The sequence below is a fragment of the Vombatus ursinus genome, unplaced genomic scaffold (assembly GCF_900497805.2).
Source record: "Vombatus ursinus unplaced genomic scaffold, bare-nosed wombat genome assembly UNPS02014779.1, whole genome shotgun sequence".
Lineage (NCBI taxonomy): Eukaryota > Metazoa > Chordata > Mammalia > Diprotodontia > Vombatidae > Vombatus > Vombatus ursinus.
In genome coordinates, this window is record NW_020954557.1 from 19,747,745 (window position 1) to 19,891,923 (window position 144,179).

Here is a 144,179-nt window from a genome sequence, read left to right on the forward strand (position 1 = left end):
GGAAGAGGTAGTTCTGAGGTTTGCAGGCTCAATTAGATGGCTCTGACAATGCTTAGGGGAGACTAGTTGCAAGCGATTTCAGAGTTCTGAGAGCACCCACCTACAGAGGTCCTAGTGGTTCAAGAGAAGATTGACCAGAAGGGGTAAACTTTGGGGATATGATAGAAGAAAGAGAGTCATTTTGTTAAATAGGATATAGCAACTCTTAAAGCTTCTTTGTCTCATGACCTCTTGATCATGCTTCTGTCACTTTCTTCTCACTTTGGCATTTTATATCCGTATCAGATAACAACTACTGAGGTCCTTCTAACTTCTCTAGGTCTGTTCACAGTTGGATTTATGTGTATCCTTCCTTGCTTTTACACCTATTGATATCCTATTTTTACCAGCCACAACTTGCCTGACAAATGGATTTGCCCAACTTTAATCTAAGCTTATCTGAAAGAGAAATCTTGTTATAGATGATTGTCTTTGTGATTAATGTATTGTACTACACACATTAGTTATAGACTTCTGAAGGATTTTGAATGAAGACAATAACTTTAAAAAGATGAAATTAAGAAAACAATATAGCAATTCCTTTTCAAAAGCCCCTTTCAGCTATGAAGTTTGTACTGTACCTCACAGTCATTTTTTAAAAAGCTTTTACATCTCATCCTACTAATTAGTTGAAATTAGAGACATGCTCTTTAGTCATATTATTAAGCTGTAATTGAACCAAGGAGGTAACTGTGGGTAACTGTAAAGTCATTATCAATTCATAGCATTTATATGAAAAGACCTGGAGTCTTTTATTGAGCAGATTTGGTTCAGCAGGGGTTGCACTTGTATGATGATTTAATAAGCCTGGCATTATCAGAAAATATGATAGACACAGCTGCTGAAGACAAATAAAGTGGGAAGTAATGACAAATTATACTTAGTATGCCAGAAAAGGGGGGGAAAGGGGGACAAATTATTAGATAGCTTTCCAGGGGTTCCATATAAAAATCCAACTGAGTTCTAGATAGAGAATCACAAACTTCTACCCAAAGAGTCTTTTAAACTCAGTGATAACTATCGTTATCATCGCAATATCAGTGAAAATCTTTTCATTCCACGGTTTTGTTTTGATTTATTTTTCAAAAGAAGAAACTTGACCTTCACATCTGCACAATCATCAAAAAATGTATGCTGCCTTTCATGCTTGGAGTAGAGGATGAATTTGGAGGTAGGAACAGATCGGACAAAACTTCCCAATCCCTCAAGCACTTTGTAGGATGAATCGCAAATCTGTTTCTTTGACAAACATTAATCCACCAAATATAGGGTAAAAATATTAAGTCATTGCTCTATGGTCTCTGAGGTAATATAAAAAGAAAATAAAACTACTCTGAAATGGGTTACAAGTTTTTACAAGGTAAGCAATGTGAGAAAAATCATCTCTATCAGAAGAAAGCGCAGAGAGTTACAAACCTGAATTATCTCATAACATATGAAAAAACATAGACTTCCTTTCTACATTTAACAATCTTGTCTCATATTTGTTAAAAATCTTTAATTTCCATGTCCACATCCCTCATTTTCATCTCTACATGTTTATTTACTGTACTCACTTCCATTACCAATTCCAGGAAGAAAAAAAAGACTCATCTAATTAACTAGTTAGTGGGTTATTCCAAGTATACAATTCAATTCATCCATATTAATTATCTGTCCTAATTTAATTTTTATATCCAAATTCTAACGTCCAATATCCTAGTTAATCTTTCTAATTTCATGTTATTTATAGTTATGAGATATATATTAATCAAATCATTCACAAAATTATTTCATCCAAATCATTGATAAGAATGTCAAACAGGACAGAGTCAACAACAGAAACCTATAGGACTCCATTAGAGACTTCCATCCAGGTTGACATTATATGTATACATACACACACACACACACACACACATACATATATATATATTATATCACACATACACACACATACATATATATATATGTGATGAATAACACTATTCTCTAGTTCTCTCTATAAATATGCATTGAATCTTCAGCTGCATTGATAGTGACTTTGGAACCAACTATCACGGTCTTCTATTTCATCCTAATCTTTTCAGTTAAAAGCACAGTCCTGGACACTTAATAAATGTACAATTATTCATCTTGATTCAACAACAAGTCAAATATAACTTTAGAATATGTATTCCTCTTCTTCAGTTGTTGGTCACTCTGTCACAGTACTTTAGCTTAAAAAATACCTCTCTGCCAAATTAGGTGGTTTCAGCTTTGAAGAAGACTGTATCTGGTCATTCAATAACCTGTAAACTCTGGAGGACATCAAAAAAGAAAATAAAATCTATATGTACATATATGTAAATATTATATATATGTATACATACATAATCTCTGTTTTTCTCTATTCACACGTAGATGTATACATATACAGGAGGGAGACAGAAACAGAGATAGAAGAAGAAACAGAGAGGTGTGTATGTTCTTTAGACAGTTTCTGCTTCAGCAGGTACTGAATGGGATTCTGTGTTTCCTTCAAAATCTGACATTTTGATTCATGATAAGGAGTCAGATCTATGATACAAAACTTAAATGAGCAATATAATGGTTAGAGTAGGGAAAATCATTGTGAAGTGGGTTCATGGAGTAACTGAAACCTTGCTGAACTGCACCCATACCCCTCAAAATAAGTTAGAGGATGATTGGGTAGAAGAGAAACAGAGAAGCAGGGATTTGAAACATGAGATGACATGAATGTGAAACAAAGGTCATAAACTCTCATTGCTAAGCACCTCTTTTAAGTTTATTAGAGTTTCAAGTTCATTTGCTTGGGTATAATGCTAAGCTGTCAGGGATAAGACAGAAATTGTAAGTAATTTAATCTTACTAATCAAAATATTAGGGGAATTTGGGGGACTTTCCATGGTGGGTTGAAAATGACAGTGGGCTTAAGGGGATAAAAAATATATTTATACTTTTTATGACCTTTTTGTGTACAAGTCCAACATGGCAATGGCCCAACCAACTAAAACAACTGCAGCATTTTGACTGAGGCAGTGTAACCAAAGGTCCATAATACACTTTCTCTTTCTTCAGGGATATTGGATAGAAGATCCTTCTGAAAGAACATTGAACATAGATTTTAGAAACTGCTGCAAATAAGCTATAAGACTTTAGGTATCACTTTTCCCTCTCCAGACCGTAGTATGAGTGGATTGGACTAGATTATTGTCATAATCCTTTCCATATTAAATATCATGTTATTCTGTTAGATTTATTTTATAAGCCTATTCCATATACTTGGATTATATCTTCTTTTTACCTCCTAATATTTTTTTTTATTTTTAAAAAATGGGGATAGAAATGGGGGAGGGGGAAAGTAGGCAGGGTATAATAATTTGCAGATAGAGCACTGGAGTCTGGAAGACCTGAGTTCAAATCCAGCCTCAGACACGTACCGGCTGCATGACCCTGGGAAAGTTACTCAACTTATGTTTGCCTCACTTTCTTCGTCTGTTAAATGGGGATTATAACAGCACCTACCTCCCGTGGTTGTTGTGACGATCAAATGAGATATGTGTAAAGCACTTAGCACAGTGCTAGCACATATTAATCATTATATAAGTGTTAGATATTACTATTACTTAAGTGCCCTAGTCTTGTACCATTCTTAAATCAGTGAGATTTTTGCTCTCATTTACTTAAAGAAAGGTTACTTACCAATAGGTACATGGCAACATTCTTTAGAGAAATAATTATAGCACACATGTGTATAGCATTTTAAGGCTTTCATTGGGTTTTCCTCTCTGAAACCAAAAGTAGTAGGTAGCACAATTAAATTGAAATCCAAGACTTCTAATATTTCTCTGATTTTTAGCAGTCATGTTGTTTTTAAAGGTATCTTGAAAATATTACTTTGTGTGTTATGTGTGTGTTTTTGATAGAATGACAAAAGAGAACACTTTTCACATAAAGTCAGAACTAAATAGTTGGAAAAACATCAGTTGCTCATAGGTAGGCTGAGCTAATATACTAAAAATGACAGTTCTACCTAAATTAATTTACTTATTCAGTGCCATACCAATCAAACTACCAAAAATTATTTTATAGAGCTAGAAAAAACAATAACAAAATTCATCTGGAAGAACAAAAAGTCCAGAATGTCAAGGTCAAGGGAACCAATGAAAAGAAATACAAGGGAAGGTAGCCTAGCTGTACCAGATCTTAAATTGTATTATAAAGCATCAATCATCAAAACTACTTGGTACTGGCTAAGAAATAGAGTGATGGATCAATGGAATATGTTAGGTATACAAGACACAACAGGCACAACAGTCAATGACTATGCTAATCTATTATTTGATAAATCCAAAGATTCCAGCTTCTGGGATAAGGAATCACTATTTAGCAAAAACTTCTGCAAAAACTGGAAAAATATATGGCAGAAAGTGGGCACAAACCAACATCTTAGACCCTGTATACCAAGATAAAGTCAAAATAGATACATGATTTAGATATAAAGACTGATACTAAAAGCAAACTAGAAGAACAAGGAATAGTTTACCTTTCAGATCTATGGAGAAGGGAATAATTTATGACCAGACAAGAAATAGAGAAAATTTATGAAATGCAAATATATCATTTTGATCACATTAAATTGAAAAGTTTTTGCACAAATAAAGCCAATGCATCCAAGATTAGGAGGGAAGCAGAACACTGGGAAACAATTTTTACAAGCAGTGTCTCTGATAAAGGCTTCATTGCTAAAATATATAGAGAACTGGGTAAAATTTATAAGAATACAAGCCATTCCCCAATTGAGAAATGATCAAATGATATGAACAGGCAGTTTTCAGAGAAAGAGACTAAAGCTGTCTATAGTCACATGACAAAATGTTCTAAATCACTATTGATTAGAGAAATGCAAATCAAAACAACTCTGAGGTACCATATCCCACTTATCAGATTGACTAACATGACAAAACAGGACAATGATAAATGTTGCAGAAGATGTGGGAAAATTGGAACACTAATGCATTGTTGGTGGAGTTGTAAACTGATCCAACAATTTTGGAGAGCAATTTGGAACTATGCCCAAAGGGCTATAAAATTGTGTATACCTAGCAATAACACTACTAGGTCTGTATCCCAGAGAGAGCATAAATCTGGGGAAAGGACCCAAATGCACAAAAATATTTATAGCAGCTCTTTCTGTGGTGGCAAAGAATTGAAAATTGAGGGGATGCCTATCAATTGGGGAATGGCTAAACATGTTGTGGTATATGAATGTAATGGGATACTATTGTGCTATAAGAAATGATGAGCAGGCAGACTCCAAAAGAACGTGGAAAGACTTACATGTACTGATTTAGAGTGAAATGACCAGAAACAGGACAACAACGTACAGTGACAGCCCCATTGTGGGATGACTAACTTAGACTTGGTTCTTCACAGCAATGCAAGAATCTAAGACAACTCCAAAAGATTCACAATGGAAATTGCTAAATACACCCAGAGAAAGAACTATGGAGGCTGAATGAAGATGGAAGCATACTAATTGTTCTCCTTTTCCTTTGTTGTTTTGTTTTATTGCTTCATTCTCCTGGTTCCTCCCATTAGTTCTAATTTTTCTTAACATCATGACTAATGGGAAAATATGCTTAATATGAATGTATAAGTAAAGCCTATATCAGATTGTATGCCATCTTGGGGGGTGAGGGGGCAAAGAAGTGGGGTGTGGAGAAAATTTACAACTCAAAATCTTATGAAAGTGAATGTTGAAAACAAAAATTAATTATCAAAAAAAGAATGACAAAAGAGATATGATTTGCAAAGACATTAAAAGATGTTGCTTAAATTTAAAATTCTCTTTCCTTTAAGATTTCAACTTAGGAGATTTAGTAGAAAAAAAATCAGCAGCTCCAGTTGGTCCTTTAGGTCTCCATTGGGGATTATAGGCATTGTGAGGGTGCTGACAGCTGGGTGGCCCTCACCCAGGAGGAGGAGAAGGACAGAAAGACCATAGAAACAAGGCCTTCAGGTGAGGTGACAGCAAAAATTGGACAAAAGAAGTAGCTCCTGATTAGTTCTTCCATTCATTCCCTTTCTCTTTTTCAGCTCCAAATATTTAACTCTTTTTCTTCTTAAAGAGGTTCAATTCTAGCCTAAAACAAATACAGTACTAGCTGGATAACCCTAGGCAAGTCATTTAACATCTCTTAGCCTTAGTTTCTTTATCTATAAAATAGAATAATAGCAATTGTTTCATGGGATTGTTGTAAGATATAAAAGATATATATATATATATATATAAAAGTATATATATATATATAAAGTATAAAAATGTGTTTTGCACGAATTAAAGCACTCTAAAAATGTCAGTTATTATTTTAATACTTCTTTAGTTGTTGTTGTTGTTGTTATTTGTCCTTCATTCTTGAGGAGAGCCACCACATAGGAAGATGACTTGCAAGTGAATTGGATTTAAGTGAGGGAGGGCTGTGCAAAGTCACCAGTCTCACTCTCCCCAGAGCCATTTGTGTCCAGTGGCAAGACAGAGATCAGGATGACTGGAGATGGCTTTGGATTCAGTGGGAGACCTTGACTTTTTTAAGCTTCTTTAGGTAGGCCCTGGATGACAACAAGTTGCTATTTTCAAGAAAAAAAAAAGAAAACACAGTATAAAAGTTGTAAAAAATAAATCGTACCAGGAAACTACTTTTTTCTTCTAGATGTGGGAGGGAAATATTGAAGGGAGAGACACATGATAAATAGAACATTATTTCTTTTTGTTTTGTGAAAGAATAATAATAATAAATATGCTGACTTTCCTTACTCTTTAGCCAAATTCCATCTACCCAATCCTCTTAATTTGCATGGGGAATAGTTTGTTGATCCAATAGAATAAATAAGTATGGTCCATATTTAAGTAATTAAATTATTTCAAAAAATTCAATTAAGTTACTCAATTTAAAAATTAATTAAATTAAATTATTTCTTATAATGATGACAAAATAACCCCAATTTGGAAGTGAAAAACAAAGGGAAAGGTTTCATTGTATTTTTCTTTTTGTACTCAGACTTAATGGAAAAATTATAATATTTCTATTTGTCAAATAGGAATAATAATTAAATTTACAGGGAGGCTTTGCCTCCCCTGTAAGATCCTTATATGAATCTGCATATGAACATGCGAAGTGCTTTAAATTCTTAGGAATAACAACATTTATTCACATTTAAATAATAATTGAAGATTTACCATTTCCTCACAGCAATAGTGTGAAAAGTGTGGCTTCTGTGAAGTAAATAAAAAATAATTATTATAAGCCACAAAGTGCAAAGAAGAATCTGTGATTGAGAGAGATTAATAACTTTCTCATATTCAAACAACTAGTAAGTATCAGAACCAGGACTTGAATTCCGATCTCCTGACTCAATTTCTGGTTTTCTTTCCTCTCCCCATGCCAAAGTCACTCTTGAAATTTTATTCATTCAAAGTAGTCATTAGTAATCACTAATCTTTCTATTGTTGTTAAGTTGTTTTAGTTGTGTCCAACTCTGTGTGACCCCATTTGGGGTTTTTTTGGCTAAGATGCTGGAGTAGTTTGACATTTCCTTTTCCAGCTCATTTTACAGATGAGGAAACTGACGCAAACAGGGATAAGTCATTTGCCCAGGGTCACACAGCTAGTACAGTCTGAGATCAAATTTGAATTCAGGTCCTCCTGTCTCCAGGGTTGGTACTCTATCCAGTCCATCACCTATCTTTAATTAAGGTAGCTTTTCTCCTTAAAATAATTATGGCCATAATTAATATAATATTAATTAACATAATATGCCCATAACTACAGTGTTCTGTATTAGGAAGGATTTTTAAAACTCTAGTAGGTTTAGACATTTCAGATTTAGCAAAACTTTTTGCTTCTCCATGGTACCCAAAAAACTCTCAAAGAAAGACTTTATTATCTATACCTCTTCATGCCCAATCCCATCCAGTATTCACCAATCCCCATTCCCCAAATCTCCAAATGATATCAAAGAAGCTATGGTGAAAGTTTGAAAAAACAGAAATCATTGTATTAAGAAAATAGCATTGGACTTGGATTCAGAGCCCAGGGTTCAAATTACTAATCTGTCATACCACTGGTTCTAAATTTACTCATCAGGAAAATCAGTGGATTGGATTTGGTGATTGTTGAAGTCCCTTCCATTTTTACCAATTTATGAGTCTGTGTTGGAGAGGAAAAATAATGCTCACCTCTTTCTTCTAGTTTTTATCTCCATCCACTTAGATAGCATAATACATACCAGTTAGGTAACAAGGAATTTGGTTGCCAACTTGTTGATGCTCTTTTATATACAATCTTCTCAACTTCTGGACGCCCTGATTACTCTGATTATACCTAGGCACCCCAGCAAATACAATTAGACATGTTTTACAATAACTCTCATATATGGCAAGACTTCAAAATATCACTGGCTTTTGTTTTAAATAATGAAAAATTAAACTTTTCTGTGAGTTTCACTTCAAATCATCAGATTAGTTGTATAAACTCCCAGTAACCAGCAAAATAATCTTCTAAGCACATAGCCAAATGGCTCAATTTTCCCCAGTTCTTTCATTATTTAAGGGGAGAAGGGAAAAATAAGTAATACGTGAAGAACATATGCATCACTGCAGTCCTTAAAATTTAGTACTTCCTTGTCTCACCTCTACTCAGTGTTTCCAAAGATGAAGGATTCACAAAGGAAAACATCTGGCAGAGCATAAACCCATTCTCTGTCAAGATCCTCTTTCTGTGATCTGGAAAAAGTACAGAACAAGTAAAGAAAGAGAACATAATGACAGATTTCATTTTGTCACTAAAGATTCTTTGAAGTTACTCATTAATCTTTTAGACATTTCTGGCATATTAATGTCCAGCTCTAGAATACTAATATCATTCCTAACTATGAATGAGGGGAATTGCTGGCTTTTAAAGTCCTCTCTGTAACTCAGCACTGTGATAACTCTTCTTATTTGAGTCATATGTGAAAAACAGGCAACCCACAGAACTGTTTAACTGGCTGTTTTTCTGGGTTTTACTATCCCTGTGGCCTGTCAGGTGCTTTGTTTTATTCTACAGGAATTTTTTCCAGAGAAGGGTCCAAGCAAGATAGGAACCTGAGAAGGGTTTTGGGCCCAGATGATCAACATGATTTTTCATAAGGAAGGTCAAATGAGTTTGAACATATGAACAAAATCCCACAACAGTGAATGGCATTTACAGAGAAGGGTTCTGTATAAAGTAATTATTTCCATGGCCCTGTGTTATGCATAATCCTATATAACAATTCTTTCTCTAGTCTTCAACCACAGTTACTGAAAAAAGTGCCTTCATGTTCTTTGTGTGGTAGTTAAGGAAGAGGAAAGAAGTTAACCAAACACTGAACAAAGCTCTTTTTAGCTCCCTTGTTTATCAAATAAAAATTACTTTTCAATTCCCAATAACCAGCTATATCTTAAACATCTTAACCAAAAACAAAGAATCAAACAATCAGAATAATCATCCCAAAGTACCCATCAAGGGAAAAATACACATAAGATTCTAAATAGAGGAAGTAGGGTCTGCTGTGGGTTGCCTCCATCTTTCTCAACCACATCGAAGCATTTGTTTTCAATTGATTCAATTCTCCAAAGGAAGGTTAATGTTAGTTGGGTTTCATCTTTAGATCATTTATACTGGGAATGTGGATTATAGACGTGTGCAATCAGAGGCCATAGAGGAGCGGGTTTGAATCTTGCCTTTGACATTTGCTAACTATGTGACCCTAGGTGCTCAGTCAACCAACAGGTATTTCTCATGATGTGATGGGCAGTGTGCTACGGCTTAGGGTTACAAAGACAAAAATAAACAGTCCCTACCCTCAAGGAATTCACATTCTCATGGGGCAAACAACACACACACATTTAAGTATGTGCATAATATATACAAAATTATTTCAAGATAATTTTGGAAGGCAGAACACTAACAACATGCTGAGAAAGGAAGAGATTTGAAGGAGACCAGGGATTCTAAGAGGTAAGGGTGAGGAAGCAGTGAATTCTGAGAGTGGGGAATAGCCAGTGCAAAGGCAGGGAGATGGCATATGGAGTACTGTGTATGCATATGGAAGAACAAGTAAGTTGGTGGATCACAGTGTGATTTAACCTCCCTGAGCCTCAGTTTCCTCATCTAAAAAATAAGGATACTATATCATACCCACGTCAAAAGGGTTATTGTGAGGATCAAGTACATATGAATTTTTTTCAAAATTAGAGCGCCTTAGCATTTTAGTTACTATCATTAACCAAACAATTTTGAGGTCCCAAGGAGTTAGCTGTAATGGGCTTTTACTGGTACGCAAAGCTAATCCTAATCATCTCCAGGATGCTAAACATTTCAGAACATCAGAAATGTTTTTTTTTTCCATTTTGTAATAGACCTTACATAATTCTCTCTGGAAAATTTAAACTATGTAATTAATGCTCATCAAGTATTCCTTCTGAGCTCATCATAATTTCCTGGAAAAAAATTAATACAGATCCTATGTAAGGAGATCTGTTGCAATGTGAACAATACCCTTTATAGAGTGTGATGATAACCAGGAGAATATTATTTTATCTTCACTGTTTAAAAGTTAAAGAGGAGGTGAATTTATATTCTATGTGTGAAACAATAATTTTGGCTAATAATTCTTAGTCACTAGGGAAAAATACAAACAAACATGAGGTGTGAACAGGAACACATCTTACCGCCATATTATCTGATTAAGTCAGTCATTGGATAGGCATTTTCTAGAAAATTCAGGGAATGAAAGGAATGACACTAACATAAATAATAGTTCCTGCACAAAACAGAAGAACCTATAATATGCTTCAGTACAAGTATATCTCTAAATATTGGGGTACATTTCCTAGGCACTCCAGAAGGATATGCTAATGGCTTTTTCATGAAAATGGAGTCAAGCATACCGTCGTACAATGAGTAATAAGTGTCTATTCTTCACAAAACACTGTGCTAGGTGGGATTAACAAGATGAAATCTACGTGATCTGTCCTCTGGGAGTTTACCAGGGGGTTAAAATACCAATACAGACAGATAAAGGCAAAATATTGATGCAAAATGAATTCAACATAATTTTAGAGGTGGAAACGAATCAAGAAAGGTATCATATAGGAAATGGCACTTGTACTGAGCCTTGAAAACTGTGGATTCCAAGAGGCAGAGGTGAGAGGGCAGAACGGTCTAGGCGTGGGGACAACTTGTGAAAAATCATGGAGGTAGGAAATGGATATACCATGCCACTAAAGCTTCTCGTTTTTAGAGAAGTCCAAGCTGTTTGCATTTATTTAAAATGTGGTACTTCAAAAATAGGGATGTTAACCATTGAGTCTTGGCCAGTCTAATTGGTTAATTTATATTCTGCCTTTCTTAGGTCCCCCTATAGTACCACTGAAGAAATATTTTTTTTTGACCCTGTATAGTGCTGCTGTGTTTTGTTAATCATTTATCATGTCTCACCCAAAAGATGCCTACATTCCTGCAGCAAGCAAAGCAATCCTACATTGAGTATATGTTGTAAATTGGTTGTCACAGTTCCCCTTTTTTTTTAATGCCTTGAAACCCTTCAACTTGTAAGGTGATATCTAAATTTAGTATTATCATAATCCGATATTTCAGAAGATGCCAGTGGCAGCAGGAAATGTTTACTTGATTGGAGCTATTGACCCATAGCTCAGCGAAAGGAATCAGATGCTAAGTGAGAGAACACCAGCCCCATTCAGTGCAAAATGTAAGATTCTTTCTAATGTTGCTGTCTAGCCCAGAAGACAACAGGTCTCACAATGAGCTACTTTGTCTTTCCATTCGTGTTAGATGGAGTGCCAATGTTCTGTGTACTACAATGTGTGTTCCTAATTAAAACAGTGTAACTTTCTCAACTGTGCTTAAAAGGACAGGGTAAGCTATCAGCCTAAAAAGCATTTCTGAACATTTGTCTTAAGTTTTCATTTCAAGCTTTTTATTTGGATTGTTCCCCCCTCCAGTTGTCATTGTTTTTGTCATGCAAACAATTTAATACACAATGTGAACACTTTCTAATGTAATTTAGTATCACCTGTACAGTTAATGTATGGCAGCCAAAATCTGACATAAGGATTATACAAATAGTTATGCAAACACTGGGACTTAGACTCAGAACTTCAGATCAAAAATCTATTAACCATGAGAAAGGGGAGCAGATGATTAGAAAATTCACAGATGTGTCTTTGTAAGGGTGAGCTCAAAAAGAAAAATTTGAGTATTATGAAATAACAGCACCAGCATGACTTCTTTACCTAAGGGTGTTTCAGTGAATTCGGTAAGTTCCCTAGTTCAGACAAATTTGGTGGAAGCCAGTATACAGGATGTTTTAGAAGAAATGTCATCATTATTTTCAAGTATATATGGAAAAGTGAAATTATACTGAGTAAATTATGTCTAAATAGTAAAATTTCTGTGCATACATAAGATTCATTTATGTGTTATTACGTACTGTTAGTAACATCTTTTGGAGACGCAAAGACCAAACAAAGCTAGAGTCCTTAAAAACGTATTATTTTCTCATAAATAGGCATAGCCAGCCACAAGAAAATTATGAACTAACAACTTGTTTTGGTTGTTGTTTCTCCTCACTTTCTGTGTCCTTTTACTATTTAAGGCCGCCCCTTCCAAACAGAATTTTGCAGAATCATTCTCTCTCTTTCCCCATCCCATCTAACCATGAATTCCAGTTAGATGTCAGATAAAAAATATGTTTAAACAAATTCACCTAAAGTATGAAGAAATGATAACCCCTTAATGTGTTCTAAAAGGAATACTTCTTACAAATTTTATATCTGAAAGGAAGGAGTGTAAAGTTAGAATTTCAACACAGATATTTTTGGGAGAAGCGTTGGGTAGTCTTCAATAACATGACTTTAACAACCAGAGAAAACATGGCATAGTTGATAGGCTATCATAACAGAAAGATTCAAATCCCACCTCAGATAATAGCAGTCACTTAGCCTATCTGCCTCAGTTTCCTCATCTGTAAAATAAGGGGATTGTATTGGATATTCTCTAACATATCCTTCAAATTCCAACTCTCTGATGCTATGATCCTTCTTCTTTGTGTAAGAATTATGATATACACATGAAGCACATGTTGTAGTAATATTAATACTCTGGGACATAAGATGACCAGGCACTTTTCAAAAGAAGGCATTCTTCCAGGCTCATAGTAGTTTGCCTTTCTTTCTTGTAGTACTCCTTACTTAAGCTTATCTTTATGAAAGAAACAAAGAGGTAAACAGAAAGAATAGTGCCACACAGAACTGTTGCTAGTTTTGTGTATGTATAATAGTAGGAATTGTGGGGAAGGGTTGAAATATGTTTACAGGGCCATACAAGTAATTCTTTTCAATGATCATTGTGAAATGTGTTTTTTCTTTTTTTTCTTTTCTTTAATATTTAATTTTTCCCAATTCTCTGTAAAATAATTTTAACATTTTTTTTTAAATTTTGAGTTCCAAATTCTCTCTCTCCCTCGTTTCTCTTCCCCTTCATTGAGAACACAAGCAATTTGATATAGGTTATTCATATGTAGTCATGCAAAACATATTTCCATCAGTCAGTTTGTGAAAGAAAACAGAAACCAAAAAAAACCCCAAGAAAAATAAAATAAAAAAGCATGCTTCGATATGAATTCAGACTCTATCAGTTCTTTCTCTGGAGATGGACAGATTTTTCATTATAAGTCCTTCAGAATTGTTTTGGATCGTTGTATTGCTGAAGATAGCTAAGTTATTCATAAGTTGATCATTGCACAATATTGCTGTTGCTGTATACAATGGTCTCCTTGTTCTGCTCATTTCATTTTGAATCAGTTCATGTAAGTTTTTTCAGGTTTTTTTTTTTCTGAGAGCATTCTGTTTGTCATTTCTTATAGTAAAATAGTATTCTATCACAATCATATACTACAACTTGTTCAGCCATCCCATAATTGATGGCCATCCCCTCAATTTCCAATTATTTGCTGCTGTGAAAAGGGCTGCTATAAATATGTGTGTACATGTAGGTCATGTTGTTTGCTTGTTTGTTTGTTTTTGTTTGTTTTTATCTCTTTAGAATACAGACCAACTAGTGGTATTGCTTGATCAAAGGGTATACATGGTTTTATAGCACTTTGGGTGTGGTTCAAAATTGCTCTCTAGAATGGTTGAATCAGAATACAACTCCACCAACAATGCATAAGTGTCTCAGTTTAACCATATCCTCCCCAACATTTGTCATTATCCTTTTCTGTCACATTAGCTAATTTGATAGATATAGGGTATCAGAGTTGTGGTAATTTGCATTTCTCTCATCAATAGTGATTTAGAGTATTTTTATGTGACTGATAGCTTTGATCACATCATCTGTTCATGTCCTTTGACAATTTATCAATTAGAGAATAGCTCTTATTTTTTTTATAAATTTGACTCATTCTCTATATAACTGAGAAATAATGCCTTTATCAGAGAAACCTGCTTTTTTCTGTCATAATTACTGTGTATTTCCCTCCATCCTGTTTTGCCCCTGATTTTCTTACTTCTTTTCTACTTTCACTCTGTCCTTTCTCAAAAGTGTTTTGCTTCTGACTCTTACCTCCTATAATCTGCCATGCCTATCAGCCCTGATCCCTCCTATCCCCTTCCACTTCTACTTTCCTCTAAGGTAAGATAGATTTCTATACCCAACTGAGTATGTATGCTATTTTCTCATTGAGCCAATTTTGATAAGAGTAAGTTTCAAGCACTGCTGCCCACCTTCCCCATATTCCCCTCCACTGTAAAAGCTCTTTTGCACTTCCTTTATGTGAGATAATTTACCCCATTCTACCTCTCCCTTTCCCTTTCTCCCAGTTCCTTTCTTTTCCTCACTCTTTAATTTTGTTTTTTTAGCTATCATCCTATCACACTCAAGTCAAACCATGTCCTTTGTCTATGTATATTTGTTCTCACTGCCCTGATAATGAGAAAGTTCTTAGGAGTTACATGTATCATGTTCAATGTATGAATGTAAACAATTTAACCTTATTGAATCCCTTATGATTTCCCTTTCCTACTTTTTTTTTTGTTTCTCTTTAATTCTTATATTTGAAAGTCAAATTTTCTATTCAGTTCTGATCTTTTCCACCAGGAAATCTTGAAGTTCTCTGTTCTGTTCAATGTCTATTTCCCTCCCTGAAAGATTATACTCAGTTTTCCTGAGTAGGTGATTTTTAGTTGTAATTCTAGCTCCTTTGTCCTCCAGAATGTCATATTTCAAGCCCTCTAATACTTTAACACAGAAGCTGCTAAATCTTGTGTGATCCTGACTGTGGTTCCACCATATTTTAATTGTTTGTTTCTGACCACTTGGAATGTTGTCTTCTTGACCTTGGAAGCTCTGGAATTTGGCTATAATATTTCTGGTAATTTTCATTTTGGGATCTCTTTTAGGAGATGATCAGGGAATTCTTTCAATTTATTTTTCCCTCTAGATCCAAGATATCAGGACAGTTTTCCTTTACAATTTCTTGAAATATGATGTCTAACCCCTTTATTATCTCTCCTCAACCTATTTTCCTGGTCTTTTGTTTTTCCAATGAGATAGTTCACGTTTTCTTTCATTTTGCCCATTGTTTTGATTTTGTTTAATTTTTCTTGATGTCTCATGAAGTATTAGCTTTTACTTGTCCAGTTCTAATTTTTAAGGAATCATTTTCTTCAGTGAACTTTTGACCTTCCCTTTCCGTTTGGCCAATTCTACTTTTTAAGGAGTTCTTTTCTTAAGTGAATTATTGTATGTCTTTCTCCATTTGGCCAATTCTGGTTTTGAAAGAATTCTCTTTAGTAGACTTTTGTGCCTCTTTTACTATTTTGTCTATTCTGGTTTTTAAGGTGTTATTTTCTTTAATATTTTTGTGCCTCCTTTACCAAGCTGTTAAGTCTTTTTTTTGTTATTTTCTTGAATTATTCTCATTTATTTTACCCATTTCCCCTCTACCTCTTTTATTTGATTTTTAAAATACTTTTTGAGTTCTTCCATTGGTTCTTTTTAAGCCTGAGGCCAATTCACTTTTTTTTTCTTTGAGGTTTTGGATATAGCAGTTTTCACTTTGCTGTCTTCTTCTGAGTTTGTGTTTTAATTTTCCCTGTCACCAGAGTAACTTTCTATTGCCAATATTTTGGTTGCTTCTGCTCATTTTTCTAGCCTTTTTAGTGACTTTTAAGTCTATTTTAAATTGGGGCTTTGCTTTCAGTATGAAGAGGGCATTATCCCCAAGCATCAGTCCTTTATTGCTGCTGCTTTCAGAGTTAGTTCTGTGGGTCTGTAGATTTTCAATTTTTCCAAATTGTTATAATCTAAGGACAAGTGTGGCCACTGTTCCCCTGGCCAATGAGTGACTACAAGCACTCTTGTTCACCCTTAAATGTGACCATGTCCCTTCTTGGCCTAGGATTGCAACCTGGATCTGCATATGGTCATTGCAACAGAGTATTACACCTAGTGCCAGCAAAGGGACCCCTGTAATCTCCTTCCAACCAATTGGCCAACTCCCTCACAGGTTGTGGGCTCCACAAGCTGTCACTATAGCCCCTGATTTAGTCGTTCCCTGTTGCTGCTTTGCTGGGGCCTGGCCTATGCTGGCACAGCCTACATTAGTGCAGCCTAAGCTGGACTGCACCTACTCTCACCCTGATGCAACAGATCCTTCCCACCCAACTTTTAAAGTTGTTTTAAGTTGGAAAGTTGTTTCACCCTATCCCTTTGTGGGTTCTACTGTTCCAGAATTCATTTTGAGGCATTATTTAAAGTTTGTAGGGGAAATTGGGAAAGTTCAGCCCAGTCCCTGCCTTTCCTCGACTACCTTTTGAAAATGTTTTTTCGGTGGAGGATCATTTCAATGTCCTAGTTTAGGCATTTATTTCAACATCAGAACTAAAACTAGGCTGGGATAATCAGTGCTTTTCCTCAGGGTAATCAATCTAGAGGCTGATGAGAGAATTTTCAGTCTTTCAGTTCCAGAAACAATAAATCATTAAGTTGGTTAGTTTCCTCCCTTACTCTCAAACACATGCATACACACCCAACAATTTGGTCTGAACTTTTGACTTCAGTTTCGGAGAGCTCCTTGGTGTGGAAACTTCCTCTACTAATGTAGAACAGCTAACTTCTGAAATTTAGATCCTTACAGAACTGTCTGGAGACAGTGTGACATAAGACAAGTTGTATATGGTCATACAGTAAATTTGTGAGAGATACAGAATTTGAACCCAGATGTTCTTAACCCCAATGACAGCTCTCTATCCACAATATCAAACTGCCTCTCTGCTCCTGGTAAGCAGGGATAATTAGTGAAAATAGGAAGCAACCAGTTGATCTGGGCTTCTTGGCCCCACTCTGGTCCAGACCCGTTCCCCACAACTTCTGTGTCCTCCTCAGGGAAACTTTATCCCAGATTATTTTTTTGCACTATTTTGACAATTAAAAAAAATACTGATGACAGTTTAGTTTGAACTTACGTGAATCTATTCTAAACAAGTGTATGTATGTGAGCTAATACAATATAAGCATTAAGTACTGTAATCAAGATCAGCATTATTTCTGTGAAATGCATATGCAAAGTAATGAGCTCATAAAATTTCCCATCCACCATCTAGAAAAGAATGGTTCTGGTTCTATATAAGCAATCTCACCCCAAACTATCTTAAAACATGATTAAAATTTCATGAAATCTCCATTAGAATGTAAGCTCCTTGAGGGTGCAGTATGTTTTGTTTGTTTATATTTCTATCTCCAGTACTTAGCTGAACACCTGGCACTTAGCACTTATAAATGTTTTATCTTTCAATTTATCTGAAAAAAAATTAATACAAGTTCTATAAGGAGGAATATGATGATAGCAAAAATGGTTTAGATATTATTACTATGGCTCTAGAAAAAAAGGTACTAATTTTTACAACTCAGAACACAAGAAACAAGTGCTATGTTGACTATTTATATACCTAATGGCTGTTTTTCCATCCCTTTTTCCCAACTCTGAAATTACAGTGACCAATGGGGTATCTAAAACCTCATCAAGTCATCCAATTTTCAGTTGTTTCCAAAGTGGGGGAACAAATATAAAAGGCAATCTAAACCTAATTGTCCAGACTTCTTTTTCGGTTATTTGTAGTGACTCGATATTAAAAAAGAAATACTAAATGGCTAAATTTACAGAACTACCAATAGTATATGTGAATTTGGTGTATTTTTCAAAGGCCATGAAAATAAGTACTTATAGATCCAGCTCTTTGTTTAAGCCTTATGCCCAAATAAATTATATTGACCTTCATTGACTCTCTTATTTAAATTAGAGCAAAAGTGTCAAACATGGGGGCTTCAGGCTGCTTGCTGAACAAGATTAAAATGTAATTGGGAAATATTTAATAAGATCAAAATAAAATGGAACTGAGATAAATTGAATATGTGACTTTCTAGGTCAAAACATAGCCTGCTGGAATTCTTAGGTACAGTCCAGTGGCCCTATTTCTATTTAAGTCTGATATCACTGGATTAGAGGTTTTCCCTATAAAAGAAAGGAGTGTAGAAAGCTAAATAAGGTCCATGAAGAAAGAGATTTGGGGGTTTTGTCTCTACATTCCCTCCCTCTCTCCACCTCCACTTAACATAGTGCCTCGCCCATAAGTTCCTGTAGTCAATGCTTCCTGAAATTCAATTGAAGCTTTGTAGGTTTTACTGTTTCTAAGTAATCCTAATTTGAGATCTAAGGGAAAAGAAATAAGTTCATAAGTACATAGATGCTAATTTAAAGAAGAAATCCTTACTCTCATCATGATTATTAATTTAAGTTGCAAGGTGGATTTGAACCAAGAACCCAATCTAGAAGACCTCAGGCTGAATAGCTCGTCAACTGGAATGCTTATGCCTTTACAATTATAGGAATTATGCAGAGTTTTAGTTGCTTCCTACCTTCATATCTGTCAGCATATGCAGTGATTTATGAGTGTGGCAACAGGCCCAAATTTTCTTTGCCTTAGTATTCAGACAATTTTCCATGTGGTATACTTTACTTCTATTCAAAACAAGTGGAGGAAATTTATCTGCCCATAAAAGAATAAATTTTAACTAAAGGTGAAAAAGCCCAAAGCGTAGATACACTTTCTTTTTGTGCTCCTCAATCCTTCATTAAGTAGCCCTAAGTATTCTGAATATTTCTTGTTTGTAGAAAGGGCATTTTTGGTCAGCCACACAATAGCAGAAGCAATTTATTTGGAATAATATTCTTATCAATCAGATAGTAATTACAAACTGCAATAGGAAAATTAAAATAAGTACCTCAGAGGCACTTGTTGTGAAGGGAATTTTCCAATAGAAATACACTGGAAAATACAATATATATTGTTTTTGTCCCTGGACCTGATTAGTTACTGAATTAATATGTCCTAATGTACATTTATACGCTTCTGCTAAACACATCTTGAACCTCTCAGAAGGAAATAAAGACTTGCTGTATTTCAGCCAATGTTGTTGAACAACATAGGGCACTAATCAACCAAGCTATCTGGGTTAATTAAGGAATGGAAATCACCTGCGTAATAGGCATCATGATCAGTGCCAGCTTTGTTGTTGTTGTTGTTTTTAAAACTCAAAATGCAAATCACCAATAAAATTCATTACTAACAACTTCGGGGCTTTATTTATATTCAAATTAGCAGAGAGAAGGTATTTATATAACATATACTCTTGGAAATCCACTTGCTTGGTCATCATTTTTTCTGCCCGATATAGGGTAAAGGCATTTAGAATCATAGAATTATAAAGTCAGAGTTGCAGGATGTTAGAGTGGTAAACGAGTCTAAGAATTCATCTACCCAACTATCTCATTTTATAGATGAGGAAACTGGAACCCAGAGCATTTGCTAAAGATAAAGGAGTTAGTGATAACCAGAATCAGAGCCTCTCCTAATCCACTCTGCTTTGTTGGGGTGGTGGGTGCAATTGGGAAGGAGGAAGGGGAAAGAAGATTTGGAAACAGAAGACCTTTCAGGGGTGTACTGGAGCCTGTTCATTGTTAGATTGTCAGTAGTAGGCATTTATACCTCAGAAATCAGCAAATGATTGTCTTGATTGATTGTTTTATTGATTGTCTAGACAAGAAAGTGATGGAGACAATGTTAATAATGCAGATCAAATTTAGAAGTGTATAGTGGGTATTTTCCCCCCAGAAAGCCAATTGTCAAGCATTTGCCACTAAGAGTACAAAGGAAACTAACTAGATGGAAATACAGTTATCAAAATACATTCTTTAAAAAGTACATGGACTCCAGGTTAAGAAAACCTGCCAGTGGTATAAGAAAAGTAACTTTAGCTTGCCATGGGCAATTTTGAATTTTGAGGATGCCATTTTATTTTTATATCAGCCAAAATTTATCAGATTGAGAAAAGTTAAAATGGTTGTCTCTCACAAAATTAAAAGAAATGTATTTGTTTAGGTTCCACAATGGTTTCTCCCACTCACAATGGTTTGAGACTGTCATGAGTGAGCAAAGCAGTAAAACAAATCCCAAATAGTATTTTCAGTTTAATTTATGACCAATACTAGGCTTCCTAGAGTTTTGTGGTTTTGAATCTTAGAAGTATTTAAAATGGGAAGAATTAGAATATTTCATTTAAGAAAATGTTAGGACAATGCAACATCCTTCAATAAATAAGACAAAAAGAAGAGAGGAAGAAAGGGAAGGACATTGTGTAACTTAGTTGTTTTTAATTGCTGTTAGACAATACTCAAAAGTAGTTGTGTGTGGAAATGTTATAAATAAAATAGTGAATGAGAAGTATATTATTCTTTCAGAAATGAGGTCAGAAAAAAATAAAATTATTACCCTTCCCCACCAAAGAAAACATTGGCTTAGCTCTGCTAGAAATTGTATTACTCCATTTTTCCACTAAGAAACTTGTAGGCCCATTAGAGACAGGAGAAGCTTAAATTACCCAAATGCACTGCTTTGTCAGCAGCAATATTATTATTACAGTAATGCTTCATTTATCTGGCATCATTGGGGAATGAGGTATTCTACGTATGGCAATTTTCCAGATAATTGAAGCTTATCATTTTAAGTATGGAAACTTTAAAAAATATTAACCCTTTTTGCTTAAATATTTTTGCTAAAATGAGTTTCAAAATCTTTGTTTTCTTTAAAATAACATCTTTTATATATTTTGAACTTTCCCTGAAAATTCCAAAAACTCTGCCACAACTATTTCTTCTCTTCATTCACATTTCCACAGCCCTAATTTAGATCCTCATCCCTTCTTATCTCCCTCAAAGCAAAGACTATTTTCATTGTTTTCCTCATATCCCCAGTTCCTAATCCAATGCCTTATATATAGTAATCAAAGGGGCAGCTAGGTGGCGCAGTGGATAGAGCACCACCCTTGAAGTCAGGAGGACCTGAGTTCAAATCTGACCTCAGACCAAATACTTGACACTTACTAGATGTGTGACCCATGTGTGAACTCATGTTCAATATTAAAATGAAATAAAATCATCTAATCCAGGGATTCTTAACCTTTTTTTTAATGTGTCATGGAACCCTTATATATATATATATGTACCAGTTTACCTCTAGTCTCTCTCTCTCTCTCTCTCTCTCTCTCTCTCTCTCTCTCTCTCTCTCTCTCTCTCACTCTCACTCTCTTTCTTTCTCCACATAGAAAGAAAGAAAGAAAGACAGAAAGAAAGAAAGGTACACAAATAGTCCCTACTCTGCAGGAGTTTACATTCTATTGGGAAAGAAATAAAAATATATAGGTACATATAAAATAGATACAGAGTAGATGGAAGAGAAACTGAAAGCTGAGGGCTAAGTAGCTGAGGCAATTAGGAAAAGCCTTATAAGGAAGGTTGTTTTGAGCTGAACTTTAAAGGAAAAACTAACATTTATTTAGCAACTAAAGTACGTCACAAATATTACCTCATTATGTCTTCCTCACAACAACCCTGAGAAGTAGGTGCTAATATTCCCATTTTGCAGATGAGGAAACTGAGACAGACAGAGGTTAAATGACTTTCCTAAGGTAACACAAGCAGCATGTATCTGAGGATGGATTTGAACTAAGGTCTTCCTGACTTCAAGTACAGGGCTTTATCACCAACTAACTCTCTCTCAGAATCCAAGGAAACCAAGAAGGTGAGATGAAGATACAGAACATAAGTCAGGAGTGTGCATGTGTATGTACATATTTATACACATGTATCATGTATGTTTGTGTAAATATACCTGTAAATAATATATACTTAGATACACCTATGGTACACTTCTCATTGTGTCTGTTTTGAGCAATGAGCTTTCCTTAATCCCTCCTATTACTGACACCTACCACCAAGAGAGAATTGAAGGGGAAAACAGATAAACAGGCCTATTATATTAGAAATCTTAGTTGACATACAATTCCTCGTCAATCAGCTATGGAATGAGGGCAGTTCAATGCCTCTCCTATGTAGCAAAGTGTATGGATTCTGTGAGAATTATTCTGTTGTTCCAAGGACCATTTTTGCTTACTTTCCAATTCTCTTGCTGTGTCCTATATGGTTTGGATTGTTGGACAGCTTACTGCTAGATAAGTAGGGCACTGGCAGTTATTATCTGTTATAATGGGAACATCTAATAGCATGTTCAAACAAAATATGAATACTTTTAGCTTCCCAGAATACTAGTAGCAAAAATTACTTTAAAAATAATATGTACAATTGAAATAAAGTCTTATCTCTTTCAAATGATGTGTTCAAAATAACTATCAAAAGGTAAATTTCAGTTGAATTTTTTATGTGAAAAGGGGACCACTATAAACACCATATCAACAAGGAGGAAAACAACATTGGATTATCACACCTTGGTACTTACTGAAACCTGGTCCTAACCAGAAATGCAAAAAGTACACAAAATGTGTCTTTCAGCACCTTCTCATTTCAGTTTTTCTACACAGATCTACCCCTCTCACTCCCCAGTCTATGGCATATAAATATCTAATTTCATATTCTTTCTTTATCTGTCTCAAAAAATAAACACTAAGGAATGTAGTACTAATAGGGATAAAGTACTGGATCAAATGAGACAATATTTATAAAAGCACTTAATACAGTGCCTGGAACATAATAGGCACTACATAAATACTTACTTCCTTTGGCCCACCTGACCACAGTAGGAGGTGGAGCAGAGTCACAAAACCTACTGCTTCTCACACAGAACAATTTACCTCTGGTCTCTATGACTATCATTGGCTTTCTCTCATGCCTGGAATACTCTACCACGTCACCTCAAACTCCTGACTTCCCTGGCTTCCTTCAAGACTTCAGAGATCAGAGTAGGATTTTATGGAAAAAATAAAAATATGTATTGTTTGACACAATATTTGGAAGTGGGTAGTATAGCTAATGTCATCTTCATTATATGGAAAAAAAATTTAGGGCGACTTGTTCATGTTCAGATTCTAGGAGAGTTTCTGCTGTACTACATGGTCTAATATTATCCATGAATAGGAATATTTGGAATTATATACATATACAAATTTGGAATTATATATATGTATACATATATATATATATATATGTATACACATATATATAAATACTTGAGGAGGTTATGTAAGTATTTAAGACCAGAATCATGTTAGTAATTTGAAATCTCAATTGTGAAACCAAAACAAAAAAACCCCAAATGCATAACAGTTATTACAACATAGGAAAATAGTGACTAGTAGGACTAGATATCTGTTTTATTTAACACTGACTTATTAGGTAAACCATATCATATGTTGTTACAGCAGCATATCTTTATCCACAAAGTAGGGCTGTTTATTACAGATGTAATTTATGAATAGTTAGGGAAAAAAAGACTTTACTAGTAAAATTTTGTGTGTGCATCAGCATACATTTGCACCCAGAGGTTAGGTGTAAAAAGCAGCAGAACTGCTTGAAGAAACACTTGGTTTTAGATGGTATGCACTTGGACTCTCCAATGGCCTATCAATGTGGTAATGGGATAGGATTTGGCATATAACAAAACACTGAACCCCAATGAACAAAGCAAGGACATTGTTAAGGACTTAAGAGGGCCAAGAAATTGCAAAGAATGATGATCAGAGATGGCTCCCAGGAAAATGACACATGTCACCAAAGAATGATATCCATCTGAGGTGAGCCAAAAGTATCTAAGCAGGGACTGGCAACAAACCTGAGTAGAGGAACCAAATCTAGATAGTATGAAGAATAGTTATGGTTATGTCTAATGATTTCATGCATATAAATATGCACATACACATATATGTAAATTATGGGGTCATGTTGTAAACTATGGGACAGAAATGAATGTTCACTGGTTCATAATTAACTGGCAACTACCTTGTTTTAGCTATCATATCGATAAGCATGATTATAGATTTTCTGGGACTACAAACTAATGGTATAATTTTGTACAATAGTCAAAGAAGATAATCAGGATTTAGATACCTACTATGTATTAAGCTCTCTGCTAACTGCTGGAGAAACAAAACCAAAAGTCAAATAATCCCTGTCCTCAAGGATCAAGAAATTCATATTCTGACTGAATATGCACATATAATGGGATATTTAAAATATATACACAAGAGATACCGGGTTATTTGGGGAGAAGGAGCAAGGCAGTAGCATCTGGGGAGATCAGAAAAGATTTTCTTCAACTGAATCTTAAAAGGAAGAAAAGAATAAAAGAAATGTAAACAGAGTTGGTGTGGGTGGGGAAAGGAGTACATTTTAGTCAAGGGTGTGCAGCCAAAGCTAAGTCATAGACTTTGGGTGAGAAAGTGTCATCCATTATGACCATGAAAAAAGTAATTTTTGTTGGCCTGTGTTTTGTGCAAAAGAGGAAAAATGTGCAGCAAGCATGGAAAGGTAGGCTAAAACAATAGTAGACTTTTTATATAAAACAGTAATTTATATTTGATTCTAGAGTTGAAAATTAGCCACTGAAATTTTAGTGAGCAGCAGAATGACATGGTGAGACCTGAACTTTAAGAAAAAGTGACTTCTCTTGCAAAGAATAATCTTCACATGGCTAGAATGTAATGGAAAAATATAAGAATGTTTTAAAATATTTTAAACTTTTTGCTACTATGTAAATGTGAAATGTTTATTATGGTTGTCATTTTCTCCTAGTACTCTAGGCAGAATTTCCTTAGATGCATAATTAAAATTTGCATATTGTTATTAAATGAACCATTTGAGGAGACTCATTTGGTTTCTTTTGAAATGAAGCTTTGTGTTAAGAAATGGTTTTCCAATTATTGGTCTCTGAGTCCAGACTTTCCCCACCCCAATCTCATCCAGGGGAAAGGACAGCCCATGCAATTGCACTGTCTCTCTACCATATGTTGCAGCATGAGTTTATAGCATTTTCATAGATAAACAAAATTGGGACTTCTCTAAATCAGAAAATCAGGGGTTTACTGTGTTCTTTGTCACAACATAGAAATTCTATGGGTTCAAAATCTCTCATGAACTTGTCAAGAATATTAGTATATTCATTGAAACCGTATTGGTTAAGCGGGCTACAAAGGGAATGGGACAAAGGAGTCCCTGAAGGCTATTTGAGTGACCTTGAATTGTTGACCTAGTACTCATTGCTAAATTAATAGGTAGAAAGAGTTGTATTGTGCAGTCAGCGCCTACTAACAATTGATGCTATTATTACCAGAATTTGTACTACAGATACAAATGAAAATAAGAAGGTAAGAAAGCATGATGAGAGATAAAAAGTATTTCTGTGGTGGTTAAAAATTACAAATCTTTATTGTAGAGAAACAATTTTGTGCAGAAGGACTGAGAGCCAGGGTGAAGATTTGAGTTGCTGGCAGAGGTGACTTTGACATAATGGTAGAATTCTTATGATCTTCTGCCCCACTTGAAGTGAATCAAGGACCTATTGCATCTGTCACTAAGTGGAAATATTGTTCACTAAAAATGGTTTTCCAATTTATTCCCTTATTGCAAGATGGAAAAATAGCAGCACGCACACATGCACAAAGCTTTCTATGGTAGTGGTTCAAGAACATTCAGTAAAAGTGAAAAATGGAATGAAATAGAGTGGAATTTGGTTTTCTATAAAACTCTTCAAGAGTTCCCATGAGCTTTACTATGAAAGTAGGTATATGCTTTTAGAATGTTTGGCTGCACTGGCAAGTGTGGAGCTGCGGTGTGCTTATAAAATGCTCTCCCATCTCCCAGTTCTTTCTTCAGCATAATGTTATAAAACTCTGAAAGCAGGAATAGCAAATATTAGAGAAAATTCAATTAGAAAAAAAAATTAAAGAAAAAATCATTTGAAAAGCAAAACAGAAGCCAATGAATTTCATGTATGTTCCAATTTATTAAATACTTAAGGCTTGTATGAGAGTTTACTTTTTTTTGTTTGATTATTCATTTGTTTTTGTTGTTGGCAATTAAATTTTAATGTTTTTATTTAAGAATACTACTGAATGACCTTTGAAAACAAAGACTTTTTTTTAAAAAAATTAAATGTATTGTTAAAAACTTGCAGTAACATGGGGCAGTAAAGAGCCTGCCTAGAAATCTAGAAGACCTAGGTGCAAACCCTACCTCTGACATGTACTGGAAGTTTAAATTTGGCCAAGTGAATGAAGTTCTCAATGCCCCAAGTAATTTTCCAGGAAGGGAAATTTTCCTGAAGCCAAGATGACAGAGTGACAAGTAAATTGCCATAATTCTCCCACATATACCTCCAAACAACCATAAAATAGCACCCCAAAACAAATCCTGGAACAACAGAACCAACAAAAAGATGGAGTGAAACAATTTTTTAGCCCAAAAAACCTGGAAGATTGGCAAGAAAGATGTGTCTCACTCAGGTAAAAGAGAAACACAGTCCAGGACAGGAAGCTCCCAGCAAGCCAGAAGGAGGCCCTACCTCAGCAAACCAGTGGGAAATTATGAACCCCAGTACAGTGGAGCAAGCAAATGCCAATACCAGGACTCCCCTCACCCTTCAGCATAGCCCAGGAAATGGGCAGACTCCAGTTCCAAGAACTGCCACCTGCTTTATAGGGTGCTTTAGTGTAGCCCTGGGCAAACAGGCAACCTTCAGCAGCCAGACCTCCACTTGCTTCAGCATAGCCCCAGTCAAATTGTAGAGCCAACCCTACAGGTGCCTAAGCAAACAGGCAGCCACCAGCACCAGTCCCTACCATGTGCTTCAGCATAGCCCCAGGCAAACAGGTAGCCTCCAGAAGCCAGACCTCCATGTGCTTCAGTGTAGCCATGGAGAAACATCCTTCCAGCCCCAGCACCCACCAGACACCAGCACTAAGACCCTGGCTCAACACCAGGTAAGCTGCCGGATGTCTGCAGCCATCAGCAGCACCAGCTACCAGCCCCTGCCTCACTGCCTCAGTAGCAGCACCAGATGTAAGAGTGTCCCGTGGTCTAAGAGCAATATCAGTGCAGGACCAGATAAATATCCAGAGCCTGCAGCCCCTGGCACAAGAAACCTGAGATAATGCCCCTTTAACTTGGAGAGTAGAGTTCACATTTAAAAGAAAGGAAAAAATCAAAAAAAAAAAAAAAAAAAGATGAGCAGCAGAAGAAGAAATCTACCCACAGAGAATTATTATGGTGACTGAGAAGGCCATGACACAGACTCAGAAGGGGACAAAAATGTCAAAACATCTATGGGGAAAACCCCAAAGAAAAATGGGAAATGGTCTCAAGTCCAGAAAGAACTCGTAGAAGAGCTCAAAAAGAAGCTTAAAAATCATATAATAGAAGTAGAAGAAAAATGGGGAGAAATTGGGAAAAGAAATGAGAGTGATATAAGAGAACTATGAAAAAACAAGATTTAAGAACTGGAAAAAAAAACACCACAACTGCTTAAAAAGTAGAATTGGCTAAATGGAAAAGGAAGTACAGAAGCTTCCCTATCTGGAAGCATATGCCCAATTCTGTCAATTTTCTTGGTGCTAGGGAATTGGGGAAAACTGCAGTTGCTTTTTGGTTCCCTGAGGCTTGTTTACTCCCCTCTATACTCGTGAATCCTCCTTCATGGAGGTTACAGGGAAAAGTTAGAACAGCTAAAAATATCTTGGCAGGCTATGGAGATTTTGTGATTGATCATTAAGGAGTTTTGAAACTCCTCCTTACAATTCTGGTCACTACTTTTTCCCACTCCCTTCCCTTGAGCCAAGAGGGTATCTGTTAACCCCTTTCATAGGAGAAGAGAGTCTCATACTTGACCCCTCACCTTTGATTTTGCCCTCCCCCACCTGGGAAAGGAAGGGTGGGGCAGCAGCTACAGTGTGGGCCCCCCTGGCAATGGCCTTAGGCCCTAGGGCAACCTTTGCCTGGAAGCATCACCCAGGTTCAGCACCTCCTGCTCAAGGTAAAGAAGCTGGCCTCTGAACTTGGGAAGCAAGCCACCCTCTACTGAAACAGGATGTGGATGGAAGGGCCAGTGACTCCAAATAAGGTCATGAAGATTCTGACATGACTGAACAATGACTAAATAACAAAAGTAACTAGAGAGCCATCCTACGTAAGGAAAAAAAAAATACTTTTAAAGAAATATTCAGTAAAATGAATCAAGACATTTAAAGTGTCTGAAAATAAATTCATGCTGCCATCTCTGTGGATCTTTCACCTCTGAAAAGGAATGGTGGGACTTGTCTTCTTTATCTTTTGAAGGGCCATACTTATTGAGTTTAATATTACTCACACAGAGCTGGTCTCTATCAATAGGATATACTTTTCTCTGAGGGCAGGGACTGTTTCACTTTTATCTTTGGACTCCTAACTTTGGACTTGTAGCACCCAGAACACAGTGTGACTCATAGTAGGCTTTTAATAAATGTTTTTTGCCCAATTTAATGCCATTGAAAAAAAAAAGAAAGAAAGAAATTATCAAGGAAAACTGCTCTGCTGTCCTAGAACCAGAGAGCAAAATTGGCATTGAAAGAATGTACTAATCACCTCAGAAAAGAGGTCCTTAAATAAAAACTCCAAGGAACATTATAGAAAATTTCAGAACTATCAGGTCAAGGAAAAAACACTGCAAGTTTCCAGCAAGAAACAATTCAAATATTGGGGAGCTACAATTAGGATTACACAGAACTTAGCAACTGCAATACTTAAAGAATCAGAGGTCATGGAACATGATATTCCCAAAGGAAAGGAGCTAGGACTGCAACCAATAATGACCCACCAGGCAAAATTAAATATAATACTTCAAGGGAAAAAAATGGTCATTCAATGAAATAGAAGGATTTCAAGCTTTCATAAGGAGAAGACCACAATAGGACATAAAATCTGAAGAGGTGCAAAAAAACCTATTACAGTGGGGGGAAAGATGGGAGAGTGAGTGATGGGCATCATTTGAATCTTACTGTCATCAGTATTAGCTCAGAGAGACAATAATATACACAACCAGTTGAATATAGAAATCTATCTTCCCTGACAGGAAAGTAGGAGGGGAGGAATTTAAGTAAAGGGAGGTGGGGGTGGTCTGACAGAAGGGAGGGCAGACAGAAGCAAAATACTACTGAGGAGGTAAAACATGAAAGGAGGGAGAGGACAAAGAAGAGGAAAAATAGGATGGAGGGAAATACACAGTTAGTAATCATAACTGTGAATGTGAATCGGTTGAACTATTCCATAAAATGGAAGTGGATAGCAGAGTAGATAAAAAATCAGAATCCTATAATATGTTGTTTACAAGAAACAGAGACACACACAGAGTAAAGGTAAGGGAATGCAGCACAATCATAAAACAAAACAAAACAAAACAAAAACAAACAAACAAACAAAAAACCACAGGGGTAGCAATCCTGATCTTAGATAAAGCAAAAGCAAAACTAGACCAAATTAAAGAAGATAAGGAAAGAAGCTACATCTTGCTAAAAGGTATCATAGACAATGAAATAACTTCAATACTAAGCAGACATGCACCAAGTGATATAGCATCCAAATTCTTAAAGGAGAAGTTAAGTGAGTTACAGGTTCACAACCAAACAACAGAGACCTTTATGAAATATAAAATAGATAATTTTGATTATATTAAATTAGAAAGCTTTTGCACAAACAAAACCAGAACAGCCAAGATTAGAAGGAAAGCGGAAAGCAGGAAATAATCTTTACAGCAAATGTCTCTGATACTCATTTCTCAAATATATAGAGAACTGAGTTAAATTTATAAGAATACAAGCCATTCCCCAATTGATAAATGGTCAAAGGATATAAATAGTAAGTTTTCAGATGAAGAAATCAAAACTGTCTATAGACATATGAAGAAGTACTCTAAATTTTTATTAGAGAAATGAAAATTAAAACAACTCTGAAACGCCAATCAGATTGGGTAATAAGACAAAAAAAGGAAATGATAAAAGTTGGAGAGGATGTGAGAAAATGAGACACTAATGTACTATTGATGGAGTTGTGAATTGATCCAAACATTCTGGAGAACAATTTGGAAATATGTCCTATGGGCAACCAAACTGAGCATATCCTTTCATCCAGCAATACCACTGCTAGGTCTATATCCTAAATAGATCATAAAAAAAGATGACCTAGGTGTGCAAAAAATACTTATAGCAGTCCTTTTTGACGTGGTAAAATATGAGAAATTGAGGGGATGCCCATCAATTGGGGCATGGCTGTACAATTTATGGTATATGAATGCAATGGAATACTATCTTGCAATAAGAAATTATGAACAGGCAGATTTCAGAAAATCCTGGGAAGACTTGTACAAACTGATGCGAAGTGAAATAAGCAGAACCAGGAAAACATTGTACACAACATCAGCAACACTGGGTGATGATCAGCAATGAATGACTTAGCTCTTCTCAGCAACACAATGATCCAAGACAAGTACAAAAGACTCACAAAGGAAAATGCTGTCCACATTCAGATAAAGAACTGATGTATTCTGAATGCAGATTGAAGCATACTTTTTTCACTTACTTTGTCATTTTTTGTGGTTTTTTACATTTAACTGAATCACAATATTCCATTTCATTAATGTATCAATGTTATTTAAGCATTTCTCTCTTAATAAAAACTTAGGTTGTTTTTTGTTGTTGTTTTTGTTATTTGTTTGTTTTGTTTTGTTGTTGTTGATGTGTAACCACAGGTAATAATACTATGAAATCTTTAAACTGAGGGTACTTTTTTGGTTGTTTTCATAACAGTTTCACAGTAAAATCTATTTCTTTTATAATTTTTACTGTGAAAGATGAAAGGACTATTATATTTGGCCTGAGGAAAAACCAGAAACTATGAGTAGAAGTCACAAAGAGTCAAATTTAGATATCATCAAGCAAGCATTTATTAATCACCTGCTATGTGCCGAACACTGTGCCAAGTGCTAAGGATAAAACAAAAACAAAAGGAAGGTCCTTACCTCAAGGAGCTTATGTTTTAGTGTGGAATACAACATTTCCATAGATACAAGAACTACATAATATACAGTATGAGAGATGTTCAAAACAGATGCAGAAGTAACTGTGAGTTCAGCAAAACCTCTTTCCTGATTCACTCATGCACTTGTGCACATGTGCTTGTTCAGCACCTCAGCACTTTGGAAATGATAACCCCTCCTCCCATCCCCCCACTGCTTCTGAATAGCCATGTATGACTTGAGCTTGAGTGCTTTCCAGATAACAAGGCAATCCCTTATGGATAATTGAGTAGGAAGAGCCTAGGTCTCAAGAGACCCTTGAAAACGGAGTGACTCTATCCCTGTCTTTCTTCTCCTTTGTCCCCTATAGAGGGAAAGGAAGGGTACAAAAGTGATCTTCTGCCTACCACCTTTAGTGGAAATGACAAATTACACAAAACATACAAATAACAAACTGGATCACGTGAACAACAAGATGAAAAGCTAAATATCGTCTCTGATCCTCATGATCTCTCCGAAATAAGACTTATGATCAAGAGGTGAATTAACTGTAACAGTCTCTATAAGCTAAGATACCAAGAATGAGGTAATGAATTAACCTAATGAATTAACATCAGAGAAAGATAAAGCATATTTCCTAAGGTGCTCATTCTGGACACCCTCCACCAACAATTTTCATTATCCCTCATTGTCAGTTGACATAGGGGCCAATGCTCTGGGACCACTCGTTAATTCCATTGCTATTGGTATAGTGTTTGCCAGCATACCCTACTACCCTTGCCTCCACCCTATCATTCTTTGGTAATAAGGAAGAAAGGGAAAAAGAAACAAGAATATGTTAAGCCCCTACTATGTGCTAGGCATTGTAATAAGTGCTTGCCACCCATTACCTCATACTTTGTACCCCCAAAAAAATAAACACAAAAAAACCAGTGTAGAGCAAGACAGAAATCTAAGAAAGCAAATGTATCCTCTGCCTGGAGTGGCAGTACCCTTTGCTGCAGTATTCAGCCTGAAAACCAAGGAACAGAGGGAAATAGGGCATGGTGCTAGTACATGTAAGGGAGGGTGAGGGGGCAGGTCAATAGGCCTGAAGGAAAAATGAATAGTATGCAGATAAGACCTGTTCTGGCTCCCTAGAAGTCACTTGAGGCAGGAACTGAAATCAATGAAAAGTGAGTTCCCTAGAATAAGAGGAGGCTGAGACAGTTTTTAGACCCAACCCTTGGAGAATCTGCCATCAAAACAGAAGGAGTCAGAAAGTGAGTGATAAGGCAATAAAAAAAAAAAAATACTGAAGTTACCAAAAATCTCAGGGGGAATAAAACTCAATTAAAAACCTTGAGTGCAAGCAATTAAACCTATGGGGAAGATATTAATAACAGAAAGGAATATGTACTCCAAGACATCTAAACTAGACCAAATATCTGAATAAATATTCCAAGACAAAGAAAAATGAATCAATGCCTGATGAGGCAAAGGAACCTGTGGAGCCCCAAGGAAGCATAAAAACATAGCAAGATATTTCCAAATGGTTCAAGTGAAGTAAGAATCATGAAAGCCGAATTTATGGCATGGATAACAGAATTATATGGCAAAATAGAAACACTTGAATATACTGTGACAAATCTCACCAAAGAAACAAAGGAGGGAATGAGTGATCAGGAATGTGAATACATAGAAATGAAGAACAATCCAGAAGAAGGGAAACAAAATGCCATATAGTTAAAAAGAAATCATAATCTCTATACAAGCAAAACCTTCAAAATGTATGTTTTAAGCACATACTCACTATAGCAAACTTATAAACCCACAAAAGCCAATTGCTAAATTTTCATTGTGATTAATGAGCTTAAAAAAAATGTGAGAAAAAAGGGAGCTGATCACTTATTAGAAACCAGATCCCCTCCCCACGCACACACACACCCTTCAAGACTAATCTAGTCTGATCACTGAATGCATAGATTTAAACCAAAGAAGTGTCTTAGTGGGAAGAGAATGGTATTGTTAGACAACTTAGAAGGGGAGGGCCTAGCATTTGAGGGCATGAGAAAAGATCTGAAGAATTTGGTATCTGAGCTAAGCCTTTAAGAAAACCAGGGCTTTCTAAAAGTATAGATCAAGAGGAAACAAATTCCAAGTATGGGGTACAGCCAATGCAAAGGCACTGAGATTGGAAATGGAATATTGTGTGTGAGGAAGAGTAGCTAGGCTTATATGGCAAGATGATAGAGTGTGACAGGGGTGTAACATATAAGAAGACTGCAAAGATGGCAAGGGGATAAATTGTGAAGAGCTTTCAATACCAGTTAAAAGAGTTTATATTTGATCTTAAAGGTAATAGGGAGCTGCTTCAGTTAATTGATTGGATTGATATGGTCAGACCTGTTTGAGAATATCATTTTTGCAGCTGTGTGGAGATCAGATCAAAGGGAAGAAAAGACTTGTGGTAGAAAGAAAATTTGTAAAAAAAAAGAAAGAAAAAGAAAGAAAGAAAGAAAGAAAGAAAGAAAGAAAGAATGAATGAAAAAAAGAAAGAAAAAAGAAAATTTGTATCTTTCTCTCTATTTTCATTGTTTTCCCCTTCCTCCTCTCCCATTCCCCATAGGTTCTTCCCTTTCTGGGACCATAGATATCACCTTCCACTCATTACTGGCCCTTCATTTGACCCTGGCACTTTGAACATTCCTCTCTAACCCCCTGCTCCCCTCCCCACCTTCATGTACCTTCCCACATTGTGAAGTAGTCTCACACACACACACACACACACACACACACACACACACACACACACACACACACACACATACAATCACCTGGGGCAGTGTTGTCAAGTTTCGTCCATAGTATCTACTGTCTACTTCTTCACTGTTACTTCTACCAGATTTCTGCCTTTACTTTTGTTTTCTTGTGTGCATCTAGAAAGTCTCTTACTTCTCTTTCTGGTGTTACTCTTTTACAGCGGCTGTCCTTGCCTGTTACATTTATTCACTCCTATATTTCTGTTGTTTGGGGTATTCAAGGAGCAAATAATGTCTTCAATTCTGATTTTTTTTCAGAAATATTTCAAACTCTTCTTTCTTATTGTATGTCCATCTTTTGTCCTATATGGTTAAGTTCAGATTTTCAGGGTAAGTCACTGTGGGCTGCATCCTGAACTCCATTGTTTTTTGCCATTATTCCATTCTTTTTTCCTTTTTCTTGTGGGTACAAAACAGTCTTGTGTTATTTGAATGTTCTTTCCTTTGTATTTGAAGGTTTTTCTTTTGATCTTTTATATAACTTGTTGTTTATTAAACTTAGCCACTATGTGTCTTGGAGTTTGTAGCCTTGGGGTTTTTCTGGAGGTAATCTGTGAATTCTTTCAATTGAAATTTCATTTTCTATGTTTAGAAATTTTGGGCAATTCTCTTCTGTTATTTCCTTCATTGTGATTTTAAGATTATTTTTGTCCTGTTGTGTTATTCTGGGAGACTTATGATCCTTAGGTTGTCTCTACAAATCCTGTTTTTGAGATTAGTATGTTTTGCTTGTGGAGTGAGCATATATTTTTTTTTAATGTTATTGCGGTTTTTTGCTTCTCTTGTTCTAGATTGTTCTTCATTTCTCTGTATTTGCAATGCCAAATTATTGTCTTGTTTGTTTCTCTGGTGAAGCTTGCCTTTGCAAATTCTAGTTTTTCTATTCTTTTCCTTATTTTTGCTGTACAGTCCTTGGATCTGCAAGTATAGACTGGCTGCCAATAGTATGGCAGGTGAGGGAGAGGTGCTAAGTAGGTTCAGGATTGGCTACCATCAGTTCATGAGTTGGTTTTGTTTTTTGTTTTTGTTTTTTTTTTTTTAATTTTAATCTTCTTTTGGATTCAGAGTTTCCTAGATCATGGGGAAACTAACATTGCTTTACCTTTGACATATAATTTCTATTTTGGAGAAGTTTGCAAGTTTGTGGAAAGCAGATATATGTCTTCCATCTTGTTGCTCATGTGACACAGAAGAAGCAACCACTTAGGATCTAAGGAAGAATTTCCTAACAATCAGAGCTATCAAAAAGTGAAACAGGTTGCCTCCTTAGTCAATTTCTTCTTTTTGGGGAGCTTCAATCAGAGGTCAGACCCTAGCACAGAGCTGAGCCCTAAGGCAATGGGAAGAAGTATTCATTCATGCCTTTATTAGTTCATTGAAAAACCATTTATTAAGTTCTAATAAGGTGAAAGGTTCTGGGATGGCAGCACATATCAATAATCATGAAATCCATTAGTATTTATTAAGTGATTATTTATTCATGAATACATCTTTTATTGATTAAATTATATATTTAATAATAAATTATTACCCTTATTAATATGCATGCATAAGTATATTTATAGAATAAATGCAGGGTAATGTGGTTGGAACAGGACGATAGAAGCTATGGGGGAATGGCAATACTATTATGCATAACATTGTGTTTGAAGTGAGTTTTGAAGGAAAGAAATGAGACTAAAAGAGGTTTAAAGAAGGCATATATTCTCAGTAAGGGTGGAGACAGCTAGTGCAAAGAAACTGAGATTGGAGAGAGTATTCTATAAGAAACAGCAAGAAGGTTATACTGAAGTCCCTGCCCTGAAGCAGTTTACAACTTAGTAGGAGAGAAAGACATCCCAATAGAATGTAAGTTTCTTGAGGAGAGGGAGTATTTCATAGTTGTCTTTTTATCCCAAATACCTAGCACAGTGCCTTGAATATACCATGTGTTTGATAAGTGCTTGTTCAATAGGAGGGAATTGACATATGAACAAATATTCAACTGGTTAAAGCCTCATTGAAAAGTTATTATCACAACTCATTTTTTCATGAAAATGATAGTACATTTTTATAAGACCAAATTATTTATTTATTTACTTTTAAAATTTGTTGAGTATTTTTCCCCAATTACATATGAAAACAATTTTTAACATTCATTTTTAAAACTGTTTTCTTCAGTGAATTTCTGTACCTCTTTTTCCATTTGGCCTAGTCTTCTTTTTAAAGTGTTATTTTCTTCAGTAGTTTTTTTGTGTTTCCTTTACCAAACTGTTGACTCATTTTTTCGTGATTTTCTTGCATCACTTTCATTTCTCTTCTCAATTTTTCCTCTATCTCTCTTTCTTGATTTTAACATTTTTTTTGAGCTTTTCCATGGCCTGAGATCAATTCATATTTTTCTTGAAGACTTTCAATGCAGGAGCTTTGACTTTCTATATTCTTCTGTGTGTGTGTTTTGATCTCCCTTGTCACCATAGTAACTTTCTATAATCAGAATATTTTTTCTATTATTTGCTTGTTTTCCCAGCCTATTTCTTGACTTTTAACTCTTTGCTAAAGTGGCTCTCTGCTTCCAGGGTGGAAGGCACACTGTTGCAAGCTTCAGGAGTTTTATGTAGCTGTTTTCAGAGATACTTCTAGGAACCAGTGAATTTTTAGTTCTTCCAAGGTGTTTTGATCTAAGGAGAGGTGTTTATTCTCTCCTAGCCTGTGCTTTGGTCTGTGAGTGACCACAAACACTTTTTCTGCCCTGGAATTGTAAGGAGGGTCCTGGATCCACTGTGGCCACAAGCTCTGGTGCAGTAGTGCTCCTCCTCACCCTGGAACTGCCACCCAAGAATGCAATTTGGATCCAAGTATGGGCAAAGCAACAGAATTCTACCTCAGTGCTAGCAAAGAGAGCCCTGTAATCTCCTTCTGACAAGTTTTTTGACCCCCTTACTATCCATGGGCTGAAAGCTCCAGAAGTAGCCACTGCCGCTGCTGATTCGGTGACTCCCAAGGCCTTCTCCTGCTTTGCTGGGGTCAGGTCTATGCAGCCTATGCTGGAATGTGCTCTTCTCTTACTCTGGTATGACAGGCTTTTCCTGCTGACCTTCTAAGTTGTCTTTGGCATCTGTGGGCTTAGAGGTCTGGAAACTGCCACTTCTGTCATTGATTCAGTCACCCTGAGGCCTGCTGCTGGTTTGCTGAGACCTAGTATGCACTAGTATGACCTACTCTTTACCGCACTCCTCTATGACCCTGGTGCAGCAGACCTTTCCTGCCAACTTTCTAAGGTATCTGTGGCTGGAAAATTGTTTCACTCCATCTTTTTGTGGGTTCTGCTGCTCTAGAATTTGTTTAGAGTCATTATTTAAAAATACTTGAAAGGTTTGGGGGAGCACTCAGGTAATCACTGCCTTTACTCTGCCATCTTGGTATTGTCTCCTTTTTAGACCAATTTAGACCTGAAATTCCTTCTCCATTAAATGAACATATATCCACTCATTCAATCAAACAATAAGCAATAAGTAGTTTGCCAAGCATTTCTAGGTGCTGGAGAATGAAAAACAAGTGGAATAAGGAAATGGAGGTTTTCAAGGCAATGCCTTAGAAGGTTACAAACATAGATTGACTGTTCTTAGGCAGCACGTTGATTAGAGGGCTGGGCCAAGAGTCATGAAGACTCATCTTCATGAATTCAAATCTGGCCTCATACACTAATTGTATGACCCTGGGCAAATCATTTAACTTTGTTTGTTTCAATTTCCTCATCTGTAAAATAACCTGGAAAAGGAAATGGCAAACCACTTCAGTATTTTTGCCAAGAAAACCCCAAAATTAGGTCACAAAGAGTTGGACATGATAGAAACAACTGAACAACAACCACAAAATCGTTAGACACTGTTCTCTATCCAAGTTCCCATTAGGATACATGTAAACAAATAGAGTAAAGGCTAATTGATGCTTATGATCTCTTTGGATATTCTGATATTTTAGCCTTCATTTCCTAACTATAGTTTATCCTTAAAAAGCCCCTAATTCAAGAATAATCATGGAAAATAGACATCTGTTATACTGACTATAGTGAAAAGTATAATAAATAAGGAAGAGTTAATATCCATTTTTCTTTCCCTGAACTCCATAGGTATTTCCAACTGTAATAGGGATAAAGAGTCACCTAAACTTTCCTACCACCATATGAAATAATAAAATAAATGATAAAAGCAATAACCACTTAATGTACAATACAACTTTCAAAGCACTTTTGCCTACATTATTTTATTTGGTCCTCTGAAGTTCCCTGGAGCTTCTTAATTTTACAGATGATTATGGAAGCTATAAAGGCTAAAGTATATGCTTACCATCATAGGACTAATAGCTGTGGTGCAGTTAAAAGTAGAACCAAGGTTTTCTGTTTTCTAGATATGAGTTAGGATAGAAAAGAGGACAGAGAGCCAATATCATAAGTAATAAGATCAGGGTTCATATTCCACCTCTGATAAAAGGCTCATGGGCATAACATTTGAAAATTCATCCCTAGAATGGCCACCAGGTGATTTTTTTTTCTTGGTGGAATGGAGGAAAAGATCTACTAAGGCATAAAAGGCTTGCCATCTTCAAGGGGCACGGAAGGCTGATGCCAATGGAATAAGAGATTATTATAGAATTGGATATACAAGTGCTACATATTATCATTTATGTGTGGGAAACTGCTCATTTGCAGATGAATCAATCTGAGAATGACCCAATAGTTTCCATCCAAGTGCATTGAACAATTGAATCTATTTAGAATCATTGAACCTTCTCATTCTTAAGCTAAACAAAGTTCAATTGTCTTTCTGTATGTTAGAATTCTGAGGATTTTCCAGAAAACCAGTCATTCTGTTTTTTAATCAGTAGCCGCTAGCATCTGCAGAGCTATCCCTCACACCAGGGAACAACAAACCCTATCTGAAATTGGGAAAATTTGGACTAGCATATATACCAAAAACCCCACCCAGAGTGAGTAGCACTATGTGTATCCTCAATTGCAGGAAGGGTGTTGGGACCCTACTCTTTTGGAAGATAGAGAGTCCCCAAGACACTGACATTATACTGTTTGAGGAAGTTTTCTGGGGAAAGGTATGGAGAAGGCTGCCTAAATTATGTGATAGCTTCCTATATTAATTATTCTAGATCATTCTTTACTTTCTTGTCCCTATGTTGCTGAAGGGCTTAGAATATTATAGTTTCCTATAAATTCAGTACCCTCTAAAATCGGGGACCTGGGGTAAATTTTAGGGCAGAATGTTCCTTCCTATTTATGCATTTACAGCATAGATATGCCTATGCCAGAAACGGTGCTTAAAACCAAAACATAATACCCATGTTGTTGTTCAGTTGTTTCAGTAATGTCTGACCCTTTATGACCTTATTTGGAATTTTCTTGGCAAATATGCTGGAGTGATTTGCTATTTCCTTCTTCAATGTATCCAATGGATCCATTTTGTCGGGTAATCAGAAATTAAGTGACTTGCCCAGGATCACACAGCTAGGAAGTGACTGAAGCTGGATTTATTCTCAGGTATTCCTGATTCCAGGCTCAGTGCTCCACCCACTAAGCCACCAGCTGCCTCATGCTCTCTAGAGATTAATAGCTATGTTCTTGCTTTGTGAATGCATTGGGCTTGTCTGTACTAAATTGTGAGATGGCCCTTCCTAGTCTCCCTGTTTGAACTGTGTTCTCCATGTTTTTGTGCCAGCCTAGTTTGAATCCTGCCTGTGACTTTTTGCCGGTCTCATTACCTAGATACCAACCCTGGTTCTCGTACTTGGTCTCCCTGTTGTCATCCTTCTCCTTTGAGTCTGGCTCAGCACTCTGATCTCTAACCATAATCTTGGATTAATTGTACCCAAAGATGTCTTTCCTCTACATTAACTGACCTTTCAGTTGTGATGACTTGCCTATATGTCACATTAACTCCTCTTCCCACTTGGATTCTTGTTTAGTCTCCACCTGTCCTTTCCTGTCCCATACCCCTGACAAGCTTTTGCTGAGATTCCTCCCGTCAAAGACTTCAAAGAGAAGTTTTCATAACTTAAATCTCTCACACATCTCTTCCAATGGGTCCAAGATTTTGACCTTTAGTTTAAGTCAAAGGTAAGGAAAAAAGACTTTTGTATAAAACTGCATTGAGCACATATTGACATTTTACTTAATCGTGTAAGGTCTATTCAACCTCTTTGTATGTGGGCTCTGTCTAGGCTCTGTTTACTGTTAGAAAATGTCTTCCTTATCTAAATATCTTTTTTCTGACCTGGGTATGTGTTCAGCACACAATAAGAATTGTAGATAAAACTATCTGCTTATTTAGTAGCTTCCAATATACTTTAATTTTTTATTGGACTCATGTTCTCACTGATGTGTCTAATACTTTCTATGATACAGATTATATCCCATGTAAGACTTCTAAGTCTGCATGATTCATGTCCCTGACCTCTCTTAAATCCTCTGTAGAGGATCTAATGAAAGTTCTGGAGGTTTTACAATGATTTTTTTTCATTATTATTTTGTTTTGTTCCTTTAACATTCACTGGGTCCCAGTGAGGCAACTGGGCTACTCAGCTGTTATCCCTTCTCTTGTTACCACTTCCATTTCCAATCCTATATTTCCAAAACATAGGCCATAATATGTGTATAAGTTAATGCCAATAATCTGCCTAATTTGCAACAAGGATTAACATCAGCAGATCATGCTTATGTTGATACTCTTCAATTTTATGTTTATTATCTCTCTTAGAGTCTCTTACACTATTTATTTAATCCTTCAGAAGACATTTAACTTGGAAAACAAAACTGTAAATAAAACAATAGATAACAGTAGATTTAAAAAAAAAGAGTTTATGTTACTTTACTTGGATAAATAGTTTCTAACAAACATGCTATGTCAGTAAAAATGGACTTTTTTTTTATCTGTGTGGACACTCCTTCTGGACAGATCATAACTCCTCTACAATTTAGTATATGGTCCTCAGGGAGCTGCTATTGTCAAACAATTTGTCACTTTGGCAGCTAACATGATAATGAATCTCTATGAACTTAGTTAGGCTGTTCCTGGCCATATACTAATAATCTCTAAGTAAGGCAGCATCTACCAGTTAAAATAAACAAACAAACAAGCAAACAAAAAAACCAGACCATAATTTTAAGAACTTCAGCAGTTACAATTTATGTATTTTTAGATGAGAATTTGCTATGACATCTATATTGATGTATATACAATTAGAAGGAACTGCATGGATGAGCAAAGATTTTAGAGTCACAGGACCTCAGTTTGAATCCTGCTTCTGACACACTACCTGTGCAACCTTGGGTAAGTCATTTAACCTCCTTAGGCCTCAGTTTCTTTATTTGAAAAAATTGCGGCTATAGGGATCACACTGGACTACACAGTGTCTGAGGTTTCTTCCAGTGTGAGAGCTATGATTCTATAACTCAATCAATCTTTATCAAAAAGAAACAAGAAATTGAGGTGCTCTCAGTTTTATTGTGAAAGATTAGATTTTGAAATTAAAATACATGGGATCTAATCATAGCTCTGCTACTTAACTAACTGTGTGATCATAAGCAAGCCCATTCACTAGCACTTATTTTTTTTTATTTTTAGACACTTAGGGTTAAGTGACTTGCCCAGGGTCACACAGTTAGGAAGTGTTAAGTGTTTGGTCTGAGGCTGGATTTGAACTGAGGTCCTCCTGACTTCAAGGCCAGTGCTCTATCCATGCACCACCTAGCTGCCCCATTAACTAGCATTTATTAAGTGCCTACTATGTGTCAGTCACTATGCTAAGCCTTGAGGTTACAAAAACAAAACAAAACAAAATAAAACAAACAAACAAACAAAAAAGATAGTCCCTTCTCCCAGTCTAATGGGAGAGACAATATGCAATGTATGAACAGAATATATACAGAGTAAATTGGAGATAACCTCAGAGGGAAGGCACTAAGATTAAGGACCACTGGAAAAGGTGTCATGTAGAAGGTGGAACTTTAGCTGACATGTGAAGAAAGCCAGGGAACCTAGAAATGCTCAAGTGTAGACTGAAGGTCTTATTGAAAAATAGAAAGAAGTATCATAGTGTACAAGGGTGAGTATAAGGTACAAGAAGCCTAGAAAGGTAAGAAGAGACCAAGTAATAGAGGGATTTAGAAAGACAGTGAAGTTGACTGAATAGGGAGATGGCATTTTCATACATGTGCTTTAAAAAGATCAATTTGGCAGCAGAGTAGAGGATGGATTATAGTGGAGAGAGACTTAAGGCAAATGATCTAACTTTGATGGACCTCAGTTTTTTCATCTGTAAAATGAGAGAATAATGGTAGAATCATAAATATAGAGATTGAAGCGACTTTGGAGACCATGAAGTCCAAATCTTTTATTTTATAGTTGAAATTCAGGCCCAGAGAGATTAAGTGACTTGCCAAAAGTCATGCAGTAAGTGGCACAGCTGGGATTCAAACCCAAGCCATTTGCTCCAAACACAATGCCAAGATGTCTTCTTCCTCTAAATCCTATGACTCTATAATGTCTAATTGACTTTATATTATTTCCCATGTTATTGATGAGAACTCTCACTTAAATTTAAAAATATTATATCCCTGATCATGTGTAATGCCCATTATAAATTTCAAATAGTTTAAATGACAAAAAATAGTCAATAATAAAAATTGAACATGACTTTTAAAAATTTGTTTTATTTTTATTTCCAGTTCCAAATTTTCTCTCTCCCTCCTTACTTTCCCCTTGAGAAAGCAAGAAATATGATACTCTTTATACATTTGAAGTCATGCAAAACATATTTCCACATTAGCCATGTTGAAAAAAAAAGTGAGAGAAAATAGGCTCCAGACAGCACTTAGAGTTCATCAATGTTCTCTCTGGGGGTGGATAGCATTTTTCATCATGAATCTTTCGGAGCTGTTGCAGATAATTGTATTGATCAGAATAGTTAAATCATTCACAGTTGATTATTGTCGTAATATTGCTGTTAATGTGCACAATATTCTCCTAATTCTACTCACTTCACTTTTTATCAGTTCATATAAGTCTTTCTAGGTTTTCCTGGAACTATCCCCCTCATCATTTCCTATAGCACAATAGTATTCCACCACAATCATATACCACAACTTCTTCAGTCATTCCCCAACTGATAGGCATCCTTTCAATATCCTATTATGCTACCACAAAAAAGACCTGTTCTAAATATTTTTGTAGATATTGATCCTTTTCTTTTTCCTTTGATCACTTTGGAATATAGACTTAGTAGTGGTAGTGCTGGGTCAAAGAATACGCAGTGTTTCATAGGCCTTTGGCCATAATTCCAAATTTGAACATGACCTTAATGAATCAATCTGTTAATACTATTTTCACACTTCTGATCTATAAACTGGAAATAACAACAAATTTTACTTTAATTTGAAATAAAAATATATTGAAGCATATATAAAGGATATTCCTAATAAGGTTCTTTCCTCCAGGTTATTTCCACTACAGTAATTATTGTAATATTTTTGCTGAGAATGCTGATGTTTTGTGCTGATAAAGTCTAAGTGAAAGCTATGCTGTGCTGAGTAATAGTGATTAAAAGAAATAAGTTCTGTAGTAATGAAAATAAGTGAAAGTTTTCCTGGGCTCCTTGGTTTTTAAAGATGAGAGGAAAGTTAGTGTGAGCTTTGGAATACAGAGCAAGTCATTTCAACTCTTGGAATTTCACTTGTCTCCTTTGTAATATGGAGAATGATGTGATTTACATGATTGTTGTGAAGGTCAAATGAGTGAAAGTACACAAAGTGCTTTGCCAACCTTAAAGCAGTATGTAAGCATTAATGACAGTTTTAAATTTCTTATTCATACGAGATACTATAGAAGAGCAATTTTTGAGAACTGGAATAGAACCTTGTAATGGAAGTTAGTGTTATCTCAATAGGAATTTATCTAGTCCTTAAAATTATTTGATTCTCTCTTTTCCAAGGTGGTTTATTTTGACATAAGTAGTTTTTGGCTCTCTTTCTTCCCACCTGATTATTGTACTTGATCCAAATATACTAGATGTCTCAAAATTTTTTTACATAGACAAGAACAAGAATAAACATTTTATCCTTAATTGAAGTTTCTTCAAGGAAAGCTTATTTGGCTCGTTCAATCCAGCCTCTAAAATATCATTTCTCAGAAAAGTGGTATTAAGTCCCTCAAGAATTTTCCCAGTCTATGACTGTCCAAAGTATGCCTTCATATTCTGCTGTGTCACTTCAGAGCCAAAATCTTCACACAGCTAAAATGATTTTCAATGGGGATGGTGTGTGTGTGTGTATGTGTGTGTGTGTGTGAGACTTAGGAAAGGATTTGGCCTTTTATATTCAGATGTTCAGATTACCAATGGAAGATGGAATGGCTAGAAAAAAATGTGACTGTAGGCTGTTGCCAAAATTTAGAAATTTGAAGTAAATGGAAAAGGTGAGGGTGAAGGTATGGAACAGAGTTCAAAACATATTTATATACAGTGAGTAGATGGAGCTATGAAAGTAAAATTAAACTCAGGTTCTGTGCCTAACTTACATGGTGGATCTAACAGGCAAGCTCTCACCAAAATAAATATCTGAATCCTACATCCAGTTTGCTCTTGGGAATTGACCTAAATCTAGAGAAAAATAAAACCTATTGTAGCCAGTAAAGACCAAATCTCATTATACCCACAAGATTATATCTAAAATAGAATACAAGTTCTAGATGTGTTTCCAAAGGTTAAATGAAGTTTAGATTTCTACAGATCATGTTCCTTTTTACAAAAATAAAAGGTTCACATCGAATACTATTCTTATTGCATTCTTCTTCTAGTACTGTATGTGTCCTAAAATGGAAAAAAATATGTTAAGAAAGATGTTACAAATTAGAAAAAAAAGAAACTTTTACAGTTTCTCTCTATTTTATGTGGCTATAGAATGAAGATTAGAGTCCATTCTCATTCAATTTGGATTAAGATAGACAGTTGCTAGGCAACACTAAAAAAAGTACAGAGATTTCAAATTGTAGTACAAAGCTATTGGCTTCGATGTTTCATGGTTTTGTCAAACTTTCTTAAGTCCTGGTATTTTCAGGAAAGGAAAAATGTCTCTCCTGCAGCCCAACAAAAATAAACCAAATGTTTGGTGAATATTAATACTAATCCCTTTCACTGGAATATTCCCAAAGCAACATGTGGTATTACTTTTTATTTCCTCTCTACATAGTACAGCCTATTAGGAGCCTTTGCTTGGTAACAACACCTTCAATCTCTAATTCAAAACTGAATGAGAAATCATCATTGGAATGATAAGATTTCTTTTTTGCCAGTAATGTTCTGCAGTTACCTTTCTCATGATTGATGATCTCTAAAACCTGATAAACTACAATCTTCATACAAATGGATACATGGATAATGAACCCCTGATTAATTTATTCCACAGTTACTTCCTGAGCATCTACTGTATGTCAACTGTTGAGTTCAGCATATTGCAAGTTACAATGACATTTACATCTTGTTAAGCAGGTTGGCTTTTTTCCATGTGAAAACCACACAAGATGACATGATAGTAGGAGTGGATTATCATAAAGATGGCATGTAAAAATTACTTCTTCTAAGACAATAAGTTATGTTCTGGGAGATGTAATAATATGACCAGGGTGGCATGGGAGATGGTCATAATATGAGTGGTTGGATTTGTACTATAATGTGAGGCAAGGTTGTGATTTTATGGCCAAATTGGTTCTAATGCCCTGAAGATAATATGTTGCTACACCAATGTTGCTTGTAGCAAGAGTATTTAATTCTTTAAATTGGACTCTTTTCAGCATGACTTCACCCTGGGAGCTGTTTGTTTGGAAGTCCCTACTGAATCTTCAAACTCTAGCTCTCAGGGTCTCTGTATATTCCAAGTCATAGTCCTTCAAAGGGGAACAGATAGCCTTAACTTTAACTTGATAGACTTAGACTCAAAACTTCTAAATCAGAACCAAAAGTAGAAATACCTGAAAGTGCTTCAGTCTAGTGCCTTATATGTTGATAAGAATGAGGAAAAACAGAAAAATGAAATGAATCCTTGTGTGACAAGAGTACCTTTTGTTCTACCACAGTTGCTTTGCTCTGAAGTAAAGGAGAAAAGAGCCGTCATTACTAATTTTGTTATGAAGCAAAAACACCACAAAATTTATCAAAGGAGAAATAATTCAGAATACGTGTTTAAATAAATTTTGTTCAACAAATTTGGTTCAAGAAGAGATCTCAGATCTTAGGACACAAATTTTGGGTAGAAACCATGGAAGGGGTGGTATCATTACTAAGTAAGTCATCTCAGGGAGAGGGAAAAGAGTGGGGCTGAACTGGGAAGATCACACTTTGGATACAGCTGAGGGAAGGGAGGGGTGGAAGTACACCAATTGATAGCTTCTAATTTTAATTAATTTTTCTTCTTAAGTGCTGTTGATGGGGTGTGGGCCCAAACTGAGACCTTTGTCCCAATTTGGGCCCCATTTGTCTATGGGCTCTAGAAAACCCTTGGATTGCCCTTAAATTCTCCCACTTGATCAAAGAGATCTCTGGCATTTCCCTGAGGCCATGATTCCTTTAATTGGCCTTTCCTTTTGGCTATACCCAATCGCCCAATTCTGTTATCTTTAACCTAGCCAGGCCTTCCATTGTCTTGTCTCCCTATGGCCCTAGGCCATTTTTCACCCTTGGTCCTGTCTAGGCTCCATTTCCCTGGAATTCTGTTACCTCCTAGACTACTTGGCCACTCCTAGATCTCTCCCAGTCTTTCTGTATATAAGGTCCATCTTGTCTCCATTAAGATGCTCAGATTTTCACAATCTAGCCAATAGTTAACAGCCACTCAGATTTCTTAAGAGTCCAGCTAATATGGTGAATCTTCAATAAACCTTGTTTTTGACTGAAAGAAGGCTTGGGTCGAATTCTTTCAGGCAGGACCTGTGTGTCATGATTTTGGGATTCCAGGACACCTAACCTCTAGACCTCATCACTGTGTTCAGTTGCTGCTGTTTCCCAAAGAAGTATGAATGCTATCTGCACACTATAAATTTCAATATTCTGGGACAAAGTGACAATAAATGAGCATTTATTATATATACTCACTACAGCCCCTGGCGTTGTGCTAGGTGTTGGGAATAACAGGACAAAAAAAAGGCCCTTGTTACCTCCCCTATTAGAATATAAGTTCCTTGAAATGTGTATACATACACATATATAGAGAATAAACACAAAATGAATACAAAGCAGTTAGTAGGACAAAGAGAGAGAGAGAGAGAGAGAGAGAGAGCTATTGGGTTAAAGATTTAAAATTGGAAGGGATCTTAAAGTCAGTCTAGTCCTGGGGTTCTTAACCCAGGGTCCAAGATTTCAGGGAGCCTGTGAATTTGCATGGGGAAAAAATAATATCTTTATTTCAATATAATTGGTTTCCTTTGTATTCTTATGTATGTTATTTTATGTTTTTTAAAATATCCTATGAAGGGATTCATAGGCTTTACCACATTGACAAAGGAGTCTATCACACACACGCTTTAAGAATCCCTGATCTAATCCAATGTTTCATTTTATCAATGTTTCATTTTACTAAAGATGAAGAAGAGAATTGCCCAAGGCCACACAGGTAATAAACATCAGAAGTGAGATCTGAATACAGAGCCTCAGACTCCAGAAAAAGTGTGTTTTCCATTGCACCATGGAAATCTAAAAACCAATTTGAATTAGAAGTTTGGTAAGTGAAGCTTATACTATTATCGCTAATGTTCAGAAGAATTTATATTGTTGTGCTATTGATGGGGTTGGGATCTGGACCCCTGAAAGGAAAAACCCTGGATTTTCCCACATGGCCAAATCTCTGGCTTTTGCCTGGGATCCCATCAACTGGCCTTTCATTGTAGCTACACCCAATCTCCAATTCTGTTACCCTTAACCTAGCCTGGCCTTCCTTTGTCTCACTTCCCTATGGCCCCCAGCCATTTCCCACCCTTAGGCTCCATTCTCCCTTGGCCACAAGGTCCCAGTCCCAGGAATTCTGTTCACCCCAGTTTATTGGCCACTCCTAGGTCCCTCCCAACAGTCTTTCTATATATACTTTGTCTCCATTAGGATGCTTAGATTCTTAAAATCTAGCCACTGCTTAGATTCTTATTATCTAGCCACTGCTCAGATTCCTTAAGAGTCTGCCCAATATGATGGATGTTCTAATAAACCTTCTCTTTGGCTGAAAGAAGGCTTGGGTCAAATTCTTCTGGGCAGGACCCACATGCTGTGATTTTGGGGTCCCAGCACTCCTAAACCCCTAAACCTCATCACTATCAGTTTATTATTATTTACAAGAACTTAAGTCACAAGGGTACATAGATCTGAGCCAGTTCATCAGAAGTAGCAGGAAAAAATTCAATGGGACAAGAATAGTTGTCCCAGAGTGTGCCAGCACACCCCTACCCCTCTATGCATGCCCATGAAAGAATAAATGAATGAAAAAATGCATTAATTAAGCATAATTAATTGTGGGTGGGTGTGGTTTATCCTTCCATCTAGAACAGGACCATGACATCAGGAAGATGATAACATGACTTGCAAATGAATTGGATTTGAGTGAGGGAGGGCTTTGCAAAGTCACCAACCTCACTTTCTCCTCTAGAGCCATCTGGGTCCAGTGGCAAGATATAGATCAGGAGAAGTGGAGATGGCCCAGGATGCAGTGGGAGACCTTGGCATTTTTAAAGCTAAGGTTTTTCCCAGTTCTCACTTTGAGTGAGGCAATGTCTTTTCAATGAATAGGCCTGTTTAAGAAGTGAATCAAGGGATGGCCTCTTTAATCCACGAAAAAAAATCAAACTAGGAGGGGAAGACCCTCAAGGTTGCTAGCCAAAAGAAGAAACAATTACTATTTATATTCACTCTGAGCCTTGAGGACCCAAAAAGTAAGCATGAAGTGGTGCTTGGGCAGGGACCTATTGTCCAATCTAAGACAGCTGGAGTGAATTGAGTTTAAGGCCTGGTCTTTAAGAAAGAAATCTAGCCAGTACACCCTAAGATAGATAACAGTGCTAATCCTGGGAGCTTGTTGTGTATACAAATACATAAGCAAAGACAGTCTCAGCCATCAAGGAAGCTAACATTCTGATGGGAAACACAACACACATCGGGAAGTCGTGATAAAAGAGGGGCATTTTGGTAAGAAATTTACACTGAGGGTGAGTGGAACATAGAATAGTAGATAATCATACCCTGTCTGTGGACTATGCCAGTTGATTTGATTATGGTTCATGATTCATAGTTCCAGAATTTGGAAAGGGGAAACTGGGGAGAAGTGGCATGAGGCTGTGGAAATTTAAGGCAGTAGGGAGTTGAGTGAAGCAAGAGCTTTCCTGAAATAGTGGTTCTGGGGGAACAGTCACAAAATCACCAATGGGAGTTGGAAGGTGGGGCTAGAGTAGAATTTTCTTCAGAGTGGTTAGGTGGTTGGTGAGTCTGGTGAGTTGTAGAAGGAGATGGCAGGAAGTAAGTGATGAGGTCTAGAGGTTTAGAGGTGCTGGGACCCCGAGACCATGACATGTGGGCCCTGCCTGAATGAATTCAACCCAAATCTTCCTTCAGTCAGGGAAAAAGTTTATTAATGATAAACCATATAGGCCAGGTGACACCGGTAAGGAAGAGCGGGCATGAGAAAGTCTCAGCATTTAAATGGGGGCCAGGGTGGATCTTATATACACTAAAGTAACTTTGGGTGACCAGAGGATGGGCTGGGAAAAGGGTCTAGGTGAGAATTCTGATTGGAAAGTCTGAGAGATTGAATACACAATTAGAATAGATAATGAAACTGAGATAAGGATGTCTGGGACGTGGAATAAGAATAGATAATGAAGGGAACTGGAAGGAAGAAGTTTAAAAGGCAAAAGGTGGGGCTAGGGTTTTCAAAGGGAGATAAAGAGAGTCCATAGGGAAAAGCCATTGAGTGGAATATAGGTAACCATTTGAGACCAGAGTGAGGTCAAGAAAAGTTAAAGGTTTTTCTGGGGCCTTTAGACAAATGGGAGCCAGGTTCTTTTTAGGGCAAGGGGCGAAAGGTCATCTGAATAAGATCAAAAGGTGGGGCTAGGGCTTTCAAAGGGAGATGAGGAGCTGGGGCCCATAGACAAATTCCCTTTGGGGCCAAATTGGTAGCCAGATTTGGTAGCCAGATTCCCTTTGGGGCAAAGGGCTCAGAATTGGCTTAGGCCCATACCCCATTATAAGTATTTAAGCCTAAAGCCAAGATCTTTAAAAAAACAAAACAACAACAACAACAACAACAACAAAAAACAACCACACATGAACCTTATTTTTCACACTTAGACACACATCTCCCAAAGTCATTTTCTCCATTGTTTCAAAAAGATATTTTTAATTTCTTTATTGATTTTTTTTCAGAAAACACAGTGAACAATACTAAGAATACATGAAATGTATAAATCTCAACATAGATGCCTTCTAGTCCCCCATGTTTCATGTATTAAAACTGACTTACCTTCTCAGCAGTCTGATGAATGTGGTCAAAGAGTGAATGCACCCAAACATCTCCAGTGCTTCAGTTAATTGGTGTGGGAGTTCATCCATGCAGATGGGGAAAGAGGGAGGGGAACCTGTGTGCTGGTGCTGATGAGTATTTGGCAGGCGACTGCCTTCCTTCTGGCTGCCTTGGCTCTTTGCTATAAGGAGGCAAGATGCCAAACCACAGCAGTACAGTTCCAACCCCATGTGGCTATCCCACACCTCTTTTTGGCCCCTCCTTCCAGTGTCTCTGATAGCCTCAGAGAGGCAAGAGGCCAGTCCCAGAAAAGATTCACCACTTGGAAAGCAGATTATCCTACCCTCCCCTTCTACTTCCACCTGGGCCCATGGCAACTAGAGTGTGCTAGGGTTTATCATAAAATATACTCTTCTGTCCCCCACTCCATTTCAGAAGTGCTTTTATTTTATTTTTCAAAATATGACAAGAAAAGAGAATAAATGAGCTTATGTCCTTTGCACAGAAGTTACCATCACTGCTGAAAAATGCTGAAGGGCTCTATGTTTTAATGAGTATATGTAGTGAAGCAAAGTGTGATTAAATAGAGATCATTTACAAGGGTTGAGTGGCAACAGGAGTTGTTGAAAATGTGTAGGAGTAGGAAAGAAGTCATTATAGTAGAAAAGATAGTGAGTGTCACTGATATAATGCTCAGATCTATCTTAAATAGCTTCTGTTCAAAAAGCAATTCTTACTCATTTTCAAGAGGAAAAAGCTTTAGGTAAATATCTTCAGAAATTTAGTTCGGATTCTGTGCTTGTTGGTTTGCATGAACTAGAAGGAACAGGAAAAGAGATTAGAAGGAAATAAAAGGATATTGAAATGTCAGTGATGGAAAAAATATGAACCAATTCCACAACTGGACTCTTTACATAATGTGGGAAAAAACAGTGAATTTGCATCTGAAAACTGACTTTCCATAAAAATACAAATATTTTCTTCTGAAAAATGCCATCACCAAAAATAACTCTTCCTACTGAAATCATATGCCTGTGGGAATTGGGTAGGCCATATCACTTCAAATTCTTCTCTCTAGGGGCTTTCAACAGAAAATGATCATATCAGCTCAAAGGAACAAATAATTCCACGGCTGATTCTATCTATCCACTCAATTGAGCCACAAGGAATCACTAGTCTCCCCTTGCTTTCATCCCCACCTTGTGGAAAACACACTAAAACAGAAAGGACTGTTTCAAAGGCAAAACCAATAAAACACATGGAATGCAAGGTCTTTACTTCAAAACACCAATGCCCAAACAAAGGAAGTCAAATCCCTTTTCATGAAAAAAGCACCTATCAATCAACCAGTAGAGAGCCAATCAGATAGCATACACTATAGCCAGGGATAAAATATAGCTATTTAGCCCACATGATTCCATGATAAAGAAGCATGCCTAAGCAAAATTTTTCCCACAACTCTTCTCAAGGGCAAGAGTTTCCTCTAGTTAGATTTATAGGGTTAGTAAACAAATAGAAATTATTTAATGACTCCATCCATGCACTATAACTTTCAGTATTAGGGCAGTGGATGCTAGAGAATAGATTTAGAGCTAGAAGAGACTTTAGGAACCAAATAGTCCAATATTTTATTTTATAGTTGAAAGGCAGAGCACATTGTGTGTGGCATCAAATGACCTGTGTTCAAATTCTCCCTTTGTTCCTTTACTGCCTCTATGATCTTGAGAATATCACTTTAAGCCCTCTGGGCTTCATTTGTAAAGTGAAAGGATTAGACTATAATGATCTCAAAGATCACTTCAAGCTCTAAATTCATGATTTAGAATGATTAAATTCTAATTTAATCATTAGATTTAATCATTAGAGAGAGGCCAGTCCAAGGCCACTGGACAGGGTCCTCCAATTAGGTTCCACATACCTTAAACCTTTTTTTTTTTGCTATCATATGAAATTAGATTTTAGATTCTAGCCTGACACTACAAGGGAGGAAGCATGGAATGCTATTGACCAAAAAAAAAAAAAAAAAGAAATTTGATTCAGGAAAATATTAATCAAATTGCAATTTTAAAAAAAGACGATGTGGAATACTTCCTTTCTCACCACATGAAATAAGCCTCCATAGCTAGTGGCAACTGGAATCAACTCTTCAGCAACACAGCTAGGTAAAAATTGAATATTTCAATCAATTTTTTGATAGAATGTAGGACCCCCCCAAGTTTCTAATAAATTCCACTGTAAAAAAAAACTAAATCCAGTGAGAACTGCCCATCTATGTAGATGCAACAGCTGTGTTGTATTCTTTTCAAGGTTTTAAAACTTCTCCCATTTGAAACATAGCATAATTTGAAACAAAAAAACAAAAACCTTGGCATAGGGGTTAGAATTACCATGAAAAGAAGCTTCTGGTCTTGGAGGCAAAAAGGAAAAATTGATAATTTCACACAGTACTAACATCTGTGCAATATCTGGAAAACAGGTGTTAGAGTTTGTACTTCTATAGATGCAGCCAATACACAAATTTGGAAAGAAAATTACACATGCGCTTTTTTTTTTCAGAATGACTAAGAAAGCTGCATTTATTTGGGAATGAATAAAGCTTCCCTTCCTCCTTAGTCTCATTCTATGATTTGCAGAATGGTTAGCTACTTGGTCAGAGCTAGTTGCTGCAAGCAAGGCACTTCTGTTGCTAACAATTTGTAAAGGACCCAAAATATGATTTGAGCAGAATCACACTGGAGATTGAATGTTTGAATTATAGTGCATCAGTTCTCACCAACACGGTCAGAGCAGATGTTGCATTTTCCTAATTGAGTAAAGAACTTTCCCTGACATGCAACAAAATTCTTTCTCAAATACAGAAGCAAATCCAATTAGTTGGTATACCCCTGCCACATGAGTTGGTGTTGAATTGTGGTCCAGCTCTTCCTACAATGAATCATCCCAATTGGGAAGCTGGTGGTTCTGGCCTTGAACCACCGGTGCCATTGTGAGCTGTGATTGCGTCCATTGCTGTTTTACATGTTTTATAGGCTAGACTTCATGACAACTTTAGACATAGCTAACTCCATAACCAAGAAGAAGCAGGTGTACATCACAGGGAACTGTAGCTTAGTCCCAGGCACTTTATTTATAAGGACATTTTTACAGTTGGTGTCATCTCTCCATCATGGGCATATTGTGGCAATTCGATCTTTTCAAAGACAGGCAAGTAATGATGTCAGGACATTTTCCCCCCTTTCTTATTATACATAGTTTATTCTTATTTAAGGCAAATTATGTTTTCCCTTATATAAAATAGCTCCATAAAGCATCCTTTATTTCAGGGTTGTTACATTCCTAGAATTATATAATTTTAAAGTAGACTGGGATTGCAATCTCTACCCAAAGCGTAAAACTCTTCTAATAAATTGAAAATCTTAAACTACTTTCCATAGATACAGTTATTGGAAGAGAATCACAAAGGTCAAAGAAAGCTTCCAAAACATCAACTTCTGAATGCTTCTGTTTTCTTATCTAATAAAATTATGTGGTTTTACAACATTGAAGGACAGGCAGATAACCCCGATTCATAAATGAGGAAAGTGATGCTTCTGTGACAGCAGGGTGTATTATGATTTACATCTTTATTTCCTCTGTAAGACCATAGATTTAGGAGTGAAAAGGCTCACAGAGGCCATCTAATCCTCATCTCACAGTTGCAAAAACTGAAGCCAAAGAAAATTAAGTAACTTGCCAATAGGTAGTAAATATAAAAGGGTGGGATTTGAACCCAGGGCCTCAGGCTGTAGATGAATCTATATCACAGGTTTCAATTTAAAAAGCACCATATTCTAAACATCTCAGTGATCAGTTGTGTGTGTGTGTGTGTGTGTGTGTGCGTGTGTGTGTAGTTTAGTTTTATTTCCTAAAGACTTTTAAACTACTAATGTAGTTTATATACTATATAGGCTCTGATGCAGACTTCCCAACTGCTACCTTCACAAATAAGTCAGGTCCCAAAAGTTTGTCTTCATATTCCCTTCATGATTCTAGGTATAACCTTGAAGGATAAGGGCAGAGGTATTCGGGGGAAATGTTTAATGATCAGCTTTGGGGGAGTTGGGGATGTACACAATACATGCTTTTAAGTTTAATCTGTATAATGAACATTTTCTCTATCATGTTCTTAGTTCCCACTGATGTAGTCACTTTGAAAAACTTATCCAAGGATATGATTTATGGCACTGATGTCCACTTTTGGTAAAAAGAGGTGAGAGGTAAGAGACCTGACCAAAACCAAGATTACTCTTTCCCCACCCCTCCTGAGGAGTTCTTTCTCAACAATGTCCTTGAAAACCACTCTCTCTCCAGTTTGGGGAATAGCCTTCTATCATAGTGCTTCTATTGAACACTAGGGACATAAAGAAATCTCAAAACCTAGTAGAACAATCTTCTTGTCTTGCTCATTTTATGTCATCAAATGGATTTCAAAGATTTTTTACAGTTAATCTAAGTCTTTTGATTAAGATATGTTATTACTTAGTAATGGCTAAAATAGGGAGGGACATCTTCAACTCCACCCTTATAATAATGATAAAAAGAATGATAAAGACAAATTTACACAAATGTTCACATGGTGGACCAAATCCAAAGTTTCAGGAACAAAACCAAAGGAGTAAATGGCATCAACAGTAGGAGCCATGATAAATTGGCTTTAAAGATGAAATACTTGTTTCCAACATTACACATCATATGGCCTGAAAGGAGTAGCACAACTTCCAAAGATATATCATCATGCTAACCAAGGAGACTTGGGTACTTGAGAATCTGGCTCAGTGCTTAAGAAGAGCATGCATGATTCTCACAAGGACCATTCTGACTAAGCACTATCCAGATTGGGTTAGCTGCTGATATATGCATCAGTGGGAGGAATGCAACTGAACGTTATAGACCTGCTGCCATATAATTCTGGGGGAAAATAAACAAAATAAAACATTCCAAAAGAATTGGTTGAAATAATTTTTTTCCTACAACTATCTAAATTGAGCCTTGATGATGACATGTGGTATGTAAATAGACAAGAAATGTATTTTTAAAATGGGCTCACTTTAGAGCTGCCAGGGTAGGTAAGTGGCACATTTGATAGCACACCTGCCCTGGAGTTAATAATACCTGAGTAAAAATCTGACCTCAGAAACCCACTAGCTGTGTGACCCTATGCAAGTCATTTAACCCTGTTTGCCTCAGTTTCCTTGTTTGTAAAATGAGCTAGAGAAGGAAACGGCAAACCATTCCAGTCTCTTTGTCAAAAAAACCTTAATTGGGGTCATGAAGAGTCAGACATGACTGAAACAACACAATAACAACAAAATAGTCCTACCAACTTGTTTGTCATAGAAATCATCAAATAGCATTACTTTTCTAAAAAGGAATTTCAAGAGTCCAATCCAATCATTTTACCAATAAGGAACCAGAACACCAAAGAGGAACATGGTTGGCCCAAAGTCATAAAGCAAGTCAGTGATAGGGCTATGACTTAAACCCTTTTCTGCCCACCAACAATCCCAATGCTCCACTCACCATACATACCACTCTGTCTCCCTGTAGTGATTTTTACTTGATTTCTTCTATTCTAATTAGAGACTTATACTGACTTCTTCCCTTCTGCCCCTTGGAAATCTTTGCTTTAAGCACAGAAAGAGCAGCACCAGAAACTGGAACACTGCCCAGTGCTGTCAATGACATGTAATTGACCATTTGACCAGTGCTCCATATACAGCTGATGATGTGACTATAAGGCCCTTAGTTTGCTTTAGGTCAAGCATTACTCTTCTGTGCACAGCTCCATAAAGATGTGGAAAAGTCTTTTCCAAGAAAAATGTGTAAAAAGAAACCCAGTAACTTGGATCAGCTGCAGCCATGAATTTTATGAATGGTTTGCTGGAAAGCACATAAAATGGTAACATCAGTCCAAATGTGAGCTCTGCATTGTTCTTATTCCAGGCCTGTGCAGATGGGTAATTCACTATGTAAGTAGCTTTCAAGGCCAACAGAACAAGCAGTCTTGTTTTCCTTGGACCAGCTCCTTCCTTATAAAAGTCCTAATCACTTATATTTCATGAAGTTTCATTCTCAGCAATGTTTAAAACTTAAAATATAAAGAGTGAGGAAATGTGAAAATAAGACACTTTGACTATTTAGATGATTGTGTAATTGGTATATATTTCCTCTCAAAATCATTGCCAGCCCCATGACCACACCTATATTTACCTTATTTACCCAGATGAGTGATATTTCAGCACTCTGTCCCTGTAAGTTTATTTCCCTAGATGTACTTTCCAGATAGTGAAATACACAGAATATGAGAAAAATGACATTTTTTAAGCCTGTAAATAAAGCACAGGAATGATGTGGCTATGCTGACCAGATGAAATTATCAAACTGAAGAACCCTTACATCAGAATGATGTCTGTAACACTAAGAGTTCCGGATGCATAAACAACTATGTAAGTTACCATTCAAATACCAAGGTCAAGTCAATCAAAATATCAGCAAACTACCAAAGGTACAAGCAGCTACCATCTATCCATTTTTAGGCAGCATTATGCTATCATTTTATATCATAGGCAACTGTGATATTCTATTCTCTGCATCGAGACATAGAACAACATCAGAGTGAGAGAGAGAGAGAGGACCCCTCATTTCATATAGGGAAGCCCCAGGTGAGAAAATTCTCTCTACCAACAAAGGTCAGCACTTTCTAGGCAACCTATAATCTTACAGAGCTATGACTTGCCCAGTATCACATAGCCAGTGTATGTCTGAGAATGGCTCTCAGTCCAGGCTTCTCTGGCTCCGTGGTCAGCTCCTATTCCGCTATGCTCTGCTGTCATTTACAGAATTATATTGATATTAAATGGACAGGCTTTTGTTCCTAGGATGAGCCTTGAGTCATTAAAAACACTGTTCTATTTCTCAAATGTAATTCCATCCTTTCTCCACATCCTATTTTGGTGCTAAGCCTTTCTCCACATCCTATTTGGTGCTAAGCCTTTTTCACTGTCCATCTATAGCCCCTATTATACATACACATATATACTCTCTATCACTGTGTGTATATGTATGTACACACACAAACATATACAGGGACGTACTTTAAACATTTTTTAACAACCAGTTCTCAAAAATACATATGGCTTGCAAGTTTAATTTGCATTATTGATATTTTTTCCATCAATATCTTAAGTTTAGGCAATCAACAAACTAAGAAATCAAACCTTGATTTGTAGTGTTTGCTGATTTCCAAGGTGTAAATAATCTCCCTGAAAATTTAATGATCAGTTCTTGTGGTTTGTTATGAACTGCCTTCAGTACTCCCCTGTATATGTGTGTGTGTGTGTGTGTGTGTGTGTGTGTGTGTCTGTTTAGGCGTCTCTCTGATTATCCAACTAGCTTCTTGTAAAGTGTCTTGAAGGAAGATATTTTTAAGAGGGAAAACTGACAAGTGTGAGGTATAGTTAAAGCTAATATTTTTTTTCCCTGATGATTCTCAACTTTTGGTGGTTTGGCTATTTTGGTGTTAAGTAAAATCAGAAAAAAAAATATATTTGGCCATCTAATTATACCCATCTACAATGTAGAGTCACCTATAATGGATTTCCTTTAAAGTGCATTTGTTTTCCATGGAGTATTACATTTAAACATAAACATGCATGTGTTATATACACACATATATACATGTGTAAATATCTTATATATACATGTATGGTCCCAGTCAATGGACTGTTGATCCAGCTGTATGTGTATCATGTTCTGGACAATAGGTGACCTTCATCTATTTTGTTATTTTTGTGTAAATAGTTAGGCTGAATTCTAAGGCCAGCTGGAGGAAATCATAAAAAAAGAGAGAAGCTTTCTTCTATTTTGACTCTATATTCAACATCTTCCAAGACCATGCCAAACATCCCTGGCAAGCATTCATTCCTTTATTATTTGTCTCACTTGACATTTATGATCAGAAGGGCTTCAAACAAAATGGATGTTCTGCAACAAATTATCAATAAAGAATTGCTCAAGAGAGTGTTGAAAATATGTCATCAACTCAATGTATGACCAGAAAAAAAAGGTAGGGCAGTAAAGTAAGAAAAATAAAGGATAGTCAATGGGCTCAGTGAAGGTCTATGGCACATAAACACATTCTCAAGTGGGCCAACCTACCCTGTGGTTGAATCATGTATAAAGCATTGGGCTCTCATCATCTCCTGGCATTCAATACATGAAATGACTAAATGTAATATGAGTTTTGTTGCATGAGAATATTTCCAGGCATGCAGGTGTCATTGTTTCTTTCTTTTTTATTTGCTTTTTAAAGGCCTGGAACATTTTCTCTTCACTTTTTTTTTTAACTTTAAGTACTGTTTTGAATATATTGGTAAAACTTTATCTTAAGTTATTTTTTTTCCTTTTTGGCCAAGTAAATATATTGCCTCATATTTTGTAATATGAAATTATGGGCAAACTTTCCTCATCTTTACAAATAATTGTAATTGATTGTAATTAAATTACTTAATTAAATTAATCAATTAAAAATTCCTGTCTTTTTACTTATCAGTGAAATGTTAATTTGAAATTAACAACTTACATGTATTATATTTCAAAAAAATGTGGTTCCTAAAGTTTAACTATTTTCATAGCACTGATGAACTGTAGTTCTTGTTTCATCAAACTTATTTATGTTGAGGTAGAAAGAATGAACTGATAAGATTAATGTAGGGTTAAATTTATATTTATATTTAATTTTTTTGTTAATTTATTTTGATTTATCAACAGTAACTTCCATATGCTTTTGAGTTTAAAATTTTTCTCCCCCTTCCTCTCCACCACCCTCCCCAAGATGGCGCACAATCTCGTATAGGCTATATATATATAGTATTAAACATATTTTTAGATTAGTGATGTTGTAAGTAAAAATTAGAACCAATAGGAGGAACCACCAGAAAGAGGAAACAAAACTCAACAGAAGAGGAAAAAAAATAGCAAATAGTATGCTTCAATCTGCATTCAAATTCCATAGTTTTTTCTTTGGATGTGGATAGCATTTTCCATCATGAGGCCTTTGGAGATATCTTAGATCCTTGTATTGCTGGGAAGGGTTAAGTTTATCAATATTGATCATCTCACAATGTGGCTGTTATTTGGTACAATGTTCTCTTGGTTCTGCTCACTTCACTCAGTATCAGATCATACAAGTCTTTCCATGTTTTTTTTTCTGAAGTCAGCCTGTTCATCATTTCTTATAGCACAATAGTATTCTATTATATTCATAATGTAGGGTTAAATTTTAAATGAGTACATAAGTAAATATTAATTCTAAATTCTAGTCAAAGGCTGATGAGTACAAGAAAGTAGAAAGAGATTAAAATTGCAATAAAAAGTTGCCCAAACATTTAAAAAAATTAGTGACAATTTTTTAGAACTCAGTTATTTGTTAAAAATCCATGTGCTTCATTAGTACCTATGCAGTGATAGAATATATTAAAGAATGCCTCAAGACTGGAGAAAATTCTCTGTCAAGAATTTATGTGAGAACATAGGCAGGAGTCATCAGAAAAAATTGACTGATGGTGATGCACACCATTGGAAGATATACTCGCATTAATGAGGTCAAAGATCTGTTGAAGAATTGAAGTGGACTAAGTAATACAAGGAACTATGGTCTTTGTCACAGTTATAGATACAGTAGTAAAGGGATGTTTGTTCTTCCTAGAAGCTTTCATGCTATTGGTGGCTTTTCTTGAACGAGGAAGACCACAGCAGCAGAATTATCTGTGGCCAGACACAATCATCATGATCTGTTACAAGGATGTTAGAAGTCAAAATGCCCCAGTTATAGATGTGATTCTGCCATTAGGCAGTTAGGTGACATTGGACATGTTACTTAATCTCCCTGAGCCTCACTTTTCATAATTATGCAATGATGATAATAATTCTTATTCAGTCTACTTTACATGGATGCTGTGAAGATCAAATGAAATAATAGATGTGAAAAAGCTTTGAAAAGATCTAAAATGATGTACAAATGACAAGGTATTAAATACTATTCTGCATTAAACATAAGGCATTATTAAATGCTTGGAAGTGTGGTTAAAACTTTTAAGTATTAGGTAAATTCAGGGATGGGAGCAAATAGGTAATTGAGGTAATAGGATGGGGTAATTAGGAAAGACACAGAGTGGGATTTGATTGGGCCTTGAAGATAGTATAGAATTTAGATTAGCACAGAAGGTGGGATGCAAAGTATTTCTATTGAAACAGAATAGGGCATCAAATCTTTTGTGAACTACAAAATTTCAGAGTCAAAAAGACCTCAAAGGCCATCTGTTTCAGCTCTTACCTGAATAAGAATTCCCTCAACAATACACAAAAGTCATAGTTATTTGACTTTCAAAGACATACAGTAAGAAGTAATCTTCTCCAGAGATTTTTGGATTACTTTAATTATTGAGAAGTTTTGTTTTTTTGTTTTCTTTTTCCTTGCATCAAGGTTAAATTGGCAACTTCTATCCCTTTTCCTAATTCTCTCTTCTGGGGCCAAGTAGCATATCTAATCTCTCTTCAATAAGATATATTTTTTTTCAGATATACATGACAACTATATGTAAGTCTTCTTCTCATTGAACCGATGACATGATCTCAAGGCCTTTTGTCATACTGTTTGCTCTCCTCAGGAAACTGTCTTACTTCTTAATACTTTCCTAAATGTGACTTCATTGCCTTTGAGAACTTGGCAATTGGTTTTAATGGCCCCCTACTTGACCCAGAAACAAAGGGCCATTCTTATGACAATGTTATACCAATGATGCTCTGTGGCTATTAAGTCATGAAAGCTATATTCTCTAAGAATTAAAGTCTCACTCTAAGGGTAAGGAAGAGACACATGGTGGCATGCAAAAGCAACAGAACTTTAACAACCAAGCATAGCAAAAAAAAAGTGACAAAGCTTGTTATCAGAGGGGCATGGAAGAACAAGAGATAATGCATGGACAGTCCACAAGCTATTTTTAGATAAAGTGGTATCTAGCCATTCCCTTTTTATCTGATACTATTGTGTGTTTTATTGGTGAAGAGAACCTTCCAGTTAAAAATTCTCTTTACCAATGAAGATTGCTGCCTATTCTGAAAGTCATAGTCTTAGAGAGTTGCCTGAGTATACTGAACAGTTAAACAAGTTGCCCTGTATCACAGAGGGAGTATATGTCAGAGGTGGGACCTGAACTCAGGTCTTTGTGATTCCAAGGCAGCTCTCTATTGCTATGTCATGCTGTCTCTCCTCCTGCACTAGGGAAGTTGAGTTTTTCAACCCAAGACCAAACTAACTGATTTCCCTGGCTTCTTCCAAGACTAAGTTCAAATTCTACTTTCTCTAAGTGGCCTTTTCTTGTCCTCACCCCTACTAGTGCTTTCCCTTTGAGCTTACTTCCCATTCTCTGTTTCTGTTTGCGATTCTGTCTCTCCTCTCTATGTATATGTGTGTGTGTCTGTATTTGCACATGGTCATTTGCATGTTATCTCTTCCATTAGAATGTGAGCTTCATGAGTGCAGGGTCATATTTTTGCCTCACTTTGAATCCTCCATACTTAGCACAGTACCTGGCATACAATAAATATTTTTAACTGATTGCCTGACTAATTAGATGAGATAGACCATGTTGGTGTGTAGTAGGTTAGGTTGTATAGTACAAGGACATTTGATGGAGGTTTTAATCAGGAAATATAGTTAAAGGAGTCATTTTGGGAGGATTAATCTGGCATAAGTGTATAAAAAGAAGTCATTAGTCAATAAACTAACAAGCATTTATTAAGCAACTGCTACATGCCAGTCACTGTTCTAGGTGCTGGAAATACAAAGTAAGAATAAAATAAAATAAAATAGCTCCTGTCCACAAGAATTCAACACTCTATTGAAAGTAAACAACATTTTCACATGAGTAAATACTATATATAATATATATATATGTATGTATGTAATATACATACATACATACATACATACATATTTTGGTAAGATACTAAGAGCTGTGTTGATTAGGAAAGACTAAAGGGATGGTACAGTTAAGTAAAGGCTGCTAGGTAGCACAGTGAATAGAGTACCTGAAATCAGGAGGACCTAAGTTCAAATCTAGCCTCAGACAAGTGGCTGTGTGAACCTGGGCAAGTCACAACTCTGTTTCTTCAGTTCATCATCTGTAAAATGAGTTGAAGAAGGAAATGGCAAACCACTCCAGTATCTTTGCATGAAAACCACAAATGGGGTCATAGAGAGTCAGACACAACTGAAATGACTGAACAACCACCACAACAGGGTTAAGTAAAGGTTTTTTGTTCTTTCCTTTATTTTTATGGTTGTTTTTAAAGGACAGTATGGCTGGGGATAGATAGCTTGAAGACTGGAAGAGAGGGATGATCCTAGGGGCAATATGCCAAAAGAAAAAGATGGATAAGATCAATCAATAAACATCTATGAAGTGCCTACTATATGCCAGTGCCTACGATATGCTGAGCAGTGGAGTGGTATCAAGCATACAAGTAGAAGGGTTGGCATCTACACAATTAGGTCTAGGGCTTAAATTAAAAGTCTGTACTAATGTTTTGGAGCCATCTACATAGAAAACATGTCGAAGTCAAAAGAATAGAGATCTCCAAAGAAGTGTCTGTAGAGGTACAAAAGCAGAGGACCAAAAGACTGAATCTTTGAAGTTATGTTAAGGAGGAGAAAAAAGAAGAGGATAAAGAGGTGAAATAATCCCCAGAGGAGAGAAACCTAGATTTTATAGAAACTAAGGAGGGAATTTTAAGGAGAAAGTGCAAAGGAAGGAGGGATTATTTTAAAGAATGAGAAATGAGGAGAAAACTATTGTATTTGATGTGAAAATACTGAAGAGTTTAGAGTAATTTGTACAGAGTTGTGTTGACAGAAGTCTCAGTTATTGCTATTATCATTAAGCATTCCCTCTAATCTCTGCACAAAAATTTCCCAGATAGTATGCAGGATTTAAATTTAAAAAATTTAAGATATGGACCTTGCCTCAAGGAAATCATATTCCATCTAAGGTGATAAGATGTACAGAAATCCATTAAATACCAATCAGTAGAAGACCATTATTATGACAGTGGTTTCTGGTAGTTCCCATAAAATTAGAAGGACTTCAGGTGCAGACCAAATAATAGACTGGGTAAGGTAGATGGACACTGAGATCCATTACAAATTCAAAATTATGTGATTCTATGATTGTTTCCTCTTACTTAACCTCCACATCATTTGCAACTTTTGCCAATTCCAACTCCACATCTCATAATCATTTCCTTTCCACTCACATGACCACCATCTTGGTAAGTCTCATATCACCTCTTGCTTGAACTATTGCAAGAACCTCCTAATGTGTGTCCTAAATCCAATTTCTCTTCTTTGAGGTCTATCTATCATATAGTCACCAAATTTACATTTCTAAAGCATTTCATTCTTTTGTCCCAGAAGCTTTGATGGTTCCCTGGTGCATTGAGAATAAAATACAGATTTCTCTAATTGGCATTTAAAGACCGTTAGAATCAGAATCCAGTCTAGCTTTCCAGACTAAGTGTATATTGGTTCCTATTATACTCTATATTCCAGCTAAACTGCCCTAATTGCTATTTCTTGTATATAACATTTCATTTTCTATATCCATGTTTTTGCCCAGGTTGGTCCCCACGCCCGGAATATTCTTTGTCCTTATCTCTACTCCTTGAAAAAGCCCTCATACACCCTGTAAGGGTCATAAACATCTCACCTTCAATGAGAGTTTTTTGTGTGTTTGTTTGCAACTGATTTCTTCATTTGTTACTCCCCAATTTACTCCCCAACTGAGACTTCTGTCAACACAACTCTGTACAAATTACTCTAAACTCTTCAGTATTTTCACATCAAATACAATAGTTTTCTCCTCGTTTCTCATTCTTTAAAATAATCCCTCCTTCCTTTGCACTTTCTCCTTAAAATTCCCTCCTTAGTTTCTATAAAATCTAGGTTTCTCTCCTCTGGGGATTATTTCACCTCTTTATCCTCTTCTTTTTTCTCCTCCTTAACATAACTTCAAAGATTCAGTCTTTTGGTCCTCTGCTTTTGTACCTCTACAGACACTTCTTTGGAGATCTCTATTCTTTTGACTTCAACATGTTTTCTATGTAGATGGCTCTCAAACATTAGTACAGACTTTTAATCTAAGCCCTTTGAATTTTTGTACAGAATTTATATTTACTTATTTGTGTACATGCTATCTCTCCACAACCAGATTAGAATGTAAATTCCTTGAAAAAAAAGATACTATTGTATTTGGGGGTTTTAATGGCTAGTGTTTAGGACAGTGCAAGTAACTGACACATAATAGCATTTAAGAAATGCTTTTTGATTAAATGAAATTTTGGACAAATGGTACTAATTTTAGCTAAAATGTGCTCTCAATGTGCATAGCAATGAAATAAACATTAATATTTGTACTTAAATAGTCAGGTAAGAGTTATGGAAAAGTAACTAGCATTACTTCTTAAATAAATTTATTTAGTTTTACATGTATTTTTGATCTGTCTCTCCCACTTCTTTGCCTATTGAACAAGAAAGAAAGAGAAACAAAACCCTCATCATAAATATGCATAGTTCAGCAAAACAAATTCCTACATTGACCAGGCTCAAAAATAATTGTTGATCTCCAATTTTCAAGCTCATCACCTCTCTGGCAGATAGGAATGCTGTGCTTCATCTTCAATCTTTAGGACTGGTATCACCTATTTTTTTAAATTTAGAACATCCTTCTCTCTGAACAAATGGATGTAAAATATCTGCATAAATTTGTTCAGGCAATGGGTGACATAATGAATAGAGTGTGGGCTTGGAGTCAGGAAGGTTTGAGTTCAAATCTAACCTCAGGTACTCATTAGCTATTTGACCTTGAACAATTCACTTAACCTTTATTTGCGGCAGTTTCCTCGTCTGTAAAATAAGGATAAAAATAGTACTACATCCCAGGGCTGTTATGAGGATAAAATAAGATATTTGGAAAGTATTTTCCAAATCTTAGAGCAATATATATATATATATATATGTGTGTGTATACCAGCTTTATTACATAAATATGCATATGTGTATGTTGGTGTATATATAAATATATACACATGTATAAACTTAGACAAACTTAGAAGACATGGTCCTAGGCATAAACACAGATATGAATGTACATATATCTTTCTCCAATGGATGCCTTTAGCTTTTTGCCATCCAATATAAATTGGACCCCAGGTGAAGGCACCCATACTTACCTATGTATATCCCCTGAAAGCTATTGTAGGTTCAAGGTATTCTGTGGATCCACAACCTATAATTTATAAGCCCCCACTTACATGTTTACTTTTACTTGTGATGTAGGGGACTTAATTTCTTCAAAGTAAAGATTTTTTAGTGAAACAGCATAATAGTAAGAAAAGATCATTTGCACCATATAACTAGGTCATACTATAACAAACGTCAATATCATCAATAGAAAGTTTAGCTATAGATAAGGCATGCAGATGAGCAAAACATTCTTGGCAAGGGCTCACATGTGCAGTGTTATACACTTAGGGGACATGTATATAAAGAACATCCATTAAGAGGGACACATTATGCCTCTGATACTGCAAAGCCACTGACGTCCTCTATTCATGCAAACGTATTGCTCCCTGTAGGCCTGTTCCTCAGTGGTCTCCCATGATGTGTTGTATCTGCTGCATGTGTCTACTGTGTTTCTGGTCTCAAGATTCATGCTAGACAGCATTCTGTTCTTTTCTCTGTACAAATTGGTTCTGCTGGGCATATGGTTGTGAAGCTTATTGCTGCTTCTAGTTTCTGCCCTTTCCTATGGCGTGACCTGTGCTCCATAAAAAGAATGGGATTAATAACCATTTTTTCCTTCTCTCTCTCTCTCTCTCTCTCTCTCTCTCTCTCTCTCTCTCTCTCTCATTTAGAGACCAGAAGCTTAAACTTCAAATCCTTCGGGGAAAAAAATCAGACAGAAGAGAAAAAAAATCCTTTAGCTGCTTTCCTCCCCATGAGTAAAGAGAATATCTGTTGGTTCCCAGAGTTTCAGGCATCAGTAGCTTTTCTCTGTGAAAGGAGAGTCTTTGTCTCTAAGGGCCAGGGTCTTTTAGAACACAAAACAGCATGTCAGATGAGTAGCATACACACAAGTATCTAACCTATCTTTGAAAAGACTGTGTCTGAACCTAAATCTGAATACTTTGTCCCTGATTTAGGGTTAGAAATCCCTTATAGATCCTAGTTAATCTCTTCCTGGTGATCTTGTCTTCAGAAACTACTATCTGGTGTGGGGCAAGATTATCCAAGGAAGTCTACATGACTCATTTATGGTGCTCAGGAATATGGTCTTCCCTCAGCTGGAGACACTTTCAGTCTCCTACACAAATTAAAGGGAAGAAAAATGTATAAAACAAAAACCCATAAGTGAAGCACTTTGACTTTTTGTTTCAAATTATTGCCTCATTTATGTTTATGTGATAGGGAATAAATCTTGTACGCTTTGAAATAGCCTGTACTCAATACCGTGCTGGGTATTCACAGGGATGCAAAGAATGCATTTTAAATAGCATTCCTGTTTAGAAGAACCCTATACATAGGAAAACATATGAGAAGGAAGAAAGAAAGAAGGAATGAATGAATGAAGGAAGGAAGGAATGAAGGAAAGAACAAAGGAAAGATTTACTAAATACCTATTACGTGTTAGGCACTGTACTAAGCACTTAACAAATATTATATCATACTCACAGAAGTCCTTGGAGGAAGGTGCTAATAATGTCCCCATACAACAGTTGAGGAAACTAAGGCAGACAGAGGTTTAGTGACTTGCTCAGGGTCACACAGCTAGTAAGTATCTGAGATCAGATTTAATTCAGGTCTTCCCAACTCCAGGACAAGTGCTCTAGTAATCTTTAGTTATGCCACGGACAATTAATTGGGAAAATTCTACATTAAATATTGAAGATAGTCAAAATAATTTGTTTTGCTCTATGCCGTTACTTTGTTTTTGGTGTTCAATTGAGGTATTATGTTTGACTTCTTTTATTTTTGAATTTATTCTAACATTCTTTTCTTTTTAAATTTTGAGTTCAAATTCTCCCCCTTCCTTCCACCCCTGCCACACCCACTGAGAAGGCAAACAATATATCAATTATACTTGTAAAATCATGTAAAACATATTTCCATATTAGCCACATCACAAAAAAAGTAAAAACAAAGAAAGAAAATTATATTTCAGTTTGTACTCAGAGTATATCAGTTTTCTTTCTGGTGGTGTACAACACTTTTTCATCATAAGTCCTTTAGAATTATCTTGGATCACTTTATCGATCAGAGTAGCCATGTGTTTCACAGGTGATCATCATTACAGTATTGCTGTTACTGTGCACAACGATCTCCTGATTCTTCTCACTTCATTTTACATCAGATCATATAGGTCTTCCCATGATTTTTTCAAACACCCCCCCCATTATTTCTTATGGCACAATAGTACTCCATCATAATCATATGCCAGAACTTGCTCAGCTATTCCCCAATTGATGAACATCCCCTCAATTTCCAATTCTTTGCCACGACAAAAAGAGCTGCTATAAATATTTTTTCACATATAGGTCTCTTTTTTTTCCTTTGATCATTTTCAGGTACAGACTTGGTACTGGTATTACTAAATCAAGTACTCTCTCTGTAGTGGAACTGTGACCCAGAACTGCTTATGGACAACAGAGTTGTGAATAAATACCAGCTACACCCAGTACCATCAAAGGTTCCCCTGTAATCTCTTTCTAACAAAATGTCTGACATCCTTACCGTCTTGAGGCAAAGAGTTCCTGAAGCTTCTACTGCAGTGGCCTCCACGGCCCACTGACTGTGTTCCTGCTGGACTCTGGGCCTTTTATCACCCCACTGCTATAGGCTTCTTCTTTGGACCTCTTAAGTTGTCTTACTGGAAAAATGTCTCCCTCCATCCTTTTGTTGGTTTTGCTACTCTAAAATTTGATTTAAGGTGTGATTTTAAAATTGTTTGGAGGGAAATGTTAAGAGTTCACCTGGGTCCTAGTCTATATTCTGCCATCTTCACCATTACTTGTTAATTTCAGTATGTTGAACTAGAGAATGAAGACAGATGGAACAATCTGGCTCCATAGTCCTCCACTTCTCTATCAAGAAAAGGGAAATCATATATTTTATCATCTGTTATCTAGAATCAAAATTTTTCATTACAGCAAATATCATATATTCAAAGTCTAATATTCTCCTTTTTAACACCTAATTGAATTCTTTCTAGATATTTAACAGTACCTACCCTTCTGCACCTTGGCCTTATAAAGTAAAAGAGCAGCATCCCTACTGTAACAGGTTATTTATGCCCAATACAAAATAAAGGGCTTGCTTGCTATTTGTTTTCCATGATAGCATTTTGTGTTTAACTGCCTGGGGCAGTGCTGACAAGGTTAGTCCTGGCTACAATTGTAAGATCATGGTCAGACAAAGGAAAACACTACCTATTGTAACTGATCATGATGCCTGCCATGAGAAATTGTTAGCATTAACCAATTTCCCCAGCAAACAACCAAGAGGGCCAAATGCTTGGCTCACCATTGCCTCAAATAAGAAAGAAAACACTCATTTCACTAAATCTTACTCTATCAGATCAAGCCTTATTCTTTTCTACTGTTTAGAGAGTATTTGCAACCTGTGGGGGATTTTCCCTAAGTATACAAATGTACTTTGTAAGTAAATGAATTCCCAGCATTCTTTGAGATATACAAATGTATATTGTTGTTGTTATTCAGTCATTTCAGTTGGGCCCAACTCTGCATGACCCCATTTGGGGTTTTCTTGGCAAAGATACTAAAGTGGTTTGCCATTTCTTTCTCCAGCTCATTTTGTAGATGAAAGTGAGACAAACGGTTAAGTGACTTGCCCAGAGTCACATAGCTAATAAGTGTCTGAGGCCAGATTTGATCTCAGCAAGATGAGTCTTCCTGACTTCAGGCCCAGCACTCTATCTACTGCACCACCCATGTGTCCCTACAAATATATGTAGCATTGTCTTTAACCAGAGCCTCAGCAGGGTAGAATATAAGTACTTTATTGAACTGTGGAGTACTAGAAAAGGAGCTTGACTAGCTCTGTGTGTAGCATGGTACCTTGCCCATAGTAGGTTCTTCATAAAGGTGTGTTGAATTGAATTAACTAAAAATCACATGAATTTGAAGTCCAATATCAGCCCTGAAATTTACTGGTGGGTATGACCTTATGTAGGTTGCTAAACTCTGAAAATCAGTTTTCTTATAAGTTAAATGAGATCAACATTTGCCTTTCTTGCTTCATAGTATTGTGGTGAAAATCCAATGTGATACAATAAAAGTGCTTTATAAAGTGTGAAAGCAGAATAATACAGGGATTGCTATTTTCTGATAGGTTCTAAATTTCTTAGGGGCAAGAACTATGTCTATTTCTGTTTAATATCAACCAAAGATTATTGGAATAATAGATAGATGGGCATAAAAATGCTGCAAAATGTTAGAAAAGCAGAAGAAAGGGTATAAATATATATATATATATAGAGAGAGAGAGTATACATATATATATACATATATACGAAACATACCCCTCATATTACTGAAAGTGAAATGGAACCAATAGACTGCTTGTTTGATCCAATGATATCCTCTTCATGTCAGGAATTCTCATTAATACGGGTTAAATCTTTAAGAAATTTATGGGAGAATAGGGCGGTCAGGTCCAGATAGGTTGTAATCTCCATTGCTAGTGGGTATATCAACATCAGTGAAATCACAGACTCTGAGAAGTAATGAAGGATCTTTCCTATCAGGCCTATCATGAATGCTTTTTACATAGCAAACTAAGAAAAGTTTGTTGAATGAATAAATGAATGAACCTGATACAGCATAATGAAAAGAGATTTATGAAAAAAAATGAAAGATATAGTAGCAACAGAAAATTTTTTACTCTTCTGCCATCCCCCCAAATGTCATTACTTGCAACCACTTTTCCAATAGTTACTATAAGCTCCTTGATGAGGACTATCTATTTTTGCCTTTGTAACGCCAGTGTCTAGCACAGTATCTATCATATAGTTGATTAATACATTCTTGTTGATTATTGCTGTTGTATTCCATTGGATAAACACTGGCACAACTATGATAATCTTTATAAACTTTGTTCACCAAAAGACTTCTTTTTATAGAGGGTACTTCTCAGTCATAGTGAAAGGTTGAAGTTGGGACATTCACAAGTTGCTGATTTGGGAAGAACATAACACAGAAGTGAAAAAGAGTCACCTTACACCCCTCCCTGTCCTTCGTTCCCCTCTGCTTACAGACACACATAGAAACTTGGAGAGGAGAAAATAGCAGTTAGAGTCTTAACAATTTTACTGAACCATAGATTTGAAACTGAAAGAAAACTTAGATATCATCTAATCCAAACCCTTCAGTTTGCAAATGGAGAAACTGAGGCCCAGAGGACTTAAGTGATTTGCCCAAGGTTACAGCAGTAATAAGCAGCAAAGTTAGGATCTGAAGTTAGGTACTCTGACCTAAGTTCCAGTTCTCTCCATCACACCTCAGTACCTCACTTTAACACAGGAAGAAAATAATATCTTTGCTCTTAAAATTATAGGTGACGCAGTTGTAGCTAATATGTCTTTGTTCAATTACTTGCTATAATTATGTGTAGTAAACAGTTCTCTATGTTTTCTTGGTTTTTGGCCTGTCTGATCTCGCTTAGAATATGGATGATCAAATTGGTTTAATTTAGTTCATGAAAAAGTTAGCAAGCTATTTTATTTTGTTAGGAGCATTAACTCCATGCTCATGCTATTTTTCTGTACCTAGAATAGCACACACACACACACACACGCACATGTGATTCTGCCTATTGCAATCCTACCCATCCCTTAAGAGCTAAGTCAAGTATTATCTTCTCAATTAAGTCTTTCCAGATTCTTCCCAGATGGAAATGATATTTCCTTCTTTCAACTTCACCCAGCAATCCGTTGTGATGGCCTGTACAATATTCTAGTTTATATTATAGGGCATATGAGCTTCTTTTTTTTCCTTTTAGAGGTACTGTGTCTTTCACCTTCATCTCCCTAACAAGTCCCAAAATAGTGCCTTAGAAAAAGACACTCAGTAAATGTTTGTAGAAATGAGGGTGTACTTCATGAATTCAGCCAAGTAATACATCTGTGCACAGGGGTCAAATTCTTCAGGGGTCCAAACTTCCTGTTACAGCAGAATCAAATTAAAATATGATTGGGAAATGTTTAATAACATATATAAAATACAACCATAGATAATGTTGATTTGTGGTTTTCTAAATCACAAGAAGTAGGAAAATAATGTGCACAATGATATGATAATGGAAATGTAAAGAATAATAATTGAAAATAAATGTGTGATTATCATGCTCGTGTTTGGCCTCCAAAGGAGAGAAATGAGAAGAAAGTTCTCTCCCTTCTTTAAGGAGGTGCGGAATTGGATGGGGAACATTGTATACATTGCTAGACTTGGTTGATGTATTGGGTAGTTTTGATGAATTTTTTTCCCTAAACATTATATTCATTTTTATAAAGGATTACTGTCATGGTTGGGCAGACTTTTAGGAAAATGAATATGATATAAAAATCACATGTGATTTCAATATTTTTTTTACCTAGTTTGGCTATAAACACTAAGAAAGTTTTTCGGGCTTCCTTCAGTTCTATAAAGTATCTCTTCTTGAGGGCAGAACACTAGAAGAAAGCTCATCTAGACAGAGCTGGTTAGGACCACAGCCTTTGTCATTATTGTTTTCTCTATTTCTCAAATAGGCTTTGGGGGGAGATCCTGAGATAGTACAGAGACACTCACAAACCCTCATAGCATAATAGTATAATAATGATACAAGGAAGAAAGACCTAAGACCAATGCACCAATGCCTCTCAGACTCTGTCATGGTCTCTCAGTTAAGCATTCCACAATTCTCACCTCCTACAATCTTCTTGTTATCAAATAATAAACCCTCTCATCCATCTGCTTGATGAAAATCATGACCATCCTTGGCTTCCATTAAACTCCCCATGCACTAGGCACTTTTCTACTATTAAAGACCCATAGATACCCCAGTAGACATGTCTGCACAATCAAGTGTGCCTCTCTTCAGTTGATTTCCCACCTTTAAGTTTGTGGTGGGAACTTGACTGTTCTCACTCTCTTCTCAAGTTTTTAATTTTCTCAATCTTCAAAAAGTTTTGATTAACTGAATCTCAGTTTCATATTTCCAACACAACCTAAAAGCAGGCACATTTGAGCTATCATCCAGTTATAAACAGCTTTTCCATAGAGCCACTTTATAACCATGACTGTTATTCATCGTTTTTGTATGATGTTTTAAAAGTCTGAGTGCATGGTGCACTAGCTTTGTATGTAGCTGGGCACTTGGAAACTCAGTGCTGCAATAGACTCCTGCAAGATCTTTTACCTTTTGAAATGACCCAGGCGTACTCCAAACAGAATCAAAAATACTGTCAACATCAACTTCATAAAACAAATGATGTATTTTTCAAAGTATGCCATGCAAGGCACTGTTTGTTATATTCCATCAAATTCCTAAGGACATTGGCAGCAAACACCCTGACAATGGCTTCCTCTCATTTCACACCCATCAGAGAATCTAAGACAGGCAGGAGGACAAAAAAGACCATTCCTGTAGTGTATGGGTGGTGATCATTGTGTCAAAAGCTATCTGAGCTCCTGAGAAGTAGTTCTCTGCTTACAAATGCATACACACACATCATTTAGCTATACTAGTTCTCTCTCACATGTATAAGTTTTAACTGCCGAATATTGGAGATGGAATGGAATTCCCACGGGCTTTAATATTAAAAGCAAAAATTAACAAACAAAGTGCTGAACAGGAGCATAATGGCCTTTAAGTTTGTAAGGCAGAAAAATCACCCCACTTGGGCACTAAACTGCTACAGAGTCCTTCTGCCTCACATGCAACCCTGGTCATACAGCTCCCCAAATTGGCAGAAATTGGGAAGAATACAATATAAGCTATAGTCCAAGCTTTTGTTTTTATACCCAATGGCCCAAAAGATACACCATGCACACCTGACAGAGTGAAATCTAAGCTAGTTATTACCCCACATTTCTAGCATACATTATTTCCAAGGAGCTTACCACATTTTGATCATGTTCATGACATCCTTGAGGTCAAGAGAAACTCCAAAGATCATCTGATCTCTCCCTGAAGTGTGACAGACTATAATTGATTCCTCAAGGTAGTCAGCAATGTTCTGTACCTCTGCAGAAACCTTCTTTTACTTTACTATCATTAATAGTAAAGTTAAATAGTTTCTAGACTATGGGAAGCCATGAGCACAAAGAATACTTATAATGGCTACATTTGACCAGAATTGTTGTGGGGATAAATGAATGAACGGATGGATAGATGGAGGAAAATGCATTTATTAAGCACTCACTATGTGCAAAGCATTATCCTAAGTGCTAGGGGTACAATAGAAAAGTGGTCCCTATTCTCAAAGGAATTTACATTCTAATAGGGGAGAGAACTCCCCTAGAAAATTTCAGGGGCAAGTCAGATGGAAAGGTCTCATAGTCCTTAGTCCTTAAGGTGCAGTAGCAAAGCAAATAACAATAATTCTTTAATTCCCTCTCATCCATAAAATCATATCATTTTGTGTTATTGAGCCATTTGACTGTGCCAAGGAGTTTGGTTGTGAGAACTTTCTATTCTGGATATTCAGTAGGTAAGGCTAAAGCACTCACAGAAGCAATTGCCGTATCTGAGAGGAGAGGGTGTATGCTTCCCAGAATGATGGTTTTAAGGGGAGTGGGAGGGAGATGCAGCCACTTCATGGATTCTTTTGCTTACCCATCAGTGACCATAGCTTAGCAATTGGTGGTGGTGGCAAGGAAGGTGAACCCCTTCTCAATAGTGATTGCTCCCCTTAGTGATAGCTGCAGGGCCCAACCTGGAACCAGGGCTGGTGGTGTGAGAGGGCACTACTGTTCCTAAAGTTCTTGGGTTCATGGTCCTGGGCTTTGTTCTTTGGAGTATGAAGGGAGGAGATGACCAAGGTGGTGGTTTGATTTTCCTGGCACATATCACATTCTATCTCTCACTCAAAATCCCCCGGGGACTTGTGGGGGGGGGAGGGGAAGGCTAGTTGCTCAAATTAAGAAGTATAAAGGAGAAGGGGACAGAATATGGACATCCCTACTTGCTGAAATGGGAAATTTGAGTTAAACAGAATCTATTCTGCCACTGAACTTCAAAGCAGGATTTCAGAATTCTAAACCCTGGCAGTACCACCCACCCTTGATGCATTCTGCATAGCAGAGGTAATAGCTGAAACGCATCTGAATATCAGAATCCCTCCCCATAACCAAATATGAATACTCCAAGTAAACAGAGCTGGTTTTCTACAAAGATTCAGAAGCTTTGCCTCCTGCTTGGATAAGGGATTTTAGTCCTTTTTGAGCCCTAAGGAAGATTCATTCATGCTTTATCTCTGAACCAAATGGTCTATTATTTCCTGTCATTTTAGGAAAGAATCAGTGATCTAGGATATTTGTCACTTTTATCTTTTAAAAATTCCTTTTATATATTATGTAGTACTAAGGAGACAAACCAATAATAACCAAAAAGAAGATTTTAATTATCTTTATAAACTGTTCTTTATTCTCCCACTGCACCCCCATGCCCTCCACTTTTGGATGATTTTCCTCCAATTTTAAATTCTTTTTTCCCCTTATTTTCATGAAGACTTAGATTTTTTTTTTTTGAATAAAGAAAGAGCCCTACAGGCTTAGGATGAGAGCATTAGAGCTTAACTAAAAAGTCTCTCCTCTCTTTAAAAAAACAAAACAAAACAGGAGATTATGATGAAAACAAGCACAACTGTTCGGTGTGTCGCTGACTTAAATAACGGATACTAAAAGAACTTGGAGGATTATCCTGGTGTAATGAAAGTTGAATCTAAGATGTGGCCTATGGACCAAAGGCATCTTGGCAAAAAGAAGGTACTAAGCCATGGTTAAAATCTAAGCTACAATTTACAAAATTGTACCTGGACAAAATCCAAGGTTTGATTCTCTTTGCTTCATAGTTCATGATGTTAGATTCATATCTAGGTTCACATAACAATTTACCATCATTATCCAAACAAGCAAGTTTGGGAGAAAAGGCTATTTAATATGATGTTCTGTCTTGATGATCAGTTTTGCTTAATTGTATTTTTCCCCTTTCTCTTTAGAAGGAAGGGTAATGAGATCAAAGGGAGAAATATCTGGAAATATCTATGAAATAAGGAATAAAAGGCACAAACAAAATTTGTTTTAATAAATTTAAAAATAAGTATCAGCAATTGATTAGCAAATATATAGATTTGTATTATCTTGATTACTCAGAGGTGATGTCATTATAAAAAGTGTAGGCCTAAGAGTCAAAAAATTTAAGTTCTCTTCCCTGATCCACCATTTACTTGTTGCTTGGCCATGGGCAGAACATTTAACGTCTCTGATCATTATCTTTTTTCATCTGCAAGATAAAAAATAATAAAGCTTGTCCTATCTTAACACCATGCTTGACACACAGTCAGCACTTAAATGCTTATTGATTGAATGACTGATCTATATCATAGGGGTGTGGTGAGGGACACATTCTATAAGCTCTATATTAAAAAAAAGTCACAGCATCAACAATCATTACATTTACTATGTCTTCTTCAATTCAAGAAGCATTTGTCAAGAGACTACCATGTGCAGAGGATACAAAAACAAAAAAAAATCTTTAATTATGTTCTACTGGAAGGAGAGTCAATCATTTTCTCTCTCTCTCTTTCTCTTTCTCTTTTCTTTCTCTCTCTCTCAATGATTTTTCCTCCCATGAAGGCTATGCTCCTGACTTTCTCCCAGCCTTTCTCTTTGCACATAACAATTTTATAAATACACAATTTACACATTGGAAGTGTAAATTCTCATTCTCCCTCTCTCTCTACTTTTTTTTCCCCTCTCTCCAGGATATACCCTTCACTCTCAGACTTTTTCTACCATGCCCCTTTATCTTCTACTCCACAACCCCACCTCATTTTCAGCTGTCTTTTATGTGTTTTCTTACTCCATTGGAGTGGAAGAACAGCTAGTTGGTACAGCAGAGAGAGCACTGGGTTTGGAATCAAGAAGACATCTTCATGAGTTCAAATCTGGCCTCAGATGCTTGCTAGCTGTGTGTCTCTGGGCAAGTCACTTAACCCTACTTGCCTCAGTAAATAAGCTGTAAAATAAGCTGGAGAAGGAAATGGTAAACCACTCCAGTATCTTTGCCAAGAAAACCCCAAGAAGGGGGTCACTAAGAGTTGGACATAACTGAAAAGACTCAACAATTAGAATATAAGCTCCTTAAGGGCAGGAACTGCCTTTCTTTCTCCTTGTATTTGTAGTTCCATCACTTAGCACAATGCCTAGTATATAGTATGCACTTAAAAATATTTGTTGATTGACTATTGGCTGTCATATTTGCTTAGCATAGAGGGGAAAAATACCTTATCATTTTGCCAGTCTGAATTATATTCTGGCAAAAAATTTATATTAATTAATTTGGCTACATCAGATATAATTTTGATCATCTATAAGCTTTCTATGTAAAGTGAATCATTTGCTATTAATTTCTCTCCTCAGAATTAAAGTTATTTTATAGTTCTTTTTTTTCTTGCAATATAACAATTATAACATTTTTAATCCATCATTTACTACCTGTGTGATCCTGGATTAGTCACTGAGCCTTACTCAATTTCAATTTAATAGTCAATAAAATAAGAAAGTTAGACTAAATTACTGCTAGGGTCCCTTCCAGCTCCAAATTTCATCCTAGTATTTTATTATTGCCAGTTACTGTGCTGGATGCCAGAGATAGAAATACAAAAACCACACTTGACCTTAAGGAATATACAATATATGTGGCATGCAATATGCACTCAGATAACTAAATACAAGATAAGTTTGAGAAAAAAAATTGACTTTTACATCATCATAGAAAGATTCATAGGGAAAATGGCACCTTATTTGAGCCTTGACGCAGGCCAAGTATTCTAAGAGTAAAGGAAAGAGAGATTACATGTCAGACTTGGGGCCCAGCCAGTGCAAATGAACGTTTGTAGATGGATGGGAAGGTCAAGGAATAGCAAGTAAGCCTGCTTAGCTAAAATGGAGAGTAAATGAAGGAGAAAATTATGAAATAAACCTGGAAAGGTAGGTTGGAGCTGGATTAAAAAGAACTGTGGGTGTCAGGGTAAGGCATTGGTATATTAGGTAATGGGAAAACACTGAGGATTATTGAACAGGGAATTGATTTCTAAGCAGGTCACACCTTTGCTTTGAGATGATTATTTTGACAGTTGTGTGAAAGATGACACCATATCATTAGGGATAGAAGTATACAAGTTTCTAAATTTGTGATATTTAGAAACAATGAACTTGGATGAAAGAATATAAGGAAATTTCAAATTAATGTTTACTCCAATTCCTATCCATATTTTCAATTTTAAAAATCAATGATTATTTACTATGTACTTAATATATCACAAACACAGTTTTGTACACTTTGAGAATTGCAAAAGACAAAATATGGTTTCCACCATCAAAGAATTTTCAATCAAACTGAGTATAAGCAACAACAAAATAAAAAATATAAATAAAGATCTTGAGTGAGGAAGACATCAAGTCTACACATACCTGGGAAGCACAGGAGAAGGCTTGAAATGAGCTAATGTACATAAAGTAAAAAGGAAAATTTAAATATTGCCAATATTTCTTAAAATTAATTTCTAAATGCTGCTATCACAGGATGATTGAATGTACCTAGAGTCAGAGAGAAGAGACAAAGAAGGACTTTTGTCACAATGAAATAGTAGTCTGGTCTCCTAAGTATTTTCCATATGCACCCTAAGGAAGATAAACAAATGTCATACCTTAAGTATGTCCCCCTGGAAATGGTTTATGTGTCTATGTCCACACTGGAGAGTTGCTTGAAGTTTGTGGGTTATAGAATATCAATAGGAAATCAGTCGATGATGATCAGAGAGCCCCAGGTTCTGCTATTACTTTTTGTTTGATAAAACTATGACAGTGTATACATGAGAGGGTTATTTGTGTAAGGCAGAAAAGTTCACATGCTAAGCTATTGCAGGAGGAGAGGGTACAAATCTTACTCCCTTCCTTCTGGCCTCCACTGTTGGAATGTGAGTATAACTAATCTTTTCCAGCTAATTCCTGTTTCTCCCACAAGTGTTACCTATTTTCTAATAGCTACTGCCAGCTCCACCCTAAAATGGGAAGTCTCTGTGAGCATACCTGGTTGAGAACAATGGGGAAAAGGACAGTATAAATGAAGCAGCCATCCTCCCTTCCCCCACCAGAGAGCAATTTGCTATTTGAAGCTGATGTGCCTAGGAGAAAAGCCAAGATTCACAAGGTTCATGCTTAATATAACCATTTTGGAAAGTTTAATTTTTTTTAAATAAAATTCTTTCTCATTTAACTCTAGATCCCATCTCAACAATTCAGAGAGAGAGTCTGTACTCTGTCCTTTTCTTTGTCACCTGGGTGAGTTTTCTTACCACTATCTCTGTCTCTTTTGTAACTCCATATTCACAAATAACAGAACACAAAAATCAGAAGCAGTCATGATTGTTCACTTTATCAAGCCAATGTTTAGAACTAATTAATCAGAAATGTAAACAAATTTCAAAGGATAAGATAAAGTTTGGATTTAATAAAAGACTTCTTGGATAAGGGCAGGGAAGCAAAAGAAAGGAGAAAAGAAATACAGGAACTTCAGTCTATTAGTTCTCCTAAAGGGAAAAAAAAATTCCACACAACTGGCCTATCCCAGATATGAAGTGAGGCTGTTCTAAATGGTTGAGAAGAAACAGAGGAAGCAGCTATAATGATTACTTATGAAACACAACCCATGCTAGGTGCATGCTGTCTCTTGGTCCTTGCTTATTTTTCTCTGAACTGCAAAAATAGTCCAATGAACCTTTTCACTCCCCCTATATCTTGGTCCATATACTACCTTACATGAGATTTCTCTTCCAGGGAAAGAGGAAAACAACAGCATTTCTTTTAGACTCAGAAAGTTCCTTCATCTCTCAAAGTCTCAGATACCCAAACACTGAGGACTTTTTTCCCCTGCCCTTAGAAAATAGGTCTCCATGCCCTGCTCTACAACTCACCCTGATTATTCTTTTTCTTCAGGGCGTGTAACCTGCAGAGAAGACACTCTCACTGGGAAAACTAAACTAATATATTGTTATCTACTTGTATTTCCAGGTTTTAAAGCACAATGCTTTGCACACATATAGCAAGTATTTAACACTTTTTCACTCATTAATTTAATATATATGCAGAAGAAATTGAGAAAAATCATTGCACATTATATAATACATATTACATAGGAGTACAGAAAAGGAATAGATGATTTTAGACTTGTAGTTTTGGAGAAGCTTTCCACCCAGCCATGTGACATCAGTGAAATGGTGTCACAGTATTTTTAATGGTATTTTTATTTTTCCCATTACATGTGAAGACAGTTTTTAACATACTTTAAAAAATGAATTTGAAATTTTCTTCCTCTCTCCCTCATATTCCCTCTCCCTAATAAAGCAAGCAATTTGACATAGGTTATATATGTGCAATCATGTAAAACATATTTCTAGATTTGTCATGATGTGAAAAAAGAAAAAAAAATCACAAAAAATAAAGTGAAAATAGTATGCATCAATTTGCATTCAAACTCTATCACTTATTTTTCTGGATATCAATAGCATTTTTCATCATGGGACTTTTGGAACTGACTTGCATCATTGTATTGTTGAGAAGAGCTAAATCATTCATAATTAATCATCATACAATGTTGCTGTTACTGTGTACAATGTTTTGGTTCTGTCACTTCACTTTGCATCAGTTGATGTAAGTCTTTCCAAATTTTTCTGAAATCCTCTTGCTCATCATTTCTTGCAGCATAATTTCCATTACATTCATATACTACAATTTATTCCGCAATTACCCAATTGATGGATATTCCCTCAATTTCTAATTTTTTGCCATCACATAAAGAGCTTATGTATATATGTATGATATACATATATATATATACACACCCATATATGTGTATATTATATATATATATATAATTATATAGAGAAGATAATTCGAAATTGCTTTTTAGAATAGTTGGATCATTTTAAAACTCCACCAACAATACATTAGTGTCTCAATTTTCCCACAATCCCTCCAACATTTATCATTTTACTTTTCTGTCATATTAGCCAATTGAATAGGTGTGTCACAATATTCTTTGAGTCTCCCTCAGCTCTAAATAGTCTTCTAAAATAAGAATTTTAAGTGAGTCAAAGACATATGAGTTGTAAGTTTTGATTTGGTTTGAATGATTAATCATACATTCTCATTTTTCATATAGTTTCTTTAATTGGAATAGCAAATTCAGGATTATAATCCAGGTCCCTAGACACCCAAAGCCAGTATGCCCACATTTTAGTATTTCCACTAATTAGCTGTTTGATCTTAGGAAAATCATTTAACCTTTCTGGGCCTTAGTTTTATTATGTGTCAAAATCAGGAGCTGGGAAAGCACTAGCAAACTATGTTTCTGCCTGATGGGAAACATGTTGGTTGGATAATGAAGCCAAGACAATTGGATGAAAAGTAAATTATTTGCAGGTTTTGTCTCTGCAGTACCATATACTTCTCTTTGGAAAGATCCGGGTGATTGATTAGACATTTCCTTTTTTTTATCTATGTGTTTGGCATCCCATAGAAACAGACAATGTCACCTCCATTTCCAGACATTATACAACATAAGCTAACATATGGTCTGATACTACTCAGAATATATCTGACTAATGTTAATACATCTTTGTAAAAAATTGCAAGTGAAAAGAGTCTCTTTGTTGGACTTTATTTTCCATTTATCATAAAACCACATATGCTTTCACTTTCTCTGAAATTTGAATAAATAATGTTTAAAGGAGAAAATATGGTAAAAAAATTAATATTTTCCATTGTCACAGTTCCAAAAACCACAGATTTTTCACACAAAAAAATTATTTATGGCAAAGTAGAGCAAAAATTTAAAAGGAATCGAAACAAATTATTTATGTGGTAGGAATTCACATATGTTGTTGGTTTTTAATTTGAATGAATGGAGAGAGAATAATCTGATTTATGAATCCAAAGAAAAAATCAATATAGTTTATGCTACCAGTAAATTTTTATGCAATACAGTGTTAATTGAATGCATTTTATGCCTGTGTATAGTCTATACCTTCCTGAGAACTAGAGAAATCAATCTTTGGAGCAAGATAGAGTCACATCAATGCACAGGATGCATGGGAGAGAGTCTTTCCTGTTTTCTACCCTCATGTTATAGTGACCAAAAATGAGATTAGTCTGACATACAGGAAACACTTCTCGGGCTAAAAATACAAAATTTTTTTATAGTTGGGAATACCAAATCAGATATAGTTTTGTGAATTTTTTTGAGGAAAACCAGATACTTCAGGGGAGATGAATGACTTTTTAAAGTAAACTATAAACTATAAAAGAATTATGTTGATTTTGGTCCCTGGGTACTTTGCCTGATTCTTTGAACTATTTCAGACTTTTATATAAATACATCATAAAATAATAGAATATCAGAATCAGGAAAGGTGATATCATTCATTTAGTCCATCTTCTTCATTTTACACATAAGAACACTGAGATCCAAGGAAGTAAAATGATTAGGTCAAGATTTATAATCAGTTCAGTGGCAGAGCAGAGCATGGAATTCTTGAACCTGGATTTCCTAACTTCAAGTGAAATGCTTTTTCTACAATAACACACAGTGTCTACAACAACACACTGCATCTAAATGTAAGTAGAATTTGTTATTAGAATATAAATCTGACATGTCACCACCATCCCCTTACCCCACTCAAAAATCATTACTCACTATTATATCTACAATAAAATATGAACTCTATATCTATATCTAGAGTAAAATATCACAGTTTAGCATTTAAAGCCCTCTACAATTTGACTTCCACCTGCCTTCTTGGTTATTTCATATTCTTCTTCTTTCACTGCCGTCTCCATTTTAGCCAACATGGCCTGCTAGCTGCTTCCCATATGCAACATCCCACCTGCTATCTTCATGCCTTTGCACATATGGTTCCCAACTATGGAAAGTAATTCTTTCTCAGTTCAGCCTTATAGAATACCTGTCTTCTATCAAAGAATAACTGAGGTGCTACCACCTGTACTAGGCCTTTCTGAAGTTTACCCAGTTGTTAGCAATCTCTCCCCCTTGAATTAACTTTGTAATGGGGAATGGTCAGTGACCCCAGTACTTACTTACCAGCTTATGCAAAGGGTCTATGATGCAATTTCTCATGTGGAAGAGGATAAGGAGCCTGTTTGAAGGAAAGCTGTAATGAAAGTGCCCTTAAAGAGATTTGAAGTACGCATAGATGTTCTGTAACCGGTTCTAGATTGTAACCTTTGAGAAGAAAAGTTTCTTTGACTTTGGCTGCATAGACAGAACTGGACAGGGAGAGGATACAAAAGGCACTGATCAACTTTGTCCTTCTTTCTCCTTGACTGGCTGTTGCTCTTCCAACCTGACTGAGATAAAAAAAGAGAGGAAAAGAAAATAAAAAGTAATCCAACAAACATTTCAGTGCCTGCTATGTACCAGCACTGTGCTAAGTTCAAGATTTACAAATAATAAAAGAAAGACAGTCCTTGCTCTCAAGGAGCTCACAGTCTAAAGTAGGAGACAACACACACAAGGAATGAGGAAAACTGAGGGTTGGGAAGGGGACACCAGGGGTACCTGGGACAGGGGCATCGTATTCCATGGAGTTGAAAAAGCAGGCAAGGCAGCAGATGTAAAGTGGAGTGAGTTGAGAGTTCAGATAGCATTCAGATGAGAGAAGAGAGACACGAGAGACAATTGTTTCAAGAGAGACAAATGTTGTAAGGGGAGAGGTCTTGGACCCTCCTCATTCAAAGCCAACATGCAGTCTGTGAAAATAAGCTTCAGTTTTCAACTCAGTGCTCATTCTTTCATTTCAGATAAGGGGATTTGAGCCTACAATCTGGAGTTTGGAAAGATCAGCACAGCCATTCACCAGAAGGTCCAGGAATAGAATCTTTGCTGGAGTTTGCATCCAGTCGGTCCATCCTTGAGGATCTGAGGAGTCTTGAAGAGCTACCTTTGGAACCCAGTTCAGCATAGCTGAAATAAGAACTCATTCAGCAGTGATCAACATTTTGAAACGAACATTTGAGCAACTGAAGTACCAATGCTAAGTAGAAAATGAATGAAGTCTAAGCCTATTTTCCATGGAGATTAAAGTAGAATAAGACAGACTATGTAGGGAAATATTTGTATCCTTGTTATCACTGTACCTTGAAGAAAATTTCATTTTGGAAAATCTGATCAATATAAATCGGTCCAATGGAACTAGAGTACTAGTTACTGGCATTTAAAAGTGAGGGGAACACATTGGAATGGGAGTTTAAATTGATGCCATTAGAAAAGAGATCCCTTAAACCCTAAGAGAGAGATGTATCCAATTTTGTTCTGGTAGAAAAAAATCAAAGTTCATTTGTTCTCTCTCTCTCTCTCTCTCTCTCTCTCTCTCTCCACAAACACACACACATACATGTACATATGTACATATATAATATATATGTATGTATGTGGGGTGTATGTATATATGTGCATATGCATATACATATATACAGTAGTATGTCTACTCATAAATAAACATGCCTGTACATACACACACTTTTACATTTTCCCTTTTTCTTTCTTTTTTCTCTCCCTCTTTCTTTGCATCTGCTCCATTTTGCATCTGTTGCTTGCCTGGTTCCAACTCAATGGAACAATATACCCCTCCTAGAATAAGTTCATTTCTAAACTCACCACTATACTGCTAAGTCAAGCCTTGATTTATACCATCTCCCTCATCCTCCTCTCTCCTTTGTTTGGAAGGCTGTAGGATAGAGTACCAAACTCTCCCCAAAGTATTCCTTTAATTGAGGACAGGAACTGAATTCTAAACACACTTCACTTTGCATCTGCTGCCTTGCCTGCTTTTTCAACTCCATGGAATACGATGCCCCTGTCCCAGGTACCCCTGGTGTCCCCTTCCCAACCCTCAGTTTTCCTCATTCCTTGTGTGTGTTGTCTCCTACTTTAGACTGTGAGCTCCTTGAGAGCAAGGACTGTCTTTCTTTTGTTATTTGTAAATCTTGAACTTAGCACAGTGCTGGTACATAGCAGGCACTGAAATGTTTGTTGGATTACTTTTTGTTTTTTCTTCCTCTCTTTCTTATCTCAGTCAGGTTGGAAGAGCAACAGCCAGTGAAGGGACCAGTCTCATTACTGATAACATGTGAGCTTGGACCTGCTCCATAGCTGACCTCATATTGTCATTCCTTCTCAGAGAGCCTACTTGCTAACAGCTTCCCCCCCCCCCCCAGCTATCTTGGTGCCAGACTGAATGAAGAACTAAGTCAGTTTTAAGCTTAGTGCAGTTCAGAACTCTTGAGTTCAAGTGATCCACCAGCCTGAGTTTCCCCTGTATCTAGGATTTATAAGCATGTAGTAGTTATGTAATTGAGTACATGTTGTAGTGCTCCTGACAAATATAAGTTCTTTGAAGGCAGAAGTTGATCCCTTTTTTTTCTCTTTGTATTAAAAGTACTTCCTGTAACACAAATCTGTGTACGTAATAGGAGCTTTAAAATCTGTCAATTAATTACTTAAACTTTGTTATAATCTATATGTTATATGGTTACATTCAGTGTTACATTTGTTGCCTTTGTACTTTTAACTAGCAACATACTAAAAAGAGGCAGGTGGTATAGAAGAAGAGAAATATTCTGAAAGACTTAGTCCCACGTATTGGAACTAATTCTTCCCAGATGAATGACTATGGCCAAATCACTTTACTTCTCCTGCTGTTGTTGTCAGTAATTTTTAGTCATATCTGACTCTTTTGGGGGGTTTTCTTGGCAAAGATACTCAAGTAGTTTGCCATTTCCTTCTCTAGCTCATTTTACAGATGAGGAGACTGAGGCAAAAAAAAAAAAGACTTGGCCAGCATCACACAGATAGTAAGTTCCTGAGGCCAGAGTCCAGCTTAGGAAGATGAGTCTTTCCATACCCAGGCCCAGCACTCTATTCACTATGCCACCTAGTTGCCTTTACTTCTCCTAATGCATAGTTTTGGGATTGCAGGTTTCTTTTTGGTTTTTTGGAGGGGGGATATTTTGTAAAAACTTAATTTTTTAAAAATATAATGCGAATTATTTTAGTTATATCATGGGGTTATTTTTAGGCTCAACTAGGTAAATATAAGTAACATCCTTATTAAAATAAAACACTATAAAAATTAAGTCCTCATTATTCTAAGGTTATTTTATCTATGCGGTAATTCCATAAGGAACCCTGACAAGAATGTTATAGGAGGGCTACAGAATATGATAAATGAATTAGAACTCATTCTAAAGCTTTGCCTGCTTGACAGAGTCCATGTAACTAACAGATCATGACCTTTGTGACCACAAACAAGTAATTCAATCTCTGTGGGGCTCCTTTCTCTAATCTGTAAAATAAGAGTATTTTGGATCAGGTAGCCCCTAAGGCTTCTTTCCAGTACTGAGTCTCTGACTCTATGATCCAAACACATCCAGATGGATGAAAATCCAAAGCCTATGGGATATGGATCACCAAACAAAGAAAGTTCATGTCAATGTCTTGGTTCTCAGAACTTAAACTTCATCAAAAGCTGCACTTCAAGACTTGACTACTCTACCAGTCACTCTGCATTGATAGGATTGATGAATGATGTCAGAATAATAGGACAGATGGGACCCCCAAAAAATCTAAATGTGGAATTTTAAGACAGTAAGTTAAAATTGTAAGGGAAAAGGAGAACATTGTATGGTTTTTAAGAAAGCTTTTTCTCTTGCCTCTTTTCAGTACTTTGCTAATTAAAAATACAAGGCAGACCCATGTTATATTAAATGTCGATCTATAGCAAATAGACTATAAGAAGGTTATTGATGTGCTGTGATATCTAACATTTTATTATATTTTATTGATTACTTGTTACTTTATATAAAACATGTATTCATAAAATCCATCCAATAATAACTAACATTTATATTGTTGTTTAGTCATTTTTCAGTTGTATCTTACTCTTCATGACCCCTTGTGGGATTTTCTTGGTAGAGATACTGGAGTGGCTTGCCATTTTTATTCCAGTTCATTTTACAGATGAGGAAACTGAGGCAAACAGGGTAAAGTGACTTGCCCAGTCATACAGCCTGTAAGTGTCTGAGGTTGATTTTGAACTCAGGACAGTCTTCCTGATTCTAGGTTCAGCATTCTCACTGCACCGCGGCAGTTAGGTGGCACAGTGGACAAAGCCTTAGAACTGGAGTCAAGAAGACCTGAATTCAAATCTGGCCTCAGGCTCTTACTAGTTGTGTGATTCTGGTCAAGTCACTTAACCCAATTTGTCTTAGTTTCCTCATCTGTAAATTTAGCTGGAAAAGGAAATGGCAAACCACTCCAGTATCACTGCCAAGAAAACCCCAAAAGTGGTCATAAAGAGTCAGACATGACTGAACAATATTTGTATAGTGTTCTACAAATTAGAAATTGCTTTTACATATTTCATTTCTCTTAATCCTTTTAAAGACCAGTGAATTAGATAAAAGAAAAAGAGAAGTGAAACTACTTGTTCAAGGGCATGCAACTAGAAAGTGGCCAAGCTGCTAAGATCCGAGATCAGGAGTGGGGAACCTACAGCCTTGGGGCCACATATGGCCCTCTAGGTCCTCAGGTATGGCCCTTTGACTGAATCCAAACTTCACAGAACAAAACCTTTTATTAAGAGTGGATCCATATCCTTTTATTAAGGGGGTTTGTTCTGTGAAGTCTGGATACTAGAGAACCTAGATGGCCACATGTGGCCTTGAGGCCACAGGTTCCCCATCCCTGCCCTAAATCATCTAAAACACAGGTGTAGATGTAGAAAGGATCAGAGAGTCCATCTACTTCAAAATGCTCGTTTTACAAGTGAAAAACAAGTAAAAAGTAAAAATGCCCAAAGAGGTTAAGTGACTTGCCCAAGGTCACATAGGATTTAATTCGTGTCCTCCCTTCCCAAATCCAGTTCTTTTTCCACTATACACATTACGTCATTGTTTCTCTATATTAATTATAAAAAGAGTATGAGTAAGTTACTATAAAACATTATATAAATGTAAGCAATTGCCAGTAGCACAAGTCTTAAACTAAATGGTCTGTATAATCAACGCATTAGGACAATGCTAGATACATAAATAGAATATTGTTGATTGAGTAATAAATATATAGAACTTTAAGAATTGCAGTGTACTTTACACAGTTAGATGCCACAGTGGATGAAGTGCCAGGCCAGAAGTCAGGAAGACCTGAGTTCAAATCTGACCTCAGACACTTATTAGCTGTGTGACTCTGGGCAAGTCACTTAATCCTGTTTGCCTCAGTTTCCTCATCCATAAAATGAGCAGGAATAAAAATGGCAAACCACTCCAGTATCTTTGTCAAGAAAACCCCAAAGGAGGTCATGAAGAGTTGGACGTGACTGAAGAAATAACTGAATAACAACTTACATGCCAACTCATTTGATCCTCACCACAACTCAGAGTTGATGTTATTATGCTTATTTTACAGATGAAGAAACTGAGACTGAGACAGATTAAGTGAATAGTTCAGGGTCATTCAGGTACTAAGTGCCTGATACAGGACTTGAACTCACCTTCCTGATTTCAAGACCAACACTTGATGCCTGATGTCACTTGGGCATCATGATGAACTGCGGTCTCTGATCTATTTTCTTCTCAAGGAATTCACTGACTTCAGCTAAGAATTGATAAAGTTTAAAGATGGTAAAGTTTAAAGATGAAACACAAAGTTTCATTTCTATCATATTAAAACTGTTAGCTAAAAAATGAAAAAATATCCAACTCATAGGTTTATCTCAACAATGCCATATAATTAATTGAACTGATTTTTGTCACTGGAACAAATTGCTCCTTATTAAATTTATCAACTGTTTTGTTAACAGGTAGGTCTAGACTACATCATCTCACTTAAGCTTAAATTTGTTCTATAAATTAAAAACTCCTAAATATGGTAAGAAATAATTTTATTATTTTTTCATGGAGAGCAATTTGAGAGTTTCCCAATACTGCATAAATTAGTGAAACTTATCAGATTGATTTATCCATTGTTCATCATCTACTTACAAATCAGAAGTTATCTGTTGTTCCAAAAAGAAAAAAAAAGCTTTGCTAGGTTCCAAAACAAATTTACCCATTCAGAAAGGAAAACGAAATGTTGCTTTTACCTTTGCAAGGCATTTTTTGATGGCAAAAAAATGATCTGTTGCTGTGAGTTGTCATTTCAGCATGTAAAATTCACAATTTGAAAGGCCAGTTTTGTTAGTTTCATAACTGAAAAATTTTCTTTAAGATATTCACATTGGATGATATAACGGATAGCTTAAGAGAGAGTGAAGAAGGAAGTGGTCACTGAAGCTTGATGGAAGTTTGGTGTACTGAAGAGAGCACTAGTCTCTGAGTCAGGAAGATGTGATCAAATCTTGCTTAAGACATATGTTAGTTGTGTGACTGTTAACAAATCACTCAATCTCAACTTCAGTTTTCCAATAGTAAAGCGGGGATAATTATAGAATCTACTTCACAGGGTTGTTGGGAGAATCAAATAATAATATATGTAAAGTACTTTGCAGACCTAGAAGTGACAAATAAATATTAGCTCTTAACATCATTTTTTGGAACAAAACTTTAGTAATTCAATTGGCTTTCTGAAATGATTTGTAAGGATCATTATTTATTTGAAAGATCCAAAATGCCCACAATAGAAAACACAAAATGGAAGAGGCAAAGGAAAAGGCTATGACTTTGAATAGTTGTATTAGAAAGAAAGAAATAGGACATTAAATTGTCATCTTTATAAAGTAGGCAATAGCATATTTATTCAATATCTTGGTGGACCAGTAAAACAGTTCAAGTAAATGCTAATAACTGGTATTTGGCTTATGCTATAATGTAGTGAAATATTCACATTTCTTAATTGCCTATTCAGATAAAGGGGCTCTATTCAAATGCATTGTAGACATTACTGGAAAATATTGTGGCAAAACAGATGTACTACAACAGCCCTGTTAATATTTTACCTATACCTGGCTCTAATGGGTGATAATGTATCCCACATGCCATATACCAAGATAAATTTATGGCATTAATAGACCTAACTGCCATAACAATAAGCTATTTCTCCAACAAGTTCTACTTTTTATAAAGGAAAAATGTTTTTATGTTGATATCAGGTTGAAAATTAAAGTACTAGATGACAATGATTGTGTTCACTGATGGAAATGCAGGTTAACAAAAAGAAATCAAATTAGTTTATCATGAAAATTTTATAAGAATAAAAAATGTAGCAGGAAAGTGATCTTGCCCAATTAGATATACATATTGAGAGATGCGTAGACACATTTGAGTAATGAATATTTCCATTTGATAAATGACTAACATTGAGTGATAGCTAGCATTTATATAGCACTTTAAGACTTGCAAAGCACTTTCTATGCATTATCTCATTCAATCCTTAGAAAGACCTTTTAAGATACTATTATTATTATCCCTATTAGTATTAGCTATTAATATCTCCTTTTACAATAAGGAAACTCAGGCTGAAGCAGAGACACATGACTAACAAGTTATCTGAGGCAAAATGTTAAATTATTAAATTCTCTGAACTCATGCACTAAAATATACAAAGATGCACACTTAGGTCATTCCCATATGACAACAGAGTTGGCTACAATAGATCAATCAATATTTTTTACAACATCGATAATTTAGCATATAACAATCTGATTTCAGCAATGAGAAAGTCAGCATAATTAGACCAACTGCCGAGTTCCATTTAATTCAATTGTGTTTACATGTACTTAAAATCTAACCAAATAAGATGAGAGTTTTATGTACTTGGGAATCCAAGCTACTTTTGAAAAAGAAAGGAGCCCCTTAAATGGTTCTGCTTCATTTTTCAATTGTTTCAGCAATGGGTCAGCAAAGCAACAAATATTTACTGTGTTTACCATATGTAAAGTATTGTGTTAAGTGCTATGGATACAAAAAAAGCAAAAACAAATAAACACAGTTCTCAAGGAGCTCACTTTTTAATAGGTGAGACAACATAAGTATAGTCTAAATAGAAGGTGATCCTGGATGTAAGGGATTTAGGGGCTACAGAAGAGTGGTGATGGTGGGACCAGACTCCTGTAGAAAGTAGGATTTGAGCTAAAGCCAGGGAAGCAAGGAGGCAGAGGTGAGAAGTGAGGGCTTGCTAAGCATGAGATATAACCAGAACAAATATGTGGAGTCTGGAGAGTGTCATGAGTGAGGAGTGGCAAGTGGTTCAGTATAGCAGGATCATAGAGTATGTTAGGGATAAAAAAACTGGAAAGGTTGTAAGGGGCCAGAAAGTGAAGGTCTGTAAATGCCCAACAGAAGATTTCTGTTTGCTCCTGAAGGTAATAAGGAACTTATAGCCATTGAGGTGTGTGGGTATTGGGGGTGGAAGGTTGACGTGGTCAGACCTTGCACACTTTGGGAAAATCACTCTAGCAGCTAAGTCACAGGGGACCAAATAGAAAGGCATTGCAATAATCCAGGCAAAAGGTGATTAGGAACAACATAAGGGTGATAGATATGTAAGCAGAAAGATGGAGATGTGTACAAGACACATGGTAGCAGTAACAATGACAAGATCTGACAATAGATCGGAAATGTTAGGTGAATGAGAGGTAAAGGATGACATCAAGGTTGTGAGCCTCAGTGAGTGGATAGCAGTTTCCTCCACAGTAGGAGGAAAATTGGCAGGTTTTTTGGGAGAGGTTAAGATGAGTTTAATATGTTGAGTTGGAGATCTCTATAGGACATTTGATTCAAGAGATCCAAAAAGCAGTGGATGATATGGGAATGGAGCATAGGAGAGAGATATAAACAAATTTCTCTTTGTGGGACTGTTGGCCAGACCTTACTAAATGTATCATTAACTTCTAAACCTTTAGAACCACTCATTTTCCCTACAATTTACATATTCAGAGTTATTCATGAGTAAACATGAGAAATAAATTTGAAAAATTATGTTAAACTATTTTTGGAGAAAAAGCAGCAGTCAGTTGGTGGTAACTTATTTCTAACTGACTTGGTTCACTTAGCATTTTCCCAGTAAAGATTAACTTATGAACAAAATGTAGTGACTGACTTTTAGTATTGTGGTTGAGGTAGTTGGTTATGGATGAACCATTGAGCATCTCAGCCCATATTACAAAATCCCAAAATGTTTCAATTTGGGGCTTGATTAAGGTTATGTAATTATGAAATTATGTGTATGAAATGATTTAAAGAATGTTCTTGGCTGCATTTTCTATTGCCTAAAATAAAATTATTTCTGTGAATTCCCAAGCTAGAAAATGCTTGAAGTTCTGCATATGCCTCAATGTAAATACAGACAAATAAGTTTTTTTTTCCAATTTAACAGAGGCAGTGACTGTTGCATAGCAAATAGAAGGCCAGACTGAAGTCAAGTCCTGCTTCTCACACATATTGGCTGAGTGATCCTGGGTAAGTTACTTAATGCTTCAGTGTCTATCTCAGTCTTTTTATAAGATGATCAGATTCCAATTAATGACCACTCTACATGGTTGAAAATGTTTTTCACACTGGGAATCCCTGACTCCTCAAGTCCAGATCAAAATTCCTTTTCAGTATTGCAAAGATCTGAAATTTCATTGGTATGGCTATTCCTTTTACCAATACAGATCACAGCTATGACATGCCTAAGTAGACAGTCTTTATTAATGCCTGTAGCAGGGGTGGTTCATGGCCTGGTAGCCAGTTCTCAGTTGATGAACTTTTCTGATATAACATAGGCTGGTCCACAGATGACAGTCATACAATCCATCTCTGGACCCATATTGAAAGATGTTATATTTTGGTACTACTTTCCATGGCTTTAATGCTTCTGGTTCTCTCTTAGAAACTTTATATTAACCTTTAGACTATGACGACGCATGAGTCCAATTTTAGTGGGATCTACCCCTTTATGGCATTAACAGTCCTGCATGCCATAACAATAAAATATTTCTCCAGTAAGTTCCACTTTTATGGGGGGAAAATTATTCCTACATTGATATCAGGTTGGGAGGTAAAGTGCTAGAGCTTAAACTGCTTTTATTCACTGAGAGAATTCTTTATATTAAGAAAAAAGTGAAACCAAATGGTTTTATTGTGAAAATTTAATGTGGTAAAGAAAAAAGTTGGTATAGCAAAAATCTATTCTCAGTATGGTACAGGTATCATATGGTATTGGACTTAACTTCTTCGGGCTTCCCTCATATTAAATCAGATTTGTATATCATAATATGTATTATGTATACATATGCTATATTTGCTATTAATTTCTTTAATATTCTTAAACAAAATTCACCCCATGAGATAGGCGTAAATATAGTCACTGCTTACAAGTTCACAGGAACATCACCATTCAGCTTCTGATGGTGTTTAGTACCATTCTCCACATTTCCTTTTGTGCTGCATTACTTAGTCCAAGAACATTTAGGGCATTCAGGGTGAAACAAATTTATGGCAGCAGAGAGACCCCTTTTATAACAAAGAAGAAGGTGAAAATACAATTTCAATCCATATATCAGAATCCTTAGTCTTATTCTGCCAACTCTCTGCTTTCCTTCTGTTCTACATACCCTTATGCTGCAGGTTTTTAATTGCACTCTGGGATGCCTTTATTCTCTAGGCTAAGTTCGAGGTTAATTAGGCAGCAGTCATTATTATAACAATAAAATCATGGAAATACTTAACTCCCTGGTCCCCCTGATCTTTTATATAAATAGGCATGGCTGTGGTGCTAGAGATTTGAAAAATCTATTTGGGGCCATATCAGTGCTTACACCAAATTTCTAAGTGCTCAAGTTAATGTGAGCGAACAATGCCCTGAATGGAGTTTTGTCTTGAGAGTTCTAGGTATAAAAAGATAGATAGATTAGATAGATAGATAGATAGATAGATAGATAGATAGATAGAGAGAGAGAGAGAGAGAGAGAGAGAGAGAGAGAGACAGAAAGACAGACACAGACAGACAGACAGATAGATAGTAGGATTGGCTTCAATATTATCTAACATAAGTGAAGAATATTTTAAAATTTTCTCAATATGTTAAACTTGGAGCGTAGGAACTCCCTCTACAGAAGTAGATCATGAACCATTTATGACAGTGGATTATTGTGCCGGTTGTGCCGTGCACTCTCCTTCTAACAGGAGCAGGCTGCCAGGGTCATACTCACCAGTCCTCGGAGCCCACCCAGATAAACATAGAGATGAGCTGATCGGGAGGTGCAAGTACTCGAACTTTATTCAGAGACCATCACAGCAACGCCAAGCAGGGAAGCAGGAGCAGGAGCAAGAGAGTGAGCTCCGATCCCTACCACCCCTTATATACCTTCCTAGCCCCTCCTCCTCAGCCCGCCCACCAGTGAATGATTGTAGGATCAGATACCGAAAGGGGATGTCTGGGGTTAGCACTGCACCAAGGGAGAGGACGTGACAAAGGAAGCTAGGCCTGGATACCGGAAGGAGACGTCTGGGGTTAGCGCTGCACCTAGGGAGAGGACTAGACAAAGGGAGCTCGTTCTCTGCCTTCCCACTCCCACGTGGCACAGCCCCCTGCCTCAGGAGCTTGAGCTCCGGTTACTTCCCCGTAACCAGTTCCTAACCCAGTTCCACAACTCCACATGGCACAGCCCCCTGCCTCGGGAGCGTAAGCTCCAGTTACTTCCTAATATCTTGTCCCTGCCCCATCTTGCCACAATCCCCACGTGGCATGTAGCCAACATCAGACAATCCCTCACAGATTATCTTAAGAGAGTTTCTTGAAGCACAACAAGGTTAGATGACTTGCCAAGAATCACACAGCTATTAAGGGGCAGAGACAAGATTTGATTTTAGATCTTTTTTAATCTAAGAAGAAACCTCTATCCATTATACTCTGATGCCTCTAAAGAGTCAAATGCATGATTTACAAAATCAAATAAAGAATGATATATTTCTGGATAAGTTTATTAATAAAGGATGATTTTATTTATTTCATTTTTCCTTTAAGATATTTTTTATTAAACTAGTTATTTAATAATCATTAACTACTCAAAGGAAAACCTTGACAGGATCAGGACTGTAGAACAGAAGATAAAAAGAATAAAATTTAAAATGAAAATGTTGGATCTATTGACCCATAAGTCATCAAAAATGAAGACAAGATACTTCTGAAAAGGTCACTTAAGTCAAAGGTAACATATAATTTCATTTACAAAATTTCAGTTCATATTTTCAAATCTGACCTATCTATTAACAAAGATACAAACTTGTGTGACCTCTGGCAAATTGCTTAGTCATTCTGTGCTTATATCTTCCTCTATGGATTGAAGGGCTTGGATTAGATGGCTCCAAATGTATCTTATAACTTTATTATCATGTAGTTCTATGAACTTTTCAAAATGACATTGGGTAAAATGCAGTGAGATACTGATTCTATACTATATCAACATTAATTCTAAGAAATATTTTATTATTAACCAAGAAGACATGAAAACTTATAAGTAGTTTTGAATATATTTTCATTATAATGGTATTGTATTGCATATATTTTCATTTCTCCTTTCTCTCTCTTTAGAAGAGGACCTGGCACAGGGTAGGCATTTAATGCCTGTTGACTTGAATATTCTTTCATACTGGTTGTCCCCTATGATTGGATTGTTGCTGTTATTCAATCATTTCTGACTTAGTGACCCTATTTGGGGTTTTCTTGGCAAGACACTGGAGTGTTTTGACATTTCCTTCTCCAGTTCATTTTACATGTGAAGAAACTGAGGCAAACAGGATTAAGTGACTTGCCCAGGGTCACACAGCTAATAAATGTCTGAGGTCTGATTTGAACTCAGGAAGGTGAGTCTTCCTGACTCCAGGCCCAGTGCTCTATCCACTGGGCCACCTAGTTGCACCCCCATGCTTGGAATGCATTCCCATATCACCTCAACCTCTTGAAATTCCTAGTTTTCTTCAAAATTCAGCTCAAACACAACTTTCTTCACTCCTTTCCTGATTTTCACAGTTTCAAGTACCCTGCCCCAACTCTAAAATTGTCTTGTATTTATTTCATATACATTCTGCATATATTTATGTACACGTAGTTTCCTGAGTTAGAATTGTCTTCCTTCATGATAGGAACTGATTGATTTTTTATTTTGTCTTTGTATCCCCAGACCTAGCTCAGTGTCTGGCATAATACATTTGCCTCCATTCATTAACAGCAGCGTATTCAAGAACTTTGAGTTACTAATAGTTCTTTAGGAGCACTGATGTACCATTCTTACCACCAGGGTGAGTACCCCAAGGATGAATGAAAGGAATAGAGAGAATGGAACAAGAATTTATTAAGCAGCTACTACATACCAAGCACTATGCTAAGGTCTCTGTAAATTATCTTATCTGATCCTGACAACAACTCTGTAAGGTAGGTATTACTATTACACCTGTTTTATAGTTAAGGAAACTGGGCAGACAGAGATTTAGGAGAGAAACATACTGCAATCTGCAGTAGATGAGTATACAAATTAATGGGTGGTCTTCTTAAGATCAGGTTGATATTCCAGTAAAGAAAATATTTAGCCTGAATGAATGGGAAGGGAGAAGTGAGACTAAAAGAGTAAGAATCATATTAGCTCTCTAATCCTAAATGATTCCCAGGTGACCATTTCTGAGAAATACTTCCAGACAATGATGAAGTAATGACACTGAAAGCTCAAGTACATTTCTGGGAAGTAATTAAAAAAAAACCGATCAACAAACACATATAGGAAATACATAGCTAGGCACTCAAGATACAAAAACAACGGTGAACAATTTCTTTCCTCAAGTAGCTTACAATCTATCTCTAGGAGACATATAAAAACATAAATATGTGTGAAATAGATATAATCAATACAAAGTAATTTGAAGAAAAAGCAGCTAGAAGAATCAGGAAAGGCTTTCTAGAAAAGGTGGTATTTAGCTGGACTTTGAAGGAAAATGAGATGTCTAGGAAGTGGAAAACTATCAATAAGAATTTTCTGAGCACTTGCTATGTACCAGGCACTGTGCTAAGCACTGAGGATACAAAAAGAGGCAAAAAATAGTCAATGCCCTCAGGGAGCTCACAATCTAATGGAGGAGACACTATGCAAACACATATGTACAAACAAGCTATATTCAGGATAAATACAAAATAGTTAACAGAAGGAAGGCACTGAAATTAAGAGAGATTAGGAAAGTCTTCCTATAGAAAGTGGAATTTGAGTTGGGACTTAAAGGAAGCCAGGAAGGTCAGTGGGCAGAAATGAAGAGGAAGAGCCTTCTAGTCATAAAGAGGGTGAGTGAATAAGCCAGAGAGAATTCCCAGAGCTGAGACATGGAACATCTTGTTCGTGGAACAGCCAGAGGATCAGTCTTACTCTATCAAAAACTATGTATTGGGGCATGAGGTATACGACTGGAAAGATGGGAAGAGGGTGGTTATGAAAGACTTTGAATATCAAAAGAGGATTTTGTATTTGATCATGGAAGTAATACAGAACCACTGGAGTTTATTGAGTAGGAGGTGACATAGTCAGGCCTGCACTTTAGGAAGATCAATCTGGTGGCTGAATAGACAATGACCTTGAGTAGGGAGAGACTTGTAGCAGGTAGACTATTGCTGTTCAGTTGTTTCAGTCATGTCTGACTTTTCATGATGCCATCTGGAGTTTTCTTAGCAAAGATACTAGCATGGTTTGCAATTTCCTTCTCCAGTTTATTTGACAGATAAGGAAACAGATAAGGCAAACAGGGTTAAGTGATTTGCTCTGGGTCACATAGCTAGTAAGTGTCTGAGTACAGATTTGAACTCAGGAAGATGTGTCTTCCACACTTCAGGCCCAGCATTCTATCCACTGCGCCACCTAGCTAATGAACTTTCTCTTGCAATAGTCCAGGTGTGATGTGATGAGACCCTGTATCAGGGTAGTGACAGTAAGTATAGAGAAGGGTATGTATTCAAGAGATAGAGCAAAGGTGAAGCGGACTAAATGCATTTGGAGATCATTCTTTGAGGAGAGCTGAAGTACCTAAAAAGACATTCAACCATAGGCATTTAATAGTGTTAAAATTGAGTTAAGAGCCATTAAATAATCTATGGAATTTCAGATTGTGGACTGCAGAACCATAGAGTAGGAAGTAAGGAGTTTTGCCATGTACTACTTTTAGGACTAGAAATATCCTAGAGAAAAGTCTACTTTCTTTTCTTAAAGAAATTAAGAGGAAGTATGGATCAATACAGAAATCATAATTATTTCTGCTTGCTTGTGCAAAGGAATTGTATTATATTTGCTATGTTATTCTATTTTATATAGATATTTTTAAAAACATATACTTTACTGAAACTCCTTATCCATTTGGAGCAGTATTAATAGGTATATTTATATAGCACTTTAATGTTTACAAAGCACTTTGCAAATATTATTTTATCTTTACAATGACCCTGGCAGGTAGGTGATATTATTACTACTATTTTACAGATAAGAAAACTGAGGAAAACAGAGGTTAAGTGACTTGCCAGAATCACACAGGTGGTAATTGTCTAAGGCTAAATTTGAATTCAGGTCTTCTTGATTCCAAGTGCAGCACTCTATCCACTGGGTCACAGAGTTGGCACTAGAATGTTAGTGTGCCATAAAAAGAGAAGCACAGTTCTTAATCACTTTTTACATAAAAAGCCTGAGTCCTCATTCTCTTTGACCTCTTTGCAGCATGTGACATTGTTAGCCAGCTAAAAACCATCTTAAATTGCTGTCCTCTCCATAAGTGTAACATCATAGTATCTTCATTGTCCTTCTACTGATCTGGCTGTACCTTTACTCTCCTTTCAACATGTCCAACTCCATAATTAGTCTTGTTTAAATAAGATAGATATCATACTCCCTTCCAAAAAAAATAACTGAACTGAAGCAAAAAGCATTGAGTTTGATTGCTAGTGTTTCTAGAAAAGTTTAGCTAATATGACACCGTTATCACAACAAGGTTGCCAAAGCAAGTTATGTGCGAGTCAAATCAGCACCACCTCCTTGCCCACCATCTCCCCTCAGATCCTAATGGAGAGAGCCCAGGACCTTAAGCCTAAGAATATTAAGACTTACAGATCTTCTTCCAGTTTGGGGCCCACAGCCATCATTAAAGGCAGAAGTTATACTGGAGAAGGGGCCTACCTGCTTTGACACTGCCAGCAACAACTGCTGACCAACTTCCACCAACAGTGAGATGAACACAAGAATCCTGGTAATAGCAGCATGCTCCAGACTACTTGTCCTACTTCCAACTCAGCCCTCATAGCCATTATCTGGGGAAGCAAATCCTATGGAGCAGAGACCAGCCATTCTTACAAACTGCCAACCAACTGTCAGGACAGTCGTGCTAGCCTAGCTGAAGCAGCGGAGAGCTCTGAGGGAGGGATGAGAGTCAGCATGTGCCAAGAAAATCCAATAACCACCAGCACTTTGACCATCATGTCCCATTAGACTGTGATAGAGATATTCCATAGTCTTTGGGGATAGCTATGCTTCCAGCTCAGTGCCTGCGGCCATCATTCCACTGTGGAGTACAAGCAACCTTTGTAGGGAAGCAGCCTAGCAACTGCTACTACATCTGCAACAGCCACATAAATTGAAGAAATAGAAAAGAAAAAAAATTGCCACCGAAGCCTGTCAAATTGTTCAACATCAAAAATGATACGAGTTTATCAGTGAAAATGACTTTCAAGAAAAAATAAAATTGCCATCTGCTTTGCTGCTATACCATAGGGACCATGGGACCTTCCCACCCTACTTGCAAGTGAATCTTGGCATATGTGTTGTCTCTTCCATTAGAATGGAAGTTCTTTGAGAACAGGGAATATCTAGCTTTTCTATTCATACCACCAGTGTTTGGCACTGTGCTTCACATATAGCACATGCTTAATAAATGTTTTATTCATTCATTTACTCATTCAAAGCAGTACAGAAACATAAAACAGTAAAATTTTATCTTAAAGCATAGAGACATCATGGTAACCAAGGGCAAAATCAGTTTACATTAAGCACATTTTATGTAGCCTGTATTTAAAAACAGTTTATGTTTCCCTGGGCAATTTCCTAGAGCTTTTTAGTAACCCTAAATTAACAGGAACAGGGAGGACTTCTGAGAAAGGAACATAAGCAGAGAGCCTAAGGAGATTCTCAGGCATGTAAGTGGCACAGTGGATAAAGTGCCTGGCCTGGAGTCAGGAAGACTCCTCTTCCTGAGTTCAAATCTGGCCTCAGACACTGACTAGCTGGGCAAGTCACTTAATCCTGTTTGCCTCAATTTCCTCATCTGTAAAATGAACTGGAAAAGGAAATGGCAAACAACTCCAGTATCTTTGCCAAGAAAACCCCAAATGGGGTCACAAAGAAACAGACACAATTGAAAAATGACTGACCAACAAGGAGGTCATTCTAATGACCTACCGTGAGGTAGTCATTATATTTTGTGGAACAAATGCCAGAAATGAAATTGTACATGATCTTGGTGGTAAGGGTAAGGGACTGGTGAGCTTATAACATCTAAATGAGAAATAGTTGCTCCTTTAGTTTGATAAATGACCCCCATCTAATTCTCCTGGCAGCTCCTAAGACAAAATGCTAAGAGGATACTTCTAAGCATTGGCCTGCAAGTTTCTACTGACATTTGATAAAGAAATGAATGCTGCCCATATGAGGGATGAAGTAGATGATTGTCACTGACCATGCAGTAAAATGAAGAAGTGTGATAATGATGCAACAAGGACCCCTCACCCTCACTTAGCCCTAAAAGACCAAGGATTCTTGGCATATCTTCTGGGTTAGTCCCTTATTTCACATGTGAACTTATAAGATGCGTTCCCAGAGGCTGACTGCTACCTCAGTTTCTGAGGCTAATCCTTTGAGCGGCTGGCTATTTCTACTACTGAAGATTGTGAGTCCTCATGAAAGATCATGAAGATGGATTTAATCAAAAAGAAAGAAAAGTTAAGTTCCTGTGACTAATGGTCGGGACAAGAAAGAGAGAGGGGAGAGGTCATAGAAGTATGTTGCATAAAACATATTTACTGGAAACAAATTCTAAAAATGAAAGAAGATATTGTAAAAATTGAAAGAAAAATTCAATTAACATACTAGGAGTGCAATTTAAAAAAAAGTAATCTATTAGGTAATTTGGTAGGAAAAACATAAAAGGAAAAACCAAATTCTCATTATCAATTAAAATTTTTTAAAAAAGAAATAAAGAAAATTATCTTAAATTATTTAGGCAAATTATATACTAATGAAATGGATAAGTATTTACCAAAATACAAAATATCTATGTTAACAGAACAAAAAGTCAAGAATTTAAATAGCACAATCTTAGAAAAAGTCATTGAACTAGCTGTGAATGAAATAGCAAAGGAAAAGCCCCCAGCCCAGAAGGAATTACAAGCAAATTCAATAAAACTTCAAAAAATAACTCTAATATTACATAAACTGTTTGTTAATATAGGAAAAGAAGGGTTCTTGAAAAATTCTTTCTATGTCAGAAATATAGTCTCATTACCTGAACTAAACAGAGTCCAAACAGAGAAAGGAAACAACAGAACAATATGCCTAATGAACACTGGTGTGAAAAGTTTAGAAAAAATATAAGTAAAAAGGTTAAAACAATATATCAAAAATATGCAATATGACCATGTTAGATTTATTCCAGGAATTCAGGGTTGGTTGAATATTAGGAAAGCTATCAACAAAATGGACCTTAATGATAACATTAATAAAAATCACATGACAATATAAATAGATTAGAGAAAAGGCTTTTGACAAAATACAACTACTATTCATGTTAAAAATAACTGAAAAACCTATGAATAAATGGACTTTTCCTTAACACAATAAGTAGAGTCTTTCTGAAATCATTATGTGTAATAGGAATAAACTAGAGTCCTTTCCAGTGAGATCAGGGGTAAAACAAGTATTTTCATCATTACAAATATTATGTTATATTCCCAGAAAGGTTGGCTCTAGCAAAAAAAAAAAAGTTGCAGTAAGGATAGTCAAAGAGGAAACAAAATTGTCACAGTTTGAAAAATGATAGAATGATTTACTTAGAGAACCCTACATAGGTAAATGAAAATTGATTGAAATAAATTAATAACCTCAGCAAAGTTGGAAGATGTAAAATAAATAGTGATAAACTAATATCACTTCTCTATATAAAAGCAAGCAGGAAGAAATAGAGAAATTTCATTTAAAATATCTAGAGGATATATAAAATAGCTACGTATCTACCTATCAGGACACACACAGAGAAACTATATGAATACAGTGACAAAACACTCTTTACAGAACTACAGATCTACATAGTTAGAGAAATATAAAAGGCTCATAGATGGTCCATGCCAATATAATAAAAACAACAATAATACCTAAATCAACTTACCTGAGTGATAAATTAAATAATCTACCAACAGATCACTCTATAAAACAAGCAAAAATAACAAACATTTTCATGGAGGAATTAAAGAAGAAGAGAGTCTAAGAGTCAAAATGATTTGGTACTGTTTAAAAAAAATGTTCAATTAGTGGAATAAATTAGCAACCCAACATCTAGAAAGAAGTGAACATTGGGGCAGCTAGGTGGCGCAGTGGATAGAGCACTGGCTCTAGAGTCAGGAGACTCTAGGCCTCAGACACCTGATACTGACTAGCTGTACAACCCTAGGCAAGTCACTTAACCCCAGTTGCCTTGCTAAAAAAAAAAAAATGAACACAATAGCATGGTGTTCAGTAAACCAAAAGATTCTAGTTACTAGAGAAAGTTTTTGTCAAAACTTCTGGGGAAACTGGAAAAGCAGTCTGGCTGAAATTAGGCTTAGACCAATACCTCACACACCAAATAGAGTTTAACAACTTAGATATAAAAGGTCATACTATAGACAAATTAGAGGATCAAGGAAGAAATCAGCTTTCAAATCTATGAATGGGGGAGAGTTCATGATGAAAAAAAGGGAAAAGACTACAGAAGACAAAATGGATGATTTAAATTACATTGAAAAAAATTAAAAGCTTCAATACAAATAAAACCAATGCAGTTAAACTTAGAAATGCAAAAGTTAGCTGGGGGGTGGGGTGGGGGAGTAGTGTCTGTAACAAGTATCTCTGATTGAGGTCTTATTTCTAACATATCAATTGAACTAGTTCAAATTTTTAAGAATGAGCAATTTCTCAAAAAATGCTCAAATGACATGAACAGGCAGTTTCCTAAGTGCAATGCCCTGTTAAGATAATTAGTTTGGTTAAGTCATATGGGTTAATATAATGACTCCTAAGGTCCACATCATTCCTTGCCCAACCTTTTCAGCTTTAGGGAACTTATACCAAAGATAATAGATTTAATCACTTTGAGTGCTCAGTTTGAACATGTCAACCATTTACTCAGATTGAACTTTCTATTCCAATTTACAATTCTGTTTATCTCTAGTTAACCCTTAAAATTCATTTGGCTGAGGCAAAATTCAGTCTATTGTAAATTTTTCAGTAGCAAAATTATAGATTATGTTATAGTGGATAGTTTTTTAGATTATATAGGATAATGCCATGTAAATGATCCTTAAGCATCATTTTTGAAGACTCTCATCAGAGAACAGTTTCTATGCAAATAAAAGAACTCAGTCATTTCACTAGCTATTGAGCATATTTAGTATCCTCATCTTGGTATTTTAAAAGGCATAATTATAAAATTTAAAGTTGACAGTCAACAACAGATTTCTCTCACTGCTACAGGTAATATCTGTTATCTCAGTAGGTGAATTTGGTTTCTCCTATTTGTTGTGTTTCCTGAATTATTTATAATTGCCCTCCTACAAACAATCCCATGTTCCATTTTGAAGTTTATAATGCATTAATATAAGCACGAAAAACTGTTTCACTGCTTCCATTTATTACCAATTCAATTGCCTTACAGGAAAAAATGAATAATTTAATGTCCAACAAATATAACAAGTGGTACAATTATCCACATTTTCATAAATACACTGGAACACTACAGGAGATCTCTACAAATGTCTCTTTCTGATTCCTACTCTTTTCTTTATAGCCCATACATTCTTATCTACAACTAAATTTTATAAATTAAGAAATCTACAGAACATAAGAATCAGAGGGATCGATCCAAGTCACAACATGATATGAATATAGTATAACAATGTATTCTAGCTATTTTTAATGTATCACTTTACTAGCTAACACAGTAAAAGCTTTTTTAAGTATTCATATTCTCTTTTGACTATTTTTGAAAATTTAAGAATCATTTAAAACCATATATATATATATATATATATATATATATATATATATATATACATCCTTATTCAAAAAATGCAAATTGACAGGAACTTCAGCAAACTTTGAAAGACAATTAGCTTTCTTTGACTATAGTTCAAAAAGACATAGTTATTATTATGACACTACATCTTTGGAAGCCTGGGAGACATATACCCATATAGGTATATAAAAGACACATAAAAGTAAGTACAAAGTAACCTCGGAAGAGAGAGCAGTAGCAACTGGAGAGACCAGGAAAGGCAGAATACGGCCCTTAAATTGAGTCTTGAATGATTCCGGAGATTCTAAGAGACAGAAGTGAAGAGGGAACATATTCCAGGTATGGATGAGATAGAATATAATTTGCAAGGAACACAAGTAGGCCAGTACAACTGGACTAGAAAATGTGTATATGTGCATATTATGAAATAGGCCTGGAAAGATAGGAAGGTGCCAGGTTATGGAGAGTTTCAAAGGCCAGAGGAGTTTATTTTTGATCCTAGAGGTAATAGTAGCCACCAAAATGAGGAGGGAGTTGGAGGGCAACATAATCAGAACTATTAAACGTAAATCACTTTGGCAGCTATTGTGATAATGAATTGAAGTAAAGAAAGAACTGAGGGAGAGAGCCCTAATAGGAAACTATTGCAAAGGTCTCAATGAAAGGTGAAAATGGGCTAAATCCAAGGTTATGCTAGTATTTTTAACAATAGAGTTCTGTGAATGCATACTCTTCAGTTCAATCTGCATTATTAGCACTTTCTTAAGTCCAGATAATCAGCAAAACAATAAATCAAGCCACACTTTGTAACATTTGCTGATATCTGAGGTATAAATACTCACATTGAAATTTTAATATTCAGACAATTAGAACTAGCTTCAGCATAACCCTAACCCCAATCAAAAAAAGAAAGGAAGGAAGGAAGGAAGAATGTCAAGAATATCGACTCCTTGAGGGCAGAGACTGTTTTTGCCTTTCTTTATATGCCAGTGCTTAGCACAGTGCCTGGCATGGAATAAATGTATACTAATTGACTGATTAGTTATGAAATGAGAATTGCTTTTCTGTCATGCTAGTAAAACTAAACTGATTTATTAGGTTTAGGATTTAGAAATAGCCTTTGGTCTACTTTTCACATTATCATTAATGCAGATATTTTTAAGATAGGAAGATTTAGACATTAAGGGAAATGGCTTTGTAAACCTAGAAAAATTCTAAAATTTCATTATATAATTAACAGTATTTTAATCAATTTAAAAATCAATAATACTATGTAACTTATTTTGAAGCTTTGCTGGAATGCAGGAAACTATCAAAATCAATAATAATAAAATAACTTTTGGCTGTAAGAAAGTATAGGAATTAAACGTTTTTTTTCCCTAAAGTAGAACAATATTTCCCTCACTGGATATTTAAATTATAGGCTACATTTTATATAAACATCATAAATCATGAGAAATTACAATCCTTCCCTTGCCCAAGACACTAATATAAATGTGTATTGAAAAGTTTAATCAGCACTATATTTAAACTTTTTCAGTCAATCACAGGACCTTTACTAAGCTCGTCATTATAAAAACATTTTATGTTTACACCAAAATGTGGTCCCTGTCTCAAATAACAAAAGATTTGCCATTAAATTTCCAGTAACTATTAGCCATGTGAAATCCCATACTTGTACATGAGAGTCAAAAGCATATTGATGTTCTAACTTTGATCTTTTCACTCAGATCCACAGTGTTACTTACCTCTCTGCCCTTAAGAAAATGGAACTATTCAAACAACAGACATTCCCTGTTCTTACGGCCAACCTGTGCAGTAAAATGTTCATGACATGAATATTTTAGGACATGTCGAGTTTTAGAGATGAAGAACGTTTGAGGTCCTTGCTTCTTCATTCCTTCACCTGCTATCTAAGAGATCATTTTCTCTGAGATATTTCAAAACAATAATGTCCTTATGTTGTTAACTTGCTGGGAGAGGAGCAAAAGTATTGGAGTTTATTGCCTTTTTCCCACTGAATACTTCCTTAGTATCAGGATGAAAGTGTTGTTGTTGTTGTTGTTGCTTTGTGACTCTTAGTTTATTTTATTTTTTAAAATTTTTGTCCAAACAGGCAATCTGAACAGATGGGATTTCAAATCCAGCTTAGTGAGAACTGTAGTTGTTTCATGCACATTTTTGTGTTCTAGAAACAAAACCCAACAGCATTAACATGGCCCTAAGTTGAAACAGTACCAGTATTGTCCTTGAGAGCTTAGTGGCACACTGTTAACTGCAGCTGGGGATTCAAGGCTTAGGGCTTTGCTGACTTTTCTTCATTTTGGAAGTTGCTAATAGGCATTTTTTTTTAGTTCCCATGTTCTCTTTTCCCTTTTATTTGCATAGAAAATAAAGATAAAAGTCTTTATTTGCTAAGAAAAAATCATTTGTCAACGATCAGGACTACATTGAAGTGAATTATATTACAATAGAATATTAATTCATTCTCAGCATTGTTCCTTTTTGGAAGGAGAAGGAAAAGGAAAAAGGTGAAAGAGGTTTTCAAATTGATGACTAAATTTGCTGGGAGCTACTTGCAAACATCCACATTGTTTTGGGCAAATAAAACATGTTGCAAAAGATGTGCAATGAAAAGATCACTCACTAGTTGTGAAATCAAAAGGCTAGTCTTTTTTCTATTGGCTATGACAAATTACTGTGTGACTCTAAGGAAGCAACTTAATCTCTTTGTTCCTTGGTTTCTTCACTTCTAAAATGGGTAGAATATGTGCACAATATAATGAAGAGTGTTGTTAGAAAGAAATTACTTTGTAAATACTAAGAAACTATGTAAATGCATTATTTTTATTTTTTTTTTGTTCCATATCTGAGATTTCAGAAGTCTGGGGGAAGTCTCAATATGAAAACTTCCTCCAGTGAAGACTGGTAACTGGTCTATAACTCATAGTCTTAGAGATCTTCCTGGGCCACTGAGTTTAATGAGTTACCCATGATCACATAGCAGTTATATGTGAGACAAAACTTGAATCCAAGTCTTTGTGACTCCAAAGCCATTCCTTTCTCCATTATTGAAAAGCTGCTTCTAAAAATGACGTTGTATAATTATCATCATTAATTAAATGCATTGCTAATGATGGAATTATCATTATTAATTATAATAACATTCTGATTTTGTCTACACTTGGGTAAATCATTATGATTAGATTTCTAAATGTCTAGTGTCAGGACCATGAAATAACTTAGAATCTCATGGGTCCTAATGTACCAAAGCACTATTTTTCATCCTTATACTGAATTTATTTATGTCTTGTTCCTAAGATATTTATGGTATTAATTAGAGATTTTAAAAATGTTCAATGATATATAGCTATGCAGCTTTAAGGGCAGTGACTTTTACAGCTCACAGGGAAATAAGAGGTCATTTAGTCTAATCCTTTTATTTTATAGATTAGGAAACTGAAATCCAGATAGAGTAAGAGACTTGCCCAGAGTTACATTACTAGTTAACAGCAGAGAACAGACCAGAATACAATTCTCCTGAGTCCTAGGCATTGGGTCATTCCTGACTTTGATTTATCAGAAAAAAAACATGCTTAAGGCTTGAGTCCTCTGGTTCAATCAGTTTGCTTTTACTAGCTTAAAAGAAAGGCAATGATCATTTCATAATTAATCAGTCAATTAGCATGCATTTATTAAAATACAGGTGGTCTATAAAGCTTGCTATTAAAGTTGTGTTAATTGTGAAAACTACAATGCATTCATTTTATGAGCAAAGAATGAAGCAGCTCAGATGTGCTCTGTATGGTCTCAGTATATTCTCAACAATGTCTTTTATTTTATCTTGTGAATAAAGACATCTTATTAAAAATCTCTCATATTTTGTGAGCTAAGAGCCTGCATTTGCCTGTCAAGATAGAAGGGAATACCTTTTAAGAAAACATAAAATACTTCAAAATGTCTGACAGTAAGCAGTTTAGATTTTTTTTAAATTTACTGAGTGCACAGGACAAGTAGACATGGATGCATTATAATAGATCACGGCTCTAGTACCTTCTCTTTTCCCCAAAATCCAACCTACTTTCACACTCTCCCATTACTCCACAAGGTGAGATCATCCTCCTACTCACTCAGCTTCACAGTTTTGGGGTCATCTTCAAATCCTCACTATCCCACATGCTACATATCCAAACAGTCACCAAAAATTGTCATTACTACCTACTTATCTCTCACATTCATTCTCTTATTTCTACTTATGTAGCTACTGTCTTAATTCATGCTTTCATCACCTCTTGCCAGGATTATTGCAAAATCCTGCCTCAAGTATCTCTCCTCTCAGATCTACGTTCCATTCAACTGTCAAAGTGATTTTCCTATAGTGCAGATCTGGTCATGTCATTTCTCCAACTCAAATTTCAATGATTGCCTCAAAACCTTTCTTGCCTATTATTTCCTATTTTCTCATCCTGTTTAAAATTTCTGTGTTTCATATTTTATAATATATATATATATTTCAGAATAGTGGTAGACACATAATTTATAAATAAATGAGGTAATGTACTCAAAAATATTTTACTAATAAGGTATGAAAAGAATTGGAAATTACTGCTTTAGAAGATTTTCTACCAATTTTGAAACATATTTCTCAGTAAACCACTGTCTTAGGGGTTTCGGTCAAAACCTTTGAGAGGGAAATGGTCCTCAGGCTATGGAACAACAACAAAATTGTTCTGTGATCAAGAAAAATCTAATCAGTGGTCTCACCTCCCTGGACTCTGAATAATTTCTAAGCTTGTTGCAGGTAGGGATAAATATTTGAGTTCTTTTCTTGAAACACTTAAATATTTTTTACCCAGATATCAGTATTTTTTTACAAAGATCTACCCCCCCTAAGTTTTGACCCACTTATCAAACTGCTTTAGACACTAGTCAGTCATGGAGAAAACACAGAAGCCTCTATTTTCTACACAAAAAAGAGTAAAAACAAACTGTTTATAACTGAAAAGTGGTAGAATTCACCAAATCCATTTTCACTCTCAAAATGTTTTTTGGGGGGGGTGGGGGGCAGAGCCAAGATGGCAGAATATAGGCAGCTACCTGGCTGAACTCTCCCAGCATCCTCCGCCAAACAAATTAACTGCTCAAATCAAATTTTAAAGTGTCAGAGCCAACAAGACATCAGAGTGAGATATTTTTCCAGCCTAAAAAAACTTAGGAGGTTAGCAGGAAATGTCTGTGACACTAGGGAGGGAGTTGGCTAGGAGTGTAACAGCAGTACCAGTGCCAGACCTTGGAGACACCTGAAACAGTGGCACCAGCAGAGAATTCTTAGCCCAGAGATAATAAGGTGTGTGTGTTGGGGGTGGGGTGCGAAGGGATGGATAACTGGTCAGAAAAAGATTAGAAGGACCTTTTGCTGAAAATGAATGTAGCTAGCACTGATTGGCAACCCTATTGCACATACTTAGTTCAGTGTTGCAGTTCCAGGGAAGAGAGTACTTGTGATCAGTCACAAGGGAGCATGGGTACTGGTCACAGTTCCAAAGCAGAGGGGAGCACTGGAGCTTGTGGTTGTAGGAGACCAAGGGAACTAGTCATGGTTCCAGGTACAAGAGGAGCACCACACAGGTAGTTGCAAGGAAGCAGGGGCCTTTCCTGGGTAAAGATCAGAGCACAAACCAGGAAAGCAGTAACCCCAGCTCTCCTCACTACCTTGGAAGCACCAAAAAGCAGACCTCCAGAACTAGCTCTGAAAACAGTAGCGCACAAAGCCCAGAACTTGGCATAGTGCCTCCCCATGCCCAGGTCAACAGAGTCCAACTTTAACATAAAGTCCAGAGTCAAAAACTAAGCTGGAAAGATGAGCAAACAAAGAAGAACCAAAAAAAAAAAAGCTACCAAGACATAAATTTAGAAGACAATAATGTGAAAACAAATATAAACAAAGCTTCAAAGAAAAACAATACTTGTACCTTAGGCCAACTAGAAATCCTTGAAGAGTTAAAGAAAAAGATAAGTGAGGTAGAGGAAAAAGTGGGAAAATAAATGAAAGTGATACAAGAAAATTATGAAAAGAGAATTAACAGTTTGGTAAAAAGAGATACAAAAATACTAAAGAAAATAACACCTTAAAAGTAGAATTGGCCAAATGGAAAAAGGTACAAAAGCTCACTGAAGGAAACAATTCCTTAAAAATTAGAATTAGGCAAGTGGAAGCTAATGACTCCATGAGACATTACAAAACAACAAACAAAATCAAAAGAATGAAAAAAAATGGAAGAAAATGTGAAATATCTCAACAGAAAAAAATGACCTAGAAAACAGATCAAGGAGAGATAATTTAACAATTATTGGCCTACCTGAAAGCCATAATCAAAAAAAGATCCTAGATACAATATTTCAAGAAATTATAGAGGAAAACTGCTTCAATATCTTAGATGAAGAGTTGAAAGAATCCACTGACCACCTCCTGAAAAAAAACCCCAAATGAAAACTCCCAGTAGTATTGTAGCTAAATACCAGAGATCACAGATCAAGGAGAAAATATTGTTAGCATCCCGAAAGAAACAGTTGAAATATTGCACAGCCTCAGGATCATGCAAGATTTAGGAGCTTCCACATTAAAGTTGCAGAGGGCTTGGAATATGATATTCCAGAAGGCAAAGAACTATGATTACAACCAAGAATAACTTATCCAGAAAAACTGAGTATCATCCTTTGAGGGAGGGGGATGGAAATTTAATGAAATATAAAATTTTCAAACATTCCTGATGAAAAGACCAGAGCTGAATAGAAAATTTGACATTTAAGAGAAGAATAAAAAGATAAACATGAGAGTAATCATAAAGGACTTGATAAAGTTAAATGGTTTTCATTCCTACATGGGAAAATGATACAGCAACTCCTAAAAATTTTACCATTATTAGGGTAGTTAGAAAGAGTCTACACAAGGAAGAGCTTTTATTGTAGAAAGGAAAATGAGGGTTTGGCAGGCAATGTATTGGAAACCAGAATCCAACAATATGTTGTGTATAAGAGATACAATTGGGACATAAAGACATCGAGGTGAAATAAAAGACCAGAGCACAGTCTATTATGCTTCAGCTGAAAGAGGGCAGGGGTGGCAATCATGTATCAGAAACAAAAGAAAGGCAAAATTGGACCTAATTGAAAGGGATAATCAGGAAAACAAAATTTTACTAATAGGTACCATAGACAATGAAGTAATAACAAAAAAAAATTGCAAGTTTCTCTGATAAAGGTATCATTTCTCAAATATAGAGGGAACTGAGTCAATTTTATAAAAATGAGAGCCATTCCCTAATTGATATATGGTCAAAGGATATGAATAGGCAGTTTTCAGAAGAAAAAAATATAGCTAACTATAATCATATGAAAAAATACTCTAAATCACTGTTGATTAGAGAAATGTGAATTAAAACAATTCTGAGGTACCACCTTACACCTATCAGAAATGACAATTGCTACAGGAAATGAGGGAAAGTAAGTACACCAATAAACTGTTGGTGGAGTTGTGAACTGGTTCAAACATTCTGGAGAACAATTTGGAACTATGCCCAAAGGACTATAAAACCATGCATGCCCTTTGAACCAGCAATACCACTACTAAGTCATTACCTTAAAAAGATCAAAGGAAAAGAAGGACCTATGTACACAAAAATATTTATAGCAGCTCTTTTTTGTGGTGGCAAAGAATTGGAAATCAAGTGGTTGCTCATCAACTGGCAAATAGTTGAACAAGTTGTGGCATATGATTGTGATAGAGTACTATTGTGCTGTAAGAAATGACAAGGGAATAGTTTCAGGGAGTAAAAATGACAAGACTTATAGGAACTAATTCAAAGTGAGAAGAACCTGGAGATCATTGTGTACAGTAACAGCAATGTTATAATGATGATCAACTATGATAGACTTGGTTTTTCTTGTCAATACAATGAACCAAGACAATTCCAAAGGACTCATGATGAAAAAAAGGGTATCTATCACTGGAGAGAGAACTGTTGAATTCTGAGTGCAAATTGAAGTATAATTTTCTCACTTTATTATTTTGTTCTTTTTCTGCAATATTGCTAATATGGAAATATTTTTGTATGATTTCACACATATAATTGATATAATTTGCTTGCCTTCTCTGTGGATAGAGGAGAGATAGGAGGTAGAGAGAGAATTTGGAACTCAAAATTTAAAAAGAAAAGAATGTTAAAATAATATTTTTAAAAATAATAAAAAAGAAAAATCTTTTTGAAGGACAATGTAGAAAAAGTTCAAACATAATTCATAAAAGTGGAAAATGATTATCTGATTTAATAGTTATCTACTACCTATGCATACATTGCTTTTTAAGTTATATGATTCTTTGAAATTTGTTGAGCCAATAACTGTCATGGAAAATTTCCCCCATGCTATCTCTGTTCAAGAATTAACAAACTTAACATGATTTGAGTACATATGAAAACTTTACATTCTCTGCACTGAGAAATAAAGCTATTTCTATAAACTATTACATTAAATTTACAATTCTAACATGTCTTACTATTTGAGAATTACATTTTTAAAAATACCCTATAAAAAAGAGAAGTGTGTTTTTTAATTAAAATGTTTCCTTATCTGAATTTCAACATTAGTCATGAAAAATAGATAGCTCTCAGAGAGAGAGAGAGAGAGAGAGAGAGAGAGAGAGAGAGAGAGAGAGAGAGAGAGAGAGTGTCTTATGATCCTGGCAATAGTCTGCTCCCCGAGAATTAGCCTAGTTAAGTGTGTAACCAGTAGATTAACCTAGTAATGTTTCTTTAGCAATTGAAACCCATGAATCAAAGGAAAATACAAAATATCAGTCCAACTTATGCAGCCCCCATCTGCTTCTGTGATGGGAGTAGAATAGCAGAGTGTGCCAAAAATTTAAAATTTTAAAGTTTTCTATGAACATTAACTGTTGGCACCGAGCCATGTGTGATCTTAATCCAACGACCAAAGAACAAGTGTTGTATGCACTGAATTATGTCAATCTTGATATTCTCACTGTACGTCAAAATAGAAGAGAGAATAAAGTTGTACTTAAATAGAAGAATGGTTCACAAATTATTCTTAGCAAGGCAAATAAAAGAGTTACCAGAGGTGATTTTATCTTGAGCTCAAAGACAACAAGAAACATCATTTTATATTATATTTGGTTATCTTACATTGCAGTATTAATGATAAATATTTGAAAAAAGACCACCATGAAAATAATGAAAGTTATACACTAACATCTGTTGCAGAGGATAAAAAATGGAAAGTTCTTTGAAGTGCTCAATGAGACACTCACAATATATCTACATATACTGTGATACTTGCTGACTTTGATGTAATAGTGGGAATAGGCGAGGACAGCAAGAAAAATATTGGAAAATATGGACAGGAATACAGAATGAGATAAGCCTTGGATTTGTAAATTAAATAGACATGCTTATGCAACTTGAATATCTTCAAGTAAACAACAGGTAGTTACTACATGTGGCAAGCCCTGAAGAAGAGAACAAAAAATGAAACTGATTATATTTTAACTGTAGAAAATAAAACATTACTGTTTTTGGAGTTAATACATTTTGGAGTCATTATTTTCAAACAGACCATCAACTCCTTAGAGCTAAGGTAAAAAATTAGTGCAATTAGGAGAATTAAAAATCAGAAAAATATGACATGTTATCAATATATCTGTTATGATTTATGTTAAATATTATTAAAGGGGATATGAACAAAAGGAAGGACATACACACCAACTATATTTAATTATTATATGTAATAGTTTAACCAGTATAAAGCATTTGTAATAACAAGCAGACCAAAATAAGCTAAAAAGTGCCTTAATTTGACTTACTCCCCAAAGAAAGACTCATGACAATCAGAGTTTAATATAAACTTATTTTTAAAACCTTACTTATGAGAAAAATTTAAAGACCTCTAAAAATTGCAGACCTTATTGATACCCCCCCAAAAAAAGCAACTGAGAAAACATCAACTACTGACCTCAATACTTACTTTGCCATGTGTATAAATTTTATGAAAATAATTTACATATGTGCTGAGAACATCCTAAAAAGAGGGTAGAAGTAGTCAGTAAACTTTTGTGCTAAGCCCTAGGAACACAAATATTTTCAAAAGGTCCTTGTCCTTGAGGAGCTTATGATCAAATGGGTAAGACAGTGCACAAAAGGAAGTTGAACAGGTGTGGGGGAAAGGTACCTGATATGGGGGCATGATGGAAAAATCAGAGAAGTTCCAAAGTAATGCATAGAGGTGAAAAATAAAATATTCTGACCTGGGCTCACTCCTTAAATAGAGGCTTTGGAGTTCATGGTGCCACCCTCCAATTAGAAGGACAGAGGCTAGTGATAAGTAAAGAGGCTTCCTATAGCATCATGGTAAGCTTTCACATGTGATATTCCACATGATTGCCTGAATGTTATACAGAATACAAGATCCTATTATGCTTATTTTTTTTTCCTGATTGAAAAAAAGTATTGAATTTGGTAAAGCAAAACAATACCTTAAAGGTTGTCTTCCAAGGTATCTCCTATATGTTAATCAAGCTTGTTCTTTACTATGCATTAATCAAACTTGTTCTTTATTCAGGATTCCATAAAATTTCTAAGTGGCAACCTTGTTCTTCAGCCCTCTCCTCATGTACAAAGAGATGTGTGGTAAGTAAAAATGATGCTGAGGTACAGTTTTCTCCAGGGCATTTTAATTCATATCAACTAATATCATTTTAATAACAGTGGCATGTATACTGTTAGTAAAATAGGTCTTGTTGGCACCTCAGCAAGGCACCGAAGTGTGACCAATTTATTAGTCTAGCAGCAAGCAATAAATCAGGTCAGTGGTCTCTCTCACTCTGACCAAAGACCCAGAGTGAGGGTCAACAAGGTTTTTTAAATCTAGGTGTGTCTTCCTTCTGATTGGCCTCATTTGCATCATTTGTACCTCCCCTGGGAAAGCAAGGCAATCCCCATTGGAAGACATTTTAATGAGGAGGTGGATTGACTTCTTAGCTCCTCCCTATTACTTCATTCTGGTGGGGGTGGTGGGGGCAGGCCTAAACTTCAGGCTTTAGGATTAGTTTCTCAGTTTGGGAAAGCACACTGGCCTTCAGATTACTCCTAAACTGATTAATCTCCTCTAGGAATTTAAGGAAGCTTGTTGCTTTATGAGACCCAGCTGCCTTTAGCAATCTTGACTAAAGAATCGGATTCCCCCCTCTTATCCACCCTTCCTCCTGTTTGACTTCCCCTTTGGAAACCAGGTCACCCCTAACTTTGATGAGGAAAAGCAAGGACAGAAGACATGTCCCCTGGTAAACACCCAGCCCAAACTGGTTTACAAGCAGATGCCTTGAGGGCTTGGATACCAAACCCTACCAGAAGAAAGTTGATACAGTCTTTCTTTGTTTTGTTTTTCCTCCATTTGACAGCTCCCTTCCTGTCACAGGTGACTTTTTTTTCCCCCTGTGTGTAGGAGCTTTTCAGTTTCAAGTAATAGGAGTCATCTATTTTATCTTCTGTAATTACTTCTATCCATTGTTTGGCTCTAAGTACATCTCCTACTCATAACTTTGAGATGTATATGATTTCCTAAATTTTAAGTATTATAATACAAATATTATAATGTATATGCATATATTTATATACATACATATGTGTGTATGATTCCCACCCACATCTTTTTCCAGGGGTTGGGGATCCACAAATGTCATACATTATATATTTTCAGATTTTTTCAATGCATTGATCAGTAAAGCTGATTTTTCTTTTTTTTATTTTTTAAAAGCATCTTTAAAATACTATTTGATAAAAAGAATGATTCTCTGGCAGGAGGAGGGAAGGAATACTGAGGGGAAATATGATACTATAAAAAGGCATCAATAAAACATATTTAAAATATAGTTTTTAAAATGTAAATATAATAGCAACAAAACAATCAGAACTGAATGTTGTGAAATTATAAATATTAAGCTTGGCCCCAAAGAAGAGATATACAGAGATATTTCCCCCTATTCCTTTGCAGATTTGAAAGTCCAATTTTCAATATGTTGATAGAGTTTGCAGATTTTAGTGTTTTATTATAGAATATTTAGTGTTTTATTATAGAAGATGGCTCTCTGGGGGAGGGGAGTGAAAAGAATACAAAGAGAATTGTAAATGATATACAAATAAAAGATACCAATAAAGTATATTATTTTTAAAAGAAAAATTACAGATGTGGAACTCTTTGTGTCCCAATTTCCATATCTGCAAATCAGGACTAATGATACTTGTGTTTTCCTTCCTTTACTCAAGGATGGTCTGTGTTTCAGTGAGATAATACAGTTTAAAAGTTGATAATCCATCTTTCTGAAAACCAGCAAATCCTGAACACTAGCAAGGTTAAGCCTCCCAAATCTTTTTCTGAGAAGCTCAGAGAATAGGACTGTGAAGAGATTTGCTGGACCACTTACATTGTGATTGAATCACAGAAAAGTAGAAGAGAAGGGAATGCATTTTCCCTAGTTCCTGCTCTAAGAAATTTCAAGTGGTTTTTCTCTTCAACATTTGAAAAGTTCATTTTGCAAGGAACAAATTAACATTGGACAAATTTCTATATAAAGTACAGTGACCATCAGCCTGAGAAAAAGAGGATGGTTAATACAAAATTGAAACCCAAGGAAAGTGAGAGGATGGTAATAAAGTCCTGACTGCCTTCTTTGAGTTGAATTTACCTGGCAGGAATTATTTGTGCCACGAAAAGAACACTGGATTTGAAGCCGACTATCTAGAATCAAATCCTAATGCTGCTAAAAGCTAGCTGTGTGACTTTGGACAAGTCACTTCATCTCTTTTGGTCTCAGTTTCTTTATCTATAAGATGAAAGGTTTGGAATAGATTATATCTAATTTCTCTTTTCACCCTTAACACTACAATCCTATGAGATACATCACAAGTTCCTTAAGCAGTTGTGGACATGATTACTAAATCATTGTCCTCAATCTTTGAGGAACTGAGGTCACAACCATGTGGAGCAAGCAGATAAGGAAACTGCAGAGATGAGAGTTAAAGTGACCTGTCCACAGAGATAGGAAGTATTAAAGTTGGATTCAATAAATTGGTAAAATTTAGAAGGTTTTTTTTTTAATTTTTGAATCTGTTTAAATCTTTCTGAATTAAATGTGTGAGGAAACTAAGTGGCACAGTGGATAGACTGTTGGACTTAAAGTCAGGAAGAACTGAGTTAAAATACTACCTGAGACATTTATTATCTGTGTGACCGTATGTAAGTCACTTCACCTCTCTCAGCCTCAGTTTCCAAATTTATAAAACGGGGATAATAAGAGCACCCTCCTTGTAAGATTATTATGACCATCAAATGAAATAACCTATATACAGCACTTACAAACCTTAAAGCACATATAAACACTAGCTATGATTACTGTTGTTGATGTTATTATTGTTGTTCTTGTTGTTATATTTCCCAAGCTGGGGATTTTTAAAATACATTTTGTAATTCTTGAACTGTTGGGGAGGTGAAGATATTTTTAATTCGCATTATAATTGTTAGGTTTTCTTTTGTCATTCAATCAGAAGGGAATATGAACTTTCCTATTCTTATTATTTCAACTATTAACCCAACTTCAACTGAACTACCCTAAATGATGCTCATTTCATTTATATTAATAGCAATGCAGCTTATTTTAACTTGGCCATCCCTATCATCTAATTAAAGGATTCATTTGCTCCTGTTCCCTTTCATGCTTTATTTCTCTGAAACACTTCTCAAAGCATTAAGGAATTAGCCAGTACAGAAACCCAAGAGCTCCCATTCCTCATTTAAAATTTTATGTTGATTGTTCTAAAACCTCATCCTTTTGGTTGGGTTGAGGGAGGTGTCTGTTGTTGAAGAACTTCCATGAAAAAGCTTTGATGCTCTGGAAATATTTCAAAATCTGTTTGCTGCTCAATTTTTTTTTTCTTTTTGTTCTCATAAAGCAGGGTGACATTTGCTTGGTAAATAACATTGGATTCATGCCCTATTCTTCTTAATTTTATATATATTTTATCTCACTATTATCTTCCTTTGTCTCCTTAAAGTCTGACACGATTCCAATTATGGTGTTATTAAGCAATCCCTTCATTTTATCTGGAATTCTTTTTTTTCTATGTAACTCTGGAGTTTAACTGTAATGTATCTCCATGTTTTCCATCATGGATGCTTTCCTATGTCTTGTGGGTTCTTAAATTTCTCCCTGCATTTCTCTGGTTCTTTTTGAGGATTCTGTCACATTCTCTTTCATGATTCCCCCCCCCCCAAAAAAAATAGATTCTTTCACCTTGTCCAAATGCCCTGGGATGTCAGGGAGATTTCCCAAGGATCAATCTTTGACTCACTGTTCTTTTCTCTCTCTATCCCTCCCTAAGAAAACTCAGACATTTTGAAAGTTTCAAATACTTCTTCTAGTCAGATGAACCACCATATCAACATTTCCCATAGTGACTTTTTATAATTTCTTCAGCTACCTCTAAAAAAAAAATCTCTACCAGTACCAATTTCCTAATCTTTATTAGCAGCACTACTAACTAATAGCTGCTCAGTCTTATAAGTTTTCATATTATTTTGAATCTTTCTCTACTTTTTCCCACTTCACATCCAACTAATTACTGAGACCTCTTGATTCTCCTTCAGAAATATTCCATATTCAATACCTCAAATAGGCCACAGATATGTCTCTATTATTCCTCTTCTCAAGGTCAAATGTTTGATCAAAGGCCTGTCATGGCTATTATCACATTTAAATTTCTTAATTGACTATAACTTAGTCTTCCATTAACTTTCATTCTATGAATACATATATACATGTGTGTGTGTGATGTGTGTACAGTGTTGTTTATATGTTATGTCCTCTACTCAAACAATGACATTCACTTTATGAGGTATCATTTGCCATAACTGAAATAATTTTTTATTTGAAATTTTGGAGACTCTATATTTATAAATCCCATTCCTCACATTAAGAAATATTAATGCCAGTGATGGTAGCTTAAGTCTCATGGATGGACTTCTGGGCATAGATAACTGATATCTCAGAGATAAGTCATTGTGAGGGAATAGTCCAGATAGAAATGAATGATTTAGCATGTAAAATTGACCTTAACTATTCTATCCCTTTTGGCCTCCTGCAGTCTCTCTAGGCTTTGGGGTGGTCTGTACCATTATTCTTGATAACTGGGACCATGCTCCTCCCCTTAGCTATACAGTACTGACCAAAGTATGGTTTTAGTCCTTGCCTTGAAAAAAAATTCAGAAATTTTAAAAGTGAGTAATTTAACTAAGAAACTAAACTAAAGAAGGTAACAAATAAACTTGAATAAACATAAAGTGTATAGAGTTAAAAATAAAGAAAAGCTTTCCTGAATGTACATATTGAAATTAGTCTGGATTCTAAACAAAAATAGTCATCCTTCTGGCTCAAGGTAAATTTTAGCTGGCATCATGTCTGGGTCTAGTAGGATCATCAGCCCCTTCCAGAATCAGCTTCTTTGTCATATGTCTGGGTGTAATATTCCTCTGGCCCTGGGAAATACTCATTTTTATTCTGCTACTATGCTTGATTCCTATAATCCCTGCACTGGACCTTGACCCCTGAAAAAAGAAAAAGGTAAATTACTACCTTATTTTCAAATACTTATCCCTTCAACCTACCCTTCTCTGATTTTTTTAACATTTCCATAGTAGTCATGTTGTGAAAGAAAACATAGACCAAAGCAGGGGGAGGGGGGAACTTTAAGAAAAATAAAGTAAAAAAAGAAAAAAAAAGTATTTTTCAATCTGTATTCAGACATCATCAATTCTTTCTCTTTCTATGGGGATTCTTTCTCTCTCATCATACGTCCTTCAGAGTTGTCTTGGATCATTGTGCTGCTGAGAATAGCTAAGTCATTCACAGCAGATCATCTTACAATATTGCTATTACTTTTTACACAGTACATTTCACTTTGCATCAGCTCATGTAAATCTTTCTAGGTTTTTCTGAGAGCATCCTGCTCATCATTTTTTTATAGCACAATAGTATTCCATCATAATCACATGATTCAATTTGTTCAGCCTTTCCCCAAACGATGGGCATCCCCTCAATTTCCAATTCTTTACCACCATAGAAGAACTGCTATGAATATTTTTGTAAGTAGAGGTAATCTTCCTTTTTGTTTTTTATCCCTTTTGGGATACAGACCTAGTGTTGGTATTGCTAGGTCAAAAAGTATGCATGGTTTTATAGCCCTTTGGGCGTAGTTCCAAAGTGTTCTGCAGAATGGTTGAATTAGTTCACAACTCCACCAACAGTGCATTAAGGTCTCATTTTCCCCACATTCCTTCCAGCATTTGTCATTTTCCTTTTCTGTCCTATTAGCCAATCTAATAGGTATGAGGTAGTACCTCAGAATTGTTTTAATTTGCATTTCTGCAATCAATAGTGAGTCACAGCATTTTTGCATATGGCCATAGATTGATTACTTCATTTGAAAACTGTTCATATCTTTTTATCATTTATCAATGGGGGAATGGCTCTTATTTTTATAAATTTGACTCAGGACTCTATATGTTTGAGAATAAGGTCTTTATCACAGAGATTTACTTCAAAAATTTTTTTCACATCACTTTACACAGATTTTCTCATTTTATCCTCACAAGGTAGATGCTGTTATTATCCCCTTTTACAGATGAAGAAAACAAGGCAGACAGAGGATAAATGACTTGTCCAGGATCATACAACTAGAAAGTATCTGAGGCCATATTTGTACTCAGGTCTCCCTAACACCAGGGCCTACAGTGCACTATACCCACTGTGCAACCAAGGGAAGAAGGCATCTTGTCATAGTCATTTCCACATATGACTATGCTATTTAAAAGCACTTTCAATTAAATATTCATGTTAATATTTCATAGATATTAAATTCACAAATCAACTGAGACATTTTAAGGGCTCTAAGCACTGCTTTGACAATTAAATCACAGCACTTGCTCAAAGCCAACTATAGTATTTGAGGCAACTGAAGTTTAGCACTGTCTGAAAGCTTACTGAATGCCCCCTACTAGATCTGTCAGTTGTTATTCAGTTGTTTTCAGTCATGTCTGACTCTTCATGACCCCATTTGGGGTTTTCTTGGAAAAAATACTGGAATTATTTGTAATTGCCTTCTCTAGCTCATTTTACAGATCAGGAAACTGAAGTAAACAAAGTTAAATGACTTACCCAGGGTCACTAACTAGTAAGAGTCTGAGGCCAGATTTGAACTCAGTAAGATCAATCTTCCTGCCTCCAGGCCTGGCACTTTATTCACTAAGCCATCTAAATGCTCCTATCTAAAAGATGTCAAATACCACACTTACCAGATCCTGACACTTTATAATACCAAAGAGGAATGGGGCTGCCGTATCATTGGTAAGATCCTGAAAAAGAAAGATAATATCCATTGAAGTAGCATCCATTGCAAATTTACTTTAACTACTTGAATGCTGATAATTACCCCAAGGATGCAGTATGACATACTGAAAAGCACAGAGCTGTTAGAGTCAAAGAACTTGGGTTCAAGTTCCCCCTATGATGCCCACTGCAGATGTGAGCTTAGACAAGTGATTTTATTTTCTTAAACCTCATTTCCCTCATTGGTATAATGGTGAAGTTGGGTGAGATAGCCTCTTAGGTCCCTTCCAGCTGTAGAATTCTAATCCTAGTTCTATATCTTCCCATCTTTTTTCTTCTTTCTTTTTAACAATTTCAACCAGGTGGTTCAAGTCTCTATCTTGGTTTCCGAAATTTTGTTTGCCTCAGCTTGATGAGTCTGCTTTCCTAGTACAAAAATTCGCTTACTAGTGCCAACCATATTCCTGCCAGTCTGTTGAATCTGGCACCTTTCTCACTACTTTCTCTAGGTCATATAGTGCCTTCAAGCTAAGAGCCTAATTAATACCCATATTAATGAGATTTCTGGCAGGGCCAAAATGTTAACCAACCTCCTGAGCCACTGCAAATTATGGAGAACTTGAAATAGCTTTTAGCCCTTACTTAGCCATAAGTCCTGGTCTACCTACTCATAGCATGACCTTTACCATTAGTGCAGGAATGCCCTTGGAGCAGCTGTGCCTCAAAAAAAGAGTATATTCTCAGAAATGAAGCATTAGCAACATCTGCTAATTCTGGGTAAGTGTTTTTATCACTACTCCTTCTCTTAGACATAGACGTGTGGGCTCCAAGGCAGCAGACAGAAAGCACAGACACGCATAGCACTTCAAGTGCTCAGTTGTCTCAGCTCCCATGACTAGCTTTCTAGAGGAATGGAAATCACCAAAGCACAAGAATGTTTCTAAGAAGAGTGTCTCCAAAGGGCCCCATATGTTGCAACATGGGATAGTTCAGATTTCTGGTCCAGTGCCAGCAAACCCTGGGGGAATACTTCCATTGGCCTTGAGGAAAAGGGAAATGACCAATGAAAGTGTTTCCCTTGTGCGCCAGCAAGCCAGGCCCAAGCTCTATGTGTACCTATGCCTGACAGCTTCACCTTCCTTCTTTATTCTTTTCTTCCACAGAACCTCTCTGCATACCACAGAATTGTAATAACCAGCTTCATCCAAAGATGCACCAGCAATGTTCTCTCTGTCTGTTTCTCATTAAATATCATGACTATAGCAGGCCTATTCAGAAAAGTTAATGCAATCAGCCTTCATTTTCCCAGCCATTCTCAGTAACCAGGGCACTGTGAAGCCTCTGAAGGCAGTATCCAAGGCACAGTAACACCTGTGCTCCCTCTCACTTCTTCACTCTGCTGAGTTTCTTTCTTTCCACTGGGCATAAAGGGTCATTGCCACCTGGTGCTGCCTTTATTCCTATGTCCCTGACAAATCTCAGGAAACCAAAGTCTTTGAGGAAAGCTACCTTTCTCCACCTAGTGCATGGTTTGGTTGTACCATATTCCTATGTCCTACTTTTGAACAGTGGGATATAGAATTGGCCCTGTGGTCAAGAGACCTAAGTTTGGGTTTTAGCTCTGCCATTTATCGTATGACTCCAGGCAAATCATTTGAGTTTAATGTACCCCTATTTTCACATATAAAAAACAGGAATAATATTCCTATGACTTATCTTAGAGGGGCTTTTGTGAGGAATCTTAAAGCATGAGATATTCTAAAATGGATTAATAGATATTGTTCTGCATGTCTCCTGGCTGACTAGAAAAGAAACTTAGAAAATGTGGTGACATATGCCATTCTTCTTTACCCTCTAACAGCCGTCTTGTGGGCTTTGCTTGCCCCACTCTGGCAAGCATGTTATACAAAACTGTCTTTCCTCTCATGCCTGAAAGGATGCTGACAAGGCACCTGGAACTTCATCCAGCACTTTGTGGATACTCAATAAAAAGGTATTGATGAACATGATGAAGCTTTCATATTTTATTGTGTATATATAAAACAGGTGACTGAAGCAGTGGTCACAGTTGTACAAGGATAAAAAAAATAAAAAAGCAATTTTAGATTTTGCTGAGCTGGTAAGTGGGCATTCAGTTACAAATAGATAACTTAGTTGAATATTTATAAATACAGCACTCACGAATTAACCATTCTAGAGAAAACTTTCATACTGGACTTAGGCCATAGATTTTATCTGATTAAAGTCTTAATAGAAGATCCCTAATAATGAACCAATTATATGGCTTCATGAAAATAGGGACTTCTTTATAAATATTTTACCAACATGCATTCTATTTTCTATAATTGGTGAATATATTTTACAGATAAAAATGTGTAAAATAATGTTTGGCTATATTTGTACCAAAGAATAATCTTTTTAAAGTACATATAGAGATATAAAAATAGCAAAAAATATTATGTGAAATGGCTATATGTGGACACTGATAAAATGAGGAATAATTTTAAAAGCTCATCTCTTCATACAAAATACAACTTTGAAAACATTTGACCTGTTACTTTACTATATTTCAATATAAGCTAAAAAAAAAACAGTTCAAAGTCCTTATCTACACAGGCATTTATTGGGACATTTTTCCCTACCTCTATTCTCACTCCCCAAGTAGAGGTAAATTCCTTGAGGAAAGAGACAGGGTTGTTTTTTTTTTTTCCATTTGTCTTTAAATTCTTAGAAATTAGCCCAGTGCCTTGCACATAGTATAAATGCCTGAATAAATGCGTGCTCAATTTAATTGAACTGAGGCCACCATCATGGAACCATTAGGCAGAACAGCTGTTTAAACATCTATTGATCTTGATTCAACCACAAGTCTATCCAAGTGTTTGGACTGTATGAAATCTTCTTTCTAATGGGATTTCATGTGCCATGGTCCAGAGCACAGAGGATTTTCAGGAGCCTAGCCAGTGATCTTCTCTAGGTATTCCTAGATAGTCAGCTTGTTACATCCCCCTAAACCAATAGATTTAACCTGAGCTTCCACTGAATTCACCAGTGGGTTTTGGAGGGGGAGGTTGTTTGTTTGTTTTTTTGGGTTTTTTAGCCTCCATAAAACGTAAAGAGATCAGAATGGGGTGGACTGAAAAGGGAATGTGGATAAAAAGAAATTTCTGGAAGATTCTGTAATCACAGTCAGTGATATGGTTACTAGGCTAAGCATTTAGACACTTGTCCCAGTGCTGCTATTAAGCCAGTGTGTGACCTTGGGCAAGTTTGGTTTCCTAGCCCAGGAAAGTAGAGGTTTGAACTAGAAGAGTTTCTAAGTTTCTTTCCAGTGATAACACTCCATAAGGTGTGAGGAAACACAGCCCAAGGATATTGGCCTGCTGAGACTGAGTCAGAGAGATAATAGAAGATCAAATGCTTATCTAACTACTAGTTTGAGGGCTTTGTTGTTGTTTATTTTAAAAATTTGGCAACATAAAAGTTCTGACTTTGTACTTCTTTCCAACTTCTTATTACATATGTAAAGAATTCAGAATATCAAAATCATTCCCAGACCTTCCTTTTCTGATCTGTGATCTCAGACAACACAACTGCTGTCAATGAACCATAAACTGAAAAAAAATATTCTAGGTTTTGATATGCAAATGAAAATATCAAGCAGCCAATTTTACATGCACTCCATATATTCTGAAATGCCATAACAAGTAGCTTTTGAACTGGAGAAGGCCAGGTGTGCAATCAAAGATATGCTTTTTTTTGAGAGTCAGAATCATAAGTGTAGAACACATCTTAACTACCTGATAGAAGTGAATCTGGATATGTGATTAAATCCTAAAGAAGTAACAATAAGGAAAAACCAAGAGAATGAATCTGGCTTTTAGAATCTCTTATTCTTCCATTTTTCTTTAACCTCTCCTATATCCTAACTTCATTTCACAGACCAACTTCAATTTTGATGCTATTAATATAGCATCATTTATTCGTAATACTTCTATTATTTTCCCCTATCAACTCTTGCATCCTAAAAAAATAAAAAAAGGTGGCTGGTGCCTGGGGGCCCACCCCGCGGGGGGCGGCCCTCGCCGACCAATCACTGCGGGAGCGCCTGCTATCCTAAGGGAAACATCGGAGGGAACCAGTTACTAGATGGTTCCAATAGTCTTTTGCCCCTATACCCAGGTGGGACGACCGATTTGCATGTCAGGACCCCTACGGACCTCCACCAGAGTTTCCTCTGGCTTCGCCCTGCCCAGGCATATTTCACCATCTTTCGGGTCCAAAGGCTTTTGAAGAAAAGTCATCTAAAAAGTTTCACACTGCTGTAAGAAATCTAAAATAAAATTATGAAAATGCACTAGCATATTTTTAAGTAACTGATTATCAGTGACATGTATGACCTGTGACAGGGAACTACTTCCACACAACAAAATGACACGTCAAAATCTCTGTATCAAAATAAACAATATGTATTAAGGGAAAGATGAAAGAAACTTCTCAGCTTCATTCAGGAGCGTGGGATTGAGACTAGAGACCTGCCCTCTAGTCCTGGATCTCCCACTAAGTATTTGGATGACCTTAGACACATTATTTAATTTCTCTTGACTTAGCTTCCTCATCTGGAAATTTATAATTAAATTACTGTATATAATCACTAAGTTCCCTTCCAGTTGTGAAATGCTTTATAATAGTCCATGATAGCTCTTTTTAAAAGCCCGAGGTCAAATGCAAGTATTTAGTCTTTCCCTGTTGCTCATTAATTCCGTATTTTGGTTGTAAGCCATTCTTAATGCCAGTTAGTGACTTTTGAAGTCTGTCTTCTATGATCAATCAATTAACCAATCAAATATTTGTCAAGCATCTGTGATAGACAAGGCTAGGAAATGTGGTAACACTACAAAGAAATGTAATGAATTCCCTAATAGTTATATACAAGATAAGGCCTTTGCTCTGAAGGGGCTTACAATCTAGTTGTGGAACTGACAGGATTGTTCTCAAAGTTGGAAAACAGCAAGTCTGAAGGCTAAAGGGCAGTCATCTGCATTACTACACCTAGCAGATTCTTCCTTTACTCCCCAGGCCCAATTAAACCAAAGCCAGGATCAGCCTATCAGCCCTGTCCCTCTCCTGGCAGGAAGTTTCCGAGGCACACACCTGCACAGACTCACACACACACACACACACACACACACACACACACACACACACACACTCCTTTCTTGGAATAAAGGGAATGACTGAGGCCCAACATTTGTGGTTTTTGTCGTGTAACAACACCTCCCAAGAACTGTGACCTTTATTATTTATTTTCTATTTGATACTACCCCTAAAGCCAACAATCTCCCTGTCCCTCTCTCTATCCCTGTATTAATCAGCACCAACCACATAGGAGTAAACTATCCCTATCCTTCCTTCCTGTTTTCTTATCCCCATCTGCCTGAGATGGGAACCTATCAGTCTTGTCAGAGATTCTACTCACAGTTTGTTCTTTGCTCAGTGGTAGGTGTAAGAACTAAGAAAATAAAGTACTCTTATAATACAATTTATAGTGTCCTATGTACAGCTACACAGGAATTATGTGGTCTCTTTGATGAAGAGTTATAAGAACCAGAAGTTATAAAATATTGTTGGATAATCAAAAGTATCTTACTTAAATATATATAATATATATATGTATATATATATATTTTTTTTCAGATAAGATTTAGACAAAAAAGCATCTGTGGTATATGATATAAAGATATATACACACACATACACACACACACATATCCTTTTTACATAGAGAGATGTTATGCTACCAGCCTTTACCCTTATATAAGTGTGAGTTGGGAGAGAAATATGTTTGATCTTATTAATACTAATATTTATGGGGCAGCTAGGTGGTGCAGTGGATAGAGCACCGGCCCTGGAGTCAGGAGGACCTGAGTTCAAATCCGACCTCAGACCAAACACTTGACACTTACTAGCTGTGTAACCCTGGGTGAGTCACAACTCCAATTGCCTAAAAATAAAAAAAAAATTAATAATTATATTTACCTTGTAATCCAGTCCATCCTCCACTCATCTATCAAGTGAGCCTTCTAAGGCTCTGGTCTGACCACATCACCCCACTCTCAAAAAAACTCCAATGGCTCCCTCATACCTTGAGGATTAAATAGAAAATCCTCTATTTGCCTTTGTAATTCATTCATAACCTGACTTCCTCCTACCTTTTCCCTCTTCTTACATCTTACTTCCCTTCATGGACTGTATAAACCAGTGACCTTGGCCTCCTTGCTATTCCTTACAAAAGACATATTCTGTCTCTGGAGTCTGGTCAATTTCACTGACTATTCCCCAGATCTGGAATTCTCTCCTTACTCATCTCTATCTCCTTGCTTCCCTGGCTTCCTTAAAGTTTCAGCTAATGTCCATCTTCTGCAAGAAGTCTTTGATCACAAAATCTCCAATCATGACCTCAATGTCCATTTAGTCCCATCTGTGACTGAATGATAAATCCATCAACATCATATACTTGACAACTGGTCATCTGTGCTCTGCTTAAGAGATCTCTAGGAAGCGGAACCTACTACTTTCCCAGGTTTCACTTTAGCATGTCTCTAATTGTGAGAAAGATTTTCTCAGACTGATCATTAATTCTCTGTGAGTCCCCTCACTTTTGTGGACATCAGTTTCTTCATCTTTAAAATGAGAAGGGAAGAGGTGATATCGAAGAGTAGTTGTTGTTACTGAAACCAAAGAAATCAATTCTCTCTCCCAGCAGTCAAGATCACTCAGCTGAAACCTACTGTGAATTAACTACTCCCAACTGCTAGAACCTGAGCAACTTTGAAGCCCCTATGTAGTGTTTTCAATTCTCCTTCTGAAGCTCCTATGTCAGGTTTTTCTACCTATCAGTTCTTCTTCCTAGCTCTTATACATTAAATGGGAGCCTTCTGGTTCTCACAGATTCATGTTTCACCTACAAATTTACAACTCCCCAAACTTTTCCTATCAAATCAATAGTCCTTTAAAAAAAATCATACCTCAGTCTCCAAATGTTTATATGATTTCTTTCTTTTTAAGTTTTACCCTCAGTCAAAAGAAGAGTTTCAGATGAACTGAAATATACATCATTTTTGTAGCTTTGAAGGCTTCACCATGAACAGCCATCACTTCAGTACCTTGAAACTGTTCCTATACATTCATTTATCCAGTGTTTAATAAATAAAAGATCTTTCCCTGCCTTCTTAAAACATTAAACTGTTCCCAGATGAATGAGACATCATCTTATATCATTCACAAAGGGAGGTGAATCTTTATGTCATATACCACAGATGCTTTTTTGTCCAAATCTTATCTGAAAACTGTTTCTTCACACATATATAAGTAATGCATTTAAAAGCAAGGTTCTTTTGTTACTCTTTAGCTGTCAATCAGCATCTTTAACAGTCATAAATCTTACACCATGTAATAATTAACAAATCTTTTACACAAAAATGTTTTCTGTCCTTTGCATCACCAAATTGCAGTGTACCTTATACTATGAATGAATTTCGGAATAACACATGAAACCACCTGAATCAAACCTTTGACTTGTACCCATAGAAGGAGAACCTGGAAAATGGAGTAACTAAGCATTATCATTCATAATTTGCCTACCCAAGATTCCCTGTGGCTCCAATATTCATGATTTAGGGCAAAGAAATTTTTGTTTCAAGAACTTCTTGAATCAGATTCTTGAATTTTTTAATTAATTCTTCATGGAAACCACTAAGTTCTTTAAACCACTAAATTAGGTATTAATAATAATACTAAACTACTAAGATCAGTTCAAGTGCCCCCCATATCAAGATTTTTCTTGATTTTCCCTAGTTGTCAGAGGCCTTGTTTCTCTGTCAATAGAGACTCAAGAAGATTTTCAAATATCAGTAGTTCAGTACAAGAAAACACGGGGCTCACAACAAGATATTAAAGCAGACCAGTTTTACTGAGGTTTTCTTTGGGCTTCTAGAAAGTCAGTGAGATTATTGTATTCCTTATATACCCCAAATTATATTTATTTATTTTCTACACATTTTATGTGTACTTATCTGTGAATGAGTTGAATCCCCATAGAAGAATGTAAGCTCCCAGTCACTCTAAACCTCTAAGGTTCAGGTCATAAGCTGCAACAACAACAACAGCCAGTGAAGAATTGGGTAGCCAGGTAGGGACTAGTTGGGTCTTCCCATGTTAAAGGACTCCTCCTCTCTCAAAGGTTTCTGAGTGAGAACAATTGCTGCTATCTTGCAAGACCTCCCGCTCAAAAAAAGGCATAATATGTTCTTGGCATGACATTGTGATGTTGGGGTGTTGTTGGCATGGCATTGGCATGATGTGTTGGTGTGACACTGTGGTGTTGGCCAAATTGCCTATACTGTCTGGGATAGGTTTTCTTTCCATTTCTTCAAAGCCAAGGATATGACTGTTCAATTGGAGCAGAACAATTACATCCTTAGGTTGCTAAGAAAAACATCATGTATGTAATCTGAGACAGTTCTAAAACATATATTCAGTATTTATCTGTGTTTTGATGAAGGCTGATATACTCAAAGAGTAGTGGGAAGATGGGAATTACAGAAACACAAAAGTACAAAAAATCCCTTCAGCACAGTATCCTTGGGGTATACTCTTAGCCTAGACCCTTGATTTAGCTGCAGACAACACATTACAGCTAAGCTGTGTACTTTTTTTAAGCTAGTTTTTTTGCAGAAGAGGGCTAACAGGATGTCCAGCAGAATGCTTCTGGCCAGAGGACCATCAATATGATTGGTAGACTTAGAGAATTTAGACATTGAGAGTATTGAGACATCAGTAGGCTTTGAACATGGGCTAATTAGGACATTGATGTGCTAATAGCTGAATAGCTGTGACTGCTTAATGCAAGCCTTTTAAAAAAAATTATTATTCTATATCTTGCAAAAAAGCAGCAGTTGTTCTCACTCAGAGACCTTGGCTGAAATGACCCATGAGACATTCAGAGTCTTTCTGTTTTCATTTATTCTCTTTAGATTTATTCTATGCACACTTTTTCTTGCCTCTTCTGTTGGAATGTAAGCTCCTTATAAGGAGAGATGTTTCACTCATTGTATGTGTATCTCCAGCACATAGAAAAGTCCTTGACAAATAAAAGGCACTTAATAAATGTTTGATGCTTACTTCATTGAGTATTGTCACCCAGGGTAAGGGTGATCTCTTCATTTTGGTCCTTTCTCAGGAGCTCTGTTCATAGGAAAAAATATTAGAAAATATAGAATTTTAGAGTTATAAGAAATCATTATATATATATGTGTGTGTATATATGTATATATATATATTCATTAAACTCGTTTTTCAGATGAGAAACTTGAGGCTCAAGTATACAGTAGCCTGCCAAGTTTCAGAGCTGGTCAGTAGCCGAGCAATGTCTATTCCTAATATCTTGTATTTTCATGATGCTTTATAGTTTCAAAATGTTTTGATATCCTATTTTATCAAAGGATCCCAGAATTTTATATTTAGTGCTAGAAAAGACATTAGAGGCTATATAGTCCGTATACTAACACCACCACCCCCCTTTTTGTAGATTAGAGAACTGGCTCAAAGAAATGAAATTACTAGCCAGTTTTGTAAAACCAGAGTAAGTGGTAGAGGTAGGATTTGAACTCAGATCTTCCTAATTCCAAGTCCAGCACTCCATCCTTCATGCAACACTGTCTCAATGGGGAGATCCTTGGATCCTCATAGCTCTACAACCCTGGCTTCCTGGTTCCCATTCTATCTGACTCCCCTTACATTACAAGTTGCCTCACTATTGTCTTTTCACATTCCAAGTAGCACAACTGATGGTGATGGTTATCTGTGTGCCCCTACCTGAATAAAGAAAGAGATACATGATGAAAAGTCCTGTGACTACCTATTAAAGAATGTGTAACTTATTATAAGGGTTTGGCTTTTATATTATTCACTGCTTATGTTGGATGTGATAGTTTTGTAACTGACAGCATTAAGCAACAAGTGCTCATTTGTAAGGGACAGGTATGTTTGGACAGAAATTGCCAGAGGAATTCCAAGGAGAGAGCAGATTAATGTGTGTTGTTGATCCAAAAATTAGCCTGAGAGGGGAACTGGACCTTGAAGGATGAATGAGAATGAGGGCTTCATATGTCAGGCAAATGGAAGAAATAGAGGTGGAGGATAAAAAGTACAAACTCTGTTTTGTGGGCAAGAGAATTGATCTGTTTGACTAAACAAAAAACGGGAAAGAGTAACTAAATGGTTTCCAATCCTTTAGAGGAGAATATTATATATGCTTAGTCTTCACTTACCTGCTTTAGCATATAATTCCAGGCAGTCGGTCTCTGGAGTTTTCTCCATGAAGACATTTTGTCTTTCTGCAGATGGTATAGCACTGGTGCAAAACATATAGTTGTTGTTGTTTTAAGTTACTGTGATCAATTCAATTCATCAAATGTTGATTAACCATAATGGCATGCTAAATATTGTGCAGAGGGAATGGAAAAGTTTGGGTGAGATTGAGATCCTTTCATCAAGGTGTTTACACCTTGTAAACTAAAAACTAGCAGCTGATTCAACAAAAGCACTCTAGGAGTCTGGGTGCTCTTTAAAATATACCAAATAGCAAATGTCTTAAATAACAATTGTGAGCAGCATAAAGAAAACTGAAGGCATTCAGTGAGCTCAGTGAAGCACAAAGAGCACAAAGCTAATAAACAACAAACCAAAAAAAAAAAAAAGATAGAACATTCCTTTGTTCATTGTGGGGGAAGGGGATAGGCAGGGAAAAGGAACCCTTTGCCACAGAACAATCTCATATCTATCACTATTTATTGAAGGAAACAAAAAGGCTATGTTTAATTTGCATGTTAAGACTGGTTTAAAAATAAAATATAAAACATTTTATCACTTCTCTTTGGATTCCATTTTGGTTATCCTAATGATATTGACTTGTATTTTACATAATATTTTAAAAAGAGAGACACTTACAATGAGGACCTACTCTGATGTCTCATTGTAGCATGGAGATAATCCTTGGTTACCAAAGGCTATGCCAGTAAAGGTCAAGATTTATTTAAATCAAGCTGGAAATCTTTGAGTATATGCCCAAGAATATACTGAATTTGGAGAATAGAATGGCATTCATTCCTGAAAAATATGTTTTGCAGGGATCAATAAACATCTAACCTCATTGGTTCCAGGGTAATGCATGTTTCAAAGACAGTATCTCTTAAGAACCATATACTAACTTAAAAGGGTGGTGTCAGTTACATCAGTAGAGGTGGTACCCACAGTGATGAAGTTATATTATTGAAATATATAGAGAATACTCTAACTAGAAAAAAATAAGTAGTAGAATAATACCTATTTGGTTATTTTCAAGAAAAATAATTTCTCTTGTCAAACTGAAAGAAGAATTAGCCTCCCAAAATGTGAAAATATTATTGTAAATAATGTTTTTAAAGAGAAAAAATAAAGGAATTTGAAATAATCATTAAATAAAACAATCTTGACAAAATAAATTATTTTATATAGTGCTTTAAAATTTGCAGAACACATTAACATATATTATCTCTCAGCTTCACAACAGGCTAGTGAGGTAGGTACTGGAGGTTTGGGAAAGAATGTGTCAACCTACAAGATCAGTGTTCAATAGTCACTGGGGAAATAATTTGGCTGCTAGTTTTCCTTTTTCTTTGGGAACACTCAGATATTTCAATCTTCTACTTCTAGAGATGTATTCGATTGAAGAAGGTGCCAAGATCCTGGACCCTTTTTCCTATACTACATACTAACTAAGGTTGGAAGAAGTAGGTTATTTTAACCCTTATGTTGACTGTTCAATCATTCAATTGCAGGGTGAGATTAAAAAGAGCAATGGGTGGGCAGCTAAGTGGCACAGTGGATAGAGCTCCGGCCTTGAAGTCAGGATGACCTGAGTTCAAGTTCAGCCTCAGACACTTGACACTTACTAGCTGTGTGACCCTGGGCAAGTCACTTAACCCCATTACATAGGGGGGAAAAAGAGCAATCTCCTTGAAGAACTTTGGAATCAATTGCATGACATGGAAGACACTGACAAAGACCCAGCCTTGCATGCCTGATTCAAAGGTGTCATGCTCTATGAGTGAAGGAGAATTGCAGTAACTCAAAAGAAATGTGAGATAACACAAATTTAGAGACATCTCCACTCCAAATGTTCATGTGGATTATTTGTGCCTTATCTGTGGTAGAGACTTCTAAGCTAATCAGCCACTGTACCTTGACTCCAACATAGTAAATTCATTTTGGTCCTCTTTGAGAACAAAGGACAACAATCAAAAAGGGCAATGAATTCAGAAAGCAGAATGGAGTCCATCCCCAAATAATCAAATTAAGCTTTTTTAGTATGATTGATAATAACATATTTATAAGGTACAAATCTCTCTCAAAAATTGATTAACAAAAGGGACATGAGTTTCAGTTATACAAAACTAGATAGCGATATTTGAAATGTAGGTTAATTAAACCAAAGATGACCCTCTCTGCAAACTATTCCTATATCTGAGGACCTCAGCTGGGAATTCCAGTCTCAGGTTATACTTAAATCTCTATGACAGACATCGCCTACCTCTGATACAGATAGTCAATGAAAGGAAAGTATTGTTCTCATTAATATCAATTCAGGTACACAACATACCTAAGCCTAAGTCAATCAAAAAGCATTTATTATATGTCAGGTACTGTGCTGAGTGCTGAAATAAAACAAAAGGCAAAAACATATAATTCCCTGCACTCAAGAAGCTCACATTCTAATGGGAGAGACAACATTAAACAACTATATGCCGAAGACTTCTGCACCCCTCCAGATGTACACATTGTTTCCTCTTCAATCCAGATGAGAGTATGGTTTCAACATTACCAGCCGTCCACCCAATCTGCTTCCTCTTTATTAGTTCTCTCTTGAATACCCCATTTTGATCAGATAATTGCTCCTTTTTACCTTTCCCTACCGAATTTTGTTTTCTAGAATTATTCCATCACACACAACTCAGCCCTAATCATTCTTTCAAAATGCTTTCTGGGGACAGCTAGGTGGTGCGGTGATAGAGCTCTGGTCTTGGAATCAGGAGGACCTGAGTTCAAATCCAGCCCCAAACACTTGATACTTACTAGTTGTGTGACCTTGGGCAAGTCACTTAACCCCAGATTGCCTCACCAAAAAGCAAACAAACTGCCTTACTAATGATGACAGTTTTAAGAATACTGATAACATTTTCAACATAATAAATAAGCAATTTGACCTCCATGAGTGCTTTATTATTAGTCTTTAATGTTTTCCTTATATTTCTCATTCATCTTTTATATCAAATTTTTCATTGAGTTCTAATCTTTTTGTTACAAATACCTGAAAGTCTTTCAATTCATCAAATATCCATTATTTTCATTCAGGATTACACTCAACTTTGCTGGGTAAAGCATTCTTAGATTCAATCCCAGCTCTTTTGCTCTTTGAAATACAGTGTTCCAAGACCTATGGTCTTGTAGTGTAGAAACTGCTAAGTCTTGTGAAATCCTGACTGTATTTCCACAATATTTAAATTTTTCTTTTCTTTTTTGCTTGTAATATTTTCTCCTTAACCTGAGAGTTTTGAAACTTGGCTATGAAAGTTTCCTGAAAGTTTTCCTCCTGGGATCTCTTTCAGGTGGTGAATGGCAGATTTTTTTTTCTATTTCTACTTTATCCTCTTGTTCTAGAACTTCAGGGCAATTTTCCTTAATGATTTTTTTTGTAATATTGTATCCAGATTCTTTTTTTTTTGTCATGACTTTCAGATAGTCTGACATTTTTCATATTGTCTCTCCTCAATCTGTTCTCAAAATCAGTTGTTTTACTAATGAGATATTTCAGATTCTTCCCTATTTTTTTTCCAGTTTTATTATTTCTTGGTATCTTATAAGGTCATTGTTTGCCCTGTTCTAGTTTTGTTTGTTTAGTTGTTTTCTTCCTTAAGATTTTGTACCTCTTTTTCCAACTGGTTAGCTTTCTTTTCAAAATTTTATTGGATTGCTTTTTTTTTTAATTATTTTTCACTCTATCTCCCTTATTTGATTTTCGAATTCCTTTTTTAAGTTCTTCCAAGAGTTCTCTTGGGGCTTGTGAGTATTTGACATTACTCTTTGGGGTAGGAGTGGCTTTTTTTTTTTTTTTTTACTTCACTATCTTCCTGTGAATATGAATCCAGATCTTCTTTTATACCAAAGTAGCTATCTATCTACCAAAGTAGATACTAGTGATCAGGTTATTTTACCTTTGCTTATTCATTTTCATTTTGTTTTATTTTATTTCAGCAACTTATTATTATATTCAAGTTTTAATCCTGAGTTGTGGGTAATGTCACCCTAGGCCTCAGGTCCTCCTTGCTGTTATTTTCTGAATTCTGTGCAAAGGATGTCTCCTCCCCTAAGCCACAGTTAGGGCCCTCAGCCATACTGTCTGGAAAATGTTCTTACTCTCAGCAGTACCACACTCACCTGGCGTGTGCTCACTATTCCTCACCTACAGCCACAGGCACAGCCTGGGATCACTTCTGGTGAGCACCACTAGGCCTGGCTTCAAGAAATAGTGGGAGTCCTTCAATCTCCCCCTACTCAGTCATCTGCTGTTCTCTAAATGAAAGTCTGTGAAACAAAAGTACATGAGGTAAAAGTTCCTGAGGCCTTGAGGTAAAAGTTCAGTGAAGGCCTAGTTCTTGAGGCCTAGTCTGCTTCCTGACAGAGCTACTCCAGGGCCTACTGATTGTTCATTCAGTGGGGCTGGCCTGGATGTGTCTATACTTCACTCAGGCCAAACCTCAGCCCCTGGAAGATTCTGCCTTCTCTGAAGTCCTCTCAAGTTATCTTAGGAGGACAACTGCTTTGCCCTTTTATTTTTGATGTTCTACATTCATTTCGTGGTGATTTTGTATCTGTTTGGGGAGGAAATCTGGAAAGCCTGTAAATTTCTGAGCTACTCTGCTATCTTCCCAAAATGCATCCAGATTTACTAAAATGATTGAAGGGGAAAGCAAAAAATGTTGGAGGGGATATGGAAAAATTTAGATGTTAATTCATTGTTGGCAGAATTATGAACTGATCCAACAGTTCTGGAAAACAATCTGGAATTCTGCCCAAAGAATTATTAAACTGCCTATATACCCTTTGACCCAGCAATATAACTGCTAGATCTATTTCCAAAGATGATTAGGGGAAAAGGAAAAGAGCCTATATGTTCTGAAATGTTTACAGCAGCTCTCTTTGTGGTGGCAAAGAACGTGAAATTACAGGGATGTCCATCAATTGGGGAATGGCTGAACAAGTCGTGGTATATGCCCATGATGGAATACTACTTTACTAAAAGAAATGATGAGCTTGATGATTTTAGGAAAAACATGGAAAGATTTGCATGAAATAATGAAGAGTAAAATGAGAAGAACCAAGAGAACATTGTATACAGTAACAACAATATTGTTTTAAGAATAACTTTGAGTGAATAAGTGATTTTGGCTATTATAAATACCCAAATTAACTATAAAGAACATATGATGAAAGACACTATCTGTATCTAGCAAAAGAACTAATAAATAGAAGCACATACAGAATAATTTTACATATATGTATATATGCCTATTTATGTCTAACAGTAGCCATCTCTCGGGCAGGGTGGGGAGGGAAGAAAATAAGAAAAAAACTTACATGATAATTTTTTGTATATTTGAAAGGAATAGCAAGTTACAACTAATAAATTTGCAATTTCATGTGCAATCATCTTTTTTATTACAATATGCCATGGAAATAAATTATAAATTAATAAATTAAAATTAAAGCAAATTAAAAATAAAGTAAAATAAATTAATAACTATGTACATAAAATTATAGAGTGTTCCAAAAGTCTTAGTAAGTCTTAGTTCAATTTTAAGCTTTAATAGCTTAAAAGACTAAACTCTTAGGACTTAGATTTTTTTTATTGAATGAAATTGTGTTGCATTGTAGTGAGAAAAAAGATGTATTTTATATTTCTGCCTTTTTACATTTGTTTTAAAGATTATTTTGAGAAATTAAAAAAATAGTATCTTCAATCTGAATTCAGGCCCCACCAGTTCTTTCTCTGGAGAAAGCACCTTTCATCATAAGTCCTTTCAGAATTGTCTCAGATCATTGTATTACTGAGAATAGCTAAGCTATTCCCAGTAAATCATCATACAATATTGCTGTTGCTGTGTATAATATTCTCCTAGTTCTGCTCACTTCTCTTTGTATCAGTTCATATAAGTCTTTCCAAGTTTTTCTGAGAGGATCCTGCTCATCCTTTCTTATGGAACAATTGCATTTCATTGCAATCACACACAACAATTTATTCAGCCATTCCCCAATTATTGGATATCCCCTAAATTTCCAATTCTTTGCTACCACTAAAAAAGTGGCTATAAATATTTTTTGTACATATTTTTGTTTTTTTTATTTCTTTGGGATACAGACCTAGTAGTGGTTTTGCTGGATCATAGAGTATGTGTGGTTTTATAGCCATTTGGGCATAATTCTAAATTGCTCTCCAGAATTGTTGAATCAACTGCACCAACAGTAATTAGTGCTTTAACGTTCCCACAATCCCTTCAATATTTATCATTTTTATTTTCTGTAACTTTAGCCAGTCTGATGGGTATGTGGTAGTCACTCAGAGTTCTTTTAATTTGCATTTCTCTAATCAATAATAATTTAGAGCATTTTTCATATGACTATAGATAGCTTTGATTTCTTTGTCTGAAAACTGCCTGTTCATATCCTTTCACCATTTATCAATGGAGGAGTAAGTCTTATTTGTATAAATTTGACTTGGTTTTCTATATATTTGAGAAATGAGGTCTCTAACAGAGAAACTTGCTGTAATTTCTTTTAACAGTAATGATTACTACATATTTGCCACCATCCTAGTTCCCCGATTGTCCTATTCTCTCTCTCATTTCACCCTGTCCGTTCTCAAAAGTGTTTTGGTTCTAAACTTTACCTCCTTGAATCTGCCCTCCCTGATAGATTTTTACACCCAACTGAGTGAGTATGTCATCCCCTCTTTGAGCCAATTCCAATGAGAATAAGGTTTAAACATTATCCACCCCCTCATATCCTCTATCATCTCCTCCACTGTAAAATATCTTTTGGGCCTCTTTTATGTCAGATAATTTACCCCATTCTACCTCTCCCTTTCCATTTCTCCCAGTGCATTCCTCTTTCTCATCCCTTAATTTTATTTTTGTAGATACCATCCCTTCATATTCAACTCATACCTGTGCCCTCTGTCTGTGTACATTCCGTCAACTGCCCTAATAATGAGAATGTTTTTAGGAGTTACAAGTATTGTTTACCCATACGGGAATGAAAACAGGTTAACCTTACTGACTTTTTTATGATTTCTCTTTCCTGTTTATCTTTCTATGCTTCTCTTGAGTCTTGTATTTGAAAGTCAGATTTTCTATTCTGCTCTGGTTTTTTCATCAGGAATGCTTGAAAGTCCTCAATTTCATTGAATATCCATTTTTTTCCTCTGAAAGATTATACTCAGTTTTGCTGGGTAGATGATTCTTGGTTGTAATTCTAGCTCTTTTGCCATGTGGAATATCATATTCTAAGCCCTCCAATCCTTTAATATAGAAACTGCTAAATTGTGTGCTATCCTGACTGTAGCTTTACAATATTTGAATTGTTTCTTTTTGACTGTTCGCAATATTTTCTCTTTGACCTGGGGCTCTGGAATTTGGCTATAATATTCCTGGAAATTTTCATTTTGGGATCTCTTTTAAGAGGTGATCAGTGGATTCTTTTAATTTCTATTTGTTTTATGTGCTAATAGATTTTCAATTTTTGTGAAGGTACTATGCACAATTAAGAAATAGGTATAATCTTTTCTAGTCTTATTCAATATTATCCAGAGGTTTATGACATTTCACTTTTCTAAAATTCTATTAATCTCCTTAACTAATTTTTGTTGGTTTTATGGATAGATTTATGTAAATCTGAAAGGAGCAAATTGGAGTCCCTTATTATTATAGTTTTATCATTTCCTCTGTAACTAATTTAACTTTTCCTTTAACAATTTAGAGGCTATGTGATTTGGTACATGTAAGTTCAGCATTGGTATTAATTCATTATCTATGGTACCTTTTAGTAAAAAGTAGTTTCCCTGGTTATCTATTTTAATTAGGTCTATTTTTGCTTTTTCTTTGTGTGAGACTGATTACCCACTCTTGACTTTTTTGCTTCAACTGAAGCATAATAGATGTTGCTATAACCCTTTGTTTTAACTTTATTTGTATCTTTCTATTGTATCTATCTATCTATCTAACACACAAGTGTGTTTCTGATAAACAAAATATTGTTCAGTTTCAGTTTCTAATCTCTTCTGAGAATCACTTCTATTTTATGGTCAACTTCATATTGCTATCTATGTATATTCCTCCATCCTATTATATATATCCTTCTCTTTTTCAACAACGTCACCTCTTTAGATGTCTGTTTTGCTTCTACCACTGCCTTTTTAAATGTATCCTTCCCTCTTAACCCTTTACCTCCTACTTCACTGTTGGGTAAAATAAATTTCTGTGCCCAAATGTGTGTTTGTCTATTCTCCCCTTTTTGAACCAGGTCAGATGACACTGAAGTTCAAGTGTTGCCTGATTTCCCCATTGTTTAAATTCTTCCTTAATCATGTCATTTATGACAGATAGTTTTCCCCATTGTTCCTCTCTATTCCCATCCCTCCTTGTTCATTTCTCTTCTCTATCCTTTCATTCTTCTTTTGAGATCATCCACACACAATAGAATCCCACCTAGACTTTTTAATTATACTCCCTCTAACATCCCTGGGGATGATAAATTTCTGAGAGTTACATGTATTATCTCCCCATATAAGTTTAACCTTGGTTAGACTTTTAAGATAACTAGGTGGTACAGTGAATAGAGTGCCAGGCCTCGAAGCAGGAAGACTCATCTCCCTGAGTTCAAATCTGGCTTCAGAAACTTACTAGCTATATGACCCTGGGCAAGTCACAAGTTTGCTCATCTGTAAAATGGGCTGGAGAAGGAAACAGCAAACCTCTTCAGTATCTTTGCCAAGAAAATCTCAAATGGTATTGTGGAAAGTTGGTCATGACTGAAATGACAGGACAACAACAAAATATTTTTATGATTTCTTACTCATATTTACTTTTTTGTCCTTCCCTTGAGTCCTGTGCTTGAATGTCAAATTTTCTATTCAGCTCTGATCTTTTCATCATGAATGCTTGAAAGTCTTCCATTTCATTAAATGTTCACAACAATAGTAATGGGGAAATAAAAGTGAACAGAGGGTTTTTGAGGAAAAGTAATGAGTCCTTTTTTGAATATATTGATTTAAAATTTCTATGGAGCATCTAGTTGAAGTTGTGTCCAAAAGAAAGTTGATAATATAAGACTGGAGCTCAGGAGAAAGAAGAAAATTGAATCCAGCTTATGAGATCAGCTAATAAAATAATATAGAGGTTGAGGAGAAGAGTGCCCAGGACAGAGCTGTGGGTGTCCCCCAAGGCGAGGATTAAATATAATCAGTTGGATTTAGCAATTAGGTCATTGGTAAATTTGGATAGAGTAGTTTTATTTAATGATGAAGTCAGAAGCCAGAATGCTGAGGGTTTGGAACTGAATGAGTGGAGATGAAATGGAGGCAGTGAGTATAAGCAGCTTTCTCAAAGACTTTAGGCAGGAAGAGAAGGAGAGATAGAGGACAATAGCTAGCAGGGATGGTCAGATGAAATGAAGGAATGGAAGAAACATGAGTGTGGGTGTTTTTGTTTGTTTGTTTTTATCCTAGAAGGAGCCAGTAGATAGGGAGAGACTGAACACTAAAGATATTGGGAGTAGGGTAAGCAGAGATGGCAATCTGTTAGAGAAATAGATTGGAATGGTATTGTGTATGCATGCAGAGAAGTCCTCTACTGGTGTACTATGTTCTAAGACTTTTGTGTAAGCATTACAGCAACCATAGAAAATATTTTTAAGGGGGTAATGGGCTTGCTAATTGCCCTTTATGGAGCAGAGGCATACAAAAAATATTAACATAAATATAATGGGAAAGGTCCCTTTCACCCTAGACAACACTGTTTCATGAGACTGACTTGTTACTCTCTCTTTTATTGGCTTACTTACATTATTATCGATGGTCTATCACACAAGTAATATTGTGATCCATTCCTGGGAATGGCTATTTACTGGAAGATTGGGTACTAAAGCTGAAGCTTAAATATTTCGGCCACATAATGAGAAGATAGAACTCATTGGAAAAGATCTGATGTGGGGAAAGATTGAAGGCAAAAGGGAGAGGATAGCAGAGGATGAGATAGATAATAAACATCATAGAAACAATGAACATAAACTTGAACACACTTCACAGGATAGTAGAGAATAGAAAGGTCTGGTGTACTGTTGTCCATGGGATCACAAGGAGTCAGACATGACTGAATGACTGAACAACAAAGTGACCCAACAATAGCTTTGGGGCGGAGCCAAGATGGTGGAGTAAAAGCAATGACTTGCTCTCCCCCAAACCCCTCCAAATACCTATAACAAATGGCTCTAAACAAATTCTAAAGCAGCAGAATGCACAAAAAGACATAGTGAAACTAATTTCCAGCCCAAGACAACCTGGGTGGTTGATTGGCAAGGTCTATCACACTGGGAGGGGAGAGGAACGCAGTTTGGCATGGGTGCACAGGCAAACAGGCCTCAGCGAACCTGGAGCAGGCCTCAGAGAACTGAATTACTGGCAGCTGTGGTGGTTTCCAGACTTCTCAACCCACAAACACCAAAGACAACTTAGAAGGTCAGTAGGAAAAGTCTGTTACTACAGTGAGAGAGAAGCTCAGTCCCAGCCCCAGTCCCAGCACAGCCCCTGGGTGGCAGCTGCTTCCTGAGCTTCCAGCCCACAGGCTGAGGGGGAATCAAGTGATTGATCAGAGGGGGATTTCAGGGATATCTTTGCTGGATTCTCTTACTTTGCTTGTGCTTGGATCTGGGTCCCAATTCTGGGTGGCGATCCTGGGGCAAAGAGGAGTGCTAGCATGGTGTAACTTGTAGTGGTGGTGGAGAGGGAATCTTCCTCACAGTTCCAAGGCAGAAAAGAGTACTTGTTGTCACTCATAGACCAGAGCACAGGCCAGGAAAGGAGTAAACACCTCACCCTTGATCATACCACCTTAGAAGAACTGAAAACTTATAGGTCCCTAGAAGTATATCTGAAAACAGCTGCACAAAACCCCCAAAGCTTGGGACACTACATTCTCCACACTGGAAGCAGACCCCTACCTTAACAAAGCATTTATAACTCAAGTTATTGGCTGAAATCATGAGCAAACTTCACAAAAAAGTCAGACCATAGAATCTTTCTTTGGTGACAAAGAAGATTGAAACATATGACCAGAAGAAGAAAACGAAGTCAAAGCTCCTAAATCTAAAGTCTCCAAGAAAAATATGAATTAGGCCCAGGCTATGGAAGAGCTCAAAAAGGATTTTTGAGAAGCAAGTAAGAGAAGTAGAGGAAAAACTGGGAAGAGAAATGAGAGTGATGCAAGAAAATCATGAAAAACAAGTCAACAGCTTGCTAAAGGAGACTCCCCAAGAAATACTGAAGAAAATAACACCTTAAAAAATAGCCTAACCCAAATGGCAAAAGAGATCCAAAAAGCCAATGAAGAAAAGAATGCCTCAAAAAGCAAAATTGGTCAAATGGAAAAGAAAGTCCAAAAGTTTACTGAAGAAAATACTTCCTTAAAAATTAGAATAGAGCAATTGAAAGCTGGTGACTTTATGAGAAATCAAAACACTGTAAAACAAATCCCAAAGAATGAAAAATTAGAAAACAATGTGAAATATCTCATTGGAAAAACAACTGACCTGAAAAATAGATTCAGGATAGATAATTTAAAAATCATTGGACTTTCTGAAAGCCATGATCAAAAAAAGAGCCTAGACATCATCTTTCAAGAAATTATCAAAGAAAACTGCCCTGATATTTTAGAACCAGAGGGCAAAATAGAAACTGAAAGA